Below are 121896 nucleotides of genomic sequence, written 5' to 3' on the forward strand. Positions count from 1 at the left end.
TGTATTTTATATTTTTAGATGGGAAGAAACATCAGAAACCAGGACCAGGAAATGAGTTCTCAAGGGATAAGAAGGCATTCTGCTGGATGACTTTTTAAAATATTTCCTCCGGAGTCATCTGACTCATTAACAATAGTTTTTGTCTTGAAAGTCTCTGATTTTATAAACTGATATGATTTCTTGTTCTGTGATGAATGCATGCTACTCTAGTCCTTTTTGTTTGTTTTGTTGTTGTTTGTTTGTTTTGAGACACAGTCTTGCTCTCTTGCCCAGGCTGGAGTGCAGTGGTGCGAGTTTGGCTCACTGCAACCACCGTCTCCCAAGTTTAAGCGATTCTCCTGCCTCAGCCTCCCAAGTAACTGGAATTACAGGCGTGTGCCATCATGCCCAGCTAATTTTTGTATTTTTAGTGGAGATAGGGTTTCACTATGTTGGCCAGGCTGGTCTTGAACTCCTGACCTCAAATGATTTGCCCGCCTCTGCCTTCCAAAGTGCTAGGATTACAGATGTAAGCCACCATGCCCAGCCTTGCTCTAGTCTTTTGATAAGTCCATCACACATTTTCACCATGTCATCTATAGGCAATTTTTCTGCAGTATAACAACGTCATCTTCATTGTCATGTTGGAGCGCAAAAAGATTTGGATTTTGGAGCATTTTGGAATTCAGATTTTTGGATTAGGGATTTTCTGATTAGGGATGCTCAATCTGTAGTTGAAAAAAGACAATTGATAATTCCCCAAAACTTCTCAGAAAGCAATTTCTTATCCAACCTTTTATTTTAGATATTTTAGACATTTTATCCAAATCACTGCTGTTTCCAATGAGAACTTTTGCTGTAAATTACACAAAATACATCTAACATGTTTACTTTTAAGTAGAATAAAGTCATACAAATCTGACCATCTTGATAAAAATTACAAACCTAGAGAAGGTCTCCTTCACTGGAATACATACAAAATGAATCATACTGTTACCAAAACACCATGGGTTCAGTCTAGGTCCTGCTGTTCACCACACAGAAAGCCAATCACTGAGACAACAATTATTGCCAAGGAAGAAAGTTTTCATCCAGTGCTGCAATGGAAGAGATGGGAGATCAGTCTCAAATCCATCTCCCTTACCAATACAATTAGGAGTTCATATAGCAGGAAATAAATGTAACAGTGTGTTGGAAAACTTCAGAAACTAGAAAGGGGTAAAGATACAAAATGAAGGGTCTGGCTTCTCACTGTCTGCATGTGGGGATCTGGTTTCAGTTCTCTGATAATTTTTGAGAGACCTGGGGGTCTTTCCTGAGGAAGGAACTCAGAGAAAAACAAATACATGTTTCAAGCTTTAAGACCAGAAGGACCAGTTTCTATATTTATCAAAAAAAAAAAAAATCTATTGGACTATTGGATTGGTCTCAATCCCTGCATTTTATTTATCAGTTCCTTTATTATGGGGAATCTGGTCATTGATCTTTCTGGCTGCTGAGGAGGGGAATTGTGGCTCCATATCATGGGTGACCACATGGCCAGCTAGGAATCCAAGGTTAATCTAATACTATAGTTTTTTTCTGAAACACAATCTTTCTCTCTCCAGTTCCCCACTTCCACCAAAAACAAGTCACAGCAAGACCAACCTACTTGCAAAATAAGCTTCTGTTACTATACTTGGCCTGATTATCCCCACAAATACAGCAAGAATCATTGTCCATATAGGGCCTCCTAAACTGGCTTTGCTGGAACCTCTCACAAGGCCATTTCAGTCAAAATTCTGGGAAAATAACAAGTTCCTCCACCGTGTCTCATTAGAAAAGAAAACAGGTTCTTATTAACCACATGCAAACAACCACATTGCCATGAATTAAGAATATTCACAAACAGTTTACAAATTCTGGAAAAATTAGGCAGAAAGAGAAATATGCCTCAAAGTCTGTTTACAAAAGTATATTCTACTCAATATACTTAAAGTATCCTTAAAGGCTATAAATAGCTCAAAAGAAAAAAAATTCTCCATACTGAAAAAAACAAAGAATCAGCAATATTTCAAACAAAAAAAGCCATAAAAATTATTTCAGTCCTCCATTAGTTCAGTCCATGCAATCAACTCTTGCTCTGCTTCATAATGGGTTAGCAATCTTTATGAACATGTCAGCCTTTCAGTTAGTGCCCTGGAAGTTTTCTTTCTAATGTAATGACACAATCTCCAAAGTTATCAGAAACCTGCACTCAGATTCCTTTCATGAACTCCCCCAAAGAAGCAAGCCCTGGACTGTAGCTAATTATAAGTCACTTTTTGAGAAGGATCAAAGCAAAACAACAATTGTAGATGGCAAAACTTAGCACGGCCATAAAGACACAGTTGACAAGATAAATCGGTTATTTCCATGGCATACAATTTAATAATCATAATTATTACTGAAAACATATATTAAGACATACCAGAATTTTAGGAGTCTCATATAATCCTGGAATACACTGGCAACACATCTAGAAATATGACCCAAAGGAAGCTAACTATCACCTCAGATTTGACAATGCTTCCTGCATAATTCTAACAGGACAAATAAGCCTAATATGTCTCTCTTGGAGAGAGACAGGTAACTTCAGGGAATTTAATATCCAAAAAAGTTTGTTTAAGGTCAAAAAGATTGAATTTAAAACCTGAAATTCCACTCTTGGAGTCTGTCAAAGGTTTAAGACACTTCATATCACAAAATAGGATCATAGGTCATTATGAAATACTCATTCATCTAGCTGAAATGATAAAACAAAAATATTTACTCTTTGATAGACAGACCCAGTTTCCCAAAAAATAACACGTAATAAACTCAATATGAAGCCAACTAAATGTGTCTCCCCCCGTCCATTTTTTTCATGCAGTTTACTCAAAAGGTAAACACAAATCTCTTAATATCTCTTACATGAAAATGTTATTTAAAAGAGAAAACCAAATTTTACATTTGTATGGTGTATTATTAACACTAAAGCTGATTTAAATAAAATCTTATAAACAAATCTATCTAATTTTAATCAGTTTGACCATAAAGTAAGATTTCCATAAACTTTTTATAACCTTTTACGATTTTTTATTAAACAGCTGATTAATGCTCCAAGAAAACCCTGTTATTCTGACACACAGTCCCAGATGCTGGCTTGCATCAGTATGCTTTTGATATTAATGTTTAATTTACAGAAACACTCTAATCTTATTCCTCAAAATTGGCACTTACAATCTCATGTGCCCACCTCTTCCACTATAGTCCCTGGGCCTAGAGGGATTGCATAGCTTTAATTTCCAGCCCTGTGTCTCATGAAAGCAGATAATTTTGATTGTTGCCTTCTCCTGCATCTGAAGACGATAACTTCAACTGGTGTCAATGCTCACAATTTAGAAGGGGTAAGTGCCTTCTTCAGACCCAGGAGTCAAAGCCCTTAACAGCACAAGCATTAGTTAATAGGATATTTATACTACAGAAATTCCTATCACTCTCTCTAACATGTTACAAATTAAAACACTGTGATTGTGTGTATAGGAGTTACTGCCTGCATCACTTCAAACCACCATATTAAAGTAGTTAGATTACTCATTGCCTATGTCTAATTGCTAGCATTCTGTGATAGATCTGTGACCAAAAGCATCAAAAAGTGATAGGTCCTATGCCAACTCACCAAAGTAAGACAACTAATCTTTCTCTCCATCATTAAAAATTAAAAAAAAAAAAGCAAATGAAAGTATCAGTTCTGGAAACTCAGTATGAAGATAAATTATCTCCCTTCCCTTAAACTCTATACTACAAAACAGGCACAAAGTAAGGACAAGCACACAATAATTTATTTTCAGCTATGTAAACGAACATCATAAAGCATTTCCAAGATTGGTTTCTAGATATAGTACTAACAACTGATTAGGTAAATTTCACCATTACAGTCTTCAAACCTATTTAACATTTGTACATATTTTATTTTCAAGTACACACATGAAGCCCTAACAGTGATAAAAAGCTTAGGATCAAAGATCACTAGAAAGTCTCTCCTTAAAAAAAAAATTACTACTTAATTCAAGTGACTGTCACTTAATTTTAATAACGGTTAATGCAACTAAAGCAATTTCAGAGAAATCCTAGTCAATGTAATTTCTTTAAGAACAAGGCTGGCTGGGCACGGTGGCTCACGCCTGTAATTCCAACACTTTGAGAGGCCGACACGGGCAAATCACCTGAGGTGTGGAGTTCGAGACCAGCCTGACCAACATGGTGACACTCTGTCTCTACTAAGAACACAAAATTAGCCAGGCATGGTGGTGCATGCCTGTAATCCCAGCTACTTGGGAGGCTGAGGCAGGAGAATCACTTGAACCCGGGAGGTGAAGGTTGCAGTGAGCCGACATCATGACATTGCACTCTAGCCTGGGTGAGAGAGTGAGACTCTGTCTAAAAAAAAAAAAAAAAAGAAAAAAAAAAAAAGAACAAGGCTAATCTTTCCTGAACGTTAAAACTTTGCACCCATATCACAGTTTGTCTTCATGACCTAAAGGAAAAGATCTGAAATCAATTCAAATTATTGAGTGAATTGAATTTCTTTGGAAACAAACACCATTTAAAAAATCTGATTCTCATCTACTTTTCCAAATAACAAGATGTATAATGTATTATTTCTGCTTAGAATTTACAAAAGTCTTTTATGCAATTTTTTTTTGCCAGGAACCCTAAAGATCTCATAGCTCTCGAGAGCATCAGAAGTAGCAAAACCAATCAAATTTCAAATATCTGGTATCCTCTATCAATTTTTAGAGGCTTCATAATGGTAGCTTAGGGATTTTTGGATAAATAGAGCAGATAGTGAATTCTTGGAAATCCATAGGAAACAAAATGAGTATTCATAGAACCAAATAAAAGCCTTCCATTAGAAACTAAAAAACATCCATGGTGTTTTATGTGTTTATATAAGTAAAATGCAAATGAGAAAAAACAGCAAATAAATGAAAATTAGAAGAAAAAAAACAAATAAACAGGAAACCACCCCCCAATTTTTCTCTTACTTGGTTTACCCGGGAGGCTATAGTATTGCCCGGAGCCTAGAAAAACAAATGATGAATATTTTGTTCCTGGTACACAATTTAATGTCTTTAAGTCCACCGATACCATTATGTAATTTTTGCAATTGAGAAATTCACTTTAGGTACATGATCAGTAAGTACTTTAGTGCTGAAACTGTCTATGCAGAATAGCAAAAATAGTGTGAAGCAATGCAAGCATATATGTGAAATTTGGCTCCATCTAACTAAATCTGGCTTCACGCTTAACTTTATTAAAAAAGAATGGCCAAACTGCCAATGTATTTCTTTACAATATTTTTTATTTTACTTTCTTCAAGAGTAAGAACTTTATGAACAGTGTTACTTCGCTGAATTTCTCCAATTTTCTATCAGGTTTTAAAGAATATTTTACTATCTAAACTTTTTCAACTTTTTTTTTTTTTTTAAATAACCAGTCATTTTACTTTAGGACAAAAATTTACCTTACAATTTACCATCCTTTCTCATATGAAAGTATTCTCTTTTCTTTGTAACCTTCCTTACCAAAAACACATCTTCATATCTGTAACTTTCTTTTTTTTTTTTCCTGAGACGGAGTCTCTGTCGCCCAGGCTGGAGTGCAGTGACGCAATCTCGGCTCACTGCAAGCTCCGCCTCCCGGGTTCACGCCATTCTCCTGCCTCAGCCTCCCGAGTAGCTGAGACTCCAGGCACTCACCACCATGCCCGACTAATTTTTTGTATTTTTAGTAGAGACGAGGTTTCACTGTGTTAGCCAGGATGGTCTTGATCTCCTGACCTCGTGATCCACCCCCCTTGGCCTCCCAAAGTGCTGGGATTACAGGCGTGAGCCATTGCACCTGGCCCATATCTGTAACTTTCTTCACATCACTCTCCCCTACTTACTAAAAATATAAAAATTAGCTGGGCATGGTGGCGTACACCCGTAATCCCAGCTACTTGGGAGGCTAAGGCAGGAGAATCACTTGAACCCAGGAGACGGAGGTTGCAATGAACTGAGATCATGCCACTGCACTCCAGCCTGGGTGACTGCAAGCTCCGCCTCCCGGGTTCACGCCGTTCTCCTGCCTCAGCCTCCCGAGTAGCTGAGACTCCAGGCACTCACCACCATGCCCGACTAATTTTTTGTATTTTTAGTAGAGACGGGGTTTCACCGTGTTAGCCAGGATGGTCTTGATCTCCTGACCTCGTGATCCACCCCCCTTGGCCTCCCAAAGTGCTGGGATTACAGGCGTGAGCCACTGCGCCTGGCCCATATCTGATTCCTTGCTACTTTGTTTCACGAATAACCTTTTCAAGTCCATATTTTGAATTAAACTTTAGATAACTTCTGAATTAAATAAAAATTATTTTTCTCACTAAGAACACCTCTTTTTGGTACATTTTATATACAGAATAATATATTAACTATAATTCTTATCCCTAGACCTTAAATTTTAGCAAAAACCTAGGAAGCAAAAAATCCTGAGCTGCCTATCAGATATTATCATTTTATAGGTGAAAACCATTCCACAATTTTTACAAATATGTTTCTCCATATGATAACCTTTTAGTTGGAAATGACAGCTAATGATATCTAATGAGCATTAAAAATCATTTTAAGATTTTAAATTACACAAAAAATTCACCTACAACATTTATCCCATTTACAAGTACTCAATTCTTTCATTTTTAACAGTTTAGATGACTTCTGAAAACTGAGATATTAGTCACAGCTAATCATCATTTAAAGTTATTTCCTTGTTAGCTTTTGTTTTGTTTTATTTTTATTTATTTATTTATTTACTTATTTATTTTTTTGAGACAGAGTCTTGTTCCGTCACCCAGGCTGGAGTGCAGTGGCATGATCTCAGTTCATTGCAACCTCCGTCTCCTGGGTTCAAGTGATTCTCCTGCCTTAGCCTCCCAAGTGGCTGGGATTACAGGTGTATGCCACCACGCCCAGCTAATTTTTATATTTTTAGTAGAGACAGGGTTTCACCATGTTGGCCAGGCTGGTGTCAAACTCCTGACCTCAGATAATCCATCCTCCTCAGCCTCCCAAAGTGCTGGGATTACAGGCTTGAGACACCACACACGGCCTGTTTTATTTTATTTTACCTTTTTACAGCCATGAACATCAGGTACTCACCAACATAAGAACCTTAAATACATAGGTATTTTTGCCAGTAACTCAGAAGATTCAGCTAACAACATTAGTTTCATTTGTCAAGGCATACAAACCAAGATTATTTTGTTTTGGCTGGGTTTATAGTTTTATAACCGTCTACGCCAAAGCCTGATACCTCAAAATATCTAGCAGAGACAAATACAAAATCCAGACATAAATGTATGCTGACAATTCTGAAGGATTTCTATCTTTGTATTATCAATAATTTTAAAGCCAGCTTGTTTATTAAAGGTTTACATAAGTTACATGAACTTGAAAAATACTTTGGGCTTAATTTATTAAGTGCTCTTTTATGTATAAGCCAATTTAGTAGACACAACATACAATAAATGTACATACATAAACACATTTAGACATGAACACACACACATAAACAAAGATCCAATAGCTTTTACCTCAGAACTCTAGCCATGAGATAGCAATACAAACTCACCAGTTTACATGGCTATGCTTTGTTTCTCTCAATAGGTAATCCAGTGTATTAGTCCGTTTTCATGCTGCCGATAAGGTTTAACTGTAAGTCCAATTAAACCTCTTTTTCTTCCCATCCGAGACTTGGAAGAAAAAGAGGTTTAATTGGACTCAAGTTTCACATGATTGGGGAGGCCTCACAATCATGGCGGGAGGCGAAAAGCACTTCTTACATGGCAGCAGCAAGAGAAATGAGGCAGATGCAAAAACAGAAAGCCCCAATAAAACCATCAGATCTCATGAGACTTATTCACTACCATGAGCATAGTATGGGGGAACTGCCCCCATGATTCAAATTATCTCCCACTGGGTCCCTCACAAAACATGTGGGAATTATGGGAGTAAAATTCAAGATGAGATTTGGGTGGGGACACAGCCAAGCCATGTCATCCAGTGAACGCTGTGAACCAAAATTTTGGGTAAAGCAGTTTCCATGGCAGTTTGATTTTTAAAGGCCAAACCTCCCAGACTCCAAGGAACACCAAGGCCAAACAGCAGCGCCACAGGAGAACACCATATACTAACCAGGCCAGACCCAGCTTAGAACAGCAGCACAAAAACTTGAATACATGGAACTCCATTTCACTTGCCCATTCAACAGCAAACTCCAGATTCCAAACAATATTGGGGCCAAACAATATTATAAAAGGATATTAGTTTATCAAATTCAAATTTCCCATGACTATACTGACACACACACAAAAGAGTCACCAAAACACAATCCAACTGCTGCAGCCACAAACTAGCTCCAACAGTGTCCTCTCTCAATAGGTTGGTTTTGGTCAACCTGCAAATAAAAATTCCTTCGGAATTTCTCAAATTAAGAGGAGCCAGTCCCTCTGTCTGACATCCACAAAAGACACTCACACAACAATTGTGACATACGCACAACAATTACAAACAAGCCTGGATGCACACACAACAATTACAAACAAGCCCCCAAGAGGGTCCAAACTGAAACAAGGTGCTTTACTCTCTTACTCAATGGGCTTCTTCATCCTGCAAATGGAAATTCCTTTAAAAATTTCCCAAATTGAGAGGCGCAGATCCTGCTGTCTCGGCCCACAAAGGACACTCACCTATTCGTATGCATATGTCAAATTTCAAAGGCTGTTCTTTGTAGGCAATCAGGCACATAGTTGGGGCTGGCAGGCACAAGGCCATAGACAGACCAGAACTTAACCTCCAGCCAAAATTGGGCGGTCAGCTGATTAGGAGGTTTTCCAAGTCTTCCTGGCCCCACAGCAGCTGAGCAATGCATTCCAGGTCAGGGAATGAAATCTGTTATTGAACAAGGGTTCAATCTAGGTCCTGATGCTCACCGCACAGAAAGCCAGTCACTGAGATGATTATTGCCAAGGTTCAAGAAGGCTTTCCCAAGGAAGAAAGCTTTCAGCAGTCACTGTCCAGGGAGATGGGAGATCAGTCTCAAATCTATATTCCTGACCCACTAAAATTAGGGCTTTATATAGCAGGGAAGAAATGTAACAATGTGTTGGAAAACAGAAACTAGGGAGGGGTAATGAAACAAAATGAGGGGTCTGGATTCTAATTGCCTGCATGTGGTGATCTGGTGAGTTTCAGTTCTTTGATACTTTTTAAGTGGCCTGGGGATCTTCTCGGGAGGAAGGAATTCAGACAAACGAAATATAACTTTCAAGTTTTAAGACCAGAGGGTCAGTTTCTATGTTTATCCAAAAGAACTATCTATGGCAGGAGTCCCCAGCCCTTGAGTGGCAGGCTGGTACTGTTCCACGGCCTATTAGGAATTGGGCCTGTGCACAGCAGGAGGTGAGCTGCAGGCAAGTGAGCATTATTACCACCTGAGCTCCGCCTCCTGTCAGATCTGTGGCAGCATTGGATTCTCATAGGAGCCCGATCCCTATTGTGAACTGCGCATGTGAGGGATCTAGGTTGTGTGCTCCTTATGAGAATGTAACTAATGCCTGATGATCTGAGGTGGAACAGTTTCATCCCAAAACCATGCCCCTCCCCAGCCTCCTGCCCTAGTCTGTGGAAAAACTGTCTTCCACAAAACCAGTCCCTGGTGCCAAAAAGGTTGGAGACCGCTGGTCTATGGGACTACTGGATTGGTTTCAATATCCCCCTCTCATCCCACCTCCATTTGCTCTCCCAATTTGTGTCCCTTCTTTTCTTATATTCTTTGAGCCATTCCTTAGGCTTTTCCACTTAGAATCTGTGCTTTTACAAGAAACATAAAAATATCATTAGCACCCATTGTGGGTATTTTTAGACCTCCTTAAAATGTTTCTGGAATTAAACCACTTAAATAACTTTTTTTTTCTTTGTTTGTTTGTTTTGATACAGAGTCTCACTCTGTTGCCCAGGCTGGAGTGCAGTGGCATGATCTCGGCTCACTGCAACCTCCAACGCCTCCTGGGCTCAAGTGATCCTCCCACCTCAGCCTCCTGAGTAGCTGGGACTGCTGTACGCACCACCACACCCGTTAGGTAACATGGGGTACCTTAAAATGGTGCCGTACCTTAAGATGGGGCGGGTTCCAGGTTCTTCTCCCCTCCTTGACCGGGCACTGTCTGAACCCGCCAAAGGAGGGCCAATCAGAAAGAAGCATCTCTCGCCTTCCCTTGGGCCCGCCCCTAGCCCAAATCACGTAGGCCCAAGAGATATAAAACCCAGCACACCAGCAGCCCTCTCTCTCTTCTCTTCCTTCTCCGCTCCATACCTCCAATAAAGATCTCTTGACCGTGACCGGTGTAGTTTGGTCTCCGCCTGGCCCCTTTCATTGGTGCCATGATTCGGATCGGGACTCCCTACCCCCCTCGGTGGGACCTCAATCCCTTTCGGGCTCAGTCCAGACCCCGGCCGGTCTTCGCTCATTTTCCTGTTCGCCGACCTCTATGCCCAACACCAGCCTCATCTCGGTAAGTCTCCCCTTCCGGTGTCCGACACCAGTCGACCGGCTCCTGCCTCGGCTGCCCACACAGCTGCCGTAAATCCTATTTTAGACTCGGCCTCCAGGGAGCAGGGTTCCTTCCTTTTCCTCCTCACTCGCCAGGCCTGGGCCCCTTCCCCTTTCTCACTCCGAAAATCCTGGTACCCGGTGGCCCACGGCCCTCAACCTCCTAGAGGCCCTCAGTCCTTTCGTTTCGGTGACGACCGACTCGAAGGGTCTGACTCACAGCATGGTCATCGGCTGGTAGGGGACGCCCTGCCCAGCCTTTTGCCATATATTTCTGTAAACCCCCTCTTCTCATAATGGGAGCCTCTGCATCCCTGCTGGCCGACTCTCCCTTACAATGCCTTTTCATTAAATTGTGCACTCAAAACTGGCCCACCTACCCCCTAGACAACCAAAACAGATGGCCCACTTATGGGTCCTTTGATCCCAACCTTCTCCGGGATCTCTACAACTATTGTGAGCAAACAGGAAAATGGGCAGAGATCCCCTACGTTCATGGCTTCTTTCTTCTACGGGACAAACCCAACCTCTGCCTCCCTTGCAAGCCGCAACACCTTATCGCTCTCAAGCTACCAACCTCTCCTTCCGCTCCCGACTTTGATCCGGCCGACGAACCCCCCCCAAACTGCCACCCTCCACCTCATCTTCCGGTCGCCGCTCAACCGGTTGAAACCGGCTACCAACCCGGACCACACGAAGAACCAAACTGCTTACGCCCCGCTCTCATGCATCTCCTAAGTCCTTTTCTCTGGCTTTCCGCCTCTCACATCTTTACACTTTCCTCCGCCGGCGGGCCCTCTTCCCAGCCCTATTCCCACTATGATAGAAAATGGCTGGGACCCTCTCTTCCACAAGTTCCAATTCACCGTCTGGCTCCCACATCAACAAACACACCCCCTTCCTATATTATACCACTAAAAACAACGCCTCCTCCTGAGCCATACGTATCGACAACCCCGCCGACCCGGTCTGGGGCCAGTCAGTTACAGGAGGCATATATCCCAGCAATGCCTGGGCATATCCAACTCAAACCATAACTATTTCCCGTTCCATCTCTAACCAAACCTTTAACCAGCTTCTCCTCAGAAACTACGAGCTCCTAGCGACTTGTGAAGACACGGCAGACTCCAGAGACAGTCTCACACCCTGCTGACCTCTTAAACGGCCAACTACCGGCAACAGATACCCAGGATTGCAGGGGGGAGGGGGGAGGGGGGAGGCCTGCCCTCGCACCCTAAATTAACTACCATCTTCTTTTCTCTTCGGGCAGACCAAACTCTACCCCTGGTACCCCAGATGGCTACAGCAAGCCGATTCTACCAATTCTTAAACACCCTTCGCTTAGACAGCTGGCTCATCGCCAACCCATCCCTGCCCCTCAACTGGCTCATGGCACTGGAGGACAAGGAACATTCATGGACTTCACCTCTAACGAAGTCTTCATGTATAGCGCCCTATTGCTTGGCCTCATACTCATACTGTACCCCATGCACAACCCTGACAGTTCTCCCTGTGCCCCCTCCCCACAGCACCCCCACTCAGCAGGAAGCAGCCAGATGAACCACGACGCCCATTTTCCCCCATTTAAGAAAACAAAAAGGGAGGAATGTTAGGTAACATGGGGTACCTTAAAATGGTGCCATACCTTAAGATGGGGCTGGTTCCGGGTTCTTCTCCCTTCCTTGACCGGGCCCTGTCTGAATCCGCCAAAGGAGGGCCAATCAGAAAGAAGCATCTCCCACCTTCCCTTGGGCCTGCCCCTAGCCCAATCCACATAGGCCCAAGGGATATAAAACCCAGCACACCAGCAGCCCTCTCTCTCATCTCTTCCTTCTCTGCTTGATACCTCCAATAAAGATCTCTTGACCGCGACCGGTGTAGTTTGGTCTCCGCCTGGCCCCTTTCAACACCTGGCTAATTTTTTGTATTTTTAAAAGAGACGGGGTTTCACTATGTTGGCCAGGCTGGTCTCGAACTCCTGACTTCAAGTGATCCACCTGCCTCGGCCTCCTAAAGTGCTGGGATTACAGGCGTGATCCACCATGCCTGGCCTAAATAACAAATATTTTGAATAGAAGATCACTGTAATTAGTATTTCACTGTAATAAGTTTTCATATCTTTTGGCTAAAGGAAGTTGTGAGGTGTTTTTTGGAATTTAAATCTAAAATTCTTTCTACTTGCCTTCCAATTCAAAATTTATTCAACTCTTAAAATGAACCTCAAATAATATTGTAATTTATTCTCTGAAGCTGGAGATGGGAAAACCCAAGAATACCAGCTAAAGGAGGAACTAATAAAAAATGAGGCCTATACTTGGCCTATCTAAAAAAGATTAAGCCAGAGGCATGATAAATGGTTAAAGTAAGACCCTCTAGGACTTAGCAAAATTAGGGAGTTCTTTTCTCTCCAGGCTAGACCACCCTTACATTTTTTTCCACCAAGACTATTTTATTGCAATATCTAAGATAGTACTGAATATTTTGTATTCAATTTTTCATTTAGTTGTTTGAAAAGTATTTATTGGTCAGCTCCTCTGTGACAGAGCCTTTTCTACTAAACACTGGAGTTACAGAGGTGACAAGTAGCTGACAATCTAGCTTATTTGGGTAGGTCTCAGTACTGTTTATGAGCCAGACTGATTCAGTTCCAGGCTGTCATTGGAAAATAGATTAGACTATCCCATTGAGAGTCACCAGGAAGAATACTTCAGAAGAATAAATGTTCTGGAGCTATAAGTTTCTCTCAAGGGTTAGTTGCATAGGAGAGTTCTGCTGAGTGGTAGCCTTCTTTCCTCCATTGCCCAAAGCACCTCTATCTGTCTTTCCCCCTGACACCCCTGATACTCATAAGGAAACAGCTTGGACCTCCAAGATATCTCTGGGAACGTACTCCAGTAACAAAGACCTTTTCTATTTAGAAAGGTTTCCTCCATGTGTGGATATTCATCGGGGACCTAAAGCCTCATACAATCCCTAGAGAAAACCATTCCCGAGATTTATTGTGCTATAGGCTCCCCTAGAATTACCACATACCTAGGAGCTGGCCCAGAAGGAGTTGTGTTACTGAAGACTTAAGTTGCTTCTAAAAGGAAGGTCACCTCTTCTCTACTCCATTTGGGGTCTCCTCTATACTCTTCTCCACTTTTGATTGTAATAAAACCATTAGCACAGTTGTGTGAATTATTAGTTCTTTCCTGGAGGTACTTCCCCATCACCCAGAAAGGAGAGAGCCTGGTTTTTACTTCTTTCTCCCTGTGGGGATCCCAGGGAGATCTGGGACATCTAACCTCCTATCAAGGACGTGTGCTACAGACCCCGTGGAGCCTCTCATCAGCTTGGCCAACAAGAATCTGGCATTTACTGGGGAAGAAACCTACCTTCCTTTGCTCAGCCTGGCATTGGTTATGGCCTACTTCTGCCTCTGGGTCAGCCCTAGAAGAAAACAGGTTTTTGGTTTCTCTGCCATTTCCCAGTCCACCCTTCAGCAACACGAGTATATATGTTGACAGTTCTGTGATCAGAAGGAGGCTGTGAATGCTTGTTAATTTTTACACCATAATTTCCATTTCGACAAATGTTCTCGAAGTTCCATGTTTGCATTTTTAAAGCCTGGAAGATATATTTATTTCAACCCTTCTTTTCGCTTGCCTGTGTACAGTCAACCTAGGTTCCTCTTTTCTAAGGGGGCATCTCTTCTACAGATGCCATTATCAATAAACACAGCAAGATTCCTTTAGTACTTAAGGCTTATGCTTAAATTCCACATGCTCATAACAATTGACTGGTCCATTTCTAAGGAGTTGCCTTTTAGAAATTAAGCCAAAAGAGGCTAAGCAGCTTGCACAAGAGCTCACCATGAAGAGGAACGGACCCTGAGGTGTATAAAGGGAGGAGTGAGGTGGCAAGGACCTAGTCTGTCATTCCAAGTCTAACACAATTTCTGCATTTATGTCTATCAGTGCATTGCATATTATGTGTGTTCACATGCATATGTTGTGCAAACGGCTGGAAATCTCCTTCAGTTTATTTATTCGAATGAGATAGTTTATAAATCAGGGCATCCTGTGTAAGAAAAATGGGCAAACACGGGTGTGAATTTCTCTATCCAATGAGTGGCACCCACCCTACCCCCAGGGAGGCCCAAAGTAATCCACCATCCCCCACCCAATCAGTGACCACTTTTTCCCCCAGCCTATCTCCTAAATACATCTCATTGCCATAATATCGTCTCCTCTCCATCTCCACTGGTTCTACTCTAGCCAAGATCACTATCATTTCTTGTTATGAATTCCTGGCCCCAATGTCAGTCATTCCAATCTACCCTCCACAATGGAAATGGATTAAAATCCAATTTTGAGTAGGTAAGACCTCTGCCTAGAGTTCTAATGTCTCCATACTGTCCTAGGCACACAGTCCTAGTTGCTCAATCTGGCTTTGGGTGGTCCTTCTCCCTACTCCCACCTCTCTCCCTGTTATCCCTTTACTCTCCCCACCAAAGGTTTAAGTTCTGTTAACTCCTCTCCGGTCCCTGGGCCTGTGATACCTCTCCCAGAGACCTTGGGCCTGCTTGTACGCCTTGCCAGCTTCCAGCTTACAGGTGCCCCAGATTTCTGCTCGAACTTCAGTGCCGCTGGGCAACTTTCCCACCCATGTGCTTCTGCCCGAGGCAGCAATTGTAACATGAAGTTTTGTTGGTTTGCTTGTTAGCCCTTTCCAGATTCTGAGCTTTGGATACACTAAGTCCCATGCCACAGTAAAGTCTTAACAACCCTCGACAGAGAGGCAAATAGCAGGGTAACAGTCGCACCCACCCCACCCCTGGTGGCACCAGGCCAGCCTCGGGGGATGGCCACATGTGCTCGCTTGGCACAAGATCAGGCCCCAGCCTTGAGCACAGTGAGGATGCCAAGCAGGTCATGTGCATCCGGAGCACAAAAACTACTATTTCCAGGGAGCTTCCAAAATGCACCCTCTTCATTCGGGACTACACTTGCCTGAAAGCTCCACAGGGCTTTGCTCTGGGTTTCAAAGCTTTTCTTTCATCTAGACTACAGAAGCCAGGATTAATCCATATCTTTCCCTTTGCCAAGGGAACCAAGGCAGCCCCTGGCTTTTTCCTGGTGAAGGTGTCTGCGAAGCCTCTCTTAGACTTGACAGTTTGGCACCTCATGGTGTCAATAAAAGTTCCAAGGAATTGAGACTTTGGATGGAGTGGAAAGGGTAGGACTCTCCACTGCTGCCGCTGGATTCTCCTGTGTCAAGCAGAGGCAGGTGAATAGAAAGGGGTAGGAGACCCTATCTATCCCTCAGGTCTTTTCCTGCTCACACTGGCTTGAAAGGTCTCTTGTTCTTTAGGGGTCCCAGTGCCCTAGGATCCACACCTTAGGCATCTGCTACACAAAATAAGGTAGGAGCAGTGCAGCCACTGACTGTTCTCTGTCTCTAGGGAGGACACCTATATAGGGCCGCAGCCTTCCTTTTTCTCTTGCTCCTGGATCTTCAGTCCTCAAATTCCACTCAGTTCCTGCTTCAGGTACTATTTCCCCCAGTCTAGGTTCAAAGATCCCTTCCCACCAGCCTGAATCTTCAACCTCTACCCTCCAGCTCTGATATCCTAGCTTCTTTCAGACTACTTTTCCTTCGGACTCTGGCATCGTCCATTGTTACTTCATATGGAGAATGTCACACCTCTGGTGTCCCATTAGTGTTGGTGCTACAAGTCAGCCAGGGGCTTTCAGAAGCCTACCTGAAAGCATAGTTCTGTACTTGGGTTTCAGTTTCCCCACTTGGTATGAAGGCCCTTGGATTCAGGACAGAGAGAAAGAATGTGTGGAGATAAATGGTCTTAGCAATTACCTTCATTGGGCCTTAGTCCTCTAATTTGTTAAATGGGAACCATTATCCTTAACCAGAAAAATCAGCCTATATTTTGTCCCCATCCATCAGATTTTCCTACCTAACACTGCAACTTTTTCCTTCTACCAGGGGGGAAATCAAAATCCTAGGGTATAGAGGAGAGGGACCACCATTACTATCCAGATATTCTGGCTAAGGTTAGTCGTGTAGCTGTGTTTGGCAGTTGCAGGTATCAACCAGGGTCATGCTTGGGAGCTAGAAAAAAAACCCTGGAAGCTATTAGTGAATGCTGGTGTTCCTTATAATGGGAAGATGTGAAGATGAGGCCACTCTGGGGGAGGATGCCCTTGAGAGGAAGTGGAGGTAGGTGGACCAGTCAGGTTCCAGTTCCACAGCTATCAATTACTCTCTGGGTCTCCGTTTCCCCTTCTGTATAATATGTGTATGTAGGGAAGCGGTGTGTTGGGGAGGGGAGTGGTCATTCGCACCTTTTTCCTGCGTTAAGAGTGGTCCTACACCAAGAAAATTAGATTATTCGTTTAGGTTCTCAACAGACCGCCAGATGTCGCTATTGACTAACAGTATTCGTCTGAAGAGCTAGTCTGTTCAGAACTTGACACACTTTCACAGTTTTATACACATTAGTTAGAAAAGTGAAACAATGTCTTAGAGTAAGGGCTTCGATTTATTCAGTGCTCTAAGCACAGAAAAAAGGGGTCTATAAACTCAGTGGTTCCTAAACTTTGTTGCAAATTGGAATCTTTAAAAAATACTGACTTCTATGTCTAGAAATTCTGAGAGGGGTTCTGTGTCAAGGATGCAATGAAAGATGGTGGTAGGAAAGCTTGGTTGGAGGTTGGAGAGAGACACAGGCCAGATAATGCAGGGCCTCACAGATCAACCTAAGAAATTTTACCTTTAATCTCAGTATCATGGGAAGCCATTGGGATGTTCTGAGTAGGCAAGTGGCACTATCTCATTCTCCCGCTCTCTCATATTTTAAATTCTTGAACAAATATTTATTATCTACTATGTAGTTAGGTCCATATAGTGAGCTTTACCTTTAAGTAGCAGTATAATTTGGAATAATTTTCTTAGTCATATGTCTTGTGGTCTTTAAAAAAAAATCCACATATTTTAAGTATATAAATTTATCCTTATAGGTATATGCATGTAACGTTCAACATATGCATATACCTATAAACCCATCACCGAAATCAAGATACTAAACATATCCATCACTCCCAAAAGTTTATCTGTGTTCTTTTGTAATCTCTCCCCCTCTCTCACACCCCTGCCCCCCCATTCAGACCCAGGCAAACTACTGCTTTCTGTTACTATAGATTAGTTTATATTTTCTAGAATTTCATATAAATGGAATTATATGGGATGAACTATTTTTTGTCTGGCTGCTTTCACTCAGCATAATTATTTTGGGATCCATTCATGCTGTTGTGTATATCAATAGTTCATTCCTTTTTATTGCTGAGTAGTGTTTCATCATATGGATAAAACACAATTTGTTTATCCATTCATCTGTTGATGAACATTTGGGTTGTTTCCAGTTTTTTACTATTACACATAAAGTTCCTATGAATATGTGTTCACAAGTCTTCTTAAAGACAAATGCTTTTATTTCTCTTGGGTAAATACCTAGGAGATGGAATGGATGGATCATGTGGTAGGTGTATGGCATATGTTTAATGTTGTAATAAACTAATGAATGGTTTTTACAAGTTGTTGTACCTTTTGGATACCTACCAGTAGTGTATGAGAGCTCCAGTTGCTCCCCATACTCATCTACACTTATGATAGTCAGTCCTTTTCATTTTAGTCATTGTAAGTTTGTAGTGGTTTCTAATGGTGCTGTTGACTTGCATTTCTTAAATAATTAATGATGCTGAGCATCCATCCTTTCATGTACTGATTTGTCACTATGTATCTTCTTTAGTGAAATATCTGTTCAAATCCTTTGCCCATTTAAAATTTTTTTTTCCACCGTAGTGTTTAAAGACAGTTCTATGTATTTCTGGAAACAAGCAAATATTGTCTTCTGGTCTTGTCTTTTCATTCCCTTAGCAGTGTCTTTCAAGAAACAGAAATGTTCAATTTTAATGAAATCCAATACATATTATCCTATATATATATTCTTCTTTTGGAGACAGAGTCTCACTCTGTCACCCAGGTTGGAGTGCAGTGGCGCGATCTCGGCTCACTGCAACCTTCACCTCCCAGGTTCAGGCAATTCTCCTGCCTCAGCCTCCCGAGTAGCTGGCATTACAGGCACACACTGCCACGCCTGGGTAATTTTTTGTATTTTAGTAGAGACGAGGTTTCACCGTGTTGCCCATACTGGTCTTGGAACTCCTGAGCTCAGGCAATCTGCCTGCCTCGGCCTCCCAAAATGCTAGGATTAAGGCATGAGCAACCGTGCCTGGTCTATAATATATATCAATTATTTTCTTCTCTGCATTGTATTTTTGGTGTTGTATCTAAGAAATTTTTGTCTTACTCAAAGTCACAAAGATTTTCTTTTATGTTTTCTTCTAAGAAGTATTAGGTTTTACATTGTCTACTACCTATTTTGAGTTAATCTTTATATGGTGCAAAGTTTCAAAGTTTACTTTTTGCATATTGATTTTTAATTGTTTTCATGAACTACTTGTTGAAAAGACTATCCTTATTACACGGAATTGCTTTTGTATCTTTGTCAAAAATAATGTCAATATATTTTTTATTAAATATAGTGAATTATATTGATTTTTTCAGATGTTAAGCTAACCTTGCATTTCTGGGGTAAACTCTTCTTTGTTAATATATTATTCTTCCTATATATTGTTAGATTCAATTTGATAACATCTATTTAGAATTTTTGCATCTGTTGAGGTACATTGGTTTATAGTTCTCTTTTCTTCTGATGACTTTGTTTGGCTTAGTCATCAGAGTAATGCTGGCCTCACAGAATAAGTTGGGAAGTATTTTCTTTTTTAACATTTCCTGAAAGATTCTGTAGAATTTGTATTTTTTTCTTCCTTAAATATTTGGTAGATGGATACATGAAATCATCTGTAGGTATTAGTTTTCTTTTTGAGAAGGTTCTTAGCTACAAATACAATTTCTTAAATAGATACAGCTATTCAGATTATTTCTTTTTGAGTGAGCTTTGGTAGCTTGTGCTTTCAAGAGTTTTTGTCCATTTCATCTACTTTGTACACTATATTAGCATAAAATTATTTATAATATTCCCTTATTATTGTTTTAATATCTGAAGAATCTTTAATGATGTCACCCTTCTCATTCCTGATACTTGTAATATGTATTTTTATTCTCTTTTTTTTTCCTGATAAGTCTGGCTAGAGTTGTACCAATTTTATTGATCTTTTCAAAGAAACAGCTTTTGGTTTTATTGATTTTATCCAATGGTTTCGCTGAACTCTGCTCTGAACTGTATTTCCTTTCTTTTGATTACATTGGGTTTAATTTAGTCTTCTTTATTCTAGTTTCTTTTTTTAAAATTTTTTCTTTTTAAAATCATCTTCCGGCCGGGTGCGGTGGCTCACGCTTGTAATCCCAGCACTTTGGGAGGCCGAGGCGGGCGGATCACGAGGTCAGGAGATCGAGACCACGGTGAAACCCCGTCTCTACTAAAATACAAAAAATTAGCCGGGGCCGTGGTGGCGGGCACCTGTAGTCCCAGCTACTCGGAGAGGCTGAGGCAGGAGAATGGCGTAAACCCGGGAGGTGGAGCTTGCAGTGAGCCGAGATCGCGCCACTGCACTCCAGCCTGGGTGACAGAGCGAGACTCCGTCTCAAAAAAAAAAAAAAAATCATCTTCCCCCATTCTGAGATCAGTTTCTTAAAGTAGAAGCTGAGGTAATTAATTTGAAGTCGTTCATCTTTTCTAACGTAGGTATTTTTTTTTTGTTTTCATTTTCATTCAGTTCAAAATATTTTCTAATTTTCCATTTGGTTAATTATTTGACCTATGGCTTCTTTAGAAGTATGCTATTTAGTTCTTACATATTTGGAGATTTTCCAGACATCTTTCTGTCATTAATTTGTAATTTAATTCATCATAGCATCTTCCTCAAATTGCGTTGGTCTGGCTGGGCCCGGTGGCTCATGCCTGTAATCCCAGCACTTTGGGAGGCTGAGGCGGGCGGATCACCTGAGGTCAGGAGTTCGAGACCAGCCTGACCAACATGGAGAAACCCCATCTCTACTAAAAATACAAAACAGGGTGTGGTGGCGCATGCCTGTAATCCCAGCTACTCGGGAGCCTGAGGCAGGAGAATTGCTTGAACCTGGGAGACGGAGGTTGCGGTGAGCCGAGATTGTGCCATTGCACTCCAGCCTGGACAACAAGAGCGAAACTCTGTCTCAAAAAAAAAAAAAAAAAAAATTGCATTGGTCTGATGTTTTCCTTATTATTAAATTCAGTTTATGCAATTTTAATAAAAGTATCTCAGAAATGATGCTGTATTCTTATTGCTTCCCATCACATGATACACAATTTCAATTTTTCCTATTGACTAATCCTGATTTTCTCCTTTTGGTAATTATACTGTCCTTTCCTTTGCCGGCAGTGAGAAACTTGCCTCCCACTCTTCTTAATATACTGTATTTACTGAACAGATCAACCCTCCATGCCAGGCTGCCCCTCTCACATGAACACCCTCCTCACCCTGTGCTGGCTCTGACATTCCATCCTGGGCCACTCCTTCCCACTGCAGGGACACTCTCTGCGCCGTGCTCAGGCTCTAACACCTCCAACCAGCCCACCCCATGTGTGGATGCCCTCCTTGTCCTGCATGAGCGCTCTCCTCAAATCAGGCTCTGACACACCATGGCAATGCCCTCTTCACCCATTGTGGCCTCTGACTCCCCACACTAGGCCATGCCACCCATCATGGATGCCCTTTTCATTACATTTGGCTCTGCCTTTTCACTTGCATGGCTTCCTCCTCCCCCCACCATGGTGGTCTTACTTTACCCCACTTAATAGTTTTAAGATGAATTTTTGGGGTGATAGAGAAAAGAAGGAGAGGGAAGAAAAGGTGCAGCACTTTTTAAAAAGGTCTCTGGCTGTTCTATGGAGAATACACTAGAGATGGGCAAAGAGTACAGCAGAGAAACCCGTTAGAAGGCATTTGCTTAGGTAAGAAACGATGGTGACATGGACTGGGATGGTAGTGGTGATATGGTGAAAAGTGGTCAGATTGTAAAGGCAGAACAGACAGGACTTACTGATGGATTGGATGTGGGGTGTGAGAGAAAATGATGGGTCAGCCAGACGTGGTGGCTCACGCCTGTAATCCCAGCACTTTGGGAGGCCAAGGCAAGCGGATCACCTGAGGTCGGGAGTTTGAGACCAGCCTGGCCAACATGGTGAAACCCCGTCTCTACCAAAAATACAAAAATTAGCTGGGCGTGATGGCAGGCGCCTGCAATCCCAGCTACTCGGGAGGCTGAGGCAGGAGAATCGCTTGAACCCAGGAGGCGGAGGTTGCAGTGAGCCAAGGTCGTGCCATTGCACTCCAGCCTGGGGGACAAGAGTGAGACTTTCTCTCAAAAAAAAAAAAAAAAAAAAAAAGAGGAAACAGGAAAAGACGGGTCAATGATATTCCTGGGCTTTTGGCCTAAGTGACTGGTGCTAGTTACCTAGTTAGGGAAGATAAGAGGTGGATGCAGGGCGTGAAGGAATCAGAAGTTTAGTTTTGGACATCTGAAGTCTGAAAACGACTATTAGGCAAAAGAGATGTTAAATTGGTGACACAGTTTGGATCTGTGCCCCCACCTAAATCTCATGTTGAATTGCAATCTCCAACGTTAGAGGTGGGGTCTGGTGGAAGGTAAATTGGACCACGGGGGTGGATTTCTCATGCATGGTTTAGTACCCTCCCCTTGGTACTGTCCTCGTGATAGGGAGTGACTTCTTGAGAAATCTGGCTGTTTAAAAGTGTGTGGCACCTCTCTCCTCTCTTTTTTCTGCTTTGGCCATGTGATGTGCCTGCTCCCCCTTCACCTTCTGCCAAGATTGTAAGTTTCTTGAGACTTCCCCAGAAGCTGAGCCGATGCCAGCATCATGCTTCCTATGCAGCCTGCAAAACCGTGAGCCAATTAAACTTATTTTCTTTATAAATTACCCAGTCTCGGGTGTTTCTTTATAGCAACGTCAGAACTGCCTAACAAAATTGGATATTCAAGGTCAGAGCTCAAGGAAGCTGAGAGCTGGAGATATAAATTCAGGGGTTCTTAGTATTTAGATAATTTTTAAAGTGATGGGATTGGTTGATTTCACTGAAAGAGTGAGCATAGATGGAAAGAACATATTCATCTAATTTTCGAGTTCAGAGAAAGGAGTGATAGGATCCAGTAAAGGAGACAGAGGAGGAAAATCTGAAGTGGACTATCAGAAGCCTGGTGAAGAGAATGATTTAAGAAGAGAGCGTAATACAATGGTGCTGACGGGTCAAGATGAGAGCATTAGTTTCGGCAATGTGGTGGATCTTAAAGGCAAGGATATCCTCTAAATGCAGCAAGCCAGGAAAACTACAGAAGTGGCCTGCCTATGCCACTTTGGCAAAGAAAACTAGGGAAGAGAGGGGAGAGAAGAGGAGGCTAGGGAAGAGAGAAGGAGGGCCATTTGGAGCTGTCGTTTCCACCTCCTTACACCCCACCAACTGCTCTATCTGAAGGCTGAGGGCTGGACACCTCAATGCTGGCGCTTGATTTCCCCATTGGGCTTCTCTGACAGTAGTGATGGTGTTGTTTAGAGATGCAGAAACCACTTCATCCATTGCTCTGAGAGAGTCACGTTCTATTCTTCAGGAAGCATGCTTACAACACCAATCTAATTTTTAAAAATCTTTCAGAGTCCCCTTTTTTAAGAAGCAAAAATAATGGAGCCACCTATGCAAACAGGGGTCAGCTGCCTTTTGGGAATTCCTATACACTTTCCTTGTTTGATTTTTGTGACTTTTCCAGAAAGAACTTTGAGGAAATATAGAAATAAAAAATGAGAAGTAAATGGCATTTTGTGAGTGACTTTCTCAACACATTCTCTAAGACCAATGCAGATATCCCGAGGTACCTCACAGATGGGATAGGGAATCAGTGCTCCAGAGATCCAGAATCCTTCTTTTCTAGGCTGGTTGAGTACAGCTCTTGGTCCACGTTGTTGCAGAACCATTTTTGTAGCCATCCCCAGTGGTGTTGTCACCTAGAAGAAACTTGGGGAGCTTTTTACCCACATAGTACCCTATATCTCCCCAGCAAATATAGCTTAAAGAAGTTCTAGGGCCAGGTGCAGTGGCTCATGCCTGTAATCCTAGCACTTTGGGAGGCTGAGGTGAGAGTATCGCTTGAGTCCACCAGTTCAAGATCAGCCTGGGCAATATAGTGAGACCCTATCTCTACAAAAAAATTTTAAAATTAGCCAGCCATGGTGGTATGTGCCTACAGTTCCTGCTAATCTGGAGGCTGGGATGGGAGGATTGCTTGAGCCCAGGTGGTCAAGGCTACAGTGAGCCATGATCACACCGCTGCACTCCAGCCTGGGTGACAGAGCGAAACTCCATCTCTTTAAATAAGAAAGGAAAGAAAGAGAGAGAGAGAAGGGAAGGGAAGGGAAGGGAAGGGAAGGGAAGGGAAGGGAAGGGAAGGGAAGGAAGGAAGGAAGGAAGGAAGGAAGGAAGGAAGGAAGGAAGTTCTCAAGACAACCCTTTTCAACAGAGTGCTACCCTAAGTGCATGTACTATGGGCTAAATTGTGTCTTCCCCCCAAATTCTTATGTTGAAGCTGTAACTTCCAATACCTCAGAATGTGGCCGGGCGTGGTGGCTCACGCTTGTAATCCCAGCACTTTGGGAGGCTGACGCGGGCGGATCACGAGGTCAGGAGATCGAGACCACAGTGAAACCCCGTCTCTACTAAAAATACAAAAAATGAGCCAGGCGTGGTGGCGGGCGCCTGTAGTCCCAGCTACTCGGAGAGGCTGAGGCAGGAGAATGGCGTGAACCTGGGAAGCGGAGCTTGCAGTGAGCCGAGACTGCGCCACTGCCCTCCAGCCTGGGCGACAGAGCAAGACTCCGTCTCAAAAAAAAAAAAAAAAAAAAAAAAAAAAACCTCAGAATGTGACTGTATATAGAGATTGGGCCTTTAAGAAATAATTAAGGTTAAATAAGATCATAACGGTGGGTCCTAATCTAATATGGCTGGTATCTTTATAAGACGAGGGAGAGACACCAGGGATGCAGGCACACAGAGGAAAGACCTTGGGAGCACATAATAAAAAGGTAGTCATCTTCAAGCCAAGGAGAGGGGCTTCAGGAGAAACCATACCTGCTGACATCTTATCTTGGACTTCTAGTCTCCAGACCGGTGAAAAACGAACATGTCGGCCGGGCGCGGTGGCTCACGCTTGTAATCCCAGCACTTTGGGAGGCCGAGGCGGGCGGATCACGAGGTCAGGAGATCGAGACCACGGTGAAACCCCGTCTCTACTAAAAATACAAAAAAAAAAAAATTAGCCGGGCGTGGTGGCGGGCGCCTGTAGTCCCAGCTACTTGGAGAGGCTGAGGCAGGAGAATGGCGTGAACCCGGGAGGCGGAGCTTGCAGTGAGCCGAGATTGCGCCACTGCACTCCAGCCTGGGCGACAGAGCGAGACTCTGTCTCAAAAAAAAAAAAAGAACATGTCTATTGTGTAAGCCACCCAGTCTGTGATATTTTGTTATGGCAGCCCTTGCAAACAAATACAACCTCCCACAAGGAATTGATGGTGTGCCATTGCTGCCCCTGCATTCATAACAGGAATACAAGTGGGCAGCTCCTGCTCACAGCTCCTGCTCATAGCTCCTGACAAACGTGGAAACCAGACACATGCCCCACCTTCCCTTGGGTAGCATGTCTCTTTCCAAAGAATCTTAGATGAGTCAGGTGCAGTGACTATAGTAAGAAAGAAGACACTATCTCTAGGAAGGAATGGGGTTCCAGGTTTTGAGCAAATCTCACTTCTTTCTCCAAAATAGACATTCTTTTTATGCAGGTGAAATTACACTAAAGTTAATATCGGTCTTCACTAGGAGAAAATTGATTAGGATAATTAAGTCTTGAAGAAGAAAATTAAGCCAAAAAGAACAATATGGCAGATATTTGTGGAAAGGAATCTTTTTTACTATTGATTTTGATATTTGCTCTCAAGTGTTGTATCTAGAACAAATAACTTGTGGACTGTTAGTCTGGTGGTTTTCCATAGGAGCCTTCTGTGATTTTTTGCAGCCCTAGTTCCTGACCTGAGCTACCTCCATGTCGACTTCTCTTACTCACTGAGTTGGACGAACCTGTTGTTTCCCATTACTTAGAGGTACTTTATTCATCTGAAGGGCCTAGGAAAGGGAGGCAAGTTTAACTTCAATCCAGTTGCATCTAATTTACAAATTCTGAACTGGAAACTGACTGAAGAAAATTTTGCACTTTCATTTATGTCCCTGTGTGCCTAAATAAAACAGCATCCCTCAATCCATGCTAACACATATATTTTCTAGGTGAACTGGACAAAGTTATACTACTTGTTTTATCTAAATCTGATTTTTTTAAAAAAGGGAAAGTGTTGCGATCGTAAATTCAACGTTGAGATGTCAGGAATAGATCATTTACTGCATAGTTTTAGGAGCACTGAACTGAAAGGCAGGAGATTTCCCTCCTAGTTCTTCTATCCTCTGGGGTTCAAACTAGTCTTTTGTCAAATGCCTACAAGATGAAGTCCATGGATTCTTTCATTCAATATCTTTTTGCCAAGCACGTTCAAGGCGTTGCTCTTTCCCGCTAAACTATTCTAGAATTTCCATTATTTTAAAGCAACTCTTCAGAGTGTTTGGACCCGAGTTGCACCCCATTTCAGTTTTTGCAACCCCATCCTCCAGAAGCTCAGGGGCTACTGAAGAGATATGAATAACGCTCCTCAAAGTAAGTACAAAATGCTACAAGATAGACGATGAATTGTCAGAACGTACTCAAGAGCCAAAACATCCCGCCTGGCCCGAAGCAGTAAAAGACGAAAGGCAGGGACGCAGCGGTCCCCGCACCCACCAGCCACTGAGCTTAGGGCGGTGGCAAGCTCTGGGCGGCGGAGTGGGAGGCGCAGAGACCGAAAGCATTGCAGCGCGAGAGCGCAAGCCAGCCGGTCTGGCGTGACCGCTTTGCCGGCGCCTGCAACGCTCCGCGGCGTCCTCTTTAAGTAGCGGAGCCGCGGGCGGGGCCGGCTGGCGTTCACGTGACCCGGCGTCCCTGGCTCGCTCGCGGAAGTGGTCCTACCTTCGCGGTCGGCGCGGGGTCTTCGGGCGCCCTGCGGGGCGGGCAGGCTGGGCCAACCCGCAGCTGGACGTCGGGATGGTGCAGCTGTACAACCTGCACCCGTTCGGGTCGCAGCAGGTGGTGCCGTGCAAGCTGGAGCCGGAGCGGTTCTGCGGCGGGGGGCGTGACGCGCTTTTCGTGGCGGCGGGCTGCAAGGTGGAGGCGTTCGCGGTGGCCGGCCAGGAGCTATGCCAGCCGCGGTGCGCCTTCTCCACGCTGGGCCGGGTGTTGCGCCTGGCCTACAGCGAGGCGGGTGAGTAATCGGGAGAGCCAGGGGCCGCCTGGGGCCCAGCGTGAGGCCTCCTAGCTAGCGGACCGAGCGTCTGGGCTGCAGCTCTAGCTGGGGATGGGACTTCTTGCTTTTCCGGAATTTGCCAGATGGTCTCCCTGGGTCTGGCCGCTGATGGCTTGAAGTCGCATTGAGCTATGCGGTTGTCGCGGCAAGCATAGGTATGAGCTTGCTTCTGTCGGGGCGGAGACGCTGACATCTCCTCTTCGTCTTGGTTTTCCGCAGAAAGGCCTGTGGCTGGATTCCACTCATCTCGGATACTTAAGCAAACAACAAAAAACTCTTTAGTGCCCCAGATTTCAAGACTTACTAAAAAAACAAGTAGGAATAAGGAGACTAGTACTGTATACTGGAACCTCCAAGTACTCCCAGCTTTAACAATTATTCCAGCTCTTGGCAGTTCTTTCACATCTGTACCTCCATCCACTTCCGGTCGTTTTTTGAAAGCTCACATTATGTGTTGATTTTTAAATGTGTGTAAGTAGAACTCAAGTCTTAGACTGCCCCCATCTCTTCTCTTAAACAGCTGTGGCCGGGCGCAGTGGCTCATGCCTGTAATCCCAACACTTTGGGAGGCCAAGGCGGGTGGATCACGAGGTCAGGAGTTCGAGACCAGCCTGTTCAATTTAGTGAAACCCCGTCTCTACTGAAAATACAAAAATTAGCCGGACGTGGTGGTGGGCGCCTGTAGTCTCAGCTACTCGGGAGGCTGAGGCAGGAGGATCGCTTGAACTGGGGAGGCGGAGGTTGCAGTGAGCAGAGATTGCCCCATTGCACTCTACTCTAGGTGACAGAGCGAGACTCCGTCTCAAAACAAACAGAAACAAAACAGTTGTAAGAGCAGCCGTTACTCTTTCCCACCAGAAATGTGAAGCAATACCAAGGAAATACTGTGTGGGTGAATCCTGTTTTAGAAAAATCCAACATTTAAAATTTAAAATTAGATTACAGAAGAATTTACCATAGAATTCCTTTAATACACTTACCTTCGATTCATACTTTACAAGATGGGTGTAAAGTTCAGTATTTACGGTGCAAGAGCTGGTGGCTATGGTATTAATGAAGTGAAGAACTTGAACCTGGAAGATTGGAGATCTCTCTCTAATCCCTACCCCGCAACTGGTTCGGTGTGAGTTTATAGAAACCTTGGGGTCTGAGTTTATGTTTAAAAAAAAAAAAAAAAAAAAAAAAAAAAGTTGAATTAATAGATCAGTGATATCCAGACACTGGGATTTTGTGGCTCAATTAAAAACTGTGGGGTTACCATACATAGTATTTGACTGCTTATTTTGTCAAGTAAAGACATATACAGGCCTATCTTGTTTTTTTTGCATTTCACTTTGTTGTACTTTGCAGATACTGCTTGTTTTTCCCCCAATTGAAAGTTTGTAGCAACCCTGTGTGGAGTAAATCTACCAGTTCCATTTTTCACATTGCATGTGCTTGCTACATGTCTCTTGAGTCACATTTTGATAATTCTTGGCAATATTTCAAACTTTATCATAATTATTATATCCGTTATGGTGATCGGCGATCTTTGATGTTACTGTTGTAATAGTTTTGGGGTGCCATGAACTGTGCCCATATGAGATTGTGATCTTAATTGATATGTGTTGTGTGTGTTCTGATTACTGCTCTGATCGTCTCTGCCTCCTCGGGCTGCCCTAGTCCCTGAGACACAACAATATTGAAATCAGGCCAATTAATAACCCTACAACGTCTTCTAAGTGTTCAAGTGACACTTGGCTGTCTCTCACTTTAAATCAAAAGCTAGAAATGATTAAGCTTAGTGAGGAAGGCAGGCATGTCAGAAGCAGAGGTAGGCTGCACGGTAGGCCTCTTGCACCAAACACTTAGCCAAGTTGTGACTGCAAAGGAAAAGTTGTTGAAAGTGTTACTCCAGTGAACACAAATGATTAGAAAGCCTTATTGCTGATAGGAAAAAAAACTTGTTCTAGGTAGAAGATCAAGCCAGCCAAAATACTCCCTTAAGCCCAGACTTAATACAGAGCAAGGCCCTCTGTTCAATTCTGTGAAGGCTGAGAGAGGTGAGGAAGCAGCAGAAGAAAAGTTTAAAGCTAGCAGAGTTCAGCTCATGAGGTTTAAGGGAAGAAGCTGTCTCCATAATATAAAAGTACAAAGTGAAGCAGCAAGTGATGATGTAGAATCTGCAGCAAGTTATCCAGAAGTCCAGAAAATCTAGCTAAGATGAGTTTATGGAGGCAGCTGTGCTAAACAGCAGATTTTCAGTGTGGACAAAACAGTCTTAAATTGGAAGAAGATGCCATCTAGGACTTTCTTGGCTAGAGAGGAGAAGATAATGCCTGGCTTCAAAGAACAGGCTGACTCTTGTTAGGGAGTGATGCAGCTGGTGACTAAATTGAGGTCAGTTCTCATTTACCATTCTGAAAATCATAGGGCCCTTTTAAAAATTATGCTAAATCTACTCTGCTAGTGCTTTAGAAATGAGAAAAGCCTGGGTGACAGCACAGCTGTTACAGCATTGTTTACTGAATATTTTAAGCCCACTGTTTTGATCTACTGCTCAGAAAACAATATTCTTTTCAAAAGATTACTGCACATTGACAATGCACCTAGTCCCTCAAGACCTCTGATGGAGATGCAGAAGGAAATTGATGTTGTTTTTATGCCTGCTAACACAGCATCCATTCTGCAGTCCATGGATCAAGTAGTAATTTTGATTTTCAAGTCTCATTATTAAAGAAATACAGTTGGTAAGGCTATAACTGCCACAGATAGTGATTCTTCTGATGGATCTGGGCAAAAATAAATTGAAAATCATCTGGAAAGAATTCACCCTTTCTAGATGCCATTAAAAACATTCAGGGTTCATGGAAGGAGATCAAATACCAACATTAACAGGAGTTTGGAAGTAGTCGATTCCACCCTCATGGATGACTTTGAGGAGTTCAAGACTTAGGTGGATGAAATAACGGTAGATGCAGTGGAAATAGCAAGAAAGCTAGAATTAGAAGTGGAGCCTGAAGATGTGTTGGAATTCCTGCAATCTTATGATCAAACTTGAATGGATGAGGAGTTGCTTCTCATGGATGAACAAAGAAAGTGGTTTCTTGAGCTGGAATCTGTTTCTATTGAAGATGCTGTGAACATTGTTGAAACGACAACGAAGGATTTAGAATATTTCATAAACTTAGTTGATAAAGCAAGGTTTGAAAAGATTGACTCCAATGTTGATGTTCTGCTGTGGGTAAAATGCTATCAAATAGCATCACATGCTCCAGAGAAATCTTTTGTGAAAGGAAGAGTCAGTGGAGCAAACCTAATTGTTGTTTTATTTTTTTTTATTTTTTTTATTTTTTGAGATGGAGCTTTGCTCTTGTCGCCCAGGCTGGAGTGCAGTGGCGTGATCTCAGCTCACCACAACCTCCACCTCCCGGGTTTAAGCAATTCCCAGCCTCAGCCTCCTGAGTAGCTGGATTACAGGCATGCGCCACCACGCGTGGCGAATTTTGTATCTTTAGTAGAGATGGGGTTTCTCCACGGTTGGTCAGGCTGGTCTCAAACTCCCAACCTCAGGTGATCCACCCGTCTTGGCCTCCCAAAGTGCTGGCATTACAGGTGTGAGCCACTGCGCCTGGCCCATTGTTGTCTTATTTTAAGGATTTGCCACAGCCACCCCAGCCTCCAGTGACCACCACCCTGATCAGTCAGCAGCCATCAGCATCGGGGCAAGACCCTTCACCAGCAAAAAGATGTCTTGTTCAAAGCTTGGGTGATCGTTAGCATTTTTTTAGCAATAAAGTATTTTTAGTTAAGGTATGTATATTGATTTTTTTTTAAGGTATAATGCAATTTCACACCTAATAGACTGTAATCTAGTACAAACAACTTTTTTATGCACTGAGAAACCAAAAAATTTATGTGACTCTTTTTATTGCATTATTTGCTTTATTGCAATGGTCTGGAAGTAATCCTCCAATATCTCTGGGATATGCCTGTGTGTTTTGTTTTTTGTTTTTTGTTTTTTTTTAAATGAAAAGCCTTACTATTTACTGTCATTATTTATAAAAGAAAAAACACTTAGCATCAAACATTGGATATATTTAGTTTTGTGAGCAACTTACTCTGCTGTCATTGGTTTTTTGTTTTTGTTTTTGATTTTGCCTAATGACAACATCAGCGGGGGCCTGCACTGGGCCACGGACCTGTTTGAAAACCTCTCATTAACTCTTTAAGTTCTCTTTAAGCAGGAATATTCCAATTTTGATGTTTCTTATAAAATCTGTCTTTAATGGTCATACCTGTTACAGTATTGGTAGTTTTCTCTACATCACTCCTTTTAAGGCATAAGAGTTCTCACTTTCAAGAGTTCTATTGAGTAACAAACTCACCACTTTCAACTTTTATATGTGTGTGTGTGAGAGAGAGAAAGAAAGACAGGGACAGACAGGCATACACACAGACAGATAATATATTTACATGATTTACTTCATTCTTCCAAGTGGATGTTTATTTTAGAATTTGGAGAGGCAGGTATCATGTAAATGTCTAGTTTTCTTACCCGTCGGATCTTTGGATGGCCACTACCTATGCATACGAATCACTTGGGGAGTTTTTAAAAATCTCTATGCCTGGGCCAAACCCTCAGAGATACAGTAGTAGTTTCCCTGGAGTGAGGCCAGCATTGGGGTGAGTCAGATATTTAATCAGGATTGAGAACCACTGACCTAGAGCAGTACTGGCTGCAGGAGGCCATGAGTAGCATTGTAACCTCATTAACGAGGCCTTGAAGAATAAAGATGTTTTTATAATCCAGTTGGCTGCCTTAAAGCAGGTTCAAGAGTCATGTGAGATGGAATTAGCGTCACGGGTCATGTAGCTCAAGGGTAAGTTTCAGTCCACAGCTTGAACTTCAACCCCTGGGTACAGCTCCTATTAATCCACCCATAAATGAACATAAATAGGGCTGACTCTGGCTATGATGATATCCAGATAACTTGTTTTCCACTTCACAGCTTTTCCCTTTTGGCCCCTTCCTTCCATTCACAGTAAATGAGACATAAGGATTCCAGCCCAATGCCCATCGTCCTCCTCTGTAGCAAGTCTCCTCATCAAAAATGGAAAGAATCTTACTTCAGCCATCTATATTTACTAAAAATGCTTTTCAGGTATCTACTCAAGCAGAAAACATTTTCAGGTTAAAAAAAATCTCAAATGAGCTGAAAGTTTTTTAAATAACATTTGGGGGTATTAGGGAGAAAGTAGGTCGAAATTTTGAAGGATGGGGGCCTCTGACATCGTCATCAGTAAGGGAAATAAATTTAGGCTTTGTGTGTGATATGGTTTGGCTGTGTCCTCCCCTAAAATCTCATCTTGAATTGTAATCCCCATAACCCCCACGTGTCAAGGGCTGGACCAGGTGGAGGTAATTGGATCATGGGGGCAGTTTCCCCTGTGCTGTTCTCATGATAGTGAGTGAGTTCTCATGAGATCTGATGGTTTTTAAGTGTCTGGCATTTCCCCTACTCACACTTATTTTTCTGTCCTGCCGCCCTGTGAAGAGGTGCCTTCCACCACGATTATAAGTTTTCTGAGGTCCCCCCAGCCATGCGGAACTGTGAGTCAATTAAACCTTTTTTCTTTATTACCCAGTCTCAAGTATTTGCTTATAGCAATAATGTGAAAATGGACTAATACAGTGTGTAAAGCAAAGAAGAGGAGAGACCTGAGAACTCCCCACTCCTGAAAGAGAAAGACCTGGTGGCCAGGGTCAAGTGCTGTGGGGGGACCTTTGGTGGTAGACATTTGTTTATGGGGTGTCTAGGGTAGGTGGGGCATGGAGGACGCAGACCACAAGGCTGTAATTGCCTGGCCATTAGCACAAGTGTACTAAACCAGCCCCAGCCCATCTACCCCTCCCACAAGCCCTACTTTCTCTGTTTTCCTGAAGTCATAAAACATATTTAGATGCCTTATAAATTATTTCTACCTTGTGATTCAATTTTGTCATAGGAGTACAACCTTTAATCTGGTATTACTGTTAGCCATGTTTGTGATCTTGCTACATAAAAGGGAAAGTTTACTTATTCTTAAAAATCAGTAACTGTAAGCTCAAGAGTAAAAATGAGAAAGATTTTTCAATGTACTTAATAAAGACAGAAGCTGAGCCTGGGCTACATAGTGAAACCCTGTTTCTACGTGTGTGTGTGTGTGTGTGTGTGTGTATACACACACACACATTATATAATATATATATACACATATATATATATACACACACACGTACACACACACACAAATTAGCCAAGTGTGGTGGCTCACACCTGTAGTTCCAGCTACTTGGGAGGCTGAGGTGGAAGGATCACTTGAGTTCGGGAGATGGAGGTTACAGTGAGCCAAGACAACTTGGGCAACAGAGCAAGATACTTAAATTTAAAAAAGGTAAAATGAGGCACTGCACACATAATGCTTAAAAAGTTTAGTTCCCTTCTCTTGTAAAGGGTTATAGCCTCCACAGACTCCTGTAGACTTGTATTTCCCTTCTGTCAGTTGGGGAAACAGCATTAGTAGGCAAAGAACGTAAACTTTTGAGCTAACCAGATCTAGGTTTGAGTCCCAGTTTCGTAATTTGTTCATTGTGTTGCCTTGGGCAAGTTACTTTGCTTGTCTGTGCTTCAGATTCCTGATATATAAAATGAGGAGGGAGATTTATATCTTGAAGGGCTGTTGTGAGAATTAATTGAAGGAACTCTAAAGCTCTGATCATAAGGATTGTCAGGTAGGCACATTTAGCAAGTGCTGGATCATCATTTAAAGACCAGGTCATTAATCTGAAAACACACAACACAACATGGACACTATCTACAATTTGCAACTATAAACATTAGTTAATATATGAATTTTATAGATGAAATGGGCATGTATTTATAGGTATATGAATAAAAAGGTTTATTGTAATTAAATATTCTTAGTTTTAAAATTTATTTACTAACTTGAATATGATACCAAAAGATAGGCAACAGAAGAAAAATAGGTAAACTGGACTTTATCAAAATTAATGACTGTTGTATATCAAAAGACTCATCAACAGATGAAAAGACAACATGGAATGGGAGAAAATATTTCCAAATCATCTATCTCGTAAGGGATTAACATCTAGAATAGATATAACAAAGAACTCTTACAACTCAACAACAACGAAAAAAACTTTATTAAAAAATGGGCTAAGGACTTGAATAGACATTTCTCCAAAGAAGAAAATACATGAATGGCAAAAAACGTATGAAAAGATGCTCAACATCACTGATAATTAGGGAAATGCAAATCCAAACCACAGTGAGATAGCACCTCACACCCATTAGGATGCCTGTTATTAAAAAAACAAATTAACATATGTTGGGGAGAATGTGGAGAAATTGGAACGCTTATACGTTGCTGGTAGGAATGTAAAATTACACAGCCTATGTGGAAAACAATATGGCAGTTTCTCAAAACATTAAACATAGAATTACCATATGATCCAGCAATTCCACTTCTGGGTGTATACCCAAAATAATTGAAAGCAAAGACTTGAATGGATACATGCATACCAATGTTAGTAGCAAAATTATTCACAAGAGCCAAAAGGTGGAAACAGTCCAAGGATCCATTGACAGGTAAATGAGTAAATAAAATACATTGTATGAACATACAATAGAGTATTATTTGACCTTAATGAAATTCTGATGCATGCCACAACCTGGATAAATCTTGGAGAAGTTATGCTAAGTTATACAAGCCCAATACAGAAGGAAAAATACTATATGGTTCAACTTACATGAGGTACCTAGAGTAGTCAAATTCATAGAGATAGTATAATGGTGGTCTTGCCCTGGGGAGAGGGAGGAATAGGGAATTATTGTTTAATCAGTGCAGAGTTTTTTAGTAGATGAAAAAGTTATAGAGATGGATGGTAGTGATGGTTGCACAGCAATGAGAAGATACCAGTGCCACTGATCTGTAGACTTAAGAATGGTGAAAATGTACATTTTATGTTGTGTGTATTTTACTACAATAAAAAATTTATTTACTGGGGGAATTTTAGGAAGATGGAGGCCTCAACTTCATCCCAACTCTGTCCAAACTGCTTCCCTGGAAAAGTGAACAGACTTAGGACACCTGCAGGATCTCTTTAGACATTCTACAATCTCCAGGGAAAGAACAGGTTCAGGCTCCATCTCTGTGGCATAAAAAGAACCATCATCAGGAGAAAGCTTGCTACCTGTAGAAAGCAGGATCATTTTGGAGGAGGGAGCCTGGTCAGCCCAGTGAATGTCTGCAGAAAGGGGCAGCACTTGCTTGCTTGCCTCATAAGTACATGGGAAGTCAATGTAATGGCAGCATTTCAATTTCAATTCATTGGAAAAGGGCCAATTTGCTTAATAGTGTTAATATAATAGAGTCTACATTCGGAAGAAGTGAAATTAGATCCTCTGACTTATCTCCTTCTTTACCCGCAAAATTCTAAAGATTAAAAGTGTATATTTTCTAAACCTCCACTAAAGTAGAAGAAAATATAGGAGCATATTTATGTAATTTGGAGGACATGGATGGGAACTCAGAAGGCAAGGAGGAAAAGATACATATAGTATACTCTAAATAAAAAGGGTATGGTAAAAGATGCCATCAGCAAAGTCAAAATCAGAAAATAGACTCTAAAACCATTTACTATTGATGACAAAAGGTTTATATCCCTTTTAAGTAGAGAGCTACAGTGTCATGATAAGAAAAACAGATGAACAACTTAATAAAAATTGGACATCATGCAGAAGAGAAACTATACATGGCTGATAAACATAGGAAAAGATGTCCACCTTTATAAAAAGGTATAGGAAATGTAAATTGTAATAGCCATGAGAGTCCATGTTTCTCTCATTGTGTAGAGTCAGTGCTAGTGAGGCTGTGGGGAAACAGGTGTGTTTAAGCAGTGCTGCTGGTAACATGAATTTCTATTATCTAATTGATAGTAATTGGGCAATATTGAAATTTAAAATGCTCATGTCCTTTGGCCCAACATATCTCACTTTTAGGAATTTGTACCGTTAAAATAAATCCCCCAGTAAATAAGTATATAGATATAAGCCTATGTATTACTATGAAGCATAGTGGCAAAAAACCCTGGAAATATATTTGAATGCTTATCAGTAAGGGAATTATTGAATAAATTATGCATATGTATGTACATATGGGATGTTGAACATATTGAAAAGTATGTTAGATATCCATGTATCAGCCTGGAGGGAGAGATTTATTAATAATTTTTAAAAGTTGCAGATTGTTAAATATATTTAATATGATTACATTTTAGTTTTTGTTTGTTTTTAAAAAAGACAAAATACCGCTCTGTGATCTCTGTTTATATGAGAGAAAGGTGTTGAAAGGCACATACCAGGCTGTGTGTTAACAGTGGGTCCTCAAGGGGGAGATCATTATGCTTTTCATTTTGCATCTCTTTACCACTTTACCGTTTTGACTTCCCACAACCAATATATGTTTATAAGTTAAAACTTAATACAATCAACAATTTAGAGAAAATTAACTTGGATTTGTATTTTCTTTGCTATTTACAACTTTATCCTGTTTCTCAGACTTGTGACTTGTGGGAAGGAGAGGGTTTGAAGTCTAAGTTCTGCTAATCTGAGAATTCCTTAATGTATACCTAATTTTGGTGTCACCCTAGTAGTGAATTCTGTGTCAGTAGAGCCTTGTTAGAACTGCAGATTTAGAGCTACAGTAAACACTTAATTTTACATTTTATTCCTTATATGAACTTTCTGTATATTATGTGGACAATTAATAGGTTGTCTTAAGACACTCAGATGTGAGAGATTGCATTTCAGAACCTCAAAGCCTAATGTCAGTTAAAAATACACCTAAGATTTTGTTACTTAGGGTTTTATCCTATTCAGTCTTTAATTCGACCATTTGTGTTAGAATTCATTAATAGTACTCACGTCAGCAAGGGAGATGGTTGTATTTCTAATTACAAATTCTCAGTATAATCTTCATTCCTTCTCAGGAGATTATTTGGTAGCAATTGAAGAGAAAAACAAAGCTACATTTCTACGTGCTTATGTGAACTGGAGAAATAAAAGGACTGAAAACTCTCGTGTGTGTATCCGAATGATTGGGCATAATGTGGAGGGACCCTTCAGCAAAGCCTTCAGAGACCAGATGTACATTATCGAAATGCCACTTTCGGAGGCCCCCTTGTGCATTTCCTGTTGCCCTGTGAAAGGAGACCTTCTCGTTGGCTGCACAAATAAATTAGTCTTATTTAGTTTGAAGTACCAGATCATTAATGAGGAATTCTCACTATTGGACTTTGAACGTTCTTTAATTATACACATAGGTAATATCACTCCTGTTGAGATTTCTTTTTGTGTTGGATATGTTGCTGTCATGTCAGACTTAGAAGTCTTAATCCTAAAACTGGAGTCAGGCCCTAAAAATGGAGAGAGAGTTCACCACCATCCACATAAGACCAACAATCAAATGAGACGGACAGAAGAAGGTAAATAATGAATTTGACTTGCTTTCTTGTTTTAGGAATATAGAAAACCTTCACCTTTGGCAGTTTGAAGGTCCATGGTATATATGGTGCCTGGCCATGTTATTTATAGATTTAGTTATTCCTATTTCATGGGATTTGGGTTTATGATCTGGCTTTCCATATCTTATTCTGTAGCATGTGAATATATTTATCGGTAGAAGTAATGGAACAGCCACTGCTAGATGAGGGGCTTCTAGTCCTAGTCCTCATGGTTACTAGTTGAATGACCTTGGGTTAATAATACCATCTCTGAGTTTCAGTATCCTCGTGTGTAAAATGGGGATGATAATACCTACCCTGTTGTACTTTATCAGTTGTTGTGGAGATTAAATGAGCAAGCACTAAGTCTTTTCACAACCATAGTGCCTTGTAAATGTGTGCATATTATAAATAAATAAAATTACTATATGTCTATTTAATTGGTGAGAGGATGTTGTAAAATCTAATTTTCATTCAAGCAGGACTGTTACATTTTATTTTTTTAAGGCATCAGTAATGAAATTTCACAGCTTGAGTCAGATGATTTTGTTATCTGCCAGAAGCCCCTGGAACTTCTTGGTGAAAAAAGTGAACAGTCTGGATTATCTGTTACACTGGAGTCTACGGGATTAGCTGATGAAAAAAGAAAATATTCCCACTTTCAGCACCTGCTCTATAGGTATTATAGTGCTTTTTATTTACCAGCATTTTATGTATATATGCCTGCTTTAAAGTACATGGAAGTTATATTTTTCCCTTTCTCTGTCTTTTTAAACCCACAGACGTTTTGCTCCTGATATTTCATCCTATGTCTTGTCGGATGACATCAAGCTACATTCCCTCCAGTTGCTGCCCATTTACCCGAGTGGTAAGTATGACAGTGCAGGAGTGTGACAGTGCAGCAAGGTGAAAATGCTCTGTCTGGGCTGGAAGTGAAGACCTGTGTGGGTAATAGGTTGGGTCTTTTGGTTCTTGCACTGGAGTCTCCTTGTGGCCCTTTAACAAAGTTCTTTTTTTTTTTTTGAGATGGGGTCTTGCTTTATTGCCAGTCTGGAATGCAGTGGCACGATCTCGGCTCACTGCAACCTCCGCTTCCTGGGTTCAAGTGATTCTTCTGCCTCAGCCTCCCGAGTAGCTGGGACTACAGGGGGCCGCCACCACGCCCAGCTAAATTTTTTTGTATTTTTAGCAGAGACGGGGTTTCACCATGTTGGGCAGGATGGTCTCGATCTCCTGACCTTGTGATCTGCTGGTCTTGGCCTCCCAAAGTGCTAGGATTACAGGCGTGAGCCACCACGCCAGACCTTTATTTTATTATTATTATTTTTTATTTTTTTTCTTGAGACAGAGTTTTGCTCTTGTTGTCCAGGCTGGAGTACAATGGTATGATCTTGGCTCACTGCAACCTCCGCCTCCTGGGTTCAAGTGATTCTCCTGCCTTAGCCTCCCGAGTGGCTGGGATTACAGGCATGCCCCACCACGCCCGGCTAATTTTGTATTTTTAGTAGAGATGGGGTTTCTCCATGTTGGTCAGGCTGGTCTCGAACTCCCGACCTCAGGTGATCCGCCCACCTTGGCCTTCCAAAGTGCTGGGATTACAGGTGTGAGCCACCGCACCCGGCCCAAAATCCTTAGCAAATACTTGTGAGTACTAGAAAGGGAAGTCATACCTGCTAGGAGAAGCCACGGAGAAGGCGTGACAGACTGAACTCATTTCTCTTTTTGAAATGGCCTCTAGGCCCAAAAAGGAAATTGGAGACCTGTTAGAGCCAAGGTATGTCTGGGTTCTAGCTAGGTATTTGGCAAAGCTTCTTATGATTGGCTTGTGAATTAGGTGTAAAAATGTGGACTGAATGGAAAATAATTTAGAGCAGTGGTTTTCAACCCTGCCACACAATGGGCTTAACTGAATGCTTTTTAAGATATTGATGCTCAGGCTCTACATGCAGGATATCAGTTACAGGGCCTGGACATTAGTATTTTTTAAAAGCGCCCCAAGAGTCTAATGGGCATCATGATTGAGAATCACTAATAGGCCCTGCACTCAGTTCTGGCCTGATTAACGTCTTTAGATGTTATCTAGAGAGAGATACAAATATTATTCCTATTAAAAGTCTTTCTAACCTTCATTTATTTTTTTCTTTCTTTTAGTAAGTATTTATTGAATACCTACTATGTTGATCATTGTGCTGAATACTAGGGAACTAACAGTGAGTGAAGTGCTTGCTCTTACGGAGCTAATTGTCTAGTGGGGGATGGGAGACATTTGAATAACGGCAGATTCACAGTTGTACCCTGAAATGAGTGATCTGTGGTAAACCTCCCTGTGAGAGCCTATAACAAAAGACCCTGACCTCATCTTGAGGTCAGGGAAGGCTTCCTGAGAAAGAGGATCTGAAGGGCGAATTGGACTCACTCGGGAATAGGGTTGGGTTGGTGCAGGGGAGGGGAAGAGAGCCTTCCAGGCAGAAGCAGCAGCAAAGGCTCTGTGGCAGAGGGAGGATCACATTTGAGAAACTGAGAGAAGCAGAACTAAGGTGGCGGCAGTGAGACGGGGCTGGAGACCAGACAGGGCCAATAGCCATATTAGAGGGTCAGCTAAAGATCCAGTGAGCTTCCCATGGCACTTGGAATAAAAACTCCAAATCCATTCCATGGCGTATATGACCTTAACTCTGAGCCCATCTTGTCCCACTCTCACCCTGCTTACTATTCTTCATCCATAGTGGCCTTTCCCTCTTCCTTAGAGACGCCACATGCACGCTTATCTGAGACCTATTATTTGCTCTTCTTGTGCATAGAGTGTTCTCCTCTCAGCCTTGTGTGACTGGTGCATTTAAGTCATTCAGTTCGCAGCTGAAGTGTAACCTCATCACGGAGGACTTCTCTGACCTCTCAATTTAAAATATCCCTTCCCCACTCACACTGGAGTTTACTTGTTTTCTGTCCATCCCAATCCCCATCACTAGAGTGAAGGCTTTGTGAAAGCAGTTACATTGTCTTGAACACTGTTGTATCCCTAGAATCTGGAACAGCAGCACTTAGTAGGTACCTGATGAATACTGACTGAATAGACGAATGGATGGGTGATATGTATTTGAGCTGGGCCCTAATGGATGGTAGAGATTTTGGTAAGATATTACATAACGGGAACAGCATTATATGAGGTGTAAAATTATGTGTATTTGGAGATTCGTGAGCAGTTCTCTTTGGCCAGAGCACAGATGTGTGTAAAAAAAGAATAGGGAGAAAAAAACTGGACAATTGGCTTTCAGCCAAATATGGAGAGTACAGAATTGGACTTCTGCTATTAATTGGTGTCCTTCAAGGGTGTCAGTCAGGGTACTTGTTAAACAGCTTTGGTTATGAAAAATTACAGCCACATGTAGATAGAAAATAGTGCAGTGAACCCCCATGTACCCATCAAACAGCTTCAACAGTGTTGCTCCATGCTACATTATTTTGATGCACATCCCAGAGTTCATACCATTTCATTCATAAATATTTCAACATATGTCTCTAAAAGGATTCTTTTACTTAAACCCAAAATGCTATTTCACATTATAAAAAATTTGTTGCCGGGTGCGGTGGCTCACGCCTGTAATCCCAGCACTTTGGGAGGCTGAGGCGGGTGGATCACAAGGTTGGGAGTTCGAGACCAGCCTGGCCAATATGGTGAAACCCTGTCTCTACTAAAAAAAAAAAAAAAAAAAATTAGCCGGGCATGGTGGCGGGCTCCTGTAGTCCCAGCTACTTGGGAGGCTGAGGCAGGAGAATCGTTTGAACCCGGGAGGTGGAGGTTGCAGTGAGCCGAGATCGCGCCACTGCGCTCCAGCCTGGGTGACAGAGTGAGACTCCCTCTCAAAAAATAAAAATAAAAAAAATTTTGTTGATACCACCAGATATCCAGTAAGTGTTCAGATTTCTCTAATTGACTAAAAAACTTCTATAATTCATTTGTTTGAATCATATTCCAAATAAAGTTCATACATTGCAATTGATTGCTATGTCTTGTAAGGCTCTTTTAATATCTAGGCTTTCCCTCCTTTCTCTTCTTTGCATCTTATTTAACAAGAAATTAGACTCTTTACTGTAAAATTTCCAACAATCTGAATTTTGCTAATTGAATCCTTATGTGTCATTTAACATGTTTTTCTGTCCACTGTATTTCCATGTGAGTTGGTAGACGGAAATCTATGCTGTTTAGTATGGTAGCCATTAGTCACATGCTGCTATTAAGCACTTGAAATATGACTAGTCTGAATTGAGATATGGCATAAGTATAAAATACACACTAGATTTTGAAGACTAAGTACAAAAATGTATATAATATTAATTTTTGTGTTTATTGCTTCTTGAAATGGTAATATTTTTGATATGTTGGGTTAATACAATGTTATTAAAATTTTACTTGTTTCTTTTTACTTTTTAAAATGTGATTACTAGAAATCTAGTAATTACAGATGCGGCTCATATATTTCTATCAACATTGCTGGTCTGTACTCAGGCTTGCTCAGATTATTTATTATTCTTGTTATTATTTTGAAACACAAGTAGTGTTGAGCTCTGCCAGTGGACTCTTTTTGTGACGTTAACAGCCATTGATGATCATTACTTAGATCTGTTAATTTAGTAGGGGTTGTACAATGCTGATATTCTAATTCTATTACTCCTTTTTTATTTCTTATCAACATTCTTCTATAAAGAGCAACTTCCCCTTTGCAACTCTTTGGTTACCCGCTGATACAATTTGCATAGCAAAGTCAATATATGATTATTTCCCCCTTTATTTACTGGTTTCATGGTGTTTTATTTCTTTCATTTTTGCATGCAGGTTCTCTTACATCTGATGGAAAAAATTGGTCGCAGGAAAAAGAATTGCTGAGTCTCTTTTGCTTTTTCTCCTTACCTCATGTGGGCTATCTCTACATGGTTGTCAAATCTGTTGAATTGATGTCAGTCTACCAGTATCCTGAGAAGTCTCAGCAGGCAGTACTCACGCCACAATTTTTGCACGTCATTACAAGGTACTGTTAGAGGGTCACTTGCTGGCCTGTGAGTCACTTGTTTGTAAATTTTTGAGGAACTGCCTAAATCTGTGAGAATTGTGTGAACTAGCATAGAGTACTATAAATGCATGAGTTACATGTCATTGTAAGTCCGTCTTTTGATGACCCATACCTGCCTTTTCAATGTCAAAGATTTAGACTCTGGTTTTGTCTTTGTTTTGTTTCCCTTGACTGGATATGGGTCCCTGTAAGGAAGTATCAGGTTCTTCATAGAGGAAGACTTTCATGGGGAGTTTTAATGAAAAGTCAATGCAGCCAGTCAGGGCGTCTCTTTAAGTTTCTTTTTAGATTTCCTAATTTTTTTTTCTCACTGCTACCATATTTTTCTAGTATCAATTGAGTTATTTATAATAGTTTAGAACTGTGAAGGGGCCAGAGAGATGATCTTATTCTCTCCCTGATTGGCAGAGATAGGGAAGTAGTTACAGAGAGGTTAGAATTGGCCAAAGTCATGTGCTAATTGGTGGCAGATGTGTTGAGTTGCCTCCCCACTATTATGCTGGCATGTAAACTGTGTTCACAAGCAGTAGCTTGATTTCATTTCCTTTTAATCTCAGCAGCATATGATGGTTTTGGTTCTATTTCCTGTTTTTTGAGTTTAGATTATGTTCAGGGCACTTCCTTGTGCCCTCTGACCATGCAACTGTGAATAAGATACACCAACCACTTTCTAAAGCAACAATAGAAGAGAAGGTTAGAGGGACATACAAGAGTCACAGACACTAGGAGATTTGTGAAAAATGTCTTAAGACCTCATGAAAGTGCCATTGACATCGGGAGGAGGGAAATTACTTCTGGCTAAGTTGTATGAGGAAGTTGTGGATAGCTGATTGTGTTTGAAGTGAAGCATGAAAGCTAGCCAGAATTTTGGTAGATGAAGATTGAAAGAGATGTGCATTATAGATTGAAGGAAGACTATAAACAAAAACCGTATCAAGTTTTTAGGAACATCCAAAAATTAATTGCACAGGACAGAGATCCCCCCACCACTGAGTGGTAGTATCACAATCTCTAGCAGGTGCTGGAGATTCCAAACTGCATAGAACCAATCTGGAGATTCTGATATCCACTCTTAGTGGTTGTACTGCCTTCTCCACCTGATTTCTGGCTTAAGGAGAAATGCTGCCGATGGCAGTGTGTTTCTTAAGTGAACAATGTGGAGGTAGCTACTCTTTCCAATGTCCAAAGTGTTGTGTAGTTACGTTCTTTAAATATGAAGAAGCTGAAAAGTAGACAGGTGGTGAAACAGTGCTTGAAAGAGAGCTCAAGGATTTAAAAATTAAACGAAGGACTTTTTTTTAAAGTTTTAACCAGAGAAAGTAATATGATCAGAACATTGCTTTAGGAAAATTAATGGTGGCTGTTGTGGAAGATGGATTGAACGTAGATAAATAAGCTATTGGAAGAGTTCAGGCAAGGATATTAAGGGGTGGTATTCAGGCAGGGTAGTGTTAATGAAAGGAGAAGGGAGAATGGGTGGGAGAGGCTTCAGTGGGAAAGTTAAAAGACTTGTCTGATGGGATAATGGGGATGTAGGAGGCATGACAAATCCCACCAAGGTTTTGCCTGCTTTTATGAAACAATGGAGGCTGGTGAAATGTGGGGCAAAAGAGATATTTGGTTTAGACATTTGAGTTTGAGATGCTTATAGATTATCAAGAGATAATGCTAAGTAGGCTTTTGGACACATAGAACTGTAGATTAGGGTAAAGAGGAAAGCTTAGAAGTTTTATTACCGCCAAAAAAAAGAGTTGATTATTAAAGTAGTGAGAGTGTGTAGATAGTGAAAAGTTATTAAAAAACTAAACTCTGGTGAAGGTCTTGCTCAGTAAGCAAGAGGAGAAAGACAAAGATTTTTAAGGATGCAGAAGAATCTAGGAAACTATACCATCTCAGAAACAATGGAAAAAGGGAAAAGGGAGGAATAAAAATACTAATTTCTGTCCCATCATATAGATGTAAAAGACTATCCATCTTTTTCCCATCTGATTGCATATACTTGAAGTACACTGAGAATTTAGTGAGTGGACCCACTAAATCTATTGCCCCATCTCTCTTATTTATAAGTTATGTACATATTTGGTGTGTAGAGTCCTGAAAGCATTATATTATGGGTTTGAATGGACTTGTAATGCGTGGGTTTTGACTGCCTCCAGATAGGAAATTTTTGAGCTTTTCTTATTATCAGCACTAAAGGAGACTGACATCATTAACTTGACTGTGAAACCATTAGAGATTAGAATAGCAGTTGTTTTATGTAAATTCAGATTCTTAATAAGAATCTCCACTCCTGTTTTTCAAATCAAATCGGAGTTTCTCTTTTGTTTCCCAGGCTGGAGTGCAATGGCGCAGTCTCAGCTCACTGCAACCTCCGCCTCCCAGGTTTAAGCAATTCTCCTGCCTCAGCCTCCCAAGTCGCTGGGATTATAGGCACCTGCCGCCATGCCCAACTAATTTTTTTGTATTTTTAGTAGAGATGGGGCTTCACCGTGTTGGCCAAGCTGGTCTCCAACTCCTAACCTCAGATGATCCACCCGCCACGGCCTCCCAAAGTGCTGGGATTACAGATGTGAGCTACTGCGCTTGGCCCATCTTTTTTATTTTACCCAACAGATAAATGTTTCAAAATCTCTTGTCCCATAAGGTGGTCTTGAAAAGTTTCTTGAAGATAGGTATACGCCTAAAGAAAACAATAGAGATTTTTTAAGAAGCAAAGAACAAAATAAAGTCATGTAAAATGCCAACTTTATAGAAATGTGTAAGTAGGAGAGCCCCCCATGAAATCCTATTCTCCCAGAGTTAAACATATCAAGACTTTTTTTTTTTTTTTGAGACGGAGTGTCGCTCTTTCGCCCAGGCTGGAGTGCAGTGGCATGATCTCGGCTCACTGCAACCTCCACCTCCCTGGTTCAAGCAATTCCCCTGCCTCAGCCTCCCAAGTAGCTGGTGTTACAGGTGCCCGCCACCATGCCCGGCTAATTTTTTTGTATTTTTAGTAGAGGCGGGGTTTCACCATGTTGGCCAGACTGGTCTGGGACTCCTGACCTCAGGCAATTCGCCCACCTCAGCCTCCCAAAGTGCTGGGATTACAGGTGTGAGCCACCATGCCTGGCCATTTTTTTTTTCTTTTACAATACATGTACTACTGTGCCTTATTTATTACAGAAATTGATCATGCTCTCTCCACTGTTCAGCAACTTGCTATTTTACATAGCATATCTTGGATGTCTTTCAATGCCAGCACATTTCAGTTTATTCTTTCTCTAGTATACACTTCTGCTTAGAATTCCAACAGTAGCCAATAGACTGGATTCCTATAGGTGGAGGGAGTCAGGGAACCCTGCCTTTTTTTTTTTTTTTTTTGAGACAGTCTCACTCTGTCGCCCAGGCTGGAGTGCAGTGGCACGATCTCGGCTCACTGCAAGCCCCGCCTCTCAGGTTCATGCCATTCTCCTGCCTCAGCCTCCCGAGTAGCTGAGACTACAGGTGCCCACCACCACACCCAGCTAATTTTTTTTTTTTTGTATGTTTAGTAGAGACGGGGTTTCACCGTGTTAGCCAGGGTGGTCTCAATCTCCTGACCTCATGATCTGCCTGTCTTGGCCTCCCAAAATGCTGGGATTACAGGCTTGAGCCACCACGCCCGGCCAAAACCCTGCCTTTTTATCTCTAGAATCTAAAGGTCATTTGTTTTTGTGGTCATAGCTATTCTCATCTGTCCTTCTGGTCCCACTGCAGGTGCTTTTTTGCTTCCCTCTCTCTCAGTTTACTTCCCAAGGTTGCTAACTCTACTCCAGATTTGTAAATGGTAGTGCTACAGTCCTAGTTATTATTAAGACTCCAGAGGTCATTTCCTAGAACGTTGCAGAGATAGACAGAGATGGCTGAGGCTGAAGTGGAAGCACCAGCAGATTGAGAGAGGCCTGACTACCTCTTAAATTGTGCTAAGTCTCCTAACTAAAAATATCAGAATGCCTTTTTTAATGAGGACATTTTTTTTAAATTTAATATTACTGTTAGGTTTGCTTTAGTCTTTTTTTTTATTTTAAAGAGTTCGTTTTTACTTCTCCCACTTTCTAGTTTTTTTTAAAAAGGGAGGGAGAAGGAAGGAATAAAAATATCAATTTCTGTCCCGTCACATAATGGAACAGAAATATACATCATTGTGTAGCAATTTCTAAGTTAATTAACTGTTTTTAATGTTAATATTTGAGGGTTGACCTAGATAACAACAACAGATGACAACCAGGCATCTGTTGTGCACTTACTGTGGAGTCCCTAGGTCCTTTTTGCATGCAGAAGCAGCCTGGAGTTGTGGAAAGAGGTAGAGGAGTGTGAGGGGTCAGGACACCTGGGATCTAATTGGCTCTACTCTCCAGAGAGGCGGTGGACCAGTCATGAACCTTTCATGCCCCAATCTTTAAAACAAGCTGCTGGACTAGGTAATTCTGAAGATGCCTTCAGATGGTCTCTCATTTTCAATTTGACCATTGGATTTGAGTTTGCATAGTCTGTGTTGTCCAGCATAATCCAGGATGGATTTCATCATGAGGTGGGTGAGGAAGAGCAACAGTTAAGAAATGGGTTTTAATCTTGGTTTTGATAGACACCCATCTGTACGTTGGGCAGGTACTGGGGGCATCATTTGTCTGTAAAATGAAGATACTGACCCAGATCCATGGTTCCTAACTAGGGATGCACATCAGAGTCACATATGAAGTGTTGTAGAAATATACATGTCTAGATTCAGCCCCTAGAGATTGCAATTCACTAGGGGTGTTATGGGGACCAGTTGTATATTTTTAAAAACACACCACAGGGATTCTGAGGCATTCCTGTTATATTGAGAAGCAGTTTAACTTGGCAATGTTTGACAAATACTTGACTGCCACCCCTGCCATTGCCTTGTTTGCCTATGAAACCCTCGATGCTATGGGTATGTTGGTTCTTGGCCTCACTTTGCTCAGCAGCCTGTGTCTTCCTCCTCAGTAACAACCTGCAGTGTTTCACTGTGCGGTGCAGTGCGGCGGCAGCTCGTGAGGAGGACCCATACATGGACACCACCCTGAAGGTAAGAACTGGCTTATGAAGATAGTGAAACCTTAAGATTACAAAAGAGCACATGAATACTCGTAGATTTGCTCTCAGACCTAAGCTAGGCAAGAACGAAAGAGCTTAAGGTTGTCTAACGTATTGAATTAGAACTTTTGGATATAAAATAGTGAGGATTTTGTGATTCATGGCTTAGTTGACAGTTTTTAAGATTGCTTTGCAAACATTTCAGTCCGAATTGATTTAGTGCATAGTTTTTAAAGTTTGGTAAAGAATATAAAAAGTATGAACTGAGAGCAGTTCACAACTATAGTATGCTACAATTTTATTTTTTATTTTTTTAATTTTAACTTTTAATTTTTTCGAGGCAGGATCTTGCTCTGTCACCCAGGCTGGAGGGCAGTGGCACAATCATAGCTCACTGCAGCCTCGAACCCCTGGACTCAAGTGATCCTGCCACCTCAGCCCCTCAAGTAGCTGGGACTACAGGTGTGCACCACCATGCCCTGCTAATTTTTTTTGTATTATTATTATTATTTTTTTTTTTGCAGAGACGGGTTTTGCTGTGTTGCCCAGGCTGGTCTTGAACTTCTGGGCCCAAGTGATCTGCCTGCCTCAGCCTCCGAAAATGGTGGGATCACAGGCATGGACCACCATTCCTGGCCCAACTGTATTTTATTAAATGGAAATATTGGTGGCAGTTTTACACAGCTGTTAACAAAACAGTCCAGAAATCAATATACTTAAGAGCACAAAATTGAATACAATGCATTAAAATGATTTATTTATACTATTATCAGCTATGCCTGTAATTCTGTATTTTATAAGCCTTTGATAACCTTCTATACTTAATCTAAGAGTTAATGATTATGGTAGATCAATAATCTCATTTTTAGTGAGAAGTAAAGTGCTTGGTCTCTCTAAAAAAAAAAAAAAGCCTCTTGACCGCAGAATAAATGTAGGCATTATTATGTTGAGATTCTGTGTTTTCTGACTTTGAATTTCTGTTCCCAGAAATATACTGATCACTTACATTATATTGATCTATGTTATTTTACTTCTGAAGTATAAGCTATTTGAATTGGGTATTTGTTAGGAATATACATGCTGCAAGAAGCTCCCAAATCATCATGCTCTGTATTTCAAAAATTGGTTTATATTTGTCTGGAAACTGGAATACCTTTTTCCAGAAAAATAAGCCTTCAATAATGATGGTTGTCTTAACAAGCCAGCCCTGACTTAGTGCCTGATGTGTCTGAGATACTCTTTCACAGTCACTGTCACCCAAACTGTGTCATATGATAGTGTTTTATGGAAAGCATGGTCTCTGAGTTCCTAGTGACCCTTTTTAATGGCCTGTCTGTGGTTTTCTGTTGCTGACCAGGCTTACTGCCTGCTGTCAGCCTCTTGGGAAACCAGAACCACAGATTTCCTGTGCCTTTGTTTGCATAAGATACACACATGGCCTTTTTGAGAGATTATTTTAAAATCAGGATTATTGCCTTTGTAAAAATAGAAAAGTAACAGATTAAAAAAATAAAACTTCCATTCTTTGTCCTCTTCTTTCCCCTCCTTGCATTTTCAAACCTCAGAAAGACATAGGCTTATATAGGGGTGATGGTGCAATTTAAAGTACCTAATAGATTGAAGTAGGATCAATGTACATTTGGAAAAAAAAAATTCCATGTATTTTCAGAGTCTTATAAAAGCAGAATGAAGGAACAAGGAAGAGGCAAAAGGGGAGGGATAAGGAGAGGTGGGCATCTGGTGGAGGTATGCTGCCCTTGAGGCCAGTGGAGGTAGGAGAGGGAAGGCATAATCATACCTCACGGTTCCTCCTTTCCTGCGACTCCACCAGTTCTGAAGCCCTAGGTGCCAGTTAAACAAGTACACGTTTAGCCCACCTGCTGACTCAGGCTTTGGAACGGTGATGTCTGAAAAAAGTTTCACAACCTCAAGAGTGGTTGAAAGTGCTTGTGGTCTGGCTCCTTTTCCTTTGAGATTCTGACTCCTCAGCACTAACCAAGCCACCTTAACTATTTTTACATGGAGGTAACAATGAAGATGACCTCAGAATCAAAACAGCATGCATGGACAAGAAGGCAGAGTCCTGGCAGCATCATTTTGTGAGCTCCCAGAATAGAGCTCTTCCATTAGTTTTCTTATTCATTCTACTTGAATTAATGGTCCTTTACAAGAGCAAAAGGCTGGCTCCTCTAGTTTATCTGACATGTCCCAGCCTGTCAGCCATTCCAGGCACTGTTCATACCTAACAGACTAACAGTCGGGGGCCATCGGAACATACAAGCATTTCTTTCACACACAACATCCGCAAAGAAACCGTTTTATGTACTCCACATGCAGTAGAATGTCCTTTCATAGTGTCTGGTTTTGCCTAAAAACCCCATTTGGGCATACCCCCAACCATCTTGCTAGTAGTGGGGGTTTCCCTGGGTGGCAGAGTACCAGCCTCCTCTCCTGGAGGTATCTGTGGAGCCACTCTGTGGGGCACACACACAAGTTCCTGCAGCTGTGGGACCCTCTTTCCGCATTTATTCAATCAATAAATAACTGAGTTTGTTGGCTGAGTAGCTCTATAAAATACGCTATTGGTTACATAGGTTTAGATAACCTCCTCTGTTAAGAATAGGAATTTGGGTTGGTTTTTTTTCTGTTTGTTTGTTTTTTGGTGGTGGTGGGTATGGGATGGTGGCAGCAGAAGAGATTTTATCAAATAAACTGATTTTTGAAGATTGAAGTGCATGTACCTTTATTTCTTGCTTAAATTTGTGATTTTCCTTTACTAGGCTTGCCCACCTGTTAGTATGGATGTCTGTGCTTTAAGAATACAGCTTTTCATAGGCTTGAAAGCCATCTGTCACTTTAAAAACCACATCATACTTTTGACTAAAGCAGACCCTGAGGCCATTCCAGAGAGAAGACAGTCACCCAAGAGGCTTCTGTAAGCATCCCCTTGCCCCAGGCATTCCTGCCAGTTTCTGGAATGAGTTGTAACTGGTATATTTTGCGTTTATCTTTTTTCAAATCATAATTTGGAATGATCAAATGGCTTTTTTATGGTGTTCTTTTTCCAGAGAAAGAAAAGAAGGTTCTAACAATCTCTGTAATACACTTTATAACTGACCTGGGAACTTTTAGGAGAAAATGGATTATAAAATAATTTCAGTAAAAATCAAAGATATTTTAGATTAGTTAAAGGACATGCTTTTCTGTGTAATTAATGGGAAAGACTGAGCCTATAATGCTAATTGAAACTACAGGACTTTTTACTGTCTTTCTTCTCTGACCCTTTCAGTAGTTACATTTTTATCTAAAATTATTTTCTGATATTACGAAAGAAATTAATAATGTATGTCTTACCTTAAAGCACATTTATGATCTATAGATATGTGCTGATCTATCTGAAAATAAAGTTGTATTTTGATACCATTCATCTCTTGTTATCTGTTAGGTTTCTGCTTTCCCATTGTTTAGAATAGAATGCTTAATTCCGGACCAGTTATGCTTCCATTTGGTGTTTTCCTACTTAGTGGTAGAGAATGCAATCTAATTTCTCTACGGAAAGTTTAATCAAGAAAGAAATCTCTACAGGGAGTGAAGCATATAGTGTATTTCATATCAAACATAGGTTATTTTTAACATAGATTTTTACTTTTTCAAATTGTTAGTGGCTGTGCTTTGTTGCATCAACAGGAATCAGAGGTTGACTTTGGTAACTGATCACTTTGAGTGTACACAGAGTGGTCTGGGGCTGACTGATCCTAAAAGCTTTCTGGCGAGAGGAAAAGCAGTTTGTAGTCTTGCACATTTGACATTCTAATAGTATAATTTTTTAAATGATCTTTTAAAAATTCTAATTCATTTGAAAATTCATTTGATAAACAATTTTAAAAGATTGTACACTAAAGAAAATGTATCACATAGTGAAAGCAAGAGATAAGATAGTGCTTTAAGCAGACTTAACAGTTTTATGTGTCCTCATCATATTCTCAGCAGCCATGATGTTGCTTCTGCTTAGATTTGTGGCTTAGGGCATGCTAGACTCATGAAAGTCAAATGCAGAAAAGAGCCTGGGCATAGGGACTTCCTCAGTCAAGGATCTTTTCCTTTTGATGGGACTTGCCTGTTCTTTGAACTTATTGCTCATTTGAGAATACTCGTGGAGTGAATTGGAAGCAGTTGGTTTATCATTACATGAAAATTACAATATTAAATGCATTTAGCCTATGTGGTATTGTGAACTAATATTCCATAAAAATAGAGTGTACAGTTAATCACTGAAGAAAATAGTAAATGAAAATGATTTTGTAGTTATTTTATATCCAATATTTACCATTTACAACTACCATTTATTAATAATGTCATTTTAAAATTCTTGTCCTTTGTTTTGCTTTTAGTTCTAGAAAAGATACCAGTGTTAAAATCAAAATACCTCCTGTAGCTGAGGCTGGGTGGAATTTGTATATTGTGAATACGATCTCACCAGTGCAACTGTACAAAGAGATGGTACTCTTTTCAAACTTCTGATTCTTGTTTGTAGTATTTAGAGTGAAATTAATGATCAGAAATTGATTCTAATTATCATACATTCAGGATGCCACAGCCATTCAGCTTCCTGGCACTGTTTGACAGTGGAATGTGTATCTCTTTCTGCCTCCTCGTTGTTACAGCTTCTGACATCTGAGGAACCAGTAGAAATTCCCTTCACTAGCATAAGACTCCCTTATTCATACCCACGCTCTTAAGAAGATCAATTGGCCAATCTAAACATAGTCTTTGACCTTAATCTGAACTCTAGCAAAGATAGCTAAGAAATGGAGCAAATAAATAAATAAATCTAGGATTATGTATCCCTGTCCCACTCTTCTTATTTAGAAATGTTAGCAGATTGTCCCAGGGCACTACAGCTACTGCAGCATTGTCCTGGGGGGAGGGATCCAGAGGGAGCATCCTTACTGATCTAAGAGTGACAGCTTCCTACTCATCCCTGGCAATTATTTTAACTCTTTATTTTGAAACAATTTCAAACTTACAGAAAAGTTGCAAGAATAAGTATATTCTTCCCAACCCTTTGGGAGGCTGAGGCAGGTGGGTTGCTTGAGGCCAGGAGTTCGAGACTAGCCTGGGTAACATAGTGAGATCCCATCTGTACAAAAAATAAAAAAATTAGCCAGTTGTGGTGGCACATACCTGTAGTCCTAGCTACTTGGGAAGCTAAGATGGGAAGATCACTTGAGCCCAGGAGTTCAAGGCCACAATGAGCTATGGTCGTAACACTGCACTCCAGCTTGGGTGACACAGCAAGACCCTGACTCTTTTGACTCTTTTTTAAAAAAAGAATATTCTATATATTCCCATTCCCCACACAGATTTCTTCACAGTCAACATTTTACCCTGTTTGCTTCTCTCTCTCTCTTTTATGCACTCTGTGCTTTCTGTGCACACACATACACATACACTGTTTTCTGATTCTTCTTCAGGAGGTAAACTGCATACATCAGTCTTTTGCCCTTAAGTACTTCAGCGTACTTTTCTAAGAATAAGGATACTCTCTTGCATACCACAATACAGTAGTATGCTTTAATAATTTTAACATTGACACAGTGCTTTATCTGGTTTATGGTTCATAGTCTAATTTTGTCAACTGACCCAATGGCTTAATAGCATTTCCCCTTCTCCAGTTCAAGACCCAGTCTAGGATCAGGTAGTGTGTTTAACTATGATGTCTCTTTAGTCTCCTTGAATCTGGAATATTTCTATAGCCTTTCATTATATTTTATGACATGAGCATTTTTGAAAAATATAATTTTCCCCTCTACTTTTTTTTAAGAGTATTCCTTATTTAGGGTTTGCTTTTTTTTTTAATGGTTAGATTCAGATTATGCATTTTCAGCCAGAATATTGCATAGGTGATTTTTGTGTTAAGGGTATCACATCTGGAGGCATATGCTGTTCATCCGCCCCTCTTTGGAGATGTTAATTTTTGATCATCAGGCCAAGGTGTTGCCTGATTTGTCCCTGCCAATAATTTAATGCCAGTTATTACGTTAGCTGTGCCCTGTCTTTTCAGTCTTGCTTAATTGAAAGTCTTCATTTAGGTGATTTGACTGCTAGAGTCTGAATATATTGATTGAGTCAGATTAGCTAGTGATAATTTTTATGAGCCCTTTATGAGTTATGGAAATAGATGTAGTAGAGCCTAAACTTACCAATCAAAACTAAAATAAGGGAAGAATACTCAGTCCAAATTTGGGAAAGAATTAAATCACGTTTTTTTTAAGTTTATTTCAAATATTAACATGTTCACTAGTCTTATCGAGATCAAACTGTTGCTAAGTTTACAGTATTATTAGTATTACAGTATTATTTGGACCTCTCTAATGATTAGAGCTGTTTAACAAGGTATTATTTATAATCATGTATGTATTAAACTGGCTTAGAGGTGGTGGGAAAAAAGCCCTTCAGCTAAGCCCTTGTCAGAATGGAAAATAACCATTTTGTTTACTTTTAGAGTTTAGTATGTCCAAATGTTAACTTTACTAACAAAATATATGAATGTTTTTAAGAACTTAGGAACTTTTGAGAGTCTCTCTTCAGCAACATTAGTGTTTGTCTTTTTTGTTTAGATAGACTATAGCAATACCTATAAGACTGTCAAAACCCAGAGCTGCATTCACCTTCTCAGTGAGGCTCATCTGTTAGTGCGAGCTGCCCTGATGGATGCCAGTCAGCTGGAACCTGGAGAGAAGGCAGAGCTTTTGGAAGCATTTAAGGAAAGCTGTGGCCACCTTGGGGACTGTTACAGCAGGTGGGTGACACCTCTTGGAACCTTGTTACAGAAGTCATCTTGAACTTTGGGTGCACTTGTTAGCTTTTCCATCTCTGGTAGTTACCTGATAAATGGGGAGGTGGTTCATTTATTCACTTCTTCCACAAGCATTTATTGAGCACATACTCTGTTAGGTACTGTGCTAGGTAGGCTTAAACATACAAAAATGAATGTGACCCATTTCCTGCTCTCAAGGAGTCACAGTTTAGAAGATGAGCAGTAAGTCTCAAGTTTGTGATTTTCCCACCATTTAACTTAGGACTTTGACATTTTTCTCAGGCTTTGAAAATCCTTGACATTAAAAACATATATTTTGTTAGTAAAGTTAACACTTGGACATATTAAACCCTAAAAGTAAACGAAGTGGTTATTTTCCATTCTGACAAGGGCTTAGCTGAAGGGCTTTTTTCCCACCATCTGTGAGCCAGTTTAATACATACATGATTGTAAATACTACCTTGTTAAACAGCTCTAATCATTAGAGAGGTATGACTACTTTATTGTCTGCTAGCTTAAGGGAGAGCTGCCAGTTGGACAGTCCGTGATTTTGATCTTAGTAGTCAGCGCTTTTATGATGTCAGAAAGGGACATTGGTATGAATAATGTTTTTATATTTGAGAGTAATGTTTACAAATTTTTTTGCATATGATTGTTTTCAGACTTACTTGATCCACATGAATGGTTAAAAATTAATAAAACAGACTTTTCCTCCTGTAAACACCATTATTTTAGAGTCCGGTCATGAATATTAGAATTAACTTAAATTGTTGTTTTTGTTTCTATATGAGCAGGCAAAAAGAAACTGCATTAATTAGAAGTTTGTAAGATAAAACTTAGGAGATTGTTTCAGTTACTAATGGCAGTAGAAAAGCGTTTTGGAATTTCTATCTTCTGGAAAGCATGATATATTCTGTTATAGAATGTGTTAGATATCCAGGTTTAAAAATTCCAAATTTGACTAGGCATGGTGGCTTACACCTGGATCCCAGCACTTTGGGAGGCTGAGGTAGGATAATCACTTGAGGTCATGAGTTTGATATCAGTCTGGGCAACATAGTGAGACCCTGTCTTTAAAAAAGTGACACATTTGAGGTTTTTCATTTCCTTCCCTTTAGGCTTGACTCCCAGCATTCTCATCTCACCTTGCCATACTATAAGATGTCTGGTTTGTCTATGGCTGAAGTTCTGGCCCGCATGGACTGGACAGTAGAGGATGGATTACAGAAATACGAGAGGGGATTAATTTTTTACATTAATCATTCACTTTATGAAAACCTGGATGAAGAATTAAGTGAAGTGATTATAGTTTTCTGTTTTATATCTAATATTTTTAACATTTCATTTTAATGGTTTATTTTATATAGTACTGTTTAGAAATCAGATTCCACATATTTTTCTTATTTGATATTCTTTTTCTAAAAAAGTAATGTGCCCTTTTCTTCATTAATGAAGATAGAATTATAGCTTGGAAAAGAACTTATGGGTAATCTTTTCATACTTTCTCATTATACAGACAGGGACATGTTGTCTGTTGTAGTCTCAACACCTGCCCAGTGACAGTAGCATGTCCTCATTAGAGCTACACAGAATGCAGGCCTTGCCTTCCATCTTCTCATCTGCAGTCCTTCCTGCAACCCTAATTGTTCCTTACTCCTTGTGTCCTAAACTTCACTTATAAAACTCTGACCTTAGGCCAGTAACCTAAAGACATTATTAAGGATTATTTTTAGGGCTGGGCACAGTGGCTAATATCTGTAATTCCAACACTGTGGGAGGTCGAGGTGGGAGGATCACTTGAAGCCAGAAGTTTGAGAACACCCTAGGCAATATAGCAAGACCCCATCTCTACAGAAAATTAAAAAATTAGCTGGGCTTGGTGGTATACACCTGTAGTTCCAGCTACTCAGGAGGCTGAGGCAGGAGGATCGCTTGAGCCCAGGAGTTTGAGGCTACGGTTAGCCACAATTACACCACTGCATTCCAGGCTGGGCAATACAGAAAAACACTGTCTTAGAGAGAAAAGAAAAGATAACCCCTCATGTATTTTATACATAGTTGGATGCAAATATGCCAAGTTAGAAATTGTGGTATCAAATGTTTTAAAGTTTTGAAATGAAATTTTCTCATACAAATTACTTAATTGGGTATATTTTGAACTAAATAGTAGTTTTTATGATGGATTTTTATTGTCATTCAATCAAATATTTATTTTCTTCTTCTGAAGTGTTAAAATTGGAAATGCTGGTCATAACCTGGTACATATTTTCATTGTTTTTCTTCATTATAATCAGCAAAGAGATCACTTCAGGTTATCTCAGGCCTCCCATGTATTAGTATCAGTTTTGTCTTTTTAAAATTAAAACATAGTACTATAATTTTATCTTACTTGGAATGTTTGTGTCTTGGCTTTTTGCCCATATGTTTTGCTGATTTTGTTGCTTTCTTCTGGCTGACTGACCTTTTATTCCTTTTATTCCTTCATGCTTACCAAAGGAATTAGCAGCAAAAGTGGTTCAGATGTTTTATGTGGCTGAGCCAAAGCAAGTGCCCCATATTCTCTGTAGTCCTTCTATGAAGAATATTAATCCTTTAACTGCCATGAGCTATCTAAGGAAGCTGGATACTTCTGGGTTTCCATCGATCTTAGTGACACTGACCAAGGCAGCAGTGGCTCTGAAAATGGGAGATCTTGACATGCACAGAAATGAAATGAAAAGCCATTCAGAGGTATGGAGCCCTGCCCAGTGCTAACAGAAGGCTGAAATAGGACCTGGTAATCTTGAAGTGTTTAGCTGTCTTCTGGCTTCTTTCTAGCTCATATATTCTTGGTTGTAATGGAAAACAGACAACATTAGAAACAAAGTGATCCAAATGGGACTTCAGATCTGGCAAATGAAAAATAAATAAGACTGATAAATGACAGCAGTGGATATCCAAAGACTTCAACTTGGTGTCAAGTGTGTTCAGAGCACTGAGCTTGGTACTGAAGAACAGGCTCTGCTCCGAGGGGACGATGTGATCTGGCATGAGGGATATGGTGTGTGCACTGGAAAAGCACAGAGTAATATGTATTTAAGAACAGCAAAGGGGTTATTAGCCATGAGCTTTAGGAGTCTAGTAGTTGCAGAAATAGCCCCCACTTGGGAAAATCCCAGATAAATTTATGGAGGATTGGACATTTGAATGGTGTACCAAGAAACACAGACTTTCCCTTGGAAAAGAGGTCATTTAGGGACACTATCAAAGGTGTTAATCATTTAAGGGAAGAAAATAAGAGGTAGTGTAATTGAACACTTATTATTTACCAGGCCTATTCTAAGCTCCTTGCATATATTATTTAATTCTTAATAATGCTATAAGGTAGGAGTATTATACAAATGAAGGAATTAAGACACAGAGAGGTTAAGTAACTCATCAGGATCACACAGCTAAGTGATAGAGCCAGAACTGAACCGGGCAGCCTGACTTCAGAACCTGTGCTCCTGCACTGTTTTCTCGCCAGACTGGCCAGAGCCCACAGTATGACTTGGGTTGCTAAAAAAGGAAGAACGTAAGTGCTTTATCACTGTACAAATGACTTGCTTTGTTATGATGAGGAAAGCAAGTCAACATCGGGATGTCTTCTGTTTTGAAGAGTAGAATTCTAGAAAAATGAATTTTCTCTTCATAATTTTGAAAAAACTTAAGATATATTAGTCATCACTCGGTATTTATGGGAGATTGGTTTCAGAACCTTCTACAGTTACCAAAATCCACAGAAGCTAAAGTTGCTTATGTAAAGTGGCATAGTAACCTATCTATAGGTTTTGCATATAACCTATCTGCTTTCTCCAGTATACTTCAAATGATCTCTATATTACTTATAATACCTAATATAATGTCAACTGCTATGTACGTAGTTATTAATACTGCATTGTTTAGGGAATAATAATAAAAAAAAATCTGTACATGTTCAGAACAGAGGCAGTTTTGCCCCCCCACCCATTTTTTTTCTTTTTTTCTGAGAGCCTCGTTCTGTGGCCCAGGCTGGAGTGCAGTGGTGCAATCTCAGCTTACTGCAACCTCCACCTCCCAGGTTCAAGCGATTCTTCTGCCTCAGCCTCCCAAGTAGCTGGGATTACAGGTGTGCACCACCATGCTTGGCTAATTTTTGTATTTTTAGTAGAGACGGGGTTTTACCATGTTGGCCAGGCTGGTCTCGAACTCCTGACCTTAAGTGATCTGCCCTCCTCGGCCTTCCAAAGTGCTGGGATTACAGGTGTGAGCTACTGCGCTCAGCCATCCCGAATATTTTTTTTTTTTTTTTTTTTTTTTTTTTTTTTGAGACGGAGTCTCGCTCTGTCGCCCAGGCTGGAGTGCAGTGGCACAATCTCGGCTCACTGCAAGCTCCGCCTCCCGGGTTCACGCCATTCTCCTGCCTCAGCCTCTCCGAGTAGCTGGGACTACAGGCGCCCGCCACCACGCCTGGCTAATTTTTTGTATTTTTAGTAGAGACGGGGTTTCACCGTGGTCTCGATCCCCTGACCTCGTGATCCACCCGCCTCGGCCTCCCAAAGTGCTGGGATTACAAGTGTGAGCCACCGCGCCCGGCCCATCCCGAATATTTTTGATCTGTGGTTGGTTGAATCCATGGATGTGGAACCCACGAATACAGAAAATGGACTGCATTTTCAAATCAAGTAGACCTAAATATAAAGCTCTCTACAAAAAATAGGACACCTTGATGCTTAGTTAAATGTCAGTAACTTCTGTAAGACAGTCAGTGGTTTCCTTCTTTGGGTAAGAACTAGCCTTTATAGTCAAAGAAAAAATTGTGATTAAATTATTAATAGCTTAACCATGCATTGTGAATGCACTAGCATGTTTAGTATTTCTAAGATGGACAATCTAAATACAATGTACCTTTTGTTCCTAAATTTCTTTCTTATCTGAAGATGAAGTTGGTATGCGGCTTCATTCTGGAACCTCGGCTCTTGATTCAACAGAGAAAGGGACAGATTGTTCCAACCGAGCTTGCACTTCACTTGAAGGAGACTCAGCCTGGATTGCTTGTGGCTTCAGTTCTGGGCTTGCAGAAGAACAGCAAAATTGGAATTGAAGAAGCAGATTTCTTTTTTAAGGTTTGTCACTTTGAAAATGTGATTTTTCTGGATGACCTCATTAAATTGGTGGTGGGGAGGGACAGAGTAAGAGAAGTGAGTTTTTCATTTGTTTATTGAAAAAACAGACATAATCAATTTATAAGATAAAAGTACTAATTAAAAGACTATATCTGAAGAAACTTTATTTGTACAACCTAGAATCTGTTCCCTTTTAAAAATGTCTAAATTTGCTTTTGCCATGGCACTAATGCTAATGGTAAATTATTAATTGCATGGCCCATGTGATGCTGTGATATTCAGCCCAGTTGTCGCTTTATCAGTGCTATGTATTTATCTGGAATATAGAGGCTTCTTTTACTGTTTTCAAGGTGCTTTGTGCTAAGGATGAAGATACAATTCCTCAGCTCTTGGTAGACTTTTGGGAAGCTCAGCTAGTGGCATGTCTCCCAGATGTGGTACTTCAGGAACTCTTTTTCAAACTCACATCACAGTACATCTGGAGATTGTCTAAGAGGCAGCCTCCTGACACCACACCATTGCGAACATCGGAGGATCTGGTAAGATAATGGAATAATACCTTAAATTTAACTCATGCATTGCCCATTACAAAAACATACCTTCTTATTTTTAAAAACTTATAAAATCTAACCTAGTTTTCTATTACCAGGTACCTTATTTACGCAGGAGTTAAAAATACACTTAAAATGTGTCTATAACTGAAGTGGCCTACATTTTAAATAATTTTGTATTCTAAAGAATGTCCTCTACTTACTAATGTCCCTCACTTACTTGCAGTGGTAGCTCAGTTGCCAAAGCATGGAGAAAGGGACTTCTTCCAGAACATCACCTCATCTGTACTTCCTCAGCAGAGGATCATTAAGTGGAACATAAGAGAGAAGACATCTGCAGACCTCCTTGGTGGGAGAGGAACTGCAGAAGGCTGTGGGAGGGAGACTTCCTTAGTGGGCCCCCATTTCCTGTCTGTTGCACATACAGGAGCTGTTCTGTGGCACTTGAGGCAGCCAGTAACAACTCTTTCTACTCTTCTTGCTACCGTTCTTGCTCCTAGCCCATTTCTGTTCCAGCTCATTAGCCATGGCTAATGGAGAGTTAAGTGGAAAAGTTACCAGCTTCTTGAATAAGCAGGGCTTCTTGGGAATTGTCTTGAGAATTTATGAAAGATATTTTGCCATCTAAAGAAAGTAGTATTAATAAAAATTATTTCCAATATTCTTTTTAGGTATAATTGGCTTAAATGCAGTATTGCTCTTTTTGCTAGAAAGTGCCTCTTTGGAGTATTTACATTTTAAAATATAAGGAAATATTTAGCGTAGAAGCAAGCAAGACTGAAATATTTTCCAGGAGAAAAATTCTTAAAAACTTTCCTTCCCATTCCCAGGAAAGTGCATACCTAATTCTATGACATGGCAGAGAATTAATGATTGCTTTGCTCTTTGTGGAATGGATAAGCAAGCTTTTGTTGTTATATTTTGTTTATGAGAAATTCTTTTATGTTTTAGATAAATGCCTGTAGTCATTATGGCTTAATTTATCCATGGGTTCACGTCTTAATATCATCTGATTCATTAGCTGATAAAAATTATACAGAAGATCTTTCAAAATTACAGGTAAGTAAAAATACCTCCTTTTCTTATGAAAGTGCATATTACGATATAGTGTAAGATTAAATTTGCTGAGACCCCAGGTGTCCTGTTAATCTAGAATGTAGAATTTTGAGTGACAAAATCCATAGTTAAGCATACTCAGGAGACTTGGAGGGAATGCCTGCCTCTGCCTGAAACTGATGATGGATGGGACAACTGTGCTGAGCGGCTGGTTTCGTTGCAGGTGGATGAACAAACTTCACCAAGTCTCCTGGCTGATTTCCTCATTTTCAGGATGGGCTTGAAAACACTTTGTGAAATGAAAGTGTGGCAAATGTTTAGTGGTATTTTTATTGATGTAGTTTGTTTTTGTTAGTGTTGACTTATACATTTTAGGCCTCTAACCCAAGCCAGGCACTGCTATTCCTCTTCTAAGAAACAGGTCAAAGTAGTCAGTTTATCCAGCTCCTGAAAAGGATTTTTCAGAAATGAGGGGGATGATTAGAGAATGTGGATCATCCTTTAATAATTCTGACTGCAACAGTGTTTTGACTGGCAGTGAGAATTAAAGTCCACATTTGACTTGGTGGATCAGGCTGGGCCACATGAGCATATGATTTTATTTAACGTAGTTCAGCGGCCCAAAGAATGAATATAATTCCCACATCTATTTTCTTTGGTCTTCCCCGTGTAGGTGCTAACATACAAAACTTAAGATTTCCTATTAAGAATTCTGAGTTTCAAGTCACTTGAAAAATTTAGCAGCTCCGTTAACCCAAGGTCCTCATTGCTTCTGACCTGAGGGTTGGGGCTGACCCGCAGCCCCAACTTGGGCAGTGGTCACACTGTCCTCCCACACAGTTATCATCTTTGTGGCATCCTGACCCAAATGCTGAGTGTCTGTTTTCCTTATCCCAGCTGCCCTCATGCATCTTCATCATTTGATTGGCCTCTTTAGGCTTTTGAATTTGCAATACCTCATTTACACTATGGGAACTGGTATAAGTGTAGTTGTTACTTAATGTCAAATTGGGAATGGGGCTTAGAGGAGAGAAGCTGAAGAGGCCATATTGCTTAGACTGAGCCTTCAGGTGGGGCTGTGGTGTTCCCAGAGATGGCATTATTTATGTGCTTCTTTAAAAAACAACCAAAGAAGATTCTTCTTGTCTCTTGTCTCTAGTACCATTGTGATACAAAGGCTTCTGAGGGGCTAGCCTCAGATTTTGTTCGTTTCACGAATATTGCTTGAGCATGTGCTGTAGATGTTATGGGGAGCATTGGACAAGACAGGTGGAGCTTTGCCTTCCTAGAACATACACACTAATTACATATTTAAAATTGTAATTGGAATAAGTGCTATTAAATTTCCCCTGATAAAGCTTTAAAGCATATTTATAATCGTTGCTTGAAAAAATATAATTCAGTGATCTTTTAAAATTTGTTTTAAAATATTTTAAAAGGAAAATCCTTGCTATTAAAGGAGGAAAATCTTTGCTATTAAATAGCAAAATCTTGGCTGTTGAAGGAGAAACATAGTCTGCCTAAACTTTTATAATTTTTTTTTTTTTTAAAGAGACAGAGTCTTACTCTATTGCCCAGATTAGAGTGCAGTGGCAATCATGGCTCACTGTAACCTCCAACTCCTGGGCTCAAGCAAGCCTCCCACTTCAGGTTCCCAAAGTTCTGGGATTATAGGTGTGAGTCACTGCACCTGGCCTTACTTTCAAACTTCTTGATTACATGGATAAAACTAAGTAAAAGTTCATGGGAGTTGAAGTTATGACTACTTTCAGTCATAATTTGGTACACATGCCCTGCTCCTTCCTACTGCCCCCACTCCCTTCTCCATTATCTGGATTAGTCAAGAGTTAAATATAGAGGTAATCTCTTTTCTTCCATGTTGGGAGACCCTTTGAGTGAGAGATTATCAACCTTATTTCATCTCTGCCATTTGATTGTCAGGAAATTATTCACATGAATAATTTATTAAACTTGCAGGAAGAAAAGGGACCAACCTTATTCTCCTGGTCATTCTTTGGTAGATATTTGGAATAAAATAATCACACCAACTGTGATTGGGTAGATCACATTCCATATTCTCCTGTGAGTCTCAGAAGATGCTGTAGCAAAGAGGTACAGGGACAAGAAAATTAGGACATGACCATCTCATCTTTATCCTGGAGAAAGGGAAAGTGGAGATTAATTTGGTGGTAGAATCAAAAGTAGTATTTATAGTTTAATTGCTTAAAGTAAATATTGGTAAAGTTGTAAATTCTGAGATAATACTGCCCCCTGTTATTCATCTTGTGACAAAGTGGTATTGATAACAATGATTAGTTCTAAACAATCACTTTAGTCTTATTAAGTGTTCAATTTTATTTTTGCATATGCATGTAGCACATGCTTATAGAAAATTTGGAAAATACAGGAAGGCATGTAAAGAAAACAGAGTAGGCTTTGTTGTCCCATCCTGTGTGCTGTTTCAAATTGCCATGCTCTTCCGACAGTATTTCTGTATGTGCATTTACCTATGTAGATTTTATAAAACTAATCATGTTCAGAAATATAATTTTGTATTGAAATTTTTTTACTCATTTTATCATAAACTTTTTTTATTAACTAGCCTTTGAAAAACATAGTTTTGATGGCTGTGTAATGTTCCATTAGCTGAGTGTGCCATATGTATTTACTCATCCTTTGTTGTTAAACATGTAGATTACTTCTAAATTTTCAATATTGTGAATACTCTTGCAGTGAACATCATTGGACATAAATCTTTAACCACAATGTTGATTATTCCCTTAGGATAGAGTCCTAAAGAATGCCCATTGGGTTTAATTTGCAGTCCACACAAAGCAAATAAAATCATGTTATTTAAAAATGATTGCTTTCTATTAAAGAGATCTTTAAACTAGAGGTAGTTTCAAGATTATATTATGCTTAGATTTATTAAATAAGGACCACATGCAAGTGCTCTAATATGGCATTCTTTCTATTTTATTTTTGGCAAGTGAGGTTTAGTCTTAAGAAATTGAATTCTGTATGTTGTGTTTTAGTTTTTGAGGCGCCTCATTTCATAACATTTCACTTTTCTGTTCATAGTCTCTTATATGTGGTCCTTCATTTGACATAGCTTCCATTATTCCGTTCTTGGAGCCACTTTCAGAAGACACTATTGCCGGCCTCAGTGTCCATGTTCTGTGTCGTACACGCTTGAAAGAGTATGAACAGTGCATAGACATACTGTTAGAGAGATGCCCGGAGGCAGTCATTCCATATGCTAATCATGAACTGAAAGAAGAAAACCGGGTATGCTTTTTCAGATTATGTTTTTAGGCTTGATCAGTGATAATCAGATTTGATAACCTCATTTCCTTTCCTGCAAAATGGGGACAATTTATGCTAATCCAACCTCATAAGGCTGTATGGGTCCATTGAGCATATATGTTTAATACGCTACGTGTTTTGAGTACTATTAAATGCTGTTAAAATATATGGAGATGGTATATTATCATCATTAAACATCTTTTGTTTGGAGATGAAGTAGTTGATTACCTGAAGATTTGGGAACAGTATATGATGTGAAAATATTTTCTCTGCTATACGGTTTTTAGTTTAGAAATCAGAAGAATTTTGGACCTTAGTTGTTTTTTTCTTCATTCCTTCCTTCTTGCCACATAAGAGATGATAACGGGATATGTCTGTTACTTCTTGAAAATAGCCATGTACATATGTACAATATATGTATTACTGGGTTTTCAAGTTACAAACCTGACTTTTATGTTATAGTTAAGGCAGAAGACTGGCTGCTGATATAACTTGTGTTATAACAAAGTTAGCTGCCTTAGACAAAATGATGTATTTTTGCTCCGTGCTTTCCTGCACAATCTTCTTATTCTCCTTTGAAATCTGAGAATAAAATGCATCAAACTAAAATTTATTCATTTTTTCCTAAGATAGACTCTGTGGTGGAAAAAACTACTGCCTGAACTTTGTCAGAGAATAAAATGTGGTGGAGAGAAATATCAACTCTACCTGTCATCATTAAAAGGTAAAACGATTTTTTTTTTTTTGCTTGATTATAAACTTAAGAGTTTCAGTTTTAAATATGGTGAAGCCTTCTTTCTCAAGTATTTTCATATGATTCTCAAGTGAGACCAAGGGCCTTTCAGAACCGTCTGGGGAGCTTATTTTCAGCATTCATATACCCTCCCCTTGACATTTGATATTGATTTATCTTCTAGTCACAGAACTGATGTTCTTTTGACTTAATCCTTTCAAACACTTAACAAATTATTACAGTCATAGAAAATGACAGCATCAATGTTTTAAAATGTCAGTAGTCATTAAGGCAATTACATCTTTTATCAATGATCAGAGTACTTAATTTACTTCATTTAGGAAGTTAAGATCATTACTATTAAACATAATTACAAGCAAGTATTGATGAATAACAACCTCAAGGATTTAAAAGTTGAGTATCTAAATTACACCGTATTTTACAGCATAGTAGTTATTTGAATTTTCATAATTCATAATCATAAATCTTGGTAGATATGTAATCTGTTTCTGTACTGCTGTGTGTTAATATAGTTGTTTTCCTGATGACAAAGGGTATGGGTATATCAATTGCAGAGCACATAAAATATTAGAAATTGACAGTGTTGAAATTGTGTTTTCCAGCCAAGACAGTTGATTTTTAAAATGTAAGGCCAAGTCAGTGGCCACTGGAGATTATTTTTCTGAAGATCCCCCTTTAATTAAAGCTGTATGCTTGTGATTGGGAAGGGAAAGGGGTGACTTTATTCTCTGTCCTACCCATCTCCCTGATTGCTTTAGGTTTTCAGAAGATGGAAGTGTCAGGTGTCTGAGTGCTTTGCCCCACTTGCATACACTTTACATAATTTATCACTGACTGTTTGTGTTAGTGGAGCACTTTCCAGTACAGACATCCCGCATCTTTACACCTCAGCATCATCATTATCTTAATCAGAAGACTCTTTCTTCATCCTTTTCTGATCCACATCCACACACTCCACCCCAACTCACCCATAATCATTTCTCCAAATGTTGCATTTTTCTCTGTCTTCAAAATATATTTGTGTGCATACGTGTGTGTGTGTGTGTGTGTGTGTGTGTGTCTGTCTATGGCTAATGAGACTAAGTGCCATGTGTGATTTACCTTTATTAGACTGTAATACCTCAAGAGCTGGCATAGTGTTTTATTCATTTTTCACATTACACGTTCCTCACCAGCAATATGCCTCTCCTATAGGAAGCATTCTGTAACTGTTCATTGATTAGAAAGGGAGACAGCTGAAGAACTTTAGGTTCGTTTCACAGAAGGGTGTTTTCTTAACAGTTGTACACTGAAAAGAGCCCTATATTGGGATCTGGAGAATTGGAACTGAGTTCCAGGTTTGCTACTTAACTAAGTGTCCTAGAGCAACCCAGTTTTCTAATGTGGTGAGACTAAATGAGAAGTTCAGGACTGAATCAAAAGTGAAATGTTAGGCAAAATTGCAAGAGGGTGAGGTTGGAGATGAAGCTCAGGGACTTACATGCTTAGGAGTTTGGATTTCTTATCTCTCTAATACAGCGTTTCTCAACCTTGGCACTGTTGACATTTTGGACCAGATAATTGTCCGTGTGTTGGGGGGGGTTTCCCCTGTGCATTTTAGGATATTAAACAGTATCCCTGGTCTCTACTCATTAGATGCCAATACTACTGCCCATTATAACAAACAAAAATGTCTCCAGATGTTGCCAGATGTCCCCTGTGGGACAAAATTTTCCTGGTTGACAACTGCCACACTAATGCAGAACCATTAAAACAGGGGTTAGTGGATGGGTTGTTTGTTTTAAGGAAATATTCAGTACTGTTTTTGTAATGAACCATGCTTATTTTTTAAAATTCTGGTACTATGGTAAATTACAAAAATTAAATTTAAAAATCATTTAAAATCCCACCATCCAGAAATTTTCAACCTTTGACAAATATTTTCTAGACATGCTGGAGGATTTTAAGGGTAGAGGTTTACATTTAGATATATCATTTATATGCAACTTGTAGATTTAGGTAGCTGGTGAGTGGAGTGGAGCAAGTGATTTTAACCTTCTCTTAGCCTCAGTTTTCCCAACCCTAAATCAGGCCTAACACCCATTAGTTTACCCTGTTTGGGATGGGGCTTGGATTAAATAAATAAAAACCTCAAAGGATTCTAGAAGGAATTAAAGAGAAGTTATACATGAAAGTACTTTATTAATTTTTAAAGTACTCTATGAATTTAAGATATTGACCTTGTTCTTGGAGTGATAACCTGTATTAGCCCCTCCTTATTTGGGAGAAGAGGAGAATTGGGAAGTGGTGAGATTTTTGTTGACTCTGTAACAACTCCACACTAGCTCTCCAACTCGGTTTTTTTGTTTCTGAGATACTACTTACAGGCTCCACATTTAGGTAAGTAAACTGCTTTGGTAGGAAAACATCAATAATTCATATTTTTCACATACATTTTGCAAGCTAGTTAGTAGTTGCTGTTTATTAAGGTCTGATTTTATGTCAGATGTGCATCATTGTATTTTAGCTTAATTTTCACAGGAACTGTGGAAGCTAGCAGACAGTACCACTACATTATAAATGAGGAACCTAGGACTTGGAAGATTAAGTGATTTTCTTAAAGCCACTCAGTGAGTAGGTGGAAGAGTCTGGATCTCTTCCCAAGTCTGTCTGGATTCCAGAACTAGGAATCTTTTCTATAAACCATTGCTGCTTTATTCATTAACTCTTTAGCAACAAAGGCAGTTCATTCTTTTGTGTAAAGAAAAATTTAGGTTGCTGTATATTGGACAGATGACTTTGGAATGGATCTTATATTTCACTTACTCTGCAAATAGAGTAAGCGATGGGCATGCAACAATCACACAGGGAATGGCACTGACATGTGGATAGAAGATGTAAGACCAAGTGGATGTTTATTGGGAAGATTGTTCATAACTGTCACCCTTCTATTCCAGGAGAGGGCAGCATGTATCTGTTAAGAAGCTGTAGAATCATAAAGTTGCATTTTTTTTTTAATGTATGTTACATTCCTTAATATTAAAAATGTTCATTGGGGCCAGGCACGGTGGCTCACAGCTGTAATCCCAACGCTTTGGGAGGCCAAGGCGGGCGGATCATGAGGTCAAGAGATCGAGACCATCCTGGCCAGCATGGTGAAACCCTGTCTCTACTAAAGATACAAAAATTAGCTGGGTATGGTGGTGCGCACCTGTAGTCCCAACTATTTGGGAGGCTGAGGCAGGAGAATCTCTTGGACCCAGGAGGCAGAGGCTGCAGTGAGCTGAGATCACGCCACTGCACTCCAGCGTGGTGACAGAGTGAGACTCCGTCTCAAAAAAAAAAAAAAATGTTCATTAGAACACCATTGCAGTTTGGGGGAAAAAGCAGTAAATGGTCGTGAAAACAGATTTGTGCTTATTAACAACATGAAATGTTACATTAGGAACTAATATGGGAAAACATTGGTGTTTCTTACCCTATCAAACAATCTATAAATTAGCTTTAGTTTAGACTTAGCATTAAAAAGAATATTCAAATGATTGTACTTTTCTTTAGAGGATAGTAGAAATCGATTGCAAAATAACGTAATTCAGCAATGAAATAATAAATCCAAATTTCATGTGGCTGATATAAAATAAACCTCAAAGGATTCTAGTAAGGAAAGATAAGTTACAACCATAAAGAAGCCTATGGATTTAAGAGATTGATTTTTTTTCTTTGAAGTTATAACATTTTGTTACCTGAACTGGCTTTTTTTTTTTTTTCTTTTCCTGAGATGGAGTCTTGCTCTGTCGCCCAGGCTGGAGTGCAGTGGTGCAATCTCAGCTCACTGCAACTTCTGCCTCACGGGTTCCAGCAATTCTCCCGCCTCAGCCTCCCGAGTAGCTAGGATTACAGGTGTGCACCACCATGCCCAGCTAATTTTTTTTTATTTTTAGTAGAGACAGGGTTTCACCATGTTAGCCAGGCTGGTCTTGAACTCCTGACCTCGTGATCTGCCCGCCTCAGCCTCCCAAAGTGCTGGGATTACGCACTGCACCTGGCCTGAACTGGCTTCTAATTGGTTGGTTAAGTAAGAAGAGATTGAATGAAAGACAGACTTTCAGTTCTAATTCAGATATTCTTTTCTACACAGAAACATTGTCAATTGTTGCTGTGGAACTAGAACTAAAGGATTTCATGAATGTTCTCCCAGAAGATGGCACTGCAGCATTTTTCTTGCCATATCTTCTCTATTGCAGTCGAAAGAAATTATTGACTTAAAGGTATCATTTGAAAAATACCATAATGGCATTTGAGACTGAATTTCTAAAAATTGAATGCCAAAGTACAAGTAGAGGAGTTTTTGATTTTATATACATCACACACACACACATACACACACACATATATGATGCAAATGCTTTCAGGCTGCTTACCTTACCATGTAGGGGTAACTATTCACTTCTTAATTTATGACCTCAATCAATTTAATTGTCTAGAATGTAGAAAATCTTTAAGACATAATTCCTCAAAGAAGCCATATATTTTTTAAGGTGGGGATTGACTTTTATTCCAAAAAACAACATCAGTTCACTATTGTTGGAGACATGACAATCATTTTCATCCCAAGAACACTTTAAGGAAACATTTTACAAGTATGCTTGAAAGAATGTCACTAACTGGTCCACAATTTTATCTTCTTGATTTTTCCAGATTTTTCTATGTTTTTGAGAAAGATGTTAATGTTTTGCCATAGTAAAAAATTTGAAACCTCATTTTTTTTGTTCCTTTTCTTGTTACTTTGAGAAAACTCATGCTGTGTTTCTCTGAATCAAATGAAGTAGAAGTTTACAAAGCTAACTTTCTTCTTGTCTAGCTATTAACGTGATTTGTCAAATGCATGTTTTTTTCAGCCAAAGCCTTGTTTCCATTTTTTGTTGATGTGTACTCTTGCTCTTTTAGCTAGAGTATATGTGAAAATAAAGAAATATATCATTGTATTCACAACCATGTGTCTTCATTTATAACTTTTTGTTTAAAACATTTTTAGTTCAAGTTTAGTTCATTGATATTATCCTCTGAATGTAGTTAAGGCTGGGCAGAAATTCTACTCATGTGACATCTGCCATAGGTCTATTTTGAAGCTTTTCTTCTAATGGCAATGTTTATCCTTACCAGGATTTAATCTATAGAATTGTCTCTCAACTCTGCTTTTCTCCAGTTCCAGATAACGTCCTTTAGACCATCTCTTCAGGGGTTCACAAAATCAGATTTGCGTCATTCTATTTTATTTATTTTATTTTTTATTTCCTTCCCTCATACCTTGCCCATTCCCTCTGAATATTAGGTGTGATGTCAACAGCATGTTAGAAGGATCAATGGAAAGGCAATAACTGAAAACATTTCAATGAACCTTAATAGTGTTCCTCGGAGGAGCACCCAGGAGAATGTCTGGTCATAGATCTTTTTTTAAATGCAGTTTTATAAAACCCTAATAGTAGTGAAATGATTAGACTGTATGAATCAGTTTTATTACCTAGTGTACAAGTGTCAGTCATGTATCATTAAATAGTCTGTTGATCTTTCCATTTGCAAAAAATCAATAGTTTTCCCTCACAAATGCACAAAGTTGTGTGTTTCCAGTCTTCTTTTAATGTTTATAGTCATTCCAAAGTAACATTCTATTTTATACTTTCACATACATTGTTATGAATCATTGGTTTTTCTCTTTTTTCCACTTATCATCAATTTATTTCATTCAGCCAGAATTGGTGTCTATAGAAAAAGAAATTTTAAGACCATTATTAAAAATAATATATGGTTAAAAATTAGTAGATGGTTCTTTAAATGTATTCTAATTTTTAATGTTACTTTATTCCTGATTCATTTGTATTTTTCTACTTTTTATATGTTTAAAAATCTCTCATTCTATTGCTGCTTTATTTAAAGAAAGATTACTTTCCTCCCTACAAGATCTTTATTAATTGTAAAGGGAAAATGAATAACTTTACAATGGAGACACCTGGCAGACACCACCTTAACCAAAGCTTGAAGTTAACATAACCAGTAATGGAACCAATCAATATCTTGTGCCTCCTGATATGGTGTACTAAGAAAAACACAACATCATGCCATGATAGTCTTGCCAAACGTGCATAACCTAAATCTAATCATGAGGAAACATTAGACAAACTCAAATTGAAGGACATTCTACAAAGTGACTGCCCTGTATTAAGGAACTATTCAGAGTAAGGGAGACTTAAAAGACATGCCAACAATGCAGTACATGATCCGGGATTTTCGTTTTCTGTAAAGAACATGATTAGGATTATTAGTGAAATTTGAAGATCTCTAGTTTTTAAATCATTGTTACTTTTCTGATTTCGATCACTGTATTGTGGTCATGTACAAGAATATTCTTGTTTTTAGGAAAGATAGTTGTATGTATCTATACACGTCTGTGTGTGTACATATAGAGGGTGAGCATGAGAGGGAGATAGGAAAAAGAATGAGAAAGCCAGTGTGGCTACGCAGATCATTAATATTTGGGGAATCTGCATGAAAAGTGTATGGGAATCTGAAATTATGTCAAAAAAAGTTTCAAAAGTTTCTCTTCATTGAATTAATACGTTGTTATATATTCAGTAAGCAAACTATTGTATTGGATTTGGGTACTTAGCTAGAAATACAGAATATATAGTCCCTGCCTGTAAGAAATTTAAAGCTAAGCAGGCTTTTCTAAGACATAATTAATGTAAACTTGCTCAAAGCTTTATTGGACTTATTTAAAGATGATTCAGACTGATAAACATGGCTACCAATTTTATGGGCCAAAGATAGTTCAAACTATCTTTTTTTATTCAGTCTGCTTCTTTCAGTCTCATGTAATACCTTTTCTCTTTGCAAAAGTCAAATTTCTCTTTAATTTTTTATCTAGTGTTGATTTTTCCTTCATATTTGCTATTCTGTAGTTTTTCCTCTAGCTTTAAAAACTATCTCGGCTTTCTTAACCAAGCAGTAATCTCCCTCTTCTTTCACGGTTGTTACACAGGAGGAATCTTCTCTGTGGCTGTGTGTGTAGGGTCACCCTGTAGTGCCATACTCTGCATGCCAGGCATTTGCACACATGAATTCCCCAAATGCCTCCATGTTACTTACTCACCATTATTTTTCTGAGCAAGACCATCCTTTGGTGTGGTTTACATGCAACCACATGTAACCACATGGTTACTAGTGTTATTTAAAGACTAATGTTTTCTTTCTCATATTTGGCTCTCTTCACCTTGTTCAAGTTATTGGCATTAAATTTAGTCGCTTGTCTGTTAGAGTCTTTGATATTCTAGTGTTATCAGTGACTGCTCTAATAAAAAGGGCATTAATGGAAATAGTTTTTCATGATGTAAGTTGTTTGTGTAAGACCCAGGAGCAGAAATTAAAACTTTCCATTTGCACTAAAGGTTAACCTTTCAGGGCTTTTTAAATCTTCAAATATATTTACATTTATATTTTCTTCATTTGTATGTTCCCTTTTTCCCCATTTAGGGAGGAAAGACAGATTGGTTTTCTTTACATAATTTCCTCCCTTTGAATTTACCATTTCTAATTACAACAATCCTCAACTCAAAAGACCCAGGAAAGACCAAAGCCTGCAGCCACAGTGCAGGAATCTTACAAAAAAATTGTTCGTTTTTCTCCATTTTAAGTGTGTGTGTGAGTGTGTGTGTGTGTGTGTGTGCACCTACACATGGGGAGGGTTATTGCAGGGGTTGGGGAGCAGTGCATTTAAATTTTGTTTCTTCCCTGGATCTTTCACAAACAATAATTGGTAAGGTTCCTCCTTCCCTTGGAAGCACAGAAAAGACACTACCTATTTGAAATTATATTATTTGGGGTTGTCTTGGGATTCTCTTACATGGAGGTGCCACCTAGAAAAAAAAATGTTTTCTGTTAAGAAAGAAATTAGATTCTAAATAGTCTTATGTAAATAATGGCTTGTTTTTTGGTAAATAACTAACATGACTACTCCCTTATATCAGCTTTAGGTATAATTACACATTTGTATTAACTTAGAAATGACTGCTGCTGTTACAAGTACTGGCTGTCAGGAAATAAGCAGTATCCCTCACCATTTAGCAGGAAAAAAAATGCTGTTTGGAGGTAGAGAAGGAAGAAATCAGGGCAGCAGATTCACAAATGCTTCATATTGGGAGAAGTATTTAGGCAAAGTAGTTCCTTTAATTATATCTTTTATATATGGCTTCTAGAATTACTACCTGGATATTCACCTTCATTTTGTAGAACGGCGTAAGTGGTTTCCATTCCAGCATGAATGTGGTCGGTCACATGGCAGTGGAGTAACCAAATTCCAGGTGTTCTTGGAAACATTTCTAGGGTTTGGTATGTTCCAGGGAAAATGTCAAAGACATCAGAACTATAAACGCCCCTGTGCTTAATTAGAAAAATGACAAATAATGTATAATATTGTATATGAGAGTTCACTCGTGTCATTTGTTAATGTTCAGCTCAGGGATATTGAAAAAATGGATAAATCTGTTTTTAAAAAATTGAGCTCGTTTCTGTGTTTAATACAGATGGTAAAATGTGGTTTTTGTATTCCTAATAAGTCTTTGGTATCCACATCAAGTGGGTGTGAAAGAAAGATGCAATGAGAATGAATTCATCAATCAGGACTACCCACAAACCTCCTGTACCTTGATTCTGGTTTGCCTGTTTGTCATAGCACTGAAGCTATACAAAAGGAACTCAGCTGTGGCCCCATTTCAGCCCTAGTCTCACTTTTGCCTCAATCTATCCTAGCTTGTCTGTGAAGCTTTAAGTCAAGGTAAATAATAAAGGAAGCAGAAAAGGAGGCTGATGAAAACGACAAAAACCAGAGGTACTTCAGGGAGTCTCGACTGGAAACAATAGTTGGGTGACAAGAGTCTATTTCTGCAAGGGTTGAATTGAAAACCTACTAAGAATACAATATATCTATGTAAAACAAAATGCAGATAACAAAACAGGCTTTCTGCAGTATGCTTTTTGACAACTTCTGCATTTTCTAAATTAGCCCAAAGCATAAGGAAAAAGCATTTCCAGGAGGGCCACTGGCTTCTGCTGAAATCGGTACTGAGAAAGAATAGAAGTAAGATTGAGATGTACAGAGCAGTTGCTTGTCACCTAACTGATCTTGCTCACCTTGGGCCATTTAAAATACAGTACTTAAAACAGGCAGGGCAAGGGTTATAATAAAGTCTTGTTGTGGTCTCTACTCTCATTCATCATTATGTGAACATTCCTATCCTCTTTGTTAGCAATTCCACTCAGTTGCCTTAATCAGGAATCTGTGAGCAGAACTCCATGAAAATTCAGTTAAAAATGCAAATCCCAGGAAGAGCTCAATGTGTAACAAAGGCTAGTGTGTCAATTGAAATTGCTGTGCCTTATATAGTCATCCCTCAGTATCTATGGAGGATTGGTTTCAGGAATGCCCCCATACCAAAATCCATGGATGCTCAAGTCCCTTATGTAAAATGGCATATTTCCATATAACTTATGCACATCCTTCCATATACTTTAAATCATCTCTAGATTATTATAATACCTAATACAATGCCTACATATCATTTCATTTGCATGGATTCAACATAGTACTCAGTGCAGCGGATCCAAGTTTTGCTTTTTGGAACTTTGTGGAATTATTTTTTTCCTTAATATTTTCAATCCATGATTGAATCCTGGATGGGGAATCCACGGATATGAAGCACCGGCTGTACTCTTTGCAGCTTTTTTTTTCATAAGTCTCTCTGAGGAAATATTTTCTTCGCTTGTATTAAAACATTTTCAAACAGAGCAAGAGTAATTGCCATGGATAGCTCTTACCTTGTATTGGAAGCTATGGCCGTGAAAATGTACAGTGTGTAAGTCTATTTCATTGCCCATTCCCATCAGATACCAGTTGACTTCATCTCCCACGTGCATTGTGAGGCCTTGTAGGTTTCCAAACATTCTTCCATTAATAGCTAGAGAAAGCATATGGTTTTATGTTACTTTTCAGGATATTTTAAAGCAATAGCTATTTCAAAGAAAATATGATTATTAGTTTAATGTAAAGAATCTTTTTGGTGTAATAGGACTTCTTTTACTACAAATGAGAGAAATGGATACTTTAAAGTCAATAATACCACACACTGCTTTTCTAGGCACTTTGCACCAAAAGCCTTAATCTTAATTTTGGATGATTTCAAAGGAAATGAGATTTTGGAATTGGAAAATAAATTAGCAAATGATTTTGAGCATAGTCTCCTTTTGGTTTTGAACAGAATTCTACCTGACATACAAAGTGAGGCAGAAGTGGTTTATTTTAAGGGAAAACAAATGAATAGTCTCCAAAATAATTTTATTTGAAAGAGAAAATGATAAAAAAGTAGAAAAATTGTTTTAGAATAATGTAACATACCATGCATTTTATTGCTTTCTATGAATTCCTCATCATCTTTGTTTACTTTCTCTGGGTGATCAGAGTATGTTTTGATGTTGTCATCTAAGTACCAAGATTCATTCTCATCAAAAACTAGAAACAGAAGGGCAAATTCCAGTTTCTTTCTGGGATTGAATACTTTCAAGTAATGTCTTCGACAAACAATCAGGGGGCCAATTAATCCACTGTAGAGATCCTGGAAACAAGGAAAATCTTCAGTAACCCTTGTGAATTAGGTCAGGATTTCAGAGAACTGAGACTTTGCACCCATGGCCTCAGGAATTTTGGAGAGACCAATTGAAGTAGCAGACTTTGCCCAATATGGTACTGCCAATTTAGTAACTTTTCACTTGAAGTAGTTAAATTGAAACAATGGTGAGTAGTAGGTAGGTCATGTGGGTGATGCTGACATAACAGAAATGTCTGCAGAGGCAAAAATTAGCTCAGCTAATGAGCAGTGATTTTAAAAGAATCCCAAATGAACAGTGTTGGTTTGTTCCATAAACTCAAGAACTCTTGGGTGTGAGCCAAGCACTATGGCAGTCCCTAAAAAATCCATAGATGAATGAAATGTATAATAATAAACAGCACCACAAATACCAGATTTACTCATTCATTTGAGCCAGAACTCTGAATTATCAAGGAGCTACTTCCCCCGGCTCACTCAGGCACTTCACCCACCTATCTATAACTGACTCCATTTCTTTTCTCCCTCCTCACAGTAGAGGTCCTTGAAATTTGCCTCACGTATTACAACGGCCTCCCAACCTCCAGTCTCTTCCCCCCTCCAAGCCTTTCTTTCCTTCCACCCGAATGAATGATCTGAAATGCAAATATACTGCCATTCTTTCTCAATTTTTCAGTGGCTACCTGTGACCCACAAGACAAAAATCTAAACTTCCCAAATATGATCTTGAAAGGCCTTTGAGCTGTATCATATTAGGAAATGTTAGATTTTTGTCTTGTGTGTCATAGGTAGCAGCATGTTTGCTGAGTAGATTGTGAACAGCTTATTTTCCTAGGATTTTAACATAGAATTGGACCACAGGAAAACACTAACCTCATCTTCCTTCAATTGTGTGTCTATTTTGGGAAGTGTTACAAAACAAATGATTTATATTTTACCTTAACTTGATCCACAGTTGAATAATAAGCCCATGGAATACAAGCAGAATCCTCTGTTCCAGCTCCAGATCTTTCTGGGATTTTCCATACGTAAGTGCGAGTTTCACCTACATTCATCAAGTGTTAATGGATCTGGTTGTATTTGGTTTATATTACACACACACACACACACACACACACAGCCTTGATAACTAGGACCCAGGAACTGGAAATGTCAGTGTAATTAGTTTTTTAAAATTGTGGTACTCAAGATTCTTTTCAGGAATTTAGTTTTAAGATGAACTGTAAGACAAAATTTTGTCGTTTTGGGGGTTAATTATAATTACCTATAACCCACTTGCCATACCACAAAGCTAGGAGGTGTACTTCCAATATTACAATTTGAAAAAACTTTGCAACCAATCTCTTCTTAACTTGAAGTATGTTTTCCTAATATACTTTTTTCTCTTCAGATACCAAGTGATTTTTCCCCAGTGGCTGGCACCTTTCCCATAATCTCTGCGTATGTGTATCTGGACTATTTTGTGTAATTCCCTCAGCTTTAGCATTGGCTTCCTTTCCTTGTCCTCTCTCATGATCATCCTTAGTGAGCTCATGATTCCTGGCGAGGAGCCATTAGACCTCTTGATCTCATGAGTCACCAACTTGCCACAGTTACGTTTACCTCCCCCTCCAGTCCATCTCATTCTATCACACCATGTGCTGTTCTGTCACTACTCCCACATACAGGACATAACCACACCCTCGGCCTTGGCATTTTGAAGATGACCAGTTGCTTCACCCTCCTGCTTTGCCAAGGCTCTTACCCTTTTCCCATGTGCTCTAGGCTTTTCTCCAGTCTGATCTGCGTTTCCAGTCACCTCAGGGCTTCCTGTGCAACTGCTCACAGACCTCGACTTTTGGCCATGCCCACTCACCAATCCCAGCCACACTCATTTTTCATTCCATTTATTTAGACCACACAATTACATATTCATGCTATCACGTTAACCTGCCAGAGTCCGACAGACATTCACTAGAGAATGTAGCAAGACAACAGAGATGGTCTCAAGTGATGTGGTAGACGTCTTCCTTTTTCTTCAAGCCTCAATCTGAGCTGTTCTATGTCCTCACCCTTTTTCTAAGCAGAAAATTTCACTAGAATATAAAATATTGATTCACCACCTGCACATATTAGTGTCTTGCCATCTCTGCTTTTACTTATAAGCTGCAAAATAACTTTCCTTCTCTTTTCCACACCCCTTTACAACCTGCTCTTCCACCAGTGGTCAGTGCCCAAAACCTTGGGGTCATGCTTGACTCCTCTCTTCCCTAACACTCCCTAGTGCCCATTTTCCAGCAGGTCCTTTTAGCACCACCTTTAAAATAGAATCAGAATATGATAACATCTCACCACTTCAGCCGCTTCCACCATGTTCCAAATCTCCATGATGATGATTTTACCCAGAGTATTGCAATGGTCCTTAACTGACCCCAGATTCTGTCCTTGCCCCCTTATGGTCACTTAACCACACATCACCAACAGCCCCTTAAAAAGTGTCCATCAGAACATCAGTCTTAAATCTCGAGTCTGAGGTCCTCTCTACTCCATCTGGCCCCTGCTCTCTCTGGATCTCATCTCTAGCATTCTGTCCCTTGTGTGCTTTTCTTTAGCCTCTGGCTGCCTTGCTGCTGCTAAACGCACCAGGCATGCTCCTGTCTTTGGGACCTAGAATCAATTCGTGCACAATTACCTGAATTTCATTACTTCTCAACCTTTAGGTGTTTTCAACAACGCCACCTCCTCAAGGAAGCCCTCCTGACCACTCTACCTAAAATAGCACCCTTGCTACACCCTGCTAAGTTACTGAGAAATAGTCTTTTCCTGGAAGCCAACTTTACAACCAATAGAAGAAAAATATGATTCTTATTAAAGAAAATGCTCAGCTATGCATATAATCTGTTTACGATTTTACTATGTTTTGTTTTTGGTTTTCGTTTTTTTTTATTATTATACTTTAGGTTTTAGGGTACATGTGCACGATGTGCAGGTTTGTTACATATGTATCCATGTGCCGTGTTGTTTTGCTGCACCCATTAACTCGTCATTTAGCATTAGGTATATCTCCTAATGCTGTCCCTCCCCTCTCCCCCCACCCCACAACAGTCCCCGGAGTGTGATGTTCCCCTTCCTGTGTCCATGAGTTCTCATTGTTCAGTTCCCACCTATGAGTGAGAACATGCGGTGTTTGGTTTTTTGTCCTTGCGATAGTTTACTGAGAATGATGGTTTCCAGCTTCATCCATGTCCCTACAAAGGACATGAACTCATCATTTTTTATGGCTGCATAGTATTCCATGGTGTATATGTGCCACATTTTCTTCATCCAGTCTATCATTGTTGGACATTTGGGTTGGTTCCAACTCTTTGCTATTGTGAATAGTGCCGCAATAAACATACGTGTGCATGTGTCTTTATAGCAGCATGATTTATAGTCCTTTGGGTATATACCCAGTAATGGGATGGCTGGGTCAAATGGTATTTCTAGTTCTAGATCCCTGAGGAATCGCCACACTGACTTCCACAATGGTTGAACTAGTTTACAGTCCCACCAACAGTGTAAAAGTGTTCCTATTTCTCCACATCCTCTCCAGCACCTGTTGTTTCCTGACTTTTTAATGATGGCCATTCTAACTGGTGTGAGATGGTATCTCATTGTGGTTTTGATTTGCATTTCTCTGATGGCCAGTGATGATGAGCATTTTTTCATGTGTTTTTTGGCTGCATAAATGTCTTCTTTTGAGAAGTGTCTGTTCATGTCCTTCGCCCACTTTTTGATGGGGTTGTTTGTTTTTTTCTTGTAAATTTGTTTGAGTTCATTGTAGATTCTGGATATTAGCCCTTTGTCAGATGAGTAGATTGCAAAAATTTTCTCCCATTCTGTAGGTTGCCTGTTCACTCTGATGGTAGTTTCTTTTGCTGTGCAGAAGCTCTTTAATTTAATTAGATCCCATTTGTCAATTTTGGCTTTTGTTGCCATTGCTTTTGGTGTTTTAGACATGAAGTCCTTGCCCATGCCTATGTCCTGAATGGTATTGCCTAGGTTTTCTTCTAGGGTTTTTATGGTTTTAGGTCTAACATGTAAGTCTTTAATCCATCTTGAATTAATTTTTGTATAAGGTGTAAGGAAGGGATCCAGTTTCAGCTTTCTACATATGGCTAGCCAGTTTTCCCAGCACCATTTATTAAATAGGGAATCCTTTCCCCATTTCTTGTTTTTGTCAGGTTTGTCAAAGATCAGATAGTGTAGATATGTGGCATTATTTCTGAGGGCTCTGTTCTGTTCCATTGATCTATGTCTCTGCACCCCACTGTCAACATTAGACAGATCAACGAGACAGCAAGTTAACAAGGATATCCAGGAATTGAACTCAGCTGTGCACAAAGTGGACCTAATAGACATCTACAGAACTCTCCACCCCAAATCAACAGAATATACATTTTTTTCAGCACCACACCACACCTATTCCAAAATTGACCACATAGTTGGAAGTAAAGCTCTCCTCAGCAAATGTAAAAGAACAGAAATTATAACAAACTGTCTCTCAGACCACAGTGCAATCAAACTAGAACTCAGGATTAAGAAACTCACTCAAAACCGCTCAACTAAATGGAAACTGAACAACCTGCTCCTGAATGACTATGGGGTACACAATGAAATGAAGGCAGAAATAAAGATGTTCTTTGAAACCAACGAGAACAAAGACACAACATACCAGAATCTCTGGGACACATTCAAAGCAGTGTGTAGAGGGAAATTTATAGCACTAAATGCCCACAAGAGAAAGCAGGAAAGATCCAAAATTGACACCCTAACATCACAATTAAAAGAACTAGAAAAGCAAGAGCAAACACATTCAAAAGCTAGCAGAAGGCTAGAAATAACTGAAATCAGAGCAGAACTGAAGGAAATAGAGACACAAAAAACCCTTCAAAAAATTAATGAATCCAGGAGCTGGTTTTTTGAAAAGATCAACAAAATTGATAGACCGCTAGCAAGTTTACTATGTTTATTAAAGAAACATTTGATGATCTCCTAATACATGCCAGATACTGGACTAGATAGGGGGAATTTAGAGTTCCAAGTGGCAGCCTCTGGCCCTTAGAACCACATGTGCTAGAGATAGGCGTGGGAACATCCAGCCACATGCGGTGTGGTAGATGTCATCTGAGCTGTGTTCTAGCTGAGCAAGGAGACAGCATCTCTCTGATTCACCCTTGAGGATTCATAGATGTCCACTGCCTTCAGGTTTTTCTCTTAAGCTCTCCTGTGGACTTTTTTTTTTTAGTACGAGCATGTGCATGTACTTGCATACATACAGACACCTCCTTGCATCCCCTCTTCACAACTACCTCCCTTTTCACTTTCTTGGTCCAGACTCTCTATGATGAGAGTAATCTGTGGAAAGGCTGTACAGCCTGTTAAAATGCACCATCCCCACCCCCGCCCCCGTGAGTACCTGGTAATGTTGGAGTAACTGTAGAACTCTCCGTTTGTACCCCATGGGCATGTATTGAGTAGGGCCTTGTGGCCATGTTTTTAAAGATAATTTTGACTTTGTCTCCAACGTCTGCATGAAGTTGTGGACCTGGCAAAAGTGAAAAGGAAGAGTGTCCAATCAGAAGGTCTAACTTAGTAATAAAAGCAAAGATCAGCAAAGATAACTTGTTTCTCTCCCCCATGGGTTTGTGGTATAATACTCTTGGATTTATACTGTGTCCCAGGGAATTTGGAATCAATACACTGGAAATAAAAGTGGAGACCATTTGTTTATCTCTTAAGAGTTCCAGGGGAGGTTTGGCCTGAAAGTGCTTTGCAGAGTACCGGTCTAATCATGGTGGGTTGGATATCTGGCCAGGAGTCATTTTGTAGCTGTTGCTGTGGGGATACCCCTCCCATTTCTACCCTTTATCCAATCTTAGCTTGTCTCTTGTCTGGTAGGATTTTTGTACTCCAGCAACAATGCCATTTTGCCTTGGTGTCTTAGTCTAGGGGTTGAGGATAACCAAGCCTCAGGGGAATGCTGATGGTATGGGAACACAGTGGGGTGGGGATGGGAGCGGGGGTCCCTGCAATTGATAGTTTTAAAGAAATGTCTCAAGACCAGTGTTGCTCGAGTTCTAGACATTCTGTCTTAAAGTGAGTCCTAAAAAATCGAAGGCAGCTTTTCCCCTGCTTTGTGTGTGGTACCATTTTTTCTTTTATTTCCTGTTGTAATTTCCTTTTGTGTATTTCTTCTCGTAATTAATCATTTATATTTTAATTTTAAAAGTAAATAGCTATAATTTGAGAGGAAAGGGTAGGATAATGGGGATAAATTGGTTAAGAATTTTATTAGGGCCAGGTGTAGTGCCTCACGCCTGTAATCCTAGCACTTTGGGAGGCTGAGGTGGGCGGATCACTTGAGGCCAGGAGTTTGAGACCATCCTGGCCAACATGGCGAAACCTCATCTCCACTAACAGTACAAAAATTAGCCAGGCATGGTGGTTCATCCCTGTAGTCCCACCTACTTGGGAAGCTAAGGTGGGAGACTCACTTGAGCCCAGGAGCGGCAGGTTGCAGTGAGCTGAGATCACACCACTACACACCATCCTGGGCGACAGAGTGAGCCTCTGTCAAAAAACAGAATTTCATTAGAAAATAGTTTCTGAGAACTTCACTAAAACTACAGGCATCAATTTGATAAAAACAAAATATATATAATTTCATCAGTATACGGGATAATACATTGTTTCCAAGAGAATAAGTAATATTTTACTATGTCATATTATTTAATAAACATCGGTCTCATTTTATTAGATAACTAATTTTTAAATTTTTATTTGAACAACTTTGATATATGAACCAAGAAAATGACACCCATAGACATGAGTTGACTGTTACTGCAGGTAGCATCACATCATTAACCCACACCTGATAAACTGGAGATATTAACATACCTAGAATTCCCAGATGTTCTTCTTCAGCTTTTCTCTCCACTGGAACGCGGAACGTGCTGTCAGTATACTGCCGATACACAACTTTCTTGTACTTTGACCCTATGTAAAACTCTCCCTTATCTAAGAATGCATTTGAAACACTTAAAAAAAAAACCAAGGTCAGTATTTGTCTTAATGAAAATGTAACTTAAGTTTTAAACTTTAAATTTTGAATAAAAGTATAGTTTTTATTAGAGTAATTATAGTAGTTTTTAATCATCACTCTTCTATCCAAGTAAGAATGAATAATAAGACTTTAAAAGTATGTATGGTAGAAAGCACATCTAGCCATTTGAGTGTGGCCATCTGAGTCCTGGCCTCTACCCTGCCACTAGCGAAAATTTCCTCCAGCTACTCACTGCCTATTGGAACCTCAGTTTTTTCATCCCTAAAATGAGATATTTGAATAGATCATCTCTAAGATTACTTTATAGCTCTAAAATTTTATGAGTCCAATATTTCTGATTTATAGGAACTGAAATGGACATCTTTTCCCAGGCATTCCCTTTTCCTGAAGTTTTCACTTCTTTTTTTTCTTTTTTTTTTTTTTGAGAAGGAGTCTTGCTCTGTCGCCCAGGCTGGAGTGCAGTGGTGTGATCTCCGCTCACTGCAAGCTCCGCCTCCCGGGTTCATGCCATTCTCCTGCCTCAGCCTCCCGAGTAGCTGGGACTACAGGCGCCTGCCACCATGCCCGGCTAATTTTTTGTATTTTTTAGTAGAGATGGGGTTTCACCATGTTAGCCAGGATAGTCTCCATCTCCTGACCTCGTCATCCACCTGCCTTGGCCTCCCAAAGTGCTAGGATTACAGACGTGAGCCACCACGCCCGGCCAGTTTTCACTTACTTCTAATGGCACCTGTAGCCTTTTAATCATTTTACCCCATTATAAAATAAAAGTTTACTCCTTTACACTGCAAACTATACTCACTACTGCTGTCAAACAGGTAACCACTGCCTAGCCACAGGTCACCAGTTGTGCTATGCACCCTGGATCTGAACACCTGCCCACCCCAATCCCTCAGATCATCTCCATGTGGTCACTGCATGATGTAAGTGGGAAGATGGAGAGGAAAGTGCTTGGAAAAGTATGAAGAAAGGGCCAACTAGAAGTGATGAGTGATGCTGCTCTAAATTAATGTTTGTAAAGCTCTAATAATCATCCTCTACTTATATCTATTCATACAGAATTTATTTTGTGCTTTTCCATGATGCACATGTTACTGGTAATTTTGTGCCTGTAAGTTCTTTAGAGGGTAGAGACTATATCTGCTATATCATCTTCAAGCATTTAAAATATTCCATACATAACAGTTTTAAGAATGTGAAATGACCAATTGTTAGACTAACAATGAAAACTCTGAAGGAAAAATAAGCAACAAACAGTTGCTAAGGGGAGTAATATTTATGCTCTGAATTTGGGCATTAACTTTTGTTAAGTTTGAATATAAATGACAATATGAGGGCACATGAATGTGAGAAGACACTCCAGTAGAAAAGAAAGCAAGACTCCAAAGGATCAAAGAAGATAAATAGAAATTGTCCCTTAAGGAAATTGAGAGAAGCAGAAATGAATGAGGACAAGTTCCTAGGAAGTGTTTTGTTGTTGTTTTTGTTGTTATCGTTTAATGCAACTTTTTTTTTTTCTAAAATTTGGTGTAATTCTTACTTCTCTGAAAAGGAAACCTAAAATTACTGCTGAAATTGGGAATCAGAGTCTGGAGAATTACTTCTGCTCTTGTAAATGATGCAGCTCCTTTTCCCACTCCCTTTGTGGGGAATAATCCCATTCCACCTCCACTGCTGCAATATAGTATGTCGTCTCTCCCAGGTAGAAGGTGGAATCCTCAGACTTCCGCCTGCATTGGTTCACAGTATATTTTTGCTTCATGCCGCCTGTGTAATGATCAGTTGTAAGGCATTCAACATTAAAAGTCCCTGGAGTGGTAAAGAAGAAAACATGTCACTTCTTTGCTAGTGCCCTCTGGGGCTCTTCACCTTCCTCAGAATTAATGCTGAAGTCCTTATCATGGCCTCGGGTGATCTAGCTTTCCACACCTCCTGCTCACCCTGCTCCATCCACATAGGCCTTTTGCTGTTCTTAGAACAGGTCAAGTGTGTGTCTGCCTTGGGACCTTTGCACTTGCTGTTTCCTCTGCCTTCTCCCCAAAATATCCTCATGGTTCACGCCCTCATTTTATTCTGGTCTCTCCTTAAGTAGCACCTCCTGAGAGAATCTTGACCCTTTCCCCCTCAGTCACCATCCCCTTCCCCTGCCTTATTTTTCTTTATGTACTTATAATCGCTTGACATATATGTATTAATATACTTGCTTGTTGTCTGTCTCCCTGCATTAGAATTTCAGCAGCATGAGACATCTTATCTCTTTTGTTCATTGTTGTATTTACATTTGTTGAAGGAAGGAAAGGGGGACACTGGATTGGTCTTAAGTTTCAGTGGCATATAATAAACCAAATAAAGCCTGAAACAAGCTAGCATATTTTCACATTTTGACTAAAATTCTTTCTCTTAGTTTTAGTTTGTTTTACTCATTCAGAGCCAGGTCTGTAGATGTCTCTGAATTTGCATGGCTACAATGCTAGAATAGAATATTCACTTGCAACCAACAAGCCAACACTACATCTAGGCTACAGAGACATGGTGAAAAGTTTAGGTGCAGAATATTTATGGGAGTCATTCCCCTTCTAGTCTGATTTTCCAGCTATCTTTAAAAGGACCATAATCTAAAAAGGGATCATCTTGAGGAGCCTGTGGAAATGGAGAAAACCGCACCATGTTCTTTTCCTCCACATTCTCCGCAGTAACTAGGAAATGGACCTATCTGGTACATACTTCAGCTGATAGTGGCCCAGACTTGCTCTTTCAAAGATAGGAAGGGCGCTTGAGAGGCTTGGGGAAGGGATAAGTTTATCACCCAACACATTCTGCTACAGGATTTTAAACCAAAACTACACAAATCCATCCAATAGAGACTTGGCTTTAAGTAAATATACCCTCTGTGTCAGGCCACATGTGGAGCGTAAGACTTGTTTGAGGGAAGAGGTTTGCTGTGTCTCTCCGTTCTCCTCTCCACAGATATGTGTTTCCTGAAAAGTATATTCCATGTACATCGGCCTCATTTCCGGCACTGAATAAGTACCACACGACCGAATCTCCTTTGCACATATTGAGACCCGGCTGATTCCCATACATGAATCCATTCATGGCTGTAAAAGTTGGGAAATAACATTTTGGAAGTGGTTTAGATTCTACTACATGACAACCTCCCAGACTTGCCAAGACCAACTTTGTTTTTTTAATTTTTAATTTTTAAATGACCTATTCAGGCTTGCCCATGCTTTACGTGTGAAGAGTGTCCTTGCAACTCCTTGCTGTTCCTGGCACTTCCAGAGCAGCCGCTGGCTGAAAGGAGCAGAGCTGAATGCATAGTTCTTGAAGTTCTATGCTAGTGTCCCTAGCAACCTGGGAATCCCACTGCTCTTCCTGGCTAAAACAATGATTCTGTTATTTCCAGTTCGTTAAGTGATTATATTTGTGAGCACCCAAATCTGCACATTGGAATCACCTGGGAGCTTTTAAAAAATGACCAGCGCCCTGGAATACCCCCAGAGATTTTTATTTAAGTCTAATATCAGATTTTTTTAATACCTAGTGTAATTCTAAAAAGTGGTTAGAGCTCAGAGACAGTGAGTTCATTATTCAAAAGGCCCACACCACTAATGGACATCAGTAAAAATTATTGTGCACCATATACTGGGAGTGTGTTGCTGTTCTAGATTTAAAAAAAAAGTCTCTAATTCATCATGAATAACAGGAAAGGTCATATGTAGGAGGTTTTTTTCCTTATCTTGCATATTTAATTATTTTTGATGAATAATATTCTCAATGCTTCCAAATATACAAAAATGCAGAATGAAAAGAAATATTTTAAAGATTGTGGGTAGCGTGACTAGTACCTAGCTTAAAAAAAATCAGTTTGTAACACAACTTTACATATTTTTCTTCTATTAGCTACAATAATTTTTACTGATGTCCATTAGTGGTGTGGGCCTTTTGAATAATGAACTCACTGTCTCTGAGCTCTAACCACTTTTTAGAATTACACTAGGTATTAAAAAAAATCTGATATTAGACTTAAATAAAAATCTCTGGGGGTATTCCAGGGCACCGGTCATTTTTTAAAAGCTCCCAGGTAATTCCAATGTGCAGTCAAGGGTTAGAATCATTGAGGGCTGAAATCACATCTTTCTGCATATTGAATAATCAAATGAGCCTGTCATTATTGAGCCAAAATGAGAAAAGCATCTGATCCAGTAGTTTTCAAACTGTAGCGTTCATCAGAATCATCTGCAGAGTTTGTTGAAAACAGATTGCCGGGGTCCATCTCCAAAGTTTTGGACTTTGTAGATCAGGGTAGGGGCCTAAGAATTTGCATTTCTAATAAGTCCCCCAGTGATGCTGAGGCTGCTGATATAGGGACCACACTTTAAGGGCCATTCATGTAATTGACATATCTTGAATTAAGTGAAATAATGGATAATTGACTGACACATCAAATAACCAATGAGATTACCTTCAGGACACTATTGTAATCATTCATTGAAAAACAATCAATAAGCAAAGCTCTTCACAGTTTTGTTTAGTTAAAAGCAATACATATGCAGTACTAAAATAACTTGGTAGATTGGTGGATGATGCAGTACTTACAGTGCATTTTATTAGATTCCTGAAAGTCTTCATCTTCCTTATCCACCTGATCAGGTGCAGTTGTAAACATTCTAATATTATCTTCCAGGAGTAAACTCTCATTCTCATCAAATACTGTAGGAAACAAATAGAACTCCTTGTCTACATCTTTCTGTAAATTAAAACAAAATGAGATGGAGACAGAATGAGTAAAGCAGGAGACTTCCATGTGCACAATACTATTTGTGCACAAACATGCCTAAAGGAAGGAATGAGAACAGACTTTCTGTTGCTTTTTGTAAACTAGGGTTCATGAAATATGAAATATTTCAATTCACCACCAGAGCTTTCTTTGGTATCTGTTTAGTGGATTTGTGGTTCAGTATGGTAATCCGAGTCTCTCTCTGCATCTAAAAGTTCTAACTCTACCTTCCTGCCCACATTGTGCATACCAATTGAAGCCTCCAAAAAAAAAAAATGTTAAAATAGGAAAGAATATGGGTCTGTGCTGGAAATCAGGGCAGATGTCATCCACGTTCATGAAAACTGGAAGAATTCCTGTAAGGCAGAGCAGGATGGAAGCAGATTTGAGGAAGAAATCATCCTCAAATCTGAATCCTCCCAATGAATTCGAACAGAGATTCAAACAATCTCCAGCCAGCTGTTCAAACATTATCACCTCCTCCCACTTCTCCCAGTGGAAAAAAAAAAAAAAGGAGCAGAAATTCATCTGGTCTATGAAATGATTCAGTAGTTCAGAAGAAGGCAGTCAAAGGAATCAAAGCAAATGAGCCCCTGAGAATAAGTGACTCTCAAAGGAGAGAATACTTTAGAGATTATTGCCTGTCTTTCCCTTAAGATAAGTCCTTCAGATACATAAGGTGATTATCAAATTGAAAAAAATCAAACTAAAGCAAAGACCTGAAGGTTAGATCCTGCAGAGAACTGAATCTATGATGAAGGTAATCTAAAGAAAGCTCCCATAAATCAGAGGAGAGCATTTGAAGATGAAAAATATACACATTGTAATAATTTTAGAAAGAAGTTATAAAAGGAGGAGACACAATCATAAGAAATACTAGTGGAAGTGTTTGCCACCACAGAGGGAAAAGACTAGAGGATTTAGATTCAAAACCTTCTTGAAAACAAGACAAAATTAGTAACAGAGATCTGTACCTAAAAATGTCCTGGTAAATTTTCCATTTCGAAACTGTTATGAAAGGGCCAGGTGTGGCGGCTCACGCCTGTAATCCCAGCACTTTGAGAGGCCGAGGCGGTTGGATCACAAGGTCAGGAGATTGAGACCATCCTGGCTAACATGTGAAACCCCGTCTCTACTAAAAATACAAAAAAAAAATTACCCAGGTGTGGTGGCGGGCACCTATAGTCCGAGCTACTTTGGAGGCTGAGGCAGGAGAATGGCATGAACCCGGGAGGCGGAGCTTGCAGTGAGCGGAGATTGAGCCACTGCACTCCAGCCTGGGTAACAGAGCGAGACTCCATCTCAAAAAAAAAAAAAAAAAAAAAGTTATGAAAGGAAAAAATCAGGTTGACATTGAAATTATCAAGTATAATAATTGCCGGAAGAAGATGAAGTAGCATTTATCTTTTTTGAGAAGAAAATATTATGATACGAAAATGTAACACCAGGTAAAGAACAACAAAAGTCATTTTCAGATGTATAAGAATTCCAACAGGGACTGGTACAATCACCTATATACTGATTGAAAGAGAAAACTTCAATGAAATGTGTTCAGGTCATGTTTTCTGATCATAATGCAATAAAATTAAAAATTACTAACCAAGGACAAGAAGTAAAAAAAGAATGTGATTTTTCATCCAAATAACTTAGATCAAAGAGAAAATAAAAATGAAATACTGAGATTTGGTAAGTAATGTCTTTTCTTATACTGTAAAGAAAAATGTATGGAATGTAACTACACATATAAACTAAGAATCTGAAAAGCCTTTTATCTTAAAACCAAATAAAAATAAACGTAAATATCTGAAAAATTTTTTAAATTAGTTACAGAGAAAAATTAATAAAGACAAAAGCATAAATTAAGAAATTTAACACAGGTAAAATGATTAAACCCAAAAATATATTATGTGAAAAGACCAGAGAAATACATAAATCTCTGGCAAGTCTAATAAAAAGGTGGAGAGAACCAGGAAATACCACATTAGAAATGAGAAAGGAATATAACCACATATATAGGGGAGAAAAATGTAAATCACTATATGCAATTAATGTGATCAGCTGACTTAGAAAGAAGTGCCCGACTAGACCAGTACTCATGGATGAAATAAAATAGTGATTAAAAACATAAACAGGCTGGGTGCGGTGGCTCACACTTGTAATCCCAGCACTTTGGGAGACCGAGGCAGGCAGATCACTTGAGGTCAGGAGTTTGCGACCAGCCTGGCCAATATGGCGAAACCCCATCTCTACTAAAAATACAAAAATTAGCCAGGCGTGGTGGCAGGTGCCTGTAGTCCCAGCTACTCAGGAGGCTGAGGTACGAGAATCACTTGAACCCAGTAGGTGGAGGTTGCAGTGAGCTGAGATCACACCACTGCACTCCAGCCTGGGCGACAGAGCAAGAATCTGTCTAAAAAAAAAAAAAAAGAAAAAAGAAAAAGAAAAAAAGAAAAAAAAGAGAAAAGCCCCATAAACAACAAAACTACTCCTTTTTAAAAGTCAAAATAATTTTTACAGGCAGTTTCTTTCAACTCTCTAGGGAGCAGATGGTTCCCAAATATTTAAACTATTCCTAGTTTATTTAATAAAGATAGTATAACCATGGATATTAATATCTGAAAAAGCAAGCAAAAGCTAAACTAATTTCATTTATAAACTTAAATGAAAAATTCTAAATCAAACACGGTCAAATTCAGCCCTCCAATATATTAAAGAAAAATTCACCATACTTAAGTGTTGTTCTCCCCCAGAGTGCAAGGATAGTTTAACATTAGAAAGTCCTTTATGTAGCTGGTCATATTTATTTGTAGTTGATCACATTGAAGGAGAAAAACTATATAATAATTTCAAGAAAATCTAAAAAGAAATTTTTATAAAATATGACATTCTGGCATTAGCTCTTCCCTTTGCTTTCCTCTCAGATCTTTGCAAGGCTGCCTCTTTGAAATTTAGGTATCACATTAAATATTATCTCCACATTATCTGAACTAGAATTTCTGTTCACTATCTCATTACCCTATTTTTTTTTTCTACAGAACTTGTCACTTTCTGAAGTTATCTATTTCATTTTCTTTTGTTTGCTTATCTTCATCTCCTTTCCTCCCATTCCCCTCCTTCCTCCCATATATACTAGAATAAAAACCTATCAGAGCAGGAAACTTATTTGTCTTATTTATCAGTGAATTCTGTGCCTAGCACAGGATGTTTTTGGAGCAGCTCAAGTGATTTGTTTTTTAAACAAGTGATTTGTTTTAAAAACACTGAGTGTAAACTAGAAGTAGAATAAAGCACTACCACTAGCCAATTCAACTTAGTGGTAAGATAAATAGAGATGTTCTCATTAAGATCAGACACAAAACAAGGCTACTGGCTATTCCACTATTGTTCAATATTATTTTTAATATTCTACCCATCATAATAAGGCAAGAAAATAGAACAAATTTGAAATACTGGCGATGAGAATTAGCATTATTTATAGATAATATAGAACCTGTATGAATCAGTTGGAAATTACTTGAACTAAGAAATGAATATTTATGATATCCAGTTCCAAAATAAATGTTAAGCAATTAACAGCTGTTTCTATAATGACAATATGCAATTAGAAAATACCATGGTACGCATAATATTAAGAAAAACAGGAATTCAATGAGAAACATGCAGGATGAATATGAAAAAGACTATAAGAATTTACTGAATAAATAAAAAGACAACTTGAATTAAAGGGCTCCTGAGTGAAAGACTAACTATAGCTAAGAGATGAATTCTCTCCAACTAAAGCTATTCATTTAATGTAATAATAATAAAAACTACCAATGGCAGTTTTTTAGTTTAACAAAATTATATAAAAATTGATCTAGAATAATGTATATGTGAGGGTCTCTAAGAATAAAAGGGAAAAATAATTCTTTTCAGTAATGGATGAACATGTTCTATCATGTATTTAAAACTTTACAAGCTACAATCATAAAAACAATGTGGTACAGGTACTGGTACAGATAGGTCACATGGTAAACTAGGAAACCCAGAAAAATGATCCAGATATATTTAAGATTTACAATATGTTAAAGGTGACACTTCAAATCAGTGAGTAAAGAATAGATTTGTTAATATGTAATGCTCAGATAATCTAATAGTTGTTTAGAAAAGATAAAACTTAGAGCATTAGAGCTCTACTCACCAAACTGAAAATGTGTTACAAGTAGCATTTTTAAGATACTAAAATGTAGATGAATATTTACTTACCTATAGAATAGAAAATAATTTTCTAAGTATGATACAAAAGGCAAAAAAAAAATAAAAGAATTGATAATTTGGCTATGTAACACTGAAAACAGCTATACTGTTACAGGCAAACAAACAAAAAAGTAAAAACACTCAACTATAAGCAATAATAGAATATGAAAAAACACACACACAAAAGAAAAAGATCTGCATTATACATAACAAAGATAATACGTATGTAGTATACACACACATATATATATTATATGGCTTAATATATATTTTGTGGATTAATAATTGAATATCTGCCATCACCAAGAAATTGACTGAAGAAGTACAAATGGTCAATGAACATTAATTAAACTATAAATTTAAATGAGAATGAGGTGCAGTAATTCACCTATGCCATTTGTAAAAAATTAAAACTAAGTATTAGTAAAACGGCAGAGAACAGCCTCTGTCCTACACTTTATGCAGTGATTTTCAAACTTTTCTATTGCAACCACAAAAGAAGTACATTTCATGTTGTGATCCTATACACACACACACACACACCAGAAAAGAAATTTCCTTAACCCTTACTTGTCCTTACTGTATGTGGTATACTCTCACATTGTCTCTTCTTTCCCACTTGATACTTCAAAAAATTCTAGTCACTAGTTACAACCGACTAAATAGGTCATGATCTGCAGTTTGAAAAATACTACTTTATGAAGAGCAGTTTGACAAGCACATAGGTTGTGCCTGGCCTGTGACCTAGAAATTTAAGTCCCAAGATTTGTTCCCATGAAGTAAAAATGGGCATATCCTACTGTTTAGTTAAAACAAAAAATAGTATGTCAAATACACCCAGTTCATAATTGTAAAAAATTGCAAACCATCTAAATGTTTGACAGTAGGGAAGTGACTGAATAAATTATGGTGCATTCATATCATGAAATACTTTGCAGTCATTCAGAATAAGGCTGGAGTTTTTTTAATGATATAGAAGTATAATCATAATCATAATATTTTTAAGTGTATAAAGCAAATTGCAAACAATATATGCAGTTGTGATCCCTTTTTTGTGTTGAGACTATTTTCTTCTTTTACCTGCATATATTTACGTAATTTTCACAGTGTTCATGAAATACTTTCATATTAAAATGATAGTTTTTTAAAAAGAGTAGTTGTAAAGGTCAGGAACTTGCTTTAGAAATTGATTGACTTCACATTGTGTTGTATGCATTTAGACAAGATAACCATTCCTTGTCAGCTTAATATATTTTAGCTTACCCAGGGCTTTAACCTATATTCATTCCATTTGTTTCTTTCAAAAAGAAAGAATGCAACCCATCAAGATGCATCAGCAGGGCAGGTATCATCTCCATTTTACTGATGATTCAGATGGGCATGAGAAATATTAAATAACTAATCTGTAGCCACATGGCTAGTAGACTTCTGATGCCTCTGTAGGCCTTCCTGTGTTGTGATTTCTTCATTTGCAAAATGAAGATAATGAAATATGCAGAAGGTAAATCTCATTTTAAAATCTCAACTCATTGAGCATCAGTTCTTTGTCCACAAAATGGGCATAAAAATACATAGCCTCTCGTGTTGTTGCAAAGGTTAAATAAGGTAATATGTCTGATAGTACCTGGAGAGAGTTTAATAAACATTAGTCTTGTTTTATTCCTTCCAAAGTAAGCACAAGATCAAGAATAGGAATCTAAAAGTAGAAAACCTTTTTTTTTTTCAATTACATATTTAATTTTTTTTTTTTTTTTTTTTTGAGACAGAGTCTGGCTTTGTCCCCCAGGTTAGAGGGCAGTGACGCAATCTCTGCTCACAGCAACCTCCGCCTCCTGGGTTCAAGCAATTCTTGTGCCTCAGCCTCCTGAGTAGCTGGGATTACAGACATGCACCAGCACACCTGGCTAGTTTTTGTAATTTTAGTAGAGACGGGGTTTCACCATGTGGGCCAGTCTGGTCTCAAACTCTTGACCTCAACTGATCCACTGACCTCAGCCTCCTAAAGCGCTGGGATTACAGGTGTGAACCACCACACCCAGCCACATACTTAAAATGTTAAGTGATGGTATTACCATTTACAAAGGCCAAATAAAAATAAAACACCTCAGCATAATCTTAAAAAGATATCCAAGATCCATATAAGAGGAACTATAAAATACTCTTGAAAAACACAAAAGTAGACTTGAACAAATGGAAAGACATACGTTCTTATGTAGGATGACTCAACTTCCTAATTATGTCTGTACTCCCTACTTTAACTTACGTTTGAAACGATCCCAATAAAACACTATCAAGCCTTTTTTCTGGATCTAGATAAGTTTTTCTAAGGTTCAGTAGAAAGAATAAGGAAGCAAAAATAGCCATTAAAATGATGGAAAAGAAGAGAAATGAGACATAGCTATAGCCACTAAACATATTAAAGGGCTCTCTAATTAAAGCAGTATGGTATTGGTGCATGAATAAAGACCAGCAGAACAGCACAGAAAATCTAGAAATAGACTCACTTATACATAAATATTTTAGTAGATGATAAAGGCAGCATTTCAATCAATGCGGGAAAGTTTAGCTTTTTTGTGGGTAACCGGATAGCCATACAGAAAAAAAGATAAATATGACTCACTCCTCGACTGTATCATTTATTTCCTATCAGATTTGTGAAAATCCCCAAATTTGACAATATAGTTTGTAATGACGCTGTGGAAACACAGATAATCTCATGTATACCTTCTGGAAATACAAACTGGCACAACTACAGAGGGAGATTTGGCAGTATTTCACAAAACTATATAAGCATTTACCTTTTGTCCCAACAATACAATTTCTAGGAATTTATCACAAAGATTTGCTGGCAAAAATACAAAGAGACATGAACAAGGCTAACAAAGCTGTATATTGTTGTGAATTTGTGAAGGCAAAGACTAGAAACAACCCAAACACTTGCCAAATAAGGGACTGATTGTGTAAACTGTAGCATGTCCACACATCAGAGTAATATATACTATGCAAAGAAATGAGGAATGAGCAATATTTCCAAACAATACTATGAAGAGATGTTCAGATTCTATTGTGAAGTGAAAAAAGCAAAGATATGAATACACACACATTTGTTTATTTAAAAATGAAAGAATAGGCAGAGGCGGGTGGATCACAAGGTCAGGAGATCAAGACCATCCTGGCTAACACGGTGAAACCCATCTCTACTAAAAATACAAAAAAAGAATTAGCTGGGCATGGTGGCGGGTGCCTGTAGTCCCAGCTACTCAGGAGGCTGAGGCAGGAGAATGGCGTGAACCCAGGAGGCGGAGCTGGCAGTGACCTGAGATCATGCCACTGCACTCCAGCCTGGTTGACAGAGTGAGACTCCATCTCAAAAAAAAAAAAAAAAAAAAAAAAGAATAAACTATAAAGCAAAAAAAAAAAAAAGGTAACTATGGTGAGATATGAATATTTTACATAAAATAATATTACAGTTTTAAAAGCAATTTCTGAAACAGAGAAGTACAATGAATTAACCCGTATATCCAGTGGTGGCAAAACTAGGTAGAGAAGAACTATTCCAAGTAATTTAAAATATGTAATTTGGCTAAAAATCTCTAGTGGGATCCACCCTAACGACAAAAAGAGTGGCAAACAAATCTTAAACTGTTTTCAGTAATCATATTGTTGATTGTAGTATTGTAATTGTGATTCTGAGACTGTTGTATGTATATTGTGGGATGAATCAAATGAATATGTTGGTGTCATGAAAAAAATAAGATTTTTCAGTGCAGTTTAAGGCAGATACAAATATAAGATTGATGCAGTTAATAACAAACCAAAAAATCTGTAGACTCAAATTTGAATAGAAAGTATTAGTATGAAATCATGATGAATTTATCTGAAAAGTTTTTTCCCATTTTCTTCCACTGAAAAGGCCCAGAAACAATTGTTTGCCCAACAGCAACAAGCAACTCTAGTGCCCACATTGTGATCCCAAATCCTCACCAAAAAAACAAACAAAAAACAGGGCTTTTGGGAACAAATGGTTAGTTTCAGTTCTGGCTCAGAAAACGTGCAAAATGAGCCTGGTGTCTTGTTATACTAGAAAGCAAAGAATCTTCAAAGACTACTATGATGTAAAAATAAAGGAGTCAACCTGAACAAGTCCTTCAGTGTCAAAAGGATACTTTGAACATCAGTAGGAATAATGGCAGTGAATTGTAACACACCAGATATGCTTAAATCCACAAGTGCACAATGCTACTTAAAAGTAAAAAAAATATTGAGAAGCCTTTGATTAATTTGAAAACTTACAGGGAATGAATCAAGTATTTGTCATACCCTTTCATATACTGTGTACCTCAGGGTAACCAAATAATTCATTAAGAAGTTTCGGTTTATAGAGAAGTATGCCAGCTAATAAAGAAAGGAAGATGGAATTAGAATATTACTATTATGCAACACTGATTAGTTTATGAATCTAGGAAACTGCCATCAGTAGCTGATAACATCCCCAGTTAAGGGACAACTATAAATTATGTACTCCCTGATAGAAGTGCCCAGTACCACATTTGAAGCAGTCGTGAAAGAAAAAAAAAATCTGAATTAGATCAAACTTTTAGATGTAACTACTAGTTATAGGAAATAAAGGCAGAGAGAAAGAAACATGTTTTAGCGATCCCCAACATTTTTGGCACCAGGGACGGATTTCACGGAAGACAATTTTTCTACAAAAACTTGGGAAAGGGGGGTGGTTTCTGGACGAAACTATTCTACCTCAGATCATCAGGCATAGATTCTGGTAAGGAACGTGCAACCTAGATCCCTCACATGCACAGTTCACAAAAGGGTTTGCGCTCGTATGAGAATCTAATGCCGCCACTGATCTGACAGGAGGCAGAGCTCACGCAATAATGCTTGCTTGCCTGCCGCTCACTTCCTGCTGTGCAGCCCAGTTCCTAACAGACCACCTAACAGGCTCACCTCCTGCTGTGTGGCCCATGGGTGTGTGTGGGGGGATGTTGGGGACCCCTGTGTTAAATGATACCATACGATAAAAAGTAAAATCAAGACATGGGAAATTTCTACAGGACCAACGACTCTTGCAACAGAAAATTGCAAGTAAACAATCTTAGGAAACATATAAACTGATTGTAATATGTGTAATTGTTTGGATACTGATCCAAACAACAGACCTAAAAAGTCAATTGGGGAAATGTAAACATTGATTGGCTATTTGATAACTTTAAAGAGTTACGATGTGTGTTGTTATTATTTTAAGGTGTGATAATTGTGGGCATTTTTAAAGAAGTCCTTTTCTTTTAAAGGTATATACTAAAGTATTTTTGGAAATAATGATGAGGTTAGATATTTCTATTTCTGTCAAATGATCATTTTCTTTTTTTTTGTTTGTTTTTTTTTTTTGGAGACGGAGTCTCGCTCTGTCACCCAGGCTGGAGTGCAGTGGCGCTATCTCGGCGCACTGCAAGCTCCGCCTCCTGGGTTCACGCCATTCTCCTGCCTCAGCCTTTCCCAGTAGCTGGGACTACAGGCGCCCGCCACCACGCCCGGCTAATTTTTTGTATTTTTTTTTTTTAGTAGAGACGGGGTTTCACTGTGGTCTCGATCTCCTGACCTCGTGATCCGCCCGCCTCGGCCTCCCAAAGTGCTGGGATTACAAGCGTGAGCCACCGCGCCCGGCCTAATGATCATTTTCAAAGAGATTGAACAATTTTTTTCCCCCAGTTGGACTTACCTGTCTCCCATTTGCACGTAAACTTCCTTTCTTGCATATTTTCATTGGCCCAATAAGCCCAGTGAATATATCTTTAGTGGGATCCACAGCAGAATAATACATCTTGGCTAGACACACAGGATCTGCATTAGTGGGTCCTACTTCTTTGGGGACAGTCCATTCATAGGTGAATGTTTCTGTGGGTGCCACATGGGAGGCTGAAGGAGGCACACCTGTGAGAAAGGTCACATTAGAGAAGTGAAGTGTGCTTTCTAATGTGGTCATTTGAGCCACAAAGTAGACTAAGTTTAGTCTAGAATAGCCCACTTCTGAGTTCTTTGTTATAAATTAGAATGGCATCCCATTCATGCTCTGGTGTCAGATAACAGACCGATGTGATTGCATCCAGATAGACTCTTCTAAACCTCCTCCTGGGAGTGGTGCCCCTCTTTGTGCTCACACATCTTCCAGGAATGTCCCTAGCACCTTTCATGTCATATTGTGTGTATTTCTCTCGAACAGAGCTTAACTTTCTTGAAGGCAAGCACTGACTCTACATTTCTATCAGCTAGAACAATGCCTGGCAATACAGTATAATCAATGCATTTTCTATTGAATAAAATGGAACTGAAAATTGCATTCCATTTCATAATTGTAGAACTGAAAGGAACTTTGCAAGTGATCCTATTTAAATCTCTCAAATTTACACTTGAATAACCTGTTCACAGTCACACTGCAAGTGGTAGCAAAGTCACTAGTCTTCACTGGTCCTTCTTGGTGTGTAAAAATAGTCAAAAAATCCACATAATGAAATATTTTATATCATTAAAATTATGTTTATAAAACCCTTGTAATGCTAAGAGAACAAACTCTGATTATGAAATTAAAATAACATTTATTTGCTATGATCTCAACCATATTTAAAATATATATTATATGTATACAGATGAAAATGGAAGAATTATATAAAAATATGAGTGACTGTTTATAGAACTATGGATAATTAGTATTTTTTGCTACCTTTCTATATTTTTCAAATATTCTAAAGTGAACATCGAACATTCTTATAAGAACTTTTTTAAAAATTAAAAGTCACCCAGGGTACTCTAGAAATGGATAATTGATACAACCCAACTAAATTACTATCAGGATTGTGAATAATCATCCAATTAAGGCAGGACAAAATTCCGTAAACCAATTGGAGGTAGGAGAAGGGGTTTATTTGTTACCTGGCATGATGCCTAGAAATGATATATGAGCAGTTTCCTTGGGAGTTCCTGCTTTCAGTTTTTGCAGGACACTGTCAGTGACCAGTACAGTGGATTATTAAACATTGTTGATTTGTTACAGAGTGCTGTACTCACTTCCGCTCTGGGGGTTGTAATGTGGGGAATAGTATGTGCCCTCGTTGTTCTTATTGAATCTCACCCCAATCGGCTCAATACTGAGGGGATATGCTCCTTTGTTATGGAAGGTTACTCTGATGGTGTCTCCTACCTCTGCCCAAATGACAGGACCTGGGAACAAAGAGAGAATTATTATCCTTCCTTGGTATATAACATGTAGAATGTATAAGACAGTTATCTTCTTTGTGTTCTCTGGCAAGAACTACTAGGAGCAACATGCTTATTTGTGGTGAATGGAAAGCTTGGTTTTTGAAAAGTCCATAATCAATCTGATATGTCGAGGTTGGAAGGAGAGAAGGGCTTTTGATTTCAACTTCAGATTAATGAAATTGATTATCATTTTTGTACAAGTCAGTTAGTAAGCTTTACACATCTACAAAAACTATTCGGAATGTTAAGACTCCTCAGCCTAATCTTCTGTTGGCTGGAGATGTGTCATTTGTCCCAAGAGTTAGGTGCTATAAACTTTGACCACCCAAAGCAGGTAAGTTGAATTGTTTTGGATGTGAAGGATAACGCTGTTTTGGATTTTCCATGACCAAAATTAATGATTACCAATTATAGAATAAAAATATATATTTTACATAAATGTTTTATGTAATATACAAAATGACATTTATAGAGAGTTTCCTATCGGCTCTTCTGAGTGTTTATGTCTATTAACTGATTTAATCCCTATACCAACTTTAGTAACTATTGTTCCCATTTTACAGAAGGGAGCAGGGACAGACAGTGAGTAATTTTCTTTTTTTCTTTTTTCTTTTTTTGAGATGGAGTCTCATTCTGTTGCCTAGGCTGGAGTGCAGTGGCATGATCTTGGCTAACTGCAACCTCTGCTTCCCAGGTTCAGGCAATTCTTCTGTCTCAGCCTTCCAGTAGCTGGGATTACAGGCACTCGCCACCACGCCCTTCTAATTTTTGTACTTTTTTTTTTTAGTAGAGATGGGGTTTCGCCATGTTGGCCAGGCTAGTCTCGAACTCCTGACCTAAGTGATCTGCCTGCCTCGGCCTCCCAAAATGCTGGGAATACAGGCATGAGCCACCGCGCCCAGCCAAGTTGAGTAACTTTCAAAGGTCACACAGCTAATGTATGCATTGTGTACTCACAAAAAACAGCTTTTTATAAGGGCCTCCAATTCTTGTAATACCTTGTTCAAAAAGTATTATACCTCTGAGTCACCGCCAGGAAAAAAAAAAGTGAAGAACCAGGACAATCTGAATCCATACTCTGTTTGCTCACCCACTATGTTATTCTGCCTGCGTGCCTTGGTGAGAACAGTTCTCTGGACTCTGGCTGGGGGCAGCCTGCGGAGGACTCTAGGACAGATCCTGCTTGCTTCATTAGTAGCCTGGGATTGATTGATTGATTGACTGATTGATTGATTTTGAAACAGAGTCTCACTCTGTCACCCAGGCTGGAGTGTGGTGGCATGATCTCAGCTCACCGCAAGCTCCGCCTCCCGAGTTCACGCCATTCTCCTGCCTCAGCCTCCAGAGTAACTGGGACAGGCACCCGCCACCATGCCCGGCTAATTTTTTTTGTCTTTTTAGTAGAGATGGGTTTCACCGTGTTAACCAGGATGGTCTTGATCTCCTGACCTCGTGATCCGCCCGCCTCGGCCTCCCAAAGTGCTGAGATTACAGGCGTGAGCCACCGTGCCCGGCCCTAGCCTGGGTTTTATTTCTAAGGGAACACATCTTTAACTAAGTGCAGAGGCTCACAACTTAGTTATCTATTTAAGCCAAGTCACATGAACACACAACACACAATTCCCCTTACCTCTTTGAAGAAAAAAATAACCATTTGAAGTCAGGTCAGCATGGGTTTTTTGTTTGTTTGTTTGTTTGTTTTGTTTTTTGAGACGTAGTCTCGCTCTGTCTCCCAGGCTGGAGTGCAGTGCCACGATATTGACTCACTGCAACCTCCGCCTCCCGGGTTCAAGCGATTCTCATGCCTCAGCATCGAGGCACGAGATACTGGGATTGCAGGTATGTGCCACCACGCCCTGCTAATTTTTGTATTTTTAGTAAAGATGGGGTTTCACCATGTTGTCCAAGCTGGTCTCAAACTCCTTACCCAAGTGATCTGCCCGCCTCAGCCTCCCAAAGTGCTGAGATTACAGGGGTGAGCTACCACTCCCGGCCGTCAGCAGGGCTTTTAATGATGAAAATTTACTATTGGTAATTTACATTTGGAAAAGTACTTAGCTGCTGCATTTTATTGTTTTATCTTCCACACGCCTACTTAACACATAGAAATCATGCAGTAGGTCCTGAAGTTACTATTCTTTCTGAGGTTGATGTAGCCCATGGGAAGAGTAAACCAGCCATATATATTCTGCATGAACTCACCCAGGATGCCAAGATGCTCTTCTTCAGGGCCTCTCTCCTTTCGATTTGTGAAAGAGGCATCTGTGTACTCACGATAAACCAGCTTTTTATAAGAGCCTCCAATTCTTGTGGTACCTTGTTCAAAAAACACTGCTGAGTCACTGCAGGGGGAAAAAATGTTTAATGCTGGGGTTGAAGTAGAACAGAAAGCAGGTATTCACTTAAGGTGCTAATTGAAGAGAAAAATTCTGACCAGTGCTTAGAGATGAATATTATCTATGATTTACAGCAATCCGTACCAGTTACTCAAATAAAGCAGACAGTTCCAGTCCACTCATAGAAGGATGGTCAGTTAAGAAGTAGAGAATCATGGAGGATGTTTACTTTTTCAAGTGAAGAGAAAATTTTCAGAAGGGCCCCTTCAACCCCTTGACAAAGGATTCTACCATAGAATCTTTTTTTTTTTTCTTTTTCGGGAGAACGGGGTCTCGCTATATTGCCCAGGCAGGTCTCGAACTCCTGGGCTCAAGCTATCCTCCCGCCTCTTGCCTCCCTGAGAGCTGGGATTACAAGCGTGAGCCACCACGCCCGGCCAGAATCTTTTTATCAAATTGTGAAATGTTTAAAAACACAGTGGCTAGTTTTTTATGTTGTTGTTGTTGTTGTTTTTTCACCGTGTTAGCCAGGATGGTCTCGAGCTCCTGACCTCATGATCTGCCCGCCTTAGCCTCCCAAAGTGCTGGGATTACAGGCATGAGCCACTATGTTTGGCCTGGTTTTTTTTTTTTTTTTTTGAGACGAGTCTCGCTCTGTTGCCCAGGCTGGAGTGCAGTGGTGCCATCTCGGCTCACTGCAACCTCCACCTCCCAGGTTCAAGAGATTCTCCTGCCTCAGCCTCCCGAGTAGCTGGGACTACAGGCGTCCGCCACAACGCCCAGCTAATTTTTTGTATTTTTAGTAGACATGGGGTTTCACTTTGTTAGCCAGGATGGTCTCGATCTCCTGACCTCGGTGATCCGCCTGCCTCAGCGTTGCAAAGTACTGGGATTACAGGCTTGAGCTACTGCGCCCGGCCCCACTGGCTACTCTTTATTGTATATTAGCACTGGCCAGCTGCTCAGGAGCTTTTATTTATTTATTTTTTGTTTTTAGAGCAGAGTCTCACTCTCTTGCCCAAGCTGGAGTGCCGTGATGCGATCTTGGCTCACTGCAACCTCTGCCTCTCTGTTTCAAGTGATTCTTATACTTCAGCCTCCTGAATAACTGGGATTACAGGCGTATGCCACCATGCTCAGCTAATTTTTTGATTTTTAATAGAAACGGGGCTTTGGTATGTTGGCCAGGCTGGTCTCACACTCCTGGCCTCAAGGGATCCACCCGCTTTGGCCTCCCAAAGTGTTGGGATTACAGGCATGAGCCACCGCGCCCGGCCAGGAGCTTTTGTTTATTAGCTGAAACTCACATGACATCACAACAAAGTCGGTATTATTCTCCCTATTTTGCAAATGAAGAAATTAAATTTCAGAAAGGTAATTATTTGACTTGCACAAAGCCACCTCATTCATCATTTCTTTCGCTTGACAAATGCATCAAACACCTGCTCTTTGCTGGGAATCCTGCTATGTGTTGATGACTTAACCATAAGTAAGGTGGACTCTTCCTTGTCCACATGGACCTTACATCTGGCAGAGAAGACAGGCCATGAACCCATCAATATAATACAGAGTAATAAGCATAGGGTGTTATGGAGCATTTTTTTGAGGTTGGGGGAAGTGCAGCGAAGAGGCCACAAAGACGTTCCAGAGGAAGTGATTACTTAAAACTACCTAAAGGGGAAGTAGAGTTAGCAAGATGAAGTGTGTGTGTAGCGCAGAGACTAGGGCAGGTGTATACAAAGAGGAAACTGCTTATGAGCAGGCTTAGAGAAAAGAGGGAGCATGCCGTGTTCTAGAAAATATGGCAGAAGCATAGCATGCAGGGCAGGGCAGAGGAGTGAAGAATGAGGCTTAGATAGATGGGAGATAGGCAGTAGGACCTAATTAAGGTTTCAGCCTTCCATCCCAGGGCAGTGAGAAGCATTTGAAAGATTTAAGCATTCAGGATTAGCATTTTAGGAGGATCCCTCTGGCAGATGTTTGGAGAATGTGTTGGAAAATACAAGACTGCAGTAGGGAGACCAGTCAGGAGCCTGCTTTTCTAATCTCAGTGAGAGGCAGAGATGAGTTCATAGGTATTGGCAAAGAAGATGGAGAGAAGTAGATAGCTTTCAGAGATAGTTTCTATAAAATAAGGCAGTACTTGATGAGGAGAGGAGTTTGAATAGCCTCATCCATGTGGGGGTGTCACTAAGAAGTTTGAAATGCAATCTGAAATTCACTAGATCCTCCTGAGTTGGAGATGCAGCATTGGGAGTAATCACATGTAGGTGTCAGTGTAGCCTGGGACTTAAATCTCTGCTTCAGGAGTCACAGGTCTGGGCTGAGCAAGTCCTAGCTATCCATTTATTGTGTGATGTTGGATGAATTACTTAACCTTTCCAAGGAAGGTATTTTTAATATGGATGGCAAACAGGGCTTCTCTGAGGAAGTGATATATGAGTAAAGACTTGGAGCAGGGGAGATGGCAGCAAAAATGTCATCTCGTTGACATTTTTGAAAGATCACAGTACTGCTTTGTAAGAAGTCGATAGTAGGAAAGGAAGACAAATGGAAAGAATGGCTGGGAGACTGAGGAGTCATTCAGACACGTACAAAGAGTAGCTTGTGTACCTCAAAGGACACTATCAAGAAAGTGAAAGACAACCTATGGAATGCCAGAAAACATTTGCAAATAACTGATAAGGAATTAATATCCTGAATATATAAAGAACTCCTACAGGTCAACAACAACAACAACAAAAATCCCACTTCAAAAATGGCTGAAGGACTTAAATCGACATTTCTCTGAAGAAGATACACAAAAGACCAAAAAGTACATGAAAAGATCCTCAACATTACTAGTCATTAAGAAAATGCAAATCAAAACCACTATGAAATATCACTTATGCTCATTAGGTTGGCTATTATTAAAAAAAGAACAGAAAATAACAAATGTTGATGAGAATGTGAAGAAACTGAAACCCCTGTACATTGCTGATGAGCCTGTAAAATGGTGCAGCTGCTATGGAAAACAGTAATGTGGTTCCTCAAAAAATTAAAAATAGAATTACCATTTCTATTAATTATTTTGCATATCCAGCTAGAAGCGGAATCCAGCGATTCCGCTTCTAGCTGGATATGCAAAATAATTAAAAGCAGAGACTTGAACAGTGATATTTGTATGACAATTGTTCATAGCAACATTAATCACAGTAGCCAAAAGGTGGAAACAACCCAAATGTTTATCAACAGATGAATGAATAAACAAAATGTGGTATATACATACAATGAAGCATTATTCAGCCTTAAAGAGGAATGAAATTCTGATGCATGCTACAACATGAACAAATCTTAAAACATTATGCTAAGTGATACAAAAGACACAAAAGAACCGATATTGTATGATTCCACTTGTATGAGTTGCCTAGAGTAGGAAAACTCATAGAGACAGAAAGCAGAATCGAGCTTATCAGGGGGTGGAGAAAGAGTGGAAGAAGGTTGTTACTGTTTAAAGGGTTCAGAGTTTTCATTTGGGATGATAAAAAAAAGTTCTGGAAATGGATAGTGGTAACGGCTATACAGTACTCTAAATGTACTTAATGCTGCTGAATCGTACAGTGCCACGTTTTCTGAAATGGAAAGCAAATTAATTGATTTATCTAATTGTATTCAGAGTTTTCTTAGGACTTTGTCAATCATTTGATAACTTTTGAACCCATCTTTTTTCATGGACTCAAAACTCATAGTTCTCAAGCTCAGACTCTTACATTAAATACCTTAATAAATGTTTAGCAGTCTAGTTACTCCATTTCAGATACCAATTAAAATTTTAATTGCTGAATTAGCCTTTTGTAGTTCCTTTGTGCGGGGGGGAGCATATTTTGAAATAGTACTCTTTTTTGTGAATTACCTTCCAGGTGCTGTTAAGTTTTCTTTAGTGAAGATGTCTATACCAGAGGGAGCATAGTTCCAGATGATTTCCTCAGCAGCAATGTAGTAGTGTCTAACATGCTTCCCATGGATATTATCCTTTGATGAAGACTTGTTACACTCCTGGACCTGGAAAAAAGCTTGCAAACCAGCTGAAATGAAACAGAAAGAGGCATTGATTAATGAAGCCAATGTTTCTCTCTCCTATTGCCCTGTAAACACTGCTCGGGTGATGACAAGTAGAAATTAAAGGAATAGACAGATAGAAACAGTACTATAAACTAGGGCAGACAGCTGTAAATAAATTAGTGATGGAAAACTCAAGTTTAAAACAGACATACTTTGTTTTTTATGTACATATAGCATAGAGATATTAAGCATATGTGTTTTCAAAATATGGTACCAGTTTCTGTGGGGTTTCACTTGGTAGTTCTTTTGATGACAGAAAAAGAACAAATCTGTAGATAAGCAGAGAAGAGAGGCTTTGACATATTTTAAGGGGTTGCGTTGGGTGGAGGAGAAGGTACAAGGAGGAGGTACCAAATGAGCTTGTATTATTGCTCTCTTGTACAAGATGGTTGTGCATCTGCTGTGCTGGGCCTTCTGTGGCCCAGAGCATATTTGATAAAAGCAATTATATTTGCAGGTCAAAGTAAAATATCTGAACTCCTATGTTAAACTTAATTTATTCAGTAGACCAATATTAAAAACTAATATTTTTCAAGAACAAGGAATGTTTTTATTGCCTAAGTTAAAGAGATAAAGGAAGGATTTATTGAGTTAAACTAAGGGATGGCCAGGCTCAAATAAAGAACAAAGTTAATTATACTTGACAGAAATAAGTCTAAAAACAGGGTGCTTTCCAATGCAACATACAATTTTTCTGGATGTTACAACACTGTATATTTTACAAAGCTGAGTAAGTATATATAGTACTATACTTTCAGGGCCAGTTGTTCTTTCCAAAAACTAATATATTTTCAGATTTCATTACTTTATAATATTCCTGTCTTACAGTCTTTTTATTACATTATTATATATACCATCATAGGGATAAAACTAAGATGCCAGTTCAAAGCTCAGATTATTTCAAAGATATTTAGCTTTTAGATTCTGATTCCCAGTAACCACCTTTTTCAGCTGACTGCTAATTTCAGGTAAAGATGTCCTACCTTTCAGATGGTTTAGATTCTGACAGCTGAGCATCCATTCTCCAGGGTTCTGGGCCACCATATAAGCATCAAATAGGGTAGCAGGAAAGAGGTTGATTGTATCAATACGATAGTTCTTGTTGGTCAATGCTTGCCCGTGAAAGAAAGCTGCGTGCACATCAACTTCATTACCCATACCAAAAAGGTACCATTTTACTCTGTCTTCAGCACACATGGAGAGTCCTGGGAGACTTCCAAAAGTGTATCCATTCACAGCTGTAAGTCAAGAGCAGAGTTTGTGACTAAGAGTCATTAATGCTTGAGATAGTGAGAGTTACCTCTATATAAATAGAATCAATTTGGAATGGCAAATATCTGGCACACATGCTGGTATTCCTCCCTCCTACACTCATGTCAGACATTGCTAATCAGTCACAGCACTCTTTCATTTTGGAACTGAATTCAGCCTGATGATTCTTACCAATACCATATTAACAGATGAACACAATACTGAAGATAAAACCTATTTGCTGTCTTTGTTATAAACTGTACACATTGTGTGTGTGTGTGTGTGTGTGTGTGTAAATACAGATGTGTGCATTTATACATACATATAAACAAAACACACACATAGAATTAATAGAAAAAAGATTGAATATTAGTATTCAATCAGTTATTCATCATGCTGGTAGTATGGATGTTTTTGCTTGTCAGAAAATTTCCAATTTTCTACCATAAATTTATTTGGTAAAAAGAACATAAGAACAGCTTTTTTTAAAGATTGCAAGACAAAATTTTTAAGATTGGAAGAGGTATGAAGGAGGGAAAAAATGTAGAAGGACAGCAGGGACAGAACCACAAAGACCTAAAAGTTCATATGCAAAGTGGCCTGAAACCCTCAGAAGAAACTTAGGGTCACTGTTCAAACTGGGTGGCCCTAAAAATTTCCCAAGTGGAAATTAGTTCTGGGAAGAATCCTGAGTACACCACATTCAACACTGGTACCAAACCACACCTGCTCAGGCTAGAATTTTGAGTATCTTTTTATAACAACTATTTTTGTTAGTACACAACAGAGACAGGATTAAAGTATGGAAAGAGGACCTTCCACCCAGATATAAGTAAAAGTTGGAAACAAAATCCGTACTTTGTTAACTAGTTTATTTTTCTACTTTGGTAGTATCGTTATTTTTGTGCTCTCGGTTTCTGAGTACAGGTTATTTTGAAGAAGTTAAACACAAACAAATAAATGAAAATATCTACTTATTGGTCTAGTTGTTGTTAAGGGACTCTGTTTCTCATGCAAATTATGAGAAATAGATAATCTTACTAAGCTCATTATTTTGTGTCTGAGAATTAAGAAAAAGTCCAAACTGTAAAAAAGGCATTTCTAGAAAAGTAAAGTGAACTGAAATGTAGAAAAGAATGATGCAGACTAAGGGGCCCAGTGAGGGCAACATAGTATGTAAAATGAATACCTTTCAGAACTCGTGGTTGGAACTATTTTCTTAAATATAGTTAGATGCTTTAAAATATAATATGGTTTTAAGCATTTACTTTAATAATTTGGAGCTGCCTCAAATAATTTTTAGAATGAGTCTAGTGGATAAATAAATATATTAATGTCACATACATATGCATTAAACCATAATTGGTGCTTTATCCTTACCAGTTTGGGAACGAGTTTGGTGTATCTGGCTTTACCTGGCTTAGAGTTTTTATTTTGACTTACTTAGCTGAATATCAAATTGCACATCCAATATGCTTTGTTATAAGGACCACAGACTAGACACACACTACTTACTTATGTGAGGGAATAAGCTTAGCAGCATTAATGGATCAAGGGAAAAAAAAGTAAAATTAACATGTCTGCTGTAATCTTACAATACATTCTGTTACTCTCCTGGAAGTCTTCGTTGTCTTTGTCAACTTTCTCTGGTTCTGAGCAGTAGGTTTTAATGTTGTCTTCTAGGTACCAGCTGAAATTTTCATCCACCACAGAAAACATCACCACAAATTCTCGGTCAATATGTTTTTCTTTTTCTTTATCTAGAGAATCTGGAGTTCAAATTACTCTTTTAGTAAGACTAAACTTTTAGCATGTATTTTGATTTATGTTTTCAGGTGATTTATAGTTTTTAAAAATTTCAGTATTTATTTTTTCTAATAAATCACAAGTCAGGACCAGTCACTCCTGTTTTACAGACACAGAAACACTCAGGGAATTTTTATGATCAGTATCTGGTGCTTGGAAGACACTCCTGTATCTGGATATCCACTGACCACATAACTATTAAATGCTTTTTGGCAAATGGGAAGATTGGAATTCAGAGTTGTGCGTCTATTTTCTGGTGCATATAGCCACAAACTGAGACAAGTCTTTACAGGTAACGATTGTTCAAGTTGGAATTGTATTTCAGGCTCTTGAGCTACGTTGTCTTTTTCATGATGTTAGAAATAAATATTATGATATTATGTTCACCAATATAGTATGAGTAACAACAGATCTATCACCGTGGAGTGCCCTTTTGGTAGTCACATTTGGTAAAGTCATATGTCTCTTCAGCACCACTGTTGGAAGTTAGATACAGCAAACTGATCCCTGGGAGAATATATTTCTTTCACATTAGCTTCATTGGCATTTTCCCCGTAGGAATGCTTGTTCTATTTATCCCTTCTTCTCCTAGTCCTGCCTGGCTCTTCCCTTCCTTTTTTTCTACTTACCACCTCTCTACCTTACCTGCTCAATCTCAACACAGAAGACTTGATTTCTTTTTAAAAGACAAACTGCCCTGCCTCTGTCTTTTGGTCATATAGCGTGTGCAATGAGGAGAAGATGTACCTTTTTTACAGATTATTAAAGGTCCGATGAGTCCTGAGGCAATATCTTTTGGAGCATCAATGTGGGAGTGGTAAATCCTAGTCACACAGTTGCCATCTCCTTCACCAGGACTTTGTTCTTCAGTGGCAAGCAACATGTATGTATACTGCTCTCCTGGATATACTTTGTCATCTGCTCTTTGAAAATCTGTGGTGTTATCAGGGTAGATGGCCCCTAGGAAGCAACACGCAATGAAGGTGTAAAGTGAACGTGTTTGAACTTGAATGGGAAAATAGATAGTCCATTAATTCATTCAGCAAACATTTATTAAACATCTACTATGTGATCCTTGGGGATGTGATATCCTATTTGGACACAGGAAAATGAAAGGCTAATGGCTGGGGTGTTTAGAAGCTTCACAGACATTTTTATTATTTTTTATATTTGATTGGGTTTTCAGAGAGCATAATGACTTTTTGTTTTCAATGTAAAGAACTTGGGTCATGGTATGGAAGTCTGAGCAAAATGGCTACCCTCTTCTAAATTCAAAACTTCCTATATAATCTCAGATTTTTGCCCATGAAGTAACCATAAAATTAAAAACATTTCTACTCTTAATTTTGGAAATTTCCAAACGTACACAAATGTTGAGAGAAGAAAATGCTGAATCTCCGTGTACCCATCAAACCAGCTTTAACAATGGTCGACTCAAGGCCAACCTTGTTCCATCTGTACCCCCACACACTCTTATCCCCAGTATCATCAAATTATTTTAAAGCACATCTCAGACATCATATTCCATTCATAAATACTTGAGTATGTATCTCTAAAATATAGGAACTCTTTTTTTCTTCTAACAAAACCACAGTACCATTACCATACCTTTAAAATGAATGGTAATTCCCTAATAAGCCATGAAATCATTAAAAAGAAATAGGATGGCAGTCAGCCTTTTATGCTATGAATGTAATTTATCCCTAAACAACAACAAAAATAAAAAAAGTCAACACATTCACCTTCTAAACCAATATCTTTTTTAAAAAGACAATAATTAATCAAATATAATTTTAAATTAATTTCCCTACTTGATCATTATAATTTCAATGAACTGTAGCATGACTTCAGCATTTTTGCTTATGATAGCAGCTGATATTTACTGAGGTATTACTATGTATTCTTATTGTCTCTATTTTATAGATGAGGAAACTGAAGCTGAAAGAATTTAAGTAATTTTTCCAAGGTCACTCAAACAGTCAAAGGCAAGGCTGGGGCTCAGACCTTGGTCTATTAATTTCAAAGCCCTTGCTTTTCATCATTACAAAATATCACCTTTTTCACCATCATTGTTAAGGACTAAGAATGAGATCACAGGCACCAAACCTTATCTTTGTTTTTCAGGTACTATTTTCAAGGCTTTGAAGTCCTACATTCAAATGACTTTTTCAGTTAATTGTGTCTCATATGTGACTAGAGTCATCCAGGCACATGTACCATTTGACTGACATATGAGACTACTTATGCCACCTTAGCTGGGGCAGAGTTTATCTAAAGTTAGGATGGGAGGTAACAACAGCACAGTATGTTTACACGTAGGAACTTCAAAGATAAGGCAATCCACATCTTGAGTCCTTCTTTCTCTTCCCTCTGGATTTTGCCTCTTCTAGGCTCTGATGCACATTGTCCATTTCTCTTATTCTATTTGGCCAGAAACGACTGGGCTCTGGGAAAGAAGCTCCAGCTCTCTCTGACTCTCACTGAGTCCACCTAGAAATTCTCTCACATTCGCACTTTCCACGAACGAGCACAACCAAGAGAAACATGCCATTATTATATGTAAACAAAGTACCTATTAATAAAATAGTTGGCCGGGTGCGGTGGCTCACGCTTGTAATCCCAGCACTTTGGGAGGCCGAGGAGGGCAGATCAGGAGGTCAGGAGATCAAGACCACCCTGGCTAACACGGTGAAACCCCGTCTCTACTAAAAATGCAAAAAAAAAAAAAAAAAAAAAAAAAAAAAAAAAAAAAAATAGCCAGGCTTGCTGGTGGGCGCCTGTAGTCCCAGCTACTCGGGAGGCTGAGGCAGGAGAATCACATGAACCCCGGATGCGGAGCTTGCAGTGAGCTGAGATCGTGCCACTGCACTCCAGCCAGGGTGACAGAAGTAAAAAAATAAAAAAAATAAAAAAAAAAAAAAACAGTTAAGAGCTGAATGGTAGTTACGGGTCTTATCCAGGAGAGAAGTCCACAATTTTAGAAGCTAAAAGGCACTTCTACTGAAAAGTAGGAGGACATTCCAGCTACATGAGCTGAACTTACCCTCATGTTCCTTATAGTAAGTTATTCCATGTGAATGAAAGGTGTAGGGCCTAGAGGCAAGGTTTTTTAAGTGTACATAAACTTTGTCTCCAGTTTCAGCTTTGATAATAGGGCCTAAAAACCCAAGCCAGACTGGTTTTTCTATAGTCGTCCTAAAGGTTTCATCTGTGTACTGAAGATAAAGGGCCTTCTTATATAGTCTCCCAATTCTATCTGGGCCATTTTGAAGATAGATATTGGAATGTTCCCTGCAAAGAAAAAGAAGACAACTCTATCAGAAGCCATCATTTCTAGGGATGACGTTATCATTATAATTTAATAACATTATAATTAGAGAAATTAATGAGCACATCACATTGAATGTTTGCCTGTTGTAGGGATGCCTCCAAAATTGAAGTGGAGGGCTGGTAGTTAGCCCTGTTATTTTAATGATGTGAGGCTTTCCATATCAGGTATATGTCAGAGAACCATCTGCGAAGGCATCATAGAAATATAGTGCATCTTACTGAAGTATTTTTTCCACGATTTTTATATTAAAACACAGGCATATTATGTAATGGAATAGAATACAAAATTAAGCTGAAATATTAAAATAAAGCAGTTAATTAAGACATTTTTTCACTTATACCTCTCTTAGCTACTGGAAAAATTTGAGTTTATAATTAATCAATCTGGGTATTTGAGACTTCAAAGTATGTGTGTGTATATTTATATATTTTTTTCCTTAAAGTAAGATTAATAAAGCTAAATTAATTCTTTTTACTTTCTTTTAATGGCACTAAATCAAAGCTAGAGTTGTTGATGCATGCAATATGTGTGGTTTTTAAATTAGTTTTGAATTTAAATAATCCTTGTGTTTTTTAATCCCTCACTAGTACAGATTCTTAACTTTGAATGTTTGTATTCTAGTGAGTGTCCATTAAGAGTTGCTTAAAACTTTCTTAAAAACATTGGTGAAGTAAATAGTAATCTGGAAAAGAAAAGATGGAAAGAAAGTAAATTTTGTTTGAACTGATTTCTTGTGTTATCAACCTTAACTGAAGGCTGTATATAGCCCAGTGGGATCTATTCACGGGCAACATCATGTTGCCATTTGGCAGGACCCACTTAGATTCTGGCCTTTGGCAAGCCCCTCCACAACCAAGGCTCTTCCATTTGAATAAAAACTGCTCATCATCGTGGGTGTGTGTGTGTGTGTGTGTGTGTGTGTTTTGCCTTCTTTTATCTTAGTGATCTTTGATACTTTACCAATTTCTACTCAACATTTGTGGGGCCGAGTAACCTGACTGAGGAGTAAGTTTTGTCTTGTTTCCTCAGTTGTAAGCTCATCGGCAAAAGTGAGATATATTTTTCTTTCCCTTCTTTAAGACAAGAACAGAGCTTGTGTGAGAGCTCTGGACTTTCACTGCTGCAGAATTTAAAGATGTGGTTTTTCAAAAGTCTAAGGCCTGATGTTTCTTAAGTCTGAATATGCACAGGAATCTACTGATGAACTTAGTGAAATGCAAACTCCTGGGGCGCAACTCCAGTGATTCTGATTCTGTGGGTCTGGGGCAGGGCCCAGGCATCTGCATTATTAACCAACACACTGGCGTGTTTTGATGAGATAGGCTGCTCTGGGCCCCTGGGTAACCTGTGTTGAAGAGGCTCTAAGGTTGAAGATTAAGAGAGCTGCCCAATCCCAGAAGCAGTGGGATTCCTGATACCATGAGACAGAAAGGTAGAAAGCTCTGTTTCCAGGTCATACCTGGTAGTGGCAGGACCTCTGCAGTGGTGGCTATATAGATTAAGCCTGAATGCTGGGGCCAGGTACCACGGCCACTTGGCAATGGTCCTGGTGGCTGAGTTTGGGCAGAGTGAGCAGGTGTTGGAAATAAGAGCCACCATTCTCTGGATTGATCAAGGTGTTTCTATGATGAGCGTTTCCTCCTAGTCACTACCATATACCAATACACTGGGAATGCCAATTTTCCTGAATTGTATAAACCCAAATTCCCAAAGAAGATAAAATTATTCACTAAAAAAATGACTGAGATGATGTTTCCCTGCCCATCCCCCATCCTGGTGGGAGGGCTAAGCTAGAAGTCAGAAAAATAAAGTGTCATTATTTGCAGCCTGTGTGGAGCAGCAAAACTGTGGGTATACCCTCATTTTTTCTATTTGTTTTCACTTTCTAATTGTTTGTTGCCATTTCCCAATTTGTTAAAGCAAAATAGGAAAAGATTGGGAGAGACTTCATGGACACAGGTAGGCGTGGGAAAAGGGCAAGACACTGGTGTGAACTCTGTCCCTAAACCCATAGCAACGAATGCACAGAAAAAGTCTTAATAAATATATGTCTTAACAACAGCAAAATTGTTGCATCAAAGACCACTGAGATTAAAAGCAGAGAGTCATTCAGTCCATATGACTGAGAGGAGGTCAACAAGAGTGCAATTTCAGTTAGGTACACAACTGCAGCTGCAAAGTCTACAGTACAAAGGTGCAATTCCACTCTGGTCCCACCAGAACCCTGGACCAATCAATCTCACAGAGACTTGTCTAAGCCCCAGGGTAAATTTTCTTAAGAGTCTGAACACACTTTTATTTCTGAGAGATTAATTTGATAATATTTGGAGATTTTACTCCATGCTTTACCATGTCCTATTGGTACACATCTTACATAGGCCAAAGTTAAAAGTTAGCCCTCAAATTCTTAAGGCTTCATTTAAATAAAATGTGTATTTATATTTTCTGAATGTGAATACACTTTGGCATACATCATGTCCTATTTTGATAAACTGTAGCAGGCTTTGTCAAAATGATTTTATTGCATTGAAATGCTCCTGTATTAATCATTTCCTAAAATAGGAAGAGCATTGCCATAAACAAATACCTAAGACCAAGACCAAGACCTATATGGCCTAGGCTTTGTAACTAATTTTTCTAGGCAAAGTTTTTTGGGGGGGTTAAAATTGCTTTTAAAATTATTGATCTAAAGGTATAACATATCTAGGCATTTTCACATTTGAAATTCCTTTTATACACATGCAATATGCAAACTGCTTTTTGCATCTTGCCTTTTATTGTGAAAAAAACTGTCTTAACCAAATTGGAAAATATTTTACACTGTGTGATACTTTGGGAGAAGTCTATTTGTTTATGCTTTGTCTCCAAATAAACATTAAAAGGTCATTAGGGGCTCTCTATTTAATTTCGACAGCACAGCTTGAGGACAAAGGGTCAGTTACTGGAAGCTTGCAGGAAGTTTGCCAGTTAGATATTCAGCCACAAGAATCTATTATAGCTGTTCTTTGAACCAAATAATTCACATTTAATTGTAGTTCTTCCTGTTGACAACTGTAATATGTTCCTTTCTACTCATTACTATAGACATATCTCCCTTCAAGTAATCAATCACATTCTCTCTTTTTAGCCCCTTATTTAAAAAAAGAAAAGCCCGCTCGTATAATTTCTGGTAGTCTTAGACCCAGAAATGAGTTTTTAATAGTAGGATAACTATTTTTTAGTATTGCTTTGGTAAGATATTAATAATGCTATTCCCTCCCATAAATTTAGAATTCACTCAAGTGATCTTGGTTTATGCTTAGACATGGTTCCCAAAACTTGGGTATTATAGGTGAAAAGTTTCTGGATTTTTGACTTCATTAATTGAGACATATGTTTTTTATTGCTGCATAACAAATTATCACAAAGTAGGTTAAAACAACACCCATTTATAATCTCGCTATTCTATGGGTCAGAAGTCTGGCATGGTGTGGCTGGGTTCACTGCCTCGGGCATCACCAAGCTGAAATCAAGGGGCTGCTGACCTGAGTACTTATCTGAGGCTCTGTGGAGAAATCTGCCTAGCTCATTTGGGTTATTGCCAGAATTCAGTTCAATGGGGTCATAGAATTAAAATCCCTGTTTGCTTGCTGGCTATGGGCCGAGAGCCTCTCCCAGGTTCTTAAGGTCACCTGTATGCCCTCCTAGGTGGCCCCTTTCATCTTCAAGTCAGCTTCAGTGTGTGGACTCTTCAGATAATCTCACTGACTAAAACATAAATCATGAGAGTGATGTCTCATCCTGTTCACAGGTTGTGGAGATTTAGGATAGGATTTCTTCTGGGAGCCACTTTGGAAATGCTGCCTACCATAAACAAGAATCATAAGGAAAACAGTCAAAAATTAATTGCTGCAAGAATATGGCAGAGACTCAACCTATGTATATATAACACAAATTCAAGTGATTTGCCGGTTCTAACTAGCCTTCCTCCACTGGCACAGCATGAATGCAGTACCTAGTGAATTTTCTTTTGTCTGTGTTCTCAGGAGAAATAGGAACTTGATAATAAATGGAATTTGGTAAGTGTGAAATGTTAGTCACTTAATTAGCTCTTCCATACAAGCTGTCTTGTGTGAAGTGTTTGGAAGTGTTTGTACTGCACTAGCTATTGCTCGCTTTTTTTTTTTTTTTTTTTTTGAGATGGAATCTTGCTCTGTTGCCCAGTCTAGAGTGTAATGGCGCGATCTCGGCTCACTGCAATCTCTACCTCCTGGGTTCAAGCAACTCTCCTGCCTCGGCCTCCTGAGTAGCTGGGACTACAGGCGCATGCCACCACACCTAGCTAATTTTTGTATTTTTAGTAGAGACGGGGTTTCACCATGTTGGCCAGGCTGGTCTCAAACTCCTGACCTTGTGATCCACCTGCCTTGGCCTGCCAAAGTGCTGGGATTACAGGTGTGAGCCACCACGCCCAGCCCTATTGCTTGCTATTTTTTATTTGGCAACCTTGGAGAATGAGTCATTTAAAGTAAATTTTCCAGAAAATTTTAGCTAGTAATTGTACCTATTTAAGAATCATTTAAAAATTTAAAAATCATTTTTGAAGGGATGCTATATAACTTGGGAGGCCACTAGGCTGAGACAACGTCAGTGTCTTGGGTTCCTACCTAAGCAAACCAAAACCCAATTCAATGTAGTAAACAGTAAAATGAAACTTCTAATCTGTAACTAGAGACTTTACCAATCAGAAGCCACCAACTAACATCTAACTAGGGAGTCTCCACTTTAACCAGTCTAATATCTATTTCTTAGTCTGAGAATATGTTATAAAAGTTTCCTCCCTGCCCAGAGGAGTATTGACAGAACTGCTTGTGGTCTTAGGGCACCCAATTGCTGTGGCTGAATGCTTGAATAAACTTGTTAAACTTTCAATATGCCCAAGTTTATCTTTTAACAGGGGTAAAATGAATGCCTTTAGTGCAAGCTTTTTCTTTAAAAATATTTTATTTGCTTCCCTGTTTTCCTAAACGGGGGATATAATGGAAAAAATGTAACTTTTTTGATAATAATAGTGAAATGAACACTTAATGAATACTTATTATATCCTGATCACTCAAGATCATAATTATAGTAATTATGATTACCATAGGGTGGAATGTTCTTTGTTGCCTAGTTTTTTGGTCAGGATTTGAGCTGTTATTTCTTCTTGGTCATTAGGCCTGCTTATAGTGACATCTTCACTGTACCATTTGTTTTGGAAACCTCTAATGGAATGAAAAACCCGGTAATAATGTTTGTAAGAACTGTATGTTAAGAAAGTCGCCAAGCCTGAGTGAGAGCCTGTGAAGTCAAGTATAAAAGAGTTTTGTGATGGCTGTTCTTATGCTTAAAAAATTTTTCACTTATTTCCAGCTTCCTAGAGGTCATCAGAAAAAAAAGTAATCTGAAGATAACAGAATTACTATAATTTTTGCTATTATATAGTCAATTAACTCAGTAAATAATTAACTAATGCCTACTATGGACCCAGAACACATTATTGTGTTTACTAATTGTTTTTTTATGTATGTCATTTATTTTAATTTGAATATATATAACTTAGGATCAGGAATTATGTCTTATAAAGTCTTTAACTACTTATTGATGTGTTGAAATGACAGATAAGGCACTGACCCAAGTAAATGGCAGGACTGAGTATAAGGAAATTATTTTCCACTTCACTCTTTTAGAAATAAATATTATTGGCATTAATACCAGAGAAGTAAACTTTATTTTTTTAGTCCCCCCCAAAATCTATACATTTTTCTCCTTTAATATCTGCCAATGTTTTCAGTTGCACTAACCCTGCATATAATCCCCTAAGGTGACTTTTCTATTTTATTCTGTTTCCTGATTTGTTCTATAGCATGAATCTCTCCATATGAGGAGCAAGGAAAAGTTTTTACAATACAGTCTATGATTTTTCCTATCTTCCTATGTATCTTTTATTTACTCATTTAAACTTATTCAGAAATATTTATTTAGTGTCTCCTATATTCTAGGTACTAGTGACCAAGCACTGGTACTTGCATAGGCATATACTAGTACATACTCTCAATGCGTATTTTCCTGTTCATCATCCCAGACCTTCAAGATGAACATTCAGCTTAAACTAGATTCTTTACCTAAAATTCATATTACACTCTTTCACATCTTATTCTTCAGCCCATTTATTTCCACTCCTTTTTAGTCATCACATGATAAGGAGTGGCAACCATGTCTTGTGATACTCCATCATCCTTCACTGACTGGGCTAAACATGCTGCAAATCTGGGACAAAGAAGTGACCAAAAGGTTGCTATCTGCACATATCTATGCAAAAAGTTTAGCATAGTATTGGCAAAATTGCTGAAGCTGTATTCAAAATTCACTGGTAAGATATATGGGGAAAAAAATCACAGAGAAAGCAGTCCCCCCTAGAGTTTGCACAACTGTAGCATATTGTTGAAGCCAAAGGAGATGTTAAAGTCACAGGACAATGACAAAAAGAGAGGTGGACTTTGCAACTAGAAGATGCTCCATTTTTCCTTTTAAGGAGCCTTAAGTATCACTATTAAGTATACTTTTTAAGTAACTGATATGGTTTGGCTGTGTCTCCACCCAAATCTCACCTTGAATTGTAATAATCCCCACATGTCAAGGGTGGTGGCCAGGTGGAGATAACTGAATCATGGATGTGGTTTCCCCCATATTGTTCTCATAGTAGTGAATAAGTCTCATGAGATCTGATGGTTTTATAAATGAGAGTTCCCCTGCCCAAGCTCTGTCTTGGCTGCTGCCATATAAGACATGCCTTTGCTCCTCCTTTGCCTTCTGCCATGATTGTGAGGCCTTCCCAGCCATGTGGAACTGTGAGTCCATTAAACCTGTTTTTCTTTATAAATTACCCAGTCTTGAGTATGTCTTTATTAGCAGTGTAAGAACAGACTAATACAGTAAATTGGTACCTGGAGTGGGGCAGTACTATAAAGGTACCTAAAAATGTGAAAGTGACTTTGGAATTGGGTAGCAGGCAGAGGCTGGAATAGTTTGGAGGGCTCAGAAGAAGATAGCAAAATGTGGGAAAGTTTGGAACTTCCTAGAGACTTGGAGGGCTCAGAAGACAGGAAGGTGTGGGAAAGTTTGCAATGTAAGACATGCCTTTGCTCCTCCTTTGCCTTCCACCGTGATTGTGAGGCCTCCCCAGTCATGTGGAACTGTGAGTCCATTAAACCTCTTTTTCTTTATAAATTACTCAGTCTTGAGTATGTCTCTATTAGCAGCATAAGAAGAGACTAATATAGTCACAATGGGGTCGACAAGCTTATACTCATTGGATAGCTTCCCTGGTACAGACAGGCCACGGGAGTCATTAAAAACAAAGGAATTTCCTCTGCCCCCATTCACCAAATTCTAAACAAACTCCTTCACTCTTCTACTCCCTGATTTTTAGAATTAAAGATTTTGTTTTTTTTGAAGCATAGTCAGGGCAATGTCTTGCACTTAGTTTATGCCTGATAAAGCTGATTTGATTTTTGATCATGAACAATGGCAGAGTAGTGGTGAGTGGGGGCGTGGAGAAGGATAGTATTTTTATTTTTTTAATGAGTCTGACTTTTTCCTTGGAAATAAAAACCACGTATAATTTATATTATATTTAATCAAGAAAATACTGGATCCGTGCAAAATAATGTTTTTGGTGAAGCTGTAAAAATATGTCATATTCCTTAGAAGATAATACCATCTGAAAACCAGATTAAAAAAAGAAATAATTACAAGTTGTATTAGTTTTATTTACAACTACTTATCTTCAGGTCAGAAACTTTCCTTACTGTATATTATTAAATTCATAATATAATAATTGGATATTAGTATCAGTTATGTATTTTTATGGTGAAAAATTTCAACTTTACATAATGTTTAAGAAAATAGTATATACTCATCAGTAAGATTCAGTAATTACAAACTTTGGCATCCTTATTTAGCTATTTTTTAAAGATATAATCTTGGCAGCTGATGGTCATTGGGCTTATTTGTGTTTTATTACCACTGAAATACATTTTAATGTAGTGAATATTGATTTTGAATTCCAAGTTCCCATTTGGTGGTTAATGTTTAATTAACATCATTAAAAGTGAAGACCTCAGTATAGATAAACTTGTACAAAAAACTCCAAGGAGAACTAAACTTTTTTTGTTTTACTGTGTAGTGAATATTGCTTTCAATAAGGGGATTTTCCAACTGAAGTATGAAGACATTTAAGTTACATGGAGATTTTTGAGGACCGTCCTAATAAGTGCCTGACATTTTTTATGCACATATGTGCCAAGCATTGTACTAACTTTACATGCACCCGCTCTTTAAATAACCCTATGAGCTATGCTTATTATCCTCATTTTACAAATTAGGACCCTGAAGCTGTGAAAGATTAACCTACTTAACTGTCTGGAGTCTCTCAATAAATATCAGGCAGGATCATATTTGCTAAAATTGTATTTTATTTCTATAAGTGATGTTTTGAAAGATATAAAAAAATTTTATCCCTATCATGAATAACCATTAAATGGTGTAATAAACATAACATTTTATACGGTAATTGTTTAAATTAAAGAACTTCTGCATAAACAGACAAAAAGACAGAATCCTAATCGGAGATGCAGTAATGACCATGGGAGGTAATAAGAGGTGAACACAGATCCCCAGGAACAGCAGGAAAGAAGCAGGGTAGTCCTCCAAACAAAAAATATACAGGAATATAAAGGAGATTGATTCAAGCGTCCTGGGTTTCAAGCCCACATTTTGCAGTTTCTTTATATAAGAAATTTTAAAAATATTTCATCTTATTGGCTCTATTCTTTAAAAATAATTTAAAATTTTGGTCTACAAACAATAAAAATAGTGACTTACGTGTCAACAGAAATAAGTTTCTTTTCCCCATGGTCAGAGGCATAATCCCAAGTCGTTTCAATAATTCCAATGTAATAATGCTTTTCTTTCGCCCAGGCTGGGGTACTATATAAAAACAGAAAAATACCAAGTATCAAAATCTTCATTTTTTTCCCCTTCTTGGAGCCTGAGAAGAAATGAAGTAAAATCAGGAACAGGCAATTTTATAAATAAGACTTTCTTCCTTATTTGCTTGATTGACACAATTTAGTGTTGCACAAGAGTAAATTGTTTCATTAAAGCAAATATTTTCCAATTCAGTTAAGTTCTCGTAAACCACCAAAAAAACAGTTCTTGGTTGCCAGTCTTCTCTGACTGAAAATAAAAAGTCAACAGTTATTGTTGGAGGCATTAGGGTGTGCATAACTGCGCCTTTTTCCATTCATCGTGTAAATTCCAGGAGGGCAGAGAACGTGTCTAAATGCTCCCTTTGTTCCTCTGACAATATGTCACAGCACAGCGTCCTGCAAACAGTGCACTTTTAGTAAATCAGGATAAGGATTATGTAAAATGAATCAAAACATGTAGCTTTTTACTACAGTCGTTCTTAATGACAGGGATCGTTCTGAGAAATGCATTGTTAGGCTATTTTGTCATTGTGCGACTATCATACAGTGTACTTACACAAACTTAGATTATACAGCCTACTGTACATCTAGGCTATATGGTATAACCTATTGCTCCTAGGCTACAA

General features: G+C 39.1%; 2 protein-coding genes across 10 annotated transcripts; one reads left to right on the forward strand and one right to left on the reverse strand.

Moving 5' to 3' along the window:
* Positions 1-26638: 26638 nt before the first annotated feature.
* HPS3 (HPS3 biogenesis of lysosomal organelles complex 2 subunit 1) lies at positions 26639-70405 on the forward strand. Of its 9 annotated transcripts, none has more exons than XM_055247785.2 (17): positions 26639-27088; positions 37164-37658; positions 38184-38355; positions 38459-38544; positions 42511-42703; positions 47735-47816; positions 50605-50759; positions 52216-52324; positions 54445-54626; positions 55763-55943; positions 57141-57374; positions 59582-59767; positions 60118-60306; positions 61270-61377; positions 64456-64662; positions 65314-65404; positions 69552-70405. In XM_055247785.2, exons 1-17 carry the CDS (start codon positions 26872-26874, stop codon positions 69677-69679), a joined length of 3015 nt encoding a protein of 1004 aa, XP_055103760.1. In that variant the 5' UTR covers positions 26639-26871; the 3' UTR covers positions 69680-70405. The 9 variants fall into 9 exon arrangements, 5 of the variants coding, with proteins under 5 accessions (XP_055103760.1, XP_055103761.1, XP_055103762.1 ...); XR_008651987.2 differs by having other exon boundaries at positions 26760-27088; positions 65310-65404; positions 69552-69611; XR_008651990.2 differs by lacking the exon at positions 64456-64662 and having other exon boundaries at positions 26760-27088; positions 65310-65404; positions 69552-69611.
* On the reverse strand, positions 69943-121487 carry CP (ceruloplasmin). Its single transcript, XM_055247784.2, has 19 exons — positions 121164-121487; positions 111972-112219; positions 109676-109888; positions 108718-108891; positions 106855-107109; positions 105663-105834; positions 101637-101776; positions 99243-99395; positions 97900-98111; positions 87749-87899; positions 86035-86247; positions 84751-84958; positions 82984-83123; positions 81503-81631; positions 77004-77110; positions 75858-76074; positions 75281-75420; positions 73684-73846; positions 69943-71173 (listed from the first exon to the last, which is right to left on the reverse strand). The coding sequence occupies exons 1-19, from the start codon at positions 121307-121309 to the stop codon at positions 71157-71159; spliced, it is 3198 nt and encodes a 1065-aa protein (XP_055103759.1). The 5' UTR covers positions 121310-121487; the 3' UTR covers positions 69943-71156.
* Positions 121488-121896: the final 409 nt, after the last annotated feature.

The sequence above is a fragment of the Symphalangus syndactylus genome, chromosome 17 (assembly GCF_028878055.3).
Source record: "Symphalangus syndactylus isolate Jambi chromosome 17, NHGRI_mSymSyn1-v2.1_pri, whole genome shotgun sequence".
Taxonomy (NCBI): Eukaryota; Metazoa; Chordata; class Mammalia; order Primates; family Hylobatidae; genus Symphalangus; species Symphalangus syndactylus.

Coding starts and splice junctions, on each gene's coding strand:
- CP (XM_055247784.2), bottom strand. CDS start 121,309: ATGAAGATTTTGATACTTGGTATTTTTCTGTTTTTATATAGTACCCCA. Junction 83,124..84,750: donor CATCATTTACAAGAGCAGAA/GTAATTCTCCAG, acceptor TTTTTTTTTAAG/TGTTTCAAATGCATTCTTAG. Junction 76,075..77,003: donor CAACTGTGGATCAAGTTAAG/GTAAAATATAAA, acceptor CCTTGTTTCCAG/GATCTCTACAGTGGATTAAT.
- HPS3 (XM_055247785.2), top strand. CDS start 26,872: ATGGTGCAGCTGTACAACCTGCACCCGTTCGGGTCGCAGCAGGTGGTG. Junction 60,307..61,269: donor TGCGAACATCGGAGGATCTG/GTAAGATAATGG, acceptor TTTATGTTTTAG/ATAAATGCCTGTAGTCATTA. Junction 65,405..69,551: donor CTACCTGTCATCATTAAAAG/GTAAAACGATTT, acceptor TTTTCTACACAG/AAACATTGTCAATTGTTGCT.